This window comes from Balaenoptera musculus, chromosome 7 (assembly GCF_009873245.2).
Source record: "Balaenoptera musculus isolate JJ_BM4_2016_0621 chromosome 7, mBalMus1.pri.v3, whole genome shotgun sequence".
In the NCBI taxonomy this organism is placed as follows: Eukaryota; Metazoa; Chordata; class Mammalia; order Artiodactyla; family Balaenopteridae; genus Balaenoptera; species Balaenoptera musculus.
Window position 1 is genome coordinate 13,437 of NC_045791.1, and position 131,564 is coordinate 145,000.

At 47.1% G+C, this 131,564-nt stretch overlaps 2 protein-coding genes across 10 annotated transcripts; one reads left to right on the plus strand and one right to left on the minus strand.

The window, feature by feature from the left end:
* Positions 1-49,425: 49,425 nt before the first annotated feature.
* TMEM37 (transmembrane protein 37) lies at positions 49,426-54,819 on the plus strand. Of its 7 annotated transcripts, none has more exons than XM_036858957.1 (5): positions 49,443-49,521; positions 50,152-50,549; positions 51,216-51,433; positions 54,009-54,361; positions 54,443-54,819. In XM_036858957.1, the coding sequence occupies exons 3-5, from the start codon at positions 51,347-51,349 to the stop codon at positions 54,597-54,599; spliced, it is 597 nt and encodes a 198-aa protein (XP_036714852.1). In that variant the 5' UTR covers positions 49,443-49,521; positions 50,152-50,549; positions 51,216-51,346; the 3' UTR covers positions 54,600-54,819. The 7 variants fall into 7 exon arrangements, with proteins under 7 accessions (XP_036714851.1, XP_036714852.1, XP_036714853.1 ...); XM_036858958.1 differs by adding an exon at positions 51,867-51,966 and having other exon boundaries at positions 51,216-51,405; positions 54,009-54,819; XM_036858952.1 differs by having other exon boundaries at positions 54,009-54,819.
* A 1,731-nt stretch (positions 54,820-56,550) lies between these two features.
* SCTR (secretin receptor) lies at positions 56,551-121,108 on the minus strand. 3 transcript variants are annotated; one of them, XM_036856958.1, is made up of 13 exons: positions 120,857-120,922; positions 108,447-108,552; positions 92,763-92,870; positions 88,386-88,489; positions 82,407-82,504; positions 81,049-81,181; positions 78,906-79,059; positions 70,770-70,830; positions 69,212-69,281; positions 64,967-65,058; positions 63,068-63,194; positions 58,147-58,188; positions 56,551-57,072 (listed from the first exon to the last, which is right to left on the minus strand). In XM_036856958.1, the coding sequence occupies exons 1-13, from the start codon at positions 120,905-120,907 to the stop codon at positions 56,932-56,934; spliced, it is 1,287 nt and encodes a 428-aa protein (XP_036712853.1). In that variant the 5' UTR covers positions 120,908-120,922; the 3' UTR covers positions 56,551-56,931. The 3 variants fall into 3 exon arrangements, with proteins under 3 accessions (XP_036712853.1, XP_036712854.1, XP_036712852.1); XM_036856957.1 differs by having other exon boundaries at positions 56,669-57,078; positions 120,857-121,108; XM_036856959.1 differs by lacking the exons at positions 108,447-108,552; positions 120,857-120,922 and adding an exon at positions 93,022-93,082 and having other exon boundaries at positions 56,551-57,078.
* Between the last annotated feature and the right edge of the window lie 10,456 nt (positions 121,109-131,564).

Below are 131,564 nucleotides of genomic sequence, written 5' to 3' on the forward strand. Positions count from 1 at the left end.
GCCTCGGCCCCACGTGTTCCAGAAGCCAAGGCTCCAGGGGCTCCTGAGGAGACCCAGCTCTTCTCAGCTGCCCGGGCAGGGCCAGGTCCGCGGCGGGTCGGGGAGGCGGGCTCGCGTTCCCCGCCAGCCAATGGGCATGTGCCGGCCAAGCCGCCCTCACAGTTCAGCAGAGGCCCCGCCCCCTGAGAGCACTTCTGCTGAATCCATTAAACTGCAGAAGTTCAAACTGAAATAGAGCCAAGTATCCCATGACTTCTCCAAAATCGTTAAGGAAGAATTAACTGGAAACCAGATGAAATGAAATGACTGCAGACACAAACTTTAAAACTTACACCAAATTCATTCAAATTTATTAACACATTCAAAATGCAAAACTATCAGAATTATAGAAAAACATAGAAGAAAATCTACATGACCTTGGGTTTGTAGGGAGTGGGTGAGGATAACGAGGAAACAAGATTGGCCAAGAGCTGATAATTGTTAAAACTGAAAGATGAGTTCATGGGGTAATTATACTTTGTTCTTGACTTAAAAAAATCTTTTTAGGACTTCCTTGGTGGTCCAGTGGTTAAGACTCTGCACTCTCAATGCAGGGAGCCCAGGCTCGATCCCTGGTCAGGGGACTTGATCCCACATGCCGCAACTAAAGATCCCACATGCTGCAACAAAGATCCACGTGCTGCAACTAAGACCCAGCACAGCCAAATAAATAAATAAATATTTTTTAAATGTTTTTTAATTGAAGTATAGTTAATTTACAATGGTGTGTTAGTTTCAGGTGTACAGCAAAGTGATTTGGTTATATTATATATATACTTTTTCAGATTCTTTTCCATTATAGATTACAAGATATTGCATAGATCCCTGTGCTATAGAGTAGGTCCTTGTTGTTTATATTTAGTAGTGTGTATCTGTTAATCCCAATCCTAATTTATCCCTCGCCCAGCCCTTTCCCCTTTGGCAACCATAAATTTCTTTTCTGTGTCTATGAATCTATTTCTGTTTTGTAAATAAGTTCATTTGTACCAGTTTTAGATTCCTTATATAACTGATATCATATGATTTATTTCTCTGTCTGATTTACTTCACTTAGTATGATAATCTCTAGATCCATCCATGTTGCTACAAATGGCATTATTTCATTACTTTTTATGTCTTAGTAATAATCCATTGTATATATGTACCACATCTTCTTTATCCATTCATCTGTCAATAGACATTTAAGTTGCTTCCACATCTTGGCTACTGTAAACAGTGCTGTTATGACACTGGGGTGCACGTATCTTTTCAAATTAGAGCTTTCGTCTTTGCCGGATATGCCCAGGAATGGGATTGCTGGATAATACAGTAACTTTATTTTTAGGTTTTTTTTGAGGAGCCTCCATACTGTTCTCCACAGTGGCTGCACCAGTTTATATTCCCACCAACAGTGTAGGAGGGTCCCCTTTTCTCCACACCCTCTCCAGCATTTACTATTTGTAGACATTTTGATGGTGGCCATTTTGACCAGTGTGAGGTGATGTCTCATTGTAGTTTTGATTTGCATTTCTCTAATAATTAGCAATGTTGAGTATCTTTTCATGTGCCTGTATATTTTTTTGTATATGCTTAAATTTATCCATAATAAAATGTTTAAAAAAATAAAGCAACCAATCAAACAATATAGAGAAGGTAAATAATCATTTCTATGTAAGAATGGAGAAATGGAGAGAACAATTAACCAAAAACTACACAAATGGCTAATAATATTTGAAAAGACAGACACACTACTTCAGTCATAATGAAAGAGATGAAAATAACATGTTGCATCTAGCAGGTTGGTAAAGGTTAGTAAGTCTGATAAGGCCCAGTGTTTGTGATGATGTAGGGAAACAGGCACTAACACTGACAGACTGTGGAAACTGATGCAACCTTTTGGAGGCCAGTCTGGCCACATCAACATTTTGAAGACAAAATTCCACTTCTAGGAATTTATCCATCAGATATGCTTGGTTAAATATGCAAAAGGTATGTTAAATGACACTGAAGCAATATTTATGTCAAAAGTGGGGAAAAAAACGTGAATGCCCATCAGTAGAGAACTGTGCATGGGATTTAGCTGTTCCCTCCCCACGTTTTCCTACCACCATCTAGGCTACATCGACTATCCAGTTCATGCATCTATATGTTTTGTGTGATCCTCTAGGAAGGTGACCAAAAAGGGGGAAAAATAATTTGAATGTTAAATTTTGTGCCAGATGGGCTACCTCCAGCCCATCCCTACCCAAATCCATATTTAGAAAAAGTGATAAATAATTCTCTCCAAACCAATGTATGACTCCATCAGTTCCAATCAACATATCAATGGATTTTTCTGGAAAATCACCAGATTGTTGAAAAATTAACAGAAGTACAGGGCCAAAAGGAGCAAAGAAATATTTGAAGAAACAACTTACCCTAACATATAGGGTGATCTGTTGTAACAAAATAGTAATGAAAAGAAGGTGATGATGGAATAATAATAGCAATAAGATTCATGAAACAGAACACATAGCCCTTAAACAGACATTCATATATAATAAACACTGAAATATATGAGTTGGTTCTGATAATGGATGGATAAAACTTTAATATATCCCTACATTATTTACATAAATGAATGCTAGATGGATCAAGTGATAAGAATGAAATATGAAAACATTCAATGCAAATTTTAAAATAAACACTATGACTTCAGAACAGGAGATTTATTTAGAAAGATACAAAATACAAACTACAAAGAGTAGATTCATACTCTGCAACATTAAAGTAGTAAATCCTGTCTTGAAATAGTTTAATCTTTAAAGTAGAAGGATATATTGTAAATAACCATTATCCAGAACAAAATAAGGTCCAGAATAGACTTTTTAAAAATACAACTTTATAAACAATTGAAAATAACTCACAAATAATAGAATTATGACTACAACCAAGCAATTTGCAAAGAAGTAACTAAAGGTGGTGGGCAATATATTCCACTATAAACAGCATCATTAGTAATCAAATAAATGTAAATAAAATCAACAGTAACATATCATATACATATAATTCATAAAAATTTGGACATTAACCAGAGGAGTATAGATGTGGGAAAATGGAGACTCTCCTCCAGGTTAGTGCTGGTAGAATGGATTTAATCATTTTGGAAGACAGAAAAAATGGTCTGATAGAGTAAACTTGAAGATGCACAAAAAGATGCAGCAGCAACTCCATTCCTTGAGTTCTGTTTATGACAACAAAGATATGTGCCTAAAAGTATTCACAGCAGCATCACTAGTGAAAGGGAAATATTCACCAGTGTATCTATGTAAAGAAACAAAAATAAAACCCAATGACCTAGATATACATTTGTCAAGATGGTAATTTTTAGAAACAAATATCTGGCTGAAAATAAAAGATGCACGTGTATTGGCACATGTACAAAGTTAGCATTAAATAGAGGGAAGAACAGAAAGTTGCAGGGGTGTTGTTTAGTGGTCAAGTAGTGTTCTGTCTCATCCCCACATGGAGAAAGAGGTATAGGATTTTTGTCTCTGAGACTTTATGACTTTTTTATGTCAAGAACATAGATTTTTTTTAGAATTTATTTTATTGAAGTATAGTTGATTTACAAGGTTGTGTTAAATTCTGCTGTATAGCAAAGTGATTCAGTTACACATACATATACATTTTCATGTCCTTTTCCATTATGGTTTATTATAGGATATTTAATATAGTTCCCTGTGCTATACGATAGGACCTTGTTGTTTATCTAGTCTATATATAATAGTTTGAACCTGCTAATCCCAATCCATCCCTCCCTCACTCTTTCTCTCCCTTGGCAACCACAAGTCTGCTCTCTATGTCTGTGACTCTGTTCCTATTTCCTAGATAAGTTAATTTGTGTCATATTTTATATTTCACATATAAGTGATGCCATATGGTATTTGTCTTTCTGACTTACTTCACTTAGTATGATAATCTCTAGTTCCATCCATGTAGCTGTAAAAGGAATTATTTCATTCTTTTTTATGGCTGAGTAGTATTCCACCACACACACACACACACACACACACACACACACACACACACACACACACCCTACATCTTCTTTATCTATTCATCTGTCAATGGACATTTATGTTGTTTCCATGTATTGGCTATTGTAAATAGTGCTGCTATGAACACAGGGGTGCATGTTAGTATTATACAAATTATAGTTTTGTCTGGATATATGCCCAGGAGTGGGATTGCTGCAGCATATGGCAACTCTCTTTTTAGTTTTTTGAGGACGTGCCATACTGTTTTCCATAGTGGCTGCACCAATTTACATTCCCACCAACAGTGTAGAAGGGTTCCTTTTTCTCCACACCCTCTCCTGTATTTGTTATCTGTATGCTTTTTAATGATGTTCATTCTGACTGGTGTAAAGTGGTATCTCATTGTCCAACTTTCCCAGCGCCACTTGCTGAAGAGACTGTCTTTTCCCTATTGTATATTCTCATCTCCTTTGTCTAAGATTAACTGGCGGTAGGTGTATGGGTTTATTTCTGGGCTCTCTATTCTATTCCATTGATCCATATGTTTGTTTTTGTGCCAGTACCACACTGTTTTGATTCCTATAGCTTTGTAATATTGTCTGAAGTCTGCAAGGGTTTATGGCTCCTGCTTTGCTCTTTTTCCTCAGGTTGCTTTGACAACTCTGGGTCTTTTATGGTTCCATATACATTTTAGGATTTTTTGTTCTAGTTCTGTAAAAAAGTGTCATGGATAATTTTATAGGGATCACATTAAATCTGTGGGTTGCTTTGGGTATTATGGCCATTTTAACAATATTAATCCAAGAGCATGGAATATCCCTTTCTTTGAATCATCTTCAATTTCCTTTATTAATGTTTTGTAGTTCTCAGCCTATAAGTCATTCACCTACTTGGTGAGGTTTACTCCTAAGTATTTTATTTTATGATATGATTTTAAAAGGGATTGTTTGTTTACATTCCCTTTTTGATATTTCATTGCTAATGTAAACAAATGCAACCGATTTCTGTATGTTAATCTTGTATCCTGCTACCTTGCTGAATTTGTTTATCAGTTCTAGGAGTTTTTGTGTGGAGTCTTTAGAGTTTTCTATTTATAGTATCATATCATCTGCATATAATGACAATTTTACTTCTTCCCTTCCAATCTGGATACATTTTCTTTTTCTTGTCTGATTGCTGTGGCTGGGACTTCCAATACTATGTTGAAGAGAAGTGGTGAGACTGGGCATCCTCGTCTTGTTCTAAATTTTAGTGGGAAGGCTTTAAGCTTTTTACCATTATTATACTGGCTGTGGGTTTGTCATAAATAGCTTTTTTAATTTTGGGATATGTTCCCTCTATGCCCACTTTTGGAAGGGCTTTTATCATGAATGAATTTTGAATATTAGGAAATGCTTTTTCTGCCTCTCTTGAGATGATCATGTGGATCCTGTCTTTTTTTGTTGTTGATGTGGTATATCACAATGATTTGTGTATGTTGAATCATCTTTGTGACCCTGGGATAAATCCAATGTGGTCATGGTATATGATTTTTTATGTGTTATTTAATTTGGTTTGCTAATTTTTTTGATAGTTTTTGCATCTATATTCATCACAGATACTGGCCTTAATTTTTTTTTTTTTTTTTTTGGTAGCATCTTTGTCTGGTTTTGGTATCAGGGTTATGGTGGCTTCACAGAATGACTTTGGGAGTATTCCTTCCTGTTCAATCTTTTGGAAGAGGTTGAAAACAATTGGTATAAGTTCTTCTTTGTATGTTTGGTAGAATTTGCCTGTGAAGCCATCTGGTCCTGGACTTTTTTGCTTGTAGGGAATTTTTTAATTTACTGATCCTATTTCACTTCTAGTGATAGGTCTGTTCAAATTTGTCTATTTCTTCTTGATTCAGTTTTGGTGGGCTGTATGTTTCTAGAAACTTACCCATTTCTTCTAGGTTGTCCAATTTGTTGCCATATAATTGTTCACAGTATTCTCATTTTTTTTTTGATTGTTGTTGTTATTTCTGTGGTATCAGTTGTAGTTTCTCCTCTTTTATTTCTTATTTTGTTCATTTGGCTCCTCCCTCTTTTCTTCTTGGTGAGCCTGGCCAGAGGTTTGTCAATTTTGTTTACCCTTTCAAATAACCGTCCTTTGGTTTATTGATTTTTTCTATTTTTTGAATCTCTTATTTATTTACTCTCTGATTTTTATTATTTCCTATTAACGTTTGCCATTTTAATTATAATATGTTTTGGTGTAGGTCTGTTAGTGTTCGTCTTGTTTGGGACCCTCTGTGCTTTATGTATCTGGATATCTGTTTCCATCTTTAGGTTTGGGAACTTTTCATTCTTTCTTCAAATACATTTTTGATCCCCATTTCTCTTTTTTCTCCTTTGGGGATCCCTATTATGTGTAGATCGACATGCTTTATAATATCTCATAAGTCTCTTATATTGCTTTTATTTATTTATTTTTTCATTTGGCTTTCTGTCTGCTGTTCTGATTGGGTGATTTTTCATTACTCTATCTTCCAGATCACTTATTCATTCTTCCACATTATTAATTCTGTTATTCATTACCTTTAGCTCAGCTTTTGTCTTGACAAATGAGTTTTCTAATTTTTCTCGCTTCCTCTTCACTTTCTAGTTTCTTTTTACAATAATCTGCATTTCTGTCACTAGCTCTTCTTAATTCCCTCAATATTTTCATTATCTCTTTTTTGAACTTGGTGTCTATCAGCCTGAATAGGTCTGTTTTATTGTTTGTTCTTTCAGAGAAATTCACTTTATCTTTTAATTGTGAGCTCTTCCTCTGATTCTTCATTTTACTTATATTTCTCTTAATCTATGAGTTTAGGAGAAACAATTATCTACTTTGGTCTTGGAGGGCTGTTTTTATGTACAAGCATCCCTCTGTAGCCTGTGTGAATTTAATATTTTTGGTACAATGGCTGTTTTTAGTATGAATGCCCACCACATCTTTCCTCAGTGTGTGTGACCAGTACCTCCTTGATGGGGGTATGACTGGTGTTGTGGTGACCACTGCCTGCACTGGATATGGAATGGGGCCTCTTTGCTCTGTGGTTGTCACAGCTCTGTCAGGGGCAGGGTCTGCTCCTTGGTTGTTGGAGTACAAGCCCCCAGATTCATTTCTAAGCTGCAGCGTGAGGCAGGATGGATTGGAGCGCTCCTGCTGGGACAGGAGCCACTGAGTATTCCTCCTCTGGAGCTGTCCACCAGGGAATGTGCTCTGTGGCATCACCTGTCACCCATTGTGTGGGCTCACAACATACACTGTTGTTGGCATTGCCCTCAGCCCCACCTCAACTGTGGGAATGCAGGCCATAGGCCCTCGTGTCCCTCAGGTGCATTGCTCACACAGCCACCCACACAGATCCATAGGTACTGATCCACTGAAGTCAGGTACCAGGACCACAGTTGTTGCACACATGGACCCCCATGGGAGCATGAAAGCAGCCCACACCTCAGCCCGGCCCAGCCTCCATGTGCCTCCATGTACACACAAGGCCCACAGCTGCTAAGGCTAGACCCATTCCAGCCATGGGAGCACCCACTGTCTACTCACATGCCCCACAGGCACTGAGTTTACAAAGACAGTGCGGTGGTATAAATCCATGTATTGCCCAGCCACAGGGATTGGCCTTAGGTTTCAGCCCTGCTTTCCAAGTTGCATGGTCCCTGGAGATCAGCTCTGATTTCAGCCCCACCTCCACATGTGGGCAATCTGCTGGCGCTTGCACTCTCCCAGAGCTCATAGAGGTGGCACCAAGAAAGAGGCTGCTATGGTGGCCATACACCTCCCTTCATGCCCCTCCACAATGGTGCTTTACTTCTATGGCAGGCCCAGGCTTCTTGTGCATACACACCCAGTTGTGGCTGTACCACACTCCAGCCCCTTCAGGCTGTCTTCATGCAGCCAACCACAGTTCTCTCCTCAAGTCTGTTCTCTGAAGCCCAAGTTTCAGCACCCAGCCCCTGCATGTACTCGCAGGCATGTTTCTTGGGCTGGGAACAGCAGTAAGGTAGCACAGATCCTCTGTGCCAGTCTCTCTCTGTTTTGCCTGCTGGAAACTTGCTGCTGTCTTCTCCTTCAAGCCTCTGAAGCTCCCTTTCTGTCCCAGCTTATCTCCCTGCCAGTGAAGGGGCTTCCCAGGGTGAGGGAACCTTTCCTCTTTCACAGTTTCCTCCCAGGGTCACAGGCTCTGTCTGGTTTCCTTTTTTTTTTTTCTTTCATCATATCTGGTTACGTGGAGATCATTCTTGCACTTCTGAGCACCTGAGATCTTCTGCTAGTGTTCAGTAGGTATTCTGTGAGGACTGTTTCACATGTAAATGTATTTTTTATGTATTTGTGGGAGGAGATGAGCTCCATGCCCTTCTATTCCACTGTCTTCATTTGATCACTATATGACTTTTTTACCTGTTATCTTCTACTTCAGGAAATCAAATGATCAATGCCTAAATGAGACTGACCAGAGGCCTAAATTTCAAGGTCATCACACAAACATCAGCCCCATAGAAGCTCTGAATCCCAGAACCTGAAGAAGTAAAAGAGGGGACAAACTACCTTAAAAAGGATATTAGACATGTATACTCCCTGCAAGAGTATATCAAAGGACTTGTTTCCACTGATTTTGACAAGAGATACTACAAAGGCACTTTAAGTTTCCAATATAATAGGAAAAAAAACCAAACTATTACTGTGGCATTCTAATGTATTTTTCCCTGAACATAATTGAGGTTGGATGCCTTTTCATATGTAAAATGAGTACTTTTATTTCTTTTACAGTGACATTTAATTTCATATGTTCCAAATATTTTTATTTGTTCACTTCTGGTTTTTCTCTTCATTGAGAGGCAATTCAGTTATAATTTATGTGTGTGGCATCTCCTCCCACAGCATCCTTACAAGCCAATTACTATCCACACAGCCCATAAAAAAGTCATCAAGAAACTTGTTTTCACAGGTCATCTACCACTCAAGCCACCTGATATGAAGGTCATCTTGCACAGCATTACATCAAGGGTTCTGTACTGAGCTCTTTGCTCTCAACTTGTGGACCAGATAAAAGACTATAAACCAAAAATCAATAATAGATAAACACACACAGAACAAACAAACATACAAAAAAATGGAAAGAAATCCAAACATAATATTAAAGATAGTCCTTACATCACAGGGGAAGAGAATAAAAGAAGAAAGGAACACTGAAGAAATTAAAGAGGAATTCCAAAAATCTCTGGAGACAAATGAAAATGAACACTGAACAATCCAAAATCTATGGGACACAGCCAACAGTGATACAAGTTTAATCTCAGGAAACAAGAAAAATATCAAATAAGCAACCTAACATTACATCAAAAGCAACTAGAAAAAGAAGAAAAAGCAAAACGCAAAGTTAGTAGAAACATAGGAATTATAAAGATCAGAGTAGATTTTTTTTAATAGCAACTAAAAATTCAATAGCAAAGATCAATGAAACTAGGGCTGGTTCTCTGCAAAGATACACAAAATTGATATACCTTTAGCCAGACTCATCGAGAAAAAAAGAGAGGGCCCAAATCAGTAACAACAGAAATGAAAAAAGAGAAGTTAAAAAAATAACACAACAGAAATACAAAGGATCGTAAGAAAATAATATGAATGACTATATGCCAATAAAATGAACAAAGTAGAAGAAATGGACAAATTCCTAGAATTGTACTATCTCCCAAGACTGAACCCGGAAGAAATAGAAAATATGAACAGAGCAATTGCCAGTAATGAAATAGAATCAGCAATAATTTTTTTAAAACTCCACAAAAAACTCAAGGATCAGATGGTTTCAGAGTTGAATGCTACCAAGCATTTAGAAAAGAGTTAACACATAACCTTCTTAAACTATTCCAAAATATTGCAGAGGATGAGGTCAGCATCATCCTGATGCCAAAATCAGACAAAAATATCACACACACACACAAACACACAAATTACTAGGCAATGTCACTGATGAACATACATGTAAAAATCCTCAAAAAATATTAGCAAACTGAGTCTAACAATATATTAAAAGAACCATACACCATGGCCAAGTGGGATTAATCCCAGGGAGTCAAGGATGGTTCAATATCTTCATATCAATCCATGTGATACACCACAGTAACAAACTGAAGAATAAAAACCATATGATCGTCTCAATAGATGCATAAAAAGCTTTTGACAAAATTCAACAACGATTCATTATTAAAAGCTCTCCAGAAACTGGGTATAGAGGGGACATACCTCAACATAATAAAGGCCATTTGGAGAAGGCAACAGTTAACATAATACTCAATGGTGAAAAACTGAAAGCATTTCCTCTAAGATCTGGGACAAGACAGGAATGCCCACTGTTGCCACTTTTATTCAACATAGTATTGGACGTCCTAGGCACACCACATCAGACAAGAAAAAGAAAGAAAGCAAACCAAATTGGAAAGGAAGAAGTACAACTGTCACTGTCCGCAGATGACACAACACTGTACATAGAAAATCCTAAAGATACCCCCCAAAACAACTAGAGCACATCAATGAATTCAGAAAAGTTGCAAAATGCAAAATTAATATACAGATCTGTTACATTTCTAAACACTGACAATGAACTATCAGAAAGACAAATTAAGGAAACAATACCATATGCAATCACATCAAAAAGAATAAAATACCCAGCAATAAACATACGTAAGCAGATAAAAGACATACACAGAAGACTATCAGACATTGATAAAAGAAGTTGAAAGCAACACAAAAAAGATGGAAAAATATACCATGTGCATGGTTTGGAAGAATTAATATTGTTAAAATGACCATACTACCATATATACATATACATATATATATATATATATTCAACATATATCCCTATATATTTTGAATGGCCATCTCACATGCTCTTTCATTTCATGTAGCTATTCCTACAATTCCAGGCCAAGTTTATTTCTAGGAAAATGTATTATTTCAGATACATATTTACACACTCAAAACTCCTCTGTAATCCCAGATTATCTGAGACTACTGCTTGACACTGCCTAGATTCTGAAGCTTCACTACAAGCATTAATAAAACTGTATTTACATAGGTATTTATATGATAATCAAACAAGAATGCATTCACAATTGCATTATGATTTATTGCTTCTTTTGGAGCATAAGATTGTCTTATTTGCCACTCTCTTGTAAATGACTATTTACAAATTATACTTAGAATTTAGAGAGGAATGAATATATGAAAAACTGACCAATGTGCAAATATCATCAATTTATATATATATCACAAGATTAGGAAATTCTCTAATTATTATCAAAGAAAAATAAAGCCTGGGTGCTCTACAGTCATGATCAAGGGAACGCAGGGGACCACACTTAAGAAACAGACAGTGATCAGTGCAGCAGCGTTCACCACCTACCAGCTGGGATTACTTAAAGCAGCCGAACAAATGTGAAATACGGAGATGACGGTTACAAAGACACAAAAGTTCCCACCAAGACAAGGACGCTTTGGGCGGCTCTAGGTTCAGGGGAGGATCTAGGGGAGATGTCAGTGCTATGGATGTGTTGAATCTGCTGCCTGTGCCTATTCAAGATGAAAACCAGAGAGACCTGGATCAGATCATGAGCACCTAACATGAAACACGCCAGGGAATACTAACTGTCCTACAATCAGTAACATGGTGGTTCTGTTATGAAATAAATGATACATACAAGTCCCAAATCCTTTTGCTGTTGAGAAACCTAGCATACTTAATTACTATGATATACTTACAAATCTAGTTAGCTGTGTTCTTCCAATAGTCTAGATATATATTTATCTGTTTTCCTAACTTGTCATTATAGTTTAAGTTGGTGGTAATTTATTTTATTATTTTAGTACTGACAAGTTTCCATTTAGGTATAAAGACTCATTTAATAGGCCAATATCAATTATTCAGAAGATTTAGTGATCTTAATATAGATGCTCTCATTGTAAAACTACAGAAACCTGCCACATGACAAAGTTGGATTTAATACATGCAAGACAGCCTCAATATTAGGACAGCAACAGAAAGAGTCATTTGTTTCTGTGCCTGAACAAAATGGAATACCACCTATCACAGGAATTGTTGAATAGTACCGTAGTGTGCCTTAAAGTAGCTGTTATGAATCACTAATATGAATAAAATGGTGTAGGGTAAAGAAATCACAAATTTTACATCATATTCTCATCAACTTATTAATATCTGACTGAAGTAAAACTATTAGCAATGAAGATAGAGGTGCCTTTTATGTTATTTTAATATACAAGATAGTTATGCAAAAATGGAATCTCCCATGTGTAAAACCTTGTGCATTTTATTAAATTGAAATCATACATTGTTTATTGATAGAATACTTTTAAAACAGAGCAACTATCACAAGGTACATTTGAGCCTGACTTCCACTCTCTGAAATTCACGATTATACATTCACATTCCTTAAGGACTGATTCCTTTTCTTCAAGAGGGAAGGCCACCTCATCAAGATGAACTGACCACTGACGATGGCGGCAGAAGAGAGCTTGTGTCTCCATTGAGCCCTCCATACACCCTGAGCTAGAGGACACATTTCTCTCCAGCAACTACCATTTGGATACTACGTTCTGCGCAGGACTGAATGACTTAACATACGTTTCTCTTAGTCTTTACCATAAGCATGTGGTGTTACAGGCTCAAACCTGCAGTGATCCTGAACATTCAGTCTCTGATTCCAGTCATTAGTACGAACAAGAGATTGGTTTCCACACTTAAAAGTATGTTAAAAGTCATGTTTCAGCATTACTTGGATTCAGCACCAAGAATCAAGGTCATTGTGAATTACACTAAACTACATTAGAAGCCACAATGGGCTGATGCAGGAACTATAATCCCAAATTCTCTTTACTAGTTCAGCTTAAGGTTCAGAATTATTTCATCTTCCTGTGTGGCTTTGGCACTGGACCAGAATCAAACCCTGAAGAATCACTTTTTCTGAAATGAACACTTACCTACATTCCTGACACCCTCCCTTCCATGGAGAGCCATCCTTTCAGATATAAAGAAAACATTGTCACCTGACTCCTTTCTGCTGCCGGGATGGTGGGCTCAGTGGGAGGGTCAAGACAGCCAGTACCTACTCTGGAGGGAGACAGGCATAAACCAAGTGCAGGTTGTGATTCTCGGGCCTCATCTCCCCTCAAAGCTGCACATATCCTTGCACCTGTAGGTGCAATAAGAGAACAGTTTGGGGGAACGGAGGATACTTGTGAAAAACTTTATCCCAGTTGTTAATTACTAAAAACAACTACAATCTACTAGTTATTTCCAAGGAGATCATTGAAGAGTTTTGAGAGACTCCTTTTTGTTCTGTTTTACTTTATCCCAAAAGTAAAAGTCAGACAGAGTCGTATGTGAATGAAGCAGGAAATACTGAGTTGACTGTGGAAATTGGAAATACACAGGAGACTGGAAGATCTTAAAGAGGTTATAAGTAATGCTTGAACCAAAAGTTTGGTGGCGCATCATGGGGAAGTAGAACCAAACTGAAAAAGCTCCCAATGGTCAAATGTAGATGAACTTGAACAACAAAATAAAGAGCATGGAACTGAATGATAATACAAAGTATTCAATAAATACATAGGATTCCATATCAATGTTAAAAATATAATTATAGAAATAAATGGGGAAAAGGAATACATTCCATACATAAGAATGATGAATAATACAGGGAGCGATTCCTCTTTTAAAGTGGGGAAGCTTGTTTTACCCCCTCCAGCCCCTCCTTGCATTTGAGATGCACTTAGTGATTTCCCTACAAAGAATAGAGTATGGAAAAGAAAAACACAGTAACTTCACAGTGGAGAAACCTGGCAAATACTTTAAACAAGTGATTGACAACCTTAATGATAAATCATGTCAATTACCAAATGATATGACATGATGAGAGGTGGAATCTTTCTCCAGAATAACTCATTTATTCTAATCATGAGGAACACATAACACAAACTCAACTTTAGGGGTAGTCTAAGCAGTGTCTTATCTGTATTCCTCAAACTTGTCAAGGTCATGAAAAATAAGGGAAGACTGAGAGAGAGTCATAGAGCACAAGAGACAGGGAACATAGGATGAATATATGTACCTAATGCTCTGGACTGGGTCTTGGAAGAGAAGAATGACATAGGGTCAAAACTCATGAGATGCAAATGAAGTCTGGAATTCAGCTAACAGTATTGCACCAGTGTAGATTTCCTAGTTTTCACAAATGCAGCATGGTAATATACAAGGGTAACTATAGAGAAAATTGGATGAAAACATATTTGCGACCTCTCTGTATTATCTTTGCAGCTTTTCTACAATTCTGAAATTATTTTTAAAATAAAATGTTTACTTAAAATTATATAAAAGTTTATAATTTAACCACAAATATTTATGTTAACTGATTACCTCTTTGAATTTATACCCTTTTTTATTTTCTATGGAAGGCATTTTAACTCTTTTCTTGATTTCAAAAATAAACTATTAAACAAAATAGATTCATATATTTTGCCTTCTATGTTGTTCCAAATTGAATGAAAAGATCCTCTATAAATGTGTTTTCTAAGGTCAGAAATGCAGGAGTTCATCTTGCAACCTCTTTATTTGTCAATAAAGGGGGTAACACAGGAAAATCTTCCTTCTGCAGATTGAGTCCATTTTTCATGTACAGCAAATCTCTAATCGTTTCCTGCCACATGCTGTTTCCCTAAAATTCAGCTGAAACATCTTCCTCCGTTCTTTTAGTGACCCCAGAGCTCATTCTTCCAGCGTTTACTGGAAATTTTTCAGTAAATTAATCTATGTCAGTAAGCATGATATTTCAAAGGTCCACCATTCATGACAGCAAGAGACATAAACCTAGGCTTCTCAAAATAATTTCCATTGAAGCAGAGCTTCCCCGACCACATTTTAAAGCCTAGCTTCCTCCTTCACCTTTGGACATCACACCTGTGCTATCTGATTTATTCATTCTCACCTACCTGAGTGTATATGACTGTTGTCTCCTTTTCTTCACATCCCGGGTCTTTCCTCTGCTCAAAAAAGGTGACCAGGTTCAGCTTAGAGACGGCAAGACCTGTTTATTTAAAAAAGGAACATGACTCGTCCCGGGGATTCTACAATTTCCAATCCAGTCCTGTGCTCAGCAGAGAAGAGAGGATACTACATGTTATAGAAAATTAGTTCACCAAATAGTATTTCCTGACAGCCCCTGTAAAATCAGAAGCATTTCTAATTTGCAGATCCTTAACTCTACTTCCAAAAATAAGGAACTCTATCAAAAACAGGGAATGGATACTCGACTTTAAGATGTGGGCAACAGTATTTTATTTCATTTTATGAATATCTAGAATTATCACTAATTTAGAGTGAAAGATGCAGATCAACTCAAGAAATGAGAAGGATAAGAAGAAATATCTTGAAGATTTTCTTTGCATCAACAAACTCCTATTTCCTTTAAATGATTTCATTTCTCATTTGTGCTGATTATAGCATTTTAAGATACTTGAACATATACTATACAACTGTTGTTTTCTTTTCCTGAAGATACAAAAAATAATAAAGCAGTGAATCACTGCGACACGACAGCGGAATTAAATAGAAATTTACAAAACAGTTACTAACAAAAGCCAGTGTCTCCACTGAACAAAGGTGAGAGCTGTGATTTTCCAAAGCAATCTACAAGTAAAGGGAAATGAAGTAGAAAGGGGGAATTTTCAGATTAAATGCAATTGTTTATGCATATCTCTCAATAAATCCAAGACCCTTATAAATTATAATTGGAAAATTATTAGCTTCTCAGTTGAGGAATCTGGCAGACAGCCCCTGAACCAAGTGAACAAAATTAATGTCAGCCGTACTTGAACAAATTGAAAAACTGGCCAGTGCACACAGGACTCATCATTGCTGTGATACTGTTTTGCAAAATAATAATAATGATAATAATAATAAAAATAATATAATCATAAGAAGAGTATTAATCAAATTTAAAGCCACATATAACTCTCATATCCTGTACTCTAGTGCATTTTAAAGAGTAACTCTTCCCTTGAGGCAATTTAGGGCTCTGTTTCTTTTTCAGAACTTTGACTAATTCTGGGCCATACAGCAATCTGCTTTATTGGTGCATTTTCATAATCCTTGTCTACATAGACTGATGTTGCATCCAGACAGGACTAAATATTACATATTCCCCTTCTTCACTGATATCCCAGGACTCAACCCCATATTCGGTGGGAATCTAGTGTATCAACACATCCCCAAGGTGACCTGACAAAAAGGGAACATCTTCATCATCTGCACATCAGTAATTTATGGTAGGAATTCTTCAGGCTGTAAAGGGAACCTGGAGGAAAAGAATGGAAAGAAGGGTCTAGGATATAAGAGAGGAATATCTTAAAGATCTACCCTTGGCTATCATTAGGAAAACAAAGTAGTAGAAACAAACGTGTTAGGCAGGACCACCAGAGATAGAGAAGTAAATGTTTGCAAGTGCTACATACATGGGATTTCAGCAAGAAAGGGGGACACAGCCACTGACCTGGGTCACAATGTTTACCTGAGAACCTGCCATTTCTCCCTCTTCCTCCGCATTTCTAGGTTCCCTCCTCAGACCCTGTAATACAGATAAATCACACGTGTACAAGTTTGAAGCCACCAGCACAGCACCTTTACATGCTGCCCCCCCCACTCAGAGGCAGCAGGACCTGGAAATGCAGAAAGGCCAAGGTCCCCTATCATTGATCATGCGACAGATTCAGGAAAAAATGAGCTCCTACATGGAGACCAAAAGGTGCCTTTCTCCTGCCCTGTTTTCATGTGCCCTTCTATCCCACAGTCAACCACTTACTCTGCTGCAGCAACGGGGAACGTGGGTTGCAGGGACCTGACCCTCCCACACAGGCTCTATCACCTTTCCTTGAACCAAAGGATGGAGTCACCTCTCACACCACAAATATATTTGAGAGCCCTCTTGCTTAACGCTGGTTTCACCCTGAAATTGCCTGGAGCATGTAGTTTTTTAAAAAATGTATTTGTAATCTAGATAAATTATGTTGTTCACCTGAAACTATGTTGTACACCTGAATCAAATATAATATTGTAGGTCAATTATACTTTTTTTTTTTAATGTACCCCTCAGGCAGAATCCGTGAAGGAGGTCACAGGTGATACGGGTTATTAAAACATGTCTTCTTTATTGTAAGCCTAGAGTGCTAAGCAGTTACGTAAGCCTTACCTCTCAAATTTGAATATGCATACAAAGCTTTCCAGGATCCATGGAAGAAACTGTGATTCTTCAGGTTTGGAGTGGGGCCCATGGATCTGTATCTTCATCAAGTTTCTTCTTTGTGACCACGCTGCTCCCCAGAGCCATTTTTAGTAGCACGACACTTGCACTACGTAATAACCATGAAGATGTAGTTACTGGGCTCGCCTATCTGTCTCTTCTTCTGTTTCCCTATCACTGATTTTAGAAAACGTTTGCATACAATACAAGCTAACTATAGATGGTGGAGGCATACAGGAAGGAAGGGTAACTTGGAAGTTCAGAGACTTGTCATTGCTTTGTGTTTACTTTCACTTTTTTTTCTAATAGGGTAGATAAGGTTTTACGTTGATTGGTAAAAATCAGTTAGTTTTCCTAACTGGTTGTATTTTTTATTCTCCCATCAGCCATACGGGAGGTTAATTGCTATTCATTCTCACTAACATTTGATGCTCCCGATTTGTGATTTATTTACTTATTTAATTTAGGCATCTAAAAATTTGAGGTGCCATCTGACCGTTGTTCCCCTGGTGTCTAACATAAATAGATAAAGAAATGTGATATATATGAGTGAATATTATTCAGCCTTAAAAAAGAACACCCTTCCTTTTGGGACAACATGAATGAACCCGAAGGACATTATGCTAAGTGGAATAAGGCAACGCAGAAAGGAAAATACTGTATTATCTCAATTATATGTGGAATCTATTAAACTCCAGCTCATAAAACAGCAGAATCTTGACTGTCAGGAACTTGCTGTGGAGGAGATGTGATGTGGTTCTGCAGGATGAATAAATTGTAGAGATCCAAGTACAGCCTGATGAGACAGTTAATTATAGGGTACAAGGTACTTGAGATTTGCTAAGATTGGGAGTGTTCTCATCAGAAAAAAATGCAAATAAGTGAGATGACACATATGTTAATTACCTGGAATGTGGTAATCATTTCACAACATACATGCACATTTTTGAAATTGAACAAATACTGGATCTGCAGGAATGGAAAGCAAGGTGCTGGAAGGTATGGATCTTGAAATGTGGAATTAAATGAGAAATTAAGACTCCAAAACATACAGTATTTGCTCTTCACATTATCTGCTTGTGGGTTTCAGCAAAATGCGAGCATCTTCCACTGAGATGTGGGAGGAGCAGCCAACCAAACACCGATCTCCTGTAACCTGTGCAGTGAGGGGAGGACCCAGGGTGGGGACAGACCTGCGCACGGCCTCCTGGGGGGCGGGGCTGGGGAAGGAGCTTGCTCTCTGCACTGCTCTCCCTGTTTCTGGGGTCCTTCCCTCACTGTCTTTCCTAAGCCTGCCCATCAGAAACTTAACTTTAAAAGTTCACAGTAATTTTAACTCATTTCCCTGCCTATTTTATAAAATAAAATAAAACAAAAAAAATTTAACATAAACACAATTTTCTGGGACAATTATACTAGAAACTCTCCTCAGCAAGTTCAGAGAAATACAAACCATTGTCATGATCATCACCTGTCCTTGTCAGTTGATGGCCCTTCAAGGGGTGACATCAGGACTCACACACAACAGAGAAAGGGAATTGGCCCAAATGAAGCCAATGTCCCCTACACACCACTCCTTTTTTTGAACCATCCACACCATCCTGAATTCAAACAATCAACCACTTGCAACGTCCTTTGTGTCAGGCTCTGAGAAAGAGTTCAGGTCACATCAGTCATTCACAAATATCTTTTCACATGTCCGCCTGTGCTACAGAACATGCATTTCCTCAGAGCGGCCACGTGATAGAATTCTGACCAATGATATAAAGAGGATGATGTTCCCTAAATCAATACAAAAAAGTGGTTTCACAGCAAAACCCCTCTGTGCTATCAGATTCCCACAGCTTCCTTCTCGTTGCATGGAACATGGTTTGATGCCTGACGGTGGGGCAACCATACTGGGTTATATGGGCAAAGTGCCTGCACGTAGACAACGCCAGAGAGAAGTGAAAACAGAAAAGGTACCTCATAAGTTTTCTCAGCCACTTTTTTCAGCTATGAGCATCTACCTATGCACTGTGTACATCACACCAAATATACATCTTTTCTATCCATATGCAGTAGTCCGTTCTTGGTATAACTGAAATCAAACCACTAGTTACAGAAAAAGACACAGATTATAGTTCACTTATACCAATGTGAAAAGTGAGCATAAACTGCTACCCAAATCCATTGTATCAATTAGCACCACTGAAAAAATTCCTCTTTCCATTCCAGGCAAGGTTGGTAAAAAGACAGCATGGGTTATCAAAAAATCTCGGGAACTTCTAGCCTAAAAACTAAATAAACTGTTTGAAAAAGAAATACCCACTGCCTCTGACTGATGAACTTTTCCCCCAACTATTTGATGTCTGGTATAGAACCCAGAGCACATGACAAGGCCATGGCTCTGTTGAGAGGAAGTGAGGCTGCTCCTTGCCACCTGTGGGTCATCTTCCCCGGAAGGTCACTCATTTAAAGTAGATATAATTTGGGGGACTCCCCTGGTGGTGCAATGGTCAAGAATCCGCTGGCCAGTGCAGGGGACATGGGTTCGAATCCTGGTCCGGGAAGATCCCACATGCCTCGAAGCAACTAAGCCCATGCGCCACAACTACTGAACCCACATGCCACTACTGAAGCCCGCGCGCCTAGAGCCCGTGCTCCGCAAGAGATGCCACTGCAATGAGAGTCTGCAGTGAGTTCTCAGCCTGTTTTCTAGTGCATGTGCTCACAGGAATGGCTGGTGTCAGTTCAAGGCACCTGCAGGTTGCCTGGCCACACAAAACGATTGCTGAGGAAGCAGTATCAGGCAGTAGTTTAAGTAAGCTCTCAACAAGCCTCTTGTATAAACCTTACTATAACTACCATAATGTGCCAGCAGTTACAAACAGGAGTAAAAGATACAATATACAAATTATGAAAAATATAATCTCAAACTATTTGAGTGCTAAGGCCAGTAGGAAAGGGATTACTATAGGTGTCACCCAACTCTGTTCACAAATAGTTTTTTTGTGATCATCTGTTACCTAAAATAATGCTTAACTAATGTGGAAGAAGTTAATTTGCATTTATTATACAAGTTTATCATATTATTTTTAAACCATTCAGTTTTATTAATTAACATACATTAAGTTCACATACAGCCTAAAAAAACCTTTAACAATCCACCTATGATTCTCTGTCAAAATACAGATTACAGAAATTCAGAAGCATTCTTGTTCTTCTGATAGAATGATCTGAGATTGCGATTTATATGGTTTACAAACATGAGGTTAATTATTTAGTGAACATGGATGTACATTCATTTTATAACCACTTATGGAAGGGTTACCTATACTTTTCTTGGATATCAATAAAGTAATTTGAGAGTTGGATTATATTAATTATTGTTTTCAAACAATCTCAAAGCCAATATAAATAAAGATATTGATAACAATTATACCTGTCCAAACATTCATCCCCTTGACCCTGTGATCAATATCAACAAATAAATTTTATAACTGTTTGTCTTTAGATTATTTTCTACAATATTCTGATTTAAAGTAATGCCAAAAAAGGGTTATTGACTGAATGCTTTCTACTATGTATTCTGGTATTTAATTAGATTTTATTTTTGATTAACTGCTTACATTTTTTCACCATTCAAGTTTCTTTCCATTATGAACTCTCAGGTGTTTTCTAAAGTATATATTTAGGACTAACATCTTTAATCACTTACTACATTTGTAGGGTTTGTCTCCACGGTGGACTCTGCGATGTCAAGCAAGGTGACAATTGTGGTTAAGAGCTTTGTCATATTCTCTACATTTGCACAGTTTTCCCTAGTAGGAAAATGTCTAGAAAGTTTTGAGAGCCAGTTAAAGGCTTTGGCAGATTCCCTGCATTTGCGAGGTTTCTCTCCAGCACGAGATCTCTAACGCTGACTAAGATATGAACGCTGATTAAAGGCTTTACCACATTCTTCACATTTGTAACATTTCCCTTCAGTATGGATTTCCCTACGTCTTCTTAGATTTAATGATTGATGAACACCCTTCCCACGTTTATTACACTTGTTAACGTTCCTCCCTAGGATGAATTCTCTGATGCTGAGTAAGACTTGAAGACTGGTGAAGAACGTTACCGCACTCACTGCGTTTGTAAGTCTTCTCTCCAATACCAACACACTTAATACACAGTAAGATTAGAACTTTGATGAAAAACATTTCTACATTGTTACTTTTAGAATGGTTCTCTGAAAATTGAATTCCCCGATGTTTCATAAGATTTGAGTCTTGGTCAAAGTGATTCCCCATTTCAATGAATGGATAACTTCTTGCTCCATTATAAATACTCCTGTGATTGTTGAAGATAGAGCTCTTGTTTAAGGCCTTACTCATTTTATTACACATGAAAAGTTGTTTCATATTACCTATACTATGATACCTATAGAACAACGTTGGCTGGATAAAGACCCTCCCATTATTATCAACATTACAGGTTTTAGAATAGGGAGAAATTATTTGTTGGTTAAGGTATAAAGAACACTTGCTAATGGATCTCCCAAATTGATACTGGGAATTTTTTTTCTTCATTCTTAAATCTATTGTTTTCAGACATGAGTATTTGCAGTATAGACTAGATGACTTTCCAAGTTTTCCAAATTTTCATTCAGAGATTGTGCATAATTTAAAAAATTATAGGTAGTTCCCTGGTGGTGCAGTGGTTAAGAATCCACCTGCCAATGCAGGGGACATGGGTTCAAGCCCTGGTCTGGGAAGATCCCACATGCTGCAGAGCACCTAAGCCCACGCGCCGCCACTACTGAAGCCCGCACGCTCTAGGGCTGGCGTACCACAACTACTGAGCCTGCATGCTGCAACTACTGAAACCTGTGCACCTAGAGCCCATGCTCTGCAACAAGAGAAGCCACTGCAGTGAGAAGCCTGCACAGCGCAATGAAGAGTAGCCCCCGCTCACCGCAACTAGAGAAAGCCCGCGTGCAGCAATAAAGACCCAACGCAGCCAAAAAATAAATAAAAATTTTAAAAATAAATAAATAATAAAAAAAGATACACATCTTTATGTACAAAAACATATTTTTCTGCCAAAGTTACTGACTTAAATTGGAGTTTTTCCCAATTTGATTTATATCCTTGATTTATTTTGGCAGTAATGTTTTTCCTATGGGAAATTGTCCTAATATGATTATATCCATAATAACATCCTTTTAGTCCTTCACATGCCTGCTTACATTCCCAGTCTTTCATTAAGTTTAAATTTCCAAGGCGACAGCTTTCTTATTTCCTGAACAGCACTTTTCAGAATAAATCTTCTATGCCTGGCTTTTTTTGGCATCAAACCCAGGATGTCATGAAAAGATATAGCTGAAAGATACCACATAAATTATCCCACTTAATAATCTCAGTGAAAATACTCTACATTTTATGTATACTTGACAAATAGTTACCTAAATTAAGTAAAACAGAAATGACCCAAGTAAAATCAGAAGTGAAAGAAGAGATATAATAAATGGTACTATAGAAATAAAAGCAATTATAGGAGGCTACTATGAACAATTATACAACAACAAATTTGACACTTAAAAAAATTACATGAATTTCTAGAAAGATACAGCCTACTTAGAATTTAGCATAAAAGAATTTTTTAAAATCACAATAAACTTACAATTAGACAAAAATACTAATTTTAAAGAATTCCCAACAAAAAAAATCTATGAACCAGATGAATTAACTAGATAATTTCAACGACATTTCAAGAAAATTTAACACAAATTCTCAACAAATATTTCCAAAGTGTGAAGAGGAGATAAATTATCAGGACACCTTCTATGAGACCAGGGTTACCCAATATAAATTAAAGCAAACAACCGGAATATAATGAAGATTATACATGAAAAGACCACAATTATCAGTATATTCAATAGTGGAAGACTGAAAGCTTTTCCTCTATATTCCAGAAAAATGTAAGAATGCACATTCTCACCACTTGGATTCAATTTCCTAGTCAAAATGATCACGCAAGGAAAAAAAGGCATCCAAACCAGAAAGGAAGGAGTAAAATATCTCTGATTACAGATGACAGAATCTTATGTAGAAAAACCTAAAGCATCCACATTAACAAGCAAATAAGTACAGAAATCATAAACAAATTTAGCAAACTTCAAAATACAAAATTAAACAAAAATTAGTTGAGTTCCTATACACTAACAGAAAATAATCCAAAAAAGACATTAAGAGTATATTTTCGGGGCTTCCCTGGTGGCGCGGTGGTTGGGAGTCTGCCTGCCAATGCAGGGGACGCGGGTTCGAGCCCTGGTCTGGGAGGATCTCACGTGCTGCGGAGCGACTGGGCCCGTGAGCCACAACGGCTGAGCCTGAGCATCTGGAGCCTCTGCTCCGCAACGGGAGAGGCCGCGGTGGTGAGAGGCCCGCGCGCCGCGATGAAGAGTGGCCCCCACTCGCCGCAACTGGAGGGGGCCCTCGCGCAGAAACGAAGACCCAACACAGCCAGAAATAAAAATAATAAATAAATAATAAATAAAAAAATTAAAAAAAAAAAAGAGTATATTTTCATTTACACTAGGTTCAAACAGAATAATAAATTAGGAGTTAATGAAGGAAGTGAAAAGCTTGCATGATAAAGATTGTAAAAACTGCTGGAAGTAACTTGAGAAGATATAAATAAACAAACACACATTCCATATTCCCAGATGGGAATACTTATATTAATTGTCAATACTACCCAAGGTGATCTATAGATTCAGAACAGTCGCTTTCAAAATCCCAATGACAATTTTGACAAAAATAGAAAAGTTCCTTCTAAAATGTATGTGGAATATTACAAAACATTGAATATCAAAAATAACCTGATAAAGAAAGTAAAAAGTTGGAAGCATTACACTTCCAGATTTTAAATATACTACAAAGCTATAGTTATCAAAAGAGAATAGTGCAAACATACAGACAGAAAAAGAATAATCGATCAGCAGAGAGAGCACAGATAGAAGGTTCCATATTTATGTCAAATAATCTTCAACTAGGGTGCCTAGAGCACACAATTGGAAATGGGTAGTCTCTTAAACAAATGGCGCTGGAAAAATTGGATGTTTACATGTGAAAGAATTATATGCCACATATAAATGTTAACTCTGAAAGGATTGAACTGGGACTTCCCTGGTGGGCCAGTGGGTAAGACTCCGTGCTCACAATGCAGGGGACTGGGTTCGATCCCTAGTCAGGGAACTAGATCCCACATTCATGCCTCAACTAAGAAGCCCACATGCCTCGACTAAGAGGCCTGCATGCCGCAACCAAGAAGTCTGCATACCACAACTAAAAGATCCCACATGCTGCATAAGACCCAGTACAGCCAAAGTAAATACATAAATAATTTTTTAAAAAATAAAAGGATTGATGATTTAAATACAAAACTATAACTATAAATCTCCTAGGAGAAAACATAGGGGATATTTTTTATGACATTGGATTTGGCAATGATTTTTTGGATATGAAACTGAAAACTCAGGCAAGAAAAGCAATACAGTTGAATGGGATTCCATCACATGTAAAAACTTGCACACATTAGAGGAGACAATCAATGGGGTGGAAAGGCAACCTGCGGAAAGAGAGAAAATTCTGCAAATCATATATCTAATAAGGAGGTAAGATCCAGATTATATAAATAACACCTAAAACACAACAACATCAAAAAACAAGTAACACAATGTATGGGCTGAGGATTTAATAGACATTAATTCAAATAAAATATACAAATAAACAACAGAAATGTGAAAGATGCTCAAAATAAGTAATTACTAGGGAAATAAATGAGACCACAATGAGGTATCACCTCATACTGATTAGGAAGACCACTACATATATATATACATACATATAGTATATAGAAAATGTTGACAATGATATGGAGAAATTGAAATCCTTATACATTGTTCAAGAAAATATAAAAGAATATAACCAGCAAAAAAATAATATGGAACTTTCTCAAAAAATTAAAGATAGAATTATGATATGATCCAGCCCTCCCACATCTGGGTATGTATATAAAGGACTTCAAAGGAGCATCTGTTAGAGATATTTTCACACTCAGTTACTTTGTAGCATTACTCACAAAAATCAGTAATATATGAAACAGCCCAATATTCATGAGTATATTTTAAAATGTAGCATATACATACAATGGATTATTATTCAGCTTTGAAAAAGTAACGGATCTTGTCACATGATGCAAAGTGAATAAATTTAGAAGACAGTATTATTTTGTGATATACAATAGTCACAAAGGAACGGACAGTATATGACTTTCTTTAGGTGAGAACTCTGATACAGAAAAAGTGGAATGTTAGTTGACAGAGGCTTGGAGCAGAGGGAAATGAAGAAGTGTTTGTTGGGGGCTTCCCTGGTGGCTCAGTGGTTGAGAATCTGCCTGCCAATGCAGGGGACATGGGTTCGAGCCCTGGTCTGGGAAGATCCCACATGCCGCGGAGCAACTAGGCCCATGAGCCACAACTACTGAGCCTGCGTGTCTGGAGCCTGTGCTCCGCAACAAGAGAGGCCGCGATAGTGAGAGGCCCGCACACCACGATGAAGAGTGGCCCCGCTTGCCACAACTAGAGAAAGCCCTCGCACAGAAACGAAGACCCAACACAGCCATAAATAAATAAATAAATAAATAAATAAATAAATAAATAAATAAATAAATAAATAAAATGGTTAAGATGATAAATACTATATGTTTTTCCCACAGTTAAAAATTAAATAATACCGGGCTTCCCTGGTGGCGCAGTGGTTAAGAATCTGCCTGTTAATGCAGGGGACAAGGGTTCGAGCTCTGGTCCAGGAAGATCCCACATGCCGCAGAGCAACTAAGCCCACACGCCACAACTACTGAGACTGCGCTCTAGAGCCCGTGAGCCACAACTACTGAACCCGCGTGCCACAACTACTGAAGCCCGTGTGCCTAGAGCCCGTGCTCCGCAACAAGAGAAGCCACCGCAATGAGAAGCCCGTGCACCACAATGAAGAGTAGCCCCCGCTCACCGCAACCAGAGAAAGCCTGCACACAGCAATGAAGACCCAACACAGCCAAAAATAAAAATAAAATTTAAATTAAAAAAAAAATATTTTTAATTAAATAATACCAAAAATAGAAGTGTAAAACTTTTCAAAAATTACTTTTCATTCAAAATTTTCTTTCACAAGGTAATAAATTCATTTAAAAAGTAGATGAGAAATTAAGACTATTTCCAAAACTACTCGCCAAGTCAGAATAAAGCAAACAATGATCAATAACCAAGAAGACAAATAAAGTTGATAAGTCATAAGCACAGTAGGGGTATAATTAAACAAATAATCACATATATTATTGGCAACATATGGGAGATTCAAATTTGAATTCAACACCACATTGTCTTAAGTGTACTGAATTGAAAATTGTCTTTTACAGACATGAAATATAAGTTAAAAACAAAATGAGATTAACTAATTTGGGAAAACACACCTTATAAAAGGAAGCATATTGTTTGTAGAATTTCTAAAGAAAAATAAGAGAAAATTTATTGCCCTGAATTCTGAATACAACATATATGTACTATTAAAAAAGAATCTTTTTAGATGAGATGATGTATGTTAACTAATTGTATTGTGGTAATCATTTCACAATATATGTATGTCAAATCATAGGTCAATTATATCTCAATAAAACTGGAAAAAGTTACATCAGCTTTACAATAATGTCTTTGAAATATACATATATAGAGATAGATATAGATCTATATATCTATATATGTATATATAGATATAGGACCAAAATAAAATGTAAATACAACTTAGCAAAACTTACAGGACACAACAAAAACAGCTGTAATTAAGAAGTTTATCATTATAAACAACTACAATAAGAAAAAAAGATCAGAAATAAACAATCTAACTTTACCCTTAAAGGAACTAGAAAAAAAAGCAAAAAACTAAGCACATAAGTAGCAAAAGGAATGAAATATCAGAGCAGATATTAATGGAGACCATGAAAACAATAGAAAACATCCATGCAAAGTGTGCTTTTTAAAAAAGATAAGCAAAATTGACAAACTTTTATCTATACTAAGAATAAAAGAGAATACTCAAATACACAAAATCAGAAATGAATGATGAGAAACTGCAACTGATACAACAGAAATACAACATCATAAGTGACACATATGAATAAGTATACTCCAACAAATTGGATAAACTAGAAGAAATAAACAAATTCCTAGAAAACTACCAAGACTGAATCAAAACAAAATAGAAAATCTAAACAGATCAGTGATGAGTGAAGAGCTTGTATCATTAATCAAAAACCTACCAACAGAAAAAAGTAAAGATGAGATGGCTTCACTGGGAAATTCTACCAAACACTTAAATAAGAATTAATACAAATCTATCATAAACTCTTCCAAACAAATGAAGAGGAGGAACATTCCCAAACTCATTTTATGGGTCCAACGTAACTTTGATACCAAACCTACATAAGAACACTACCAGAAAAAAAAAAAAAAAAAGGGAAGTATCCCTGATGAATATAAATGCAAAAATTCTCAACAAAATACTAGCAAACTAAATTCAATGGTATACAAAAAGGATCATACACCATGACCAAGTGGGATTTATCCCTGGGGTGCAAGGATGGTTCAATGTAAATTAAATAAAATATGTAAATTAAAATATGTGATGCACCACATCAATAGAATAAAACATATAAATCATATGCTAATCTCAATAGACGCAGAAAAGGCACTTGACAAAATTGAACATCCTTCCAAAATTGGTTTAGAAAAATGTACCTCAACATAATAAAGGTCATAAAGAACAAATTCACAGCAAACATTATTCTCAATGGTGAAATTCTGAAAGATTTTCTGCTAAAAATAGGAAAAAAAACAAGCATGTCAACTCTCATCACTCCTTTTCAATACGGTGCTGGAAGTCCTAGCCATGTCAATTAGACAAGAAAAGGAAATAAAAGAAATCCAAATTGGAAAGGATGAAGTAAAACTGTCTCTGTTTGCATTTAATATCATCTTATATATGAAAAATCCTAAAGATTCCACCAAAAAACCATTATATCTAATAAACAAATTGAGTCAAGTTGCAGGATACAAAATCAACGTACAAAAAACAGCTGTGTTTTATTTTATTTACTTATTTATTTTTGGCTGAGTTGGGTCTTCATTGATGTGTACAGGCTTTCTCTAGTTGCTGCGAGCAGGGCTACTCTTCATTGCGGTGCGCAGGCTTCTCATTGCAGTGTTTTCTCTTGCTGTGGAGCACAGGCTCTAGGCATGTGGGGTTCAGTAGTTGCAGGACGCAGGCTCAGAAGTTGTGGCACATGGGCCCTAGAGTGCGTGGGCTTCAGTAGTTGCGGTGCATGGGCTCAGTAGTTGTGGCTCGTGGGCTCTAGAGTGCAGGCTCAGTAGTTGTGGTGCATGGGGTTAGTTGCTCTGTGGCATGTGGGATCTTCCCAGACCAGGGATTAAACCCATGTCCCCTGCATTGGCAGGCGGATTCTTAACCACTGTGCCACCAGAGAAGTACGAACAGCTGTGTTTTAATATACTAACCACAAACAATTTGAAAAAAGAAGTAAGGAAAACAATCATATTTACAATGGCCTCAAAAATAAATAAAACACTTAGGAATAAATTAAACCAAGTAGGTGAAAGATATATAAAACTACAAGACCTTGATGAAAGAAACTTAAGAAGATACAAATAAATGGAAAGAGTTCTTGTGATCGTGGATAGGAAGAATTAATATTGTTAAAATGTCCATACTATACAAAGCCATCTATAGATTCAATGCAATTCCTATCAAAATTCCAATGACTTTTGCACAGAAATAAAGAAAACCACCCAAAAAGCTGTATGAAACCACAAAACACCCCTAATAGCCAAATCAATCCAGAGAAAAAGGAACAAATCTATAGGCATCACAATTCCTGATTTCAAACTTTATTACAAAGCTATAGTAATCAAAACAGTATGATAATGGCAAAAAATAGAAACATAGACAAATGGAACAGAATCAAGAGCCCAGAAATAAACCAGCTCATACATGGTCAACAAAGATTTGACAAGGGAACCAAGAGATGCAATGGTAAAAGAATAGTTTCTTCAATAAATTGTGCTGGAAAAACTGGGTAACTACAAGCAGAAGAATGAAATAAACCACTTTCTTCTACCACTCACAAAAATTAACCCAAAATGGACTAAAGGCTTAAATGTAAGACCCCCAAACTATTACTTCTTCTGTTACTTGAAGAAAACCTAAGGAATAAACTCCTTGTTTTGGTTTTTTTTTTATTAACATCTTTATTGGAGTATAGTTGCTTTACAATGGTGTGTTAGTTTCTGCTTTATAACAAAGTGAATCAGCTATACGTACATATATATTCCCATATCTCCTCCCTCTTGCATCTCTGATACTGGTTTTGACAAAGACTTTTTGGATATTTGTACCAAGGGTGCAAGTGACAAAAGCCAAAATAAACAAGTGGAACTTGTTTCAAATGAAATAAAAACTAAAATAACAAACAAGCAAAAAACACTAAACTAAAAAACAACACTTCTACATAGCAAAATAAACAATCAGCAAATACAAAGGAAACCTACAGAATGGGAGAACATATGTGGAAACCATCTTTCTGATAAGGGCTTTATCCAAAATATATAAAGAATCTATAAAGCTCGATGGCTAAAAAAATAAAAAATAAAAAACTGGGATAAAGACTTGAATAGACATTTCTCCAAAGAAGACATCCAAACGACAAACAGGTACATGAAAAGATACTCATCTAAATATCAGGGAAATGCAAATCAAAACCACAATGAGATATCACTTCATACCTGCTAGAATGGTTATGTGAAGAAAAAAAAAAGGGCAACTCTTATGTACTTTGGTCGAAGTGTAAACTGGTACAATCGTAGGAATCAAAAAGAATGGAATTGGAGCCTTATCTTACATCACTCACACAATTTAACTCAAAATGGATTAGAGATTTAAATGCAGGACTTGAAACAATAAAAATCCTAAAAGAAAATATAGGAGAAAAGCTCCTTGACATTGGTCTTGGCAATAATTATTTTTTGCATATGACCCCAAAATAACAGGCAAGAAAAGGAGAAATAAACAAGTGGGACTATGTCAACCCAAAAACCTTCTGCACAGTAAAAGAAATAATCCAAAGAATGAAAAGGAAACATATGGAATGGGAGAAATTAACAAACTGTCTTATCATAAATGGTAATTACCGAAGTATATAAAGAAATCACACAACAGCAAACAAACAAAAACAAATAATCTGATTAAAAATGGTTAAAAGATCTGATTAGACACTTTTCCAAAAAAAAAAAATACAAATGTCCAACAGGTACATGAAAAGATGTTCGGCATCATTCAACATCACAGAAATGCAAATCAAAACCGTAATGAGATACCACCTCACACCTGTTACAATGGGTACAGTCAAAGAGACAAGAGATTACAATTGTTTGCAAGGATGTGGACAGAAGGAAATCCTTTTTGGTGAAAATGTAAACTACTACAGCCACTATGAAAAACAGTATGGAGGTTCCTCAAAAAATTAAAAGTAGTCATTTTGTTGTCCCAGTACCATTTGTTGAAGAGACTATCATTTGCCCATTGAGTATGTGTGACTCCCTTCTCAAATATTAGTTGACTTTATATGCAGGGGTTTATTTCTGGGCTCTCTATTCTGTTCCACTGATTATGTGACTATTTTCTTGCCAGTACCATACTGTCTTAATTACTATATCTCTGTAATATAGTTTTTTTTTTAATTTTTATTTATTTATTTATCTATGGCTGTGTTGGGTCCTCATTTCTGTGCGAGGGCCCTCCCCAGCCGCGGCAAGCGGGGGCCACTCCTCGCCACGGCGCGCGGGCCCCTCACCACCGCGGCCTCTCCCGTTGCGGAGCACAGGCTCCAGACGCGCAGGCCCAGCAACTGTGGCTCACGGGCCCAGCCGCTCCGCGGCATGTGGGATCTTCCCAGACCAGGGCTCGAACCCGTGTCCCCCGCATCGGCAGGCAGACTCCCAACCACTGTGCCACCAGGGAAGCCCCTGTAATATAGTTTTAAATCAGGAGGTTTGATGCCTCCCAACTTGTCCTTTCTCAGGATTGCTTTGGTTATTTGGGGTCTTTCATTTGACAAAGTTTAAGGGTTTTTTTTCTATATCTGTGAAAAAGGTCATTAGAATTTTGATAGAGATTTAATTGAATCTATAGATGTGTAGTATGGACATTTGAACGATATTAATTCTTCTGCTCCATGGGCACAGTATATCTTTCTATTTTATTTTTTCTTCTTCAATTTCTTTCATCAAAATCTTCAAGTGTTTATTGTACAATTATTTCCCTTCCTTGGTTAAATTTATTCCTAACAATTTTATTGGTTTTGATGCTATTGTGAATGGAGAAAGAATAGTGTCTTCAACAAATGCTGTTGGGAAAATTGGAAAACCACATGCAGAAAAATGAAATTAGACCCTTATCTTATAGCACTCACAAATATTAATCAAAATGGATTAGAGACAAACATAAGGACTGATACCCTAAAACTCCTAGAAGGAAACATAGAGAAGAAGTACCTTAACATTGGTCTTGGCAATGATTGTTTTGGATATGACCCTAAAAGCATAAGCAACAAAGGTAAAAAATCAGTAAGTGGATCCACATCTACCTAAAAAGCTTTTGCACCGCAAAAGAAACAATCAACAAAATGTTAAGGGAGAATACAGAAAAAGGAGAATATGTTCTCAAAGCTTATATTGGATAAAAGGTTAGTATCCAAAATCTGTTTATACTGAACTCATACAACTCAATAACAAAAACAAACAAGCAAAAACAGGAAACAAAATCCAATTTAAAAATGGGCAGTAGAATTGAATACATACTTTTCCAAAGAAGACTTCTAAACGGTCAACAAGTACATGAAAAGATGCTCAACATCCCTAAGAAGTAGGGAAATACAAATCAAAACCACAATGAGGTATCATCTCACAGCTTTAGAATTGCTATTATCAAGAAGACAAGAGATAAGCATTGGTGAGAGTATGGAAAAAAGGGAACCCTTGTGCACTGTTGGTGGGGATATAAATAGTTTAGTCACTATGGAAAAACTGTAGAGGTTGCTCAAAAAATTAAATATAGGACCATATGCTGCAGCAATACCACATCCTGGTATATAGCAAAAGGAAATAAAAGCAAGGTATCAAAAATATATCTGCACTCGCATGTTTATTGCATCATTATTCACAACAGAGGAATCAATAAAGAAGATGTGGTGTTTACATACAATGGGATATTATTCAGCCTTAAGAAAGAAGGAAAAAAAAAAGAAAGAAAGAAGAAAATCCTGCCATTTGAGGCATCATGGATGAGCCTTGAGGGCATTATGCTTAGTGAGATAAACCAGACAAAGACAAATATTGTATGTTACCTATATATGGACTCTAAAACCAAACCCTTAGCAACAGAGAGGAGAATGGTGGTTACCAGGGGGTGAGGAAGGGGAGGAATTGCGGAGATGTTGTTAAAAGGCACAAACTTGATACCAGAAGATGAATAAGTTACGTAGACCTAACACACAGCACAGTGATCACAGACGACAGTACTGTTTTATGTATCTCAAAATTGCTAAGACACTGGATCATAAATGTTCTCACCAAAAATAAAGTATAATTATGGGATGTGATATAGATGTTAAGTAAAGCTATGGTGGTAATCAGATTGCAGCATATAAATGGTTCGGATCACACTGCAAACTTTAAAAAAATTAAAAGTAGGGCTTCCCTGGTGGTGCAGTGGTTAAGAATCCACCCGCCAATGCAGTGGACACGGGTTCCAGTCCTCGTCTGGGAAGATCCCACATGCCACAGAGCAGCTAAGCCCATGCGCCACAACTACTGAGCCTGCACTCTAGAGCCCGTGAGCCACAACTACTGAGCCCACGTGCCACAACTACTGAAGCCCGCATGCCACAACTACTGAAGCCCGCGTGCTTAGAGCCTGCGCTCTGCAACAAGAGAAGCCACCGCAATGAGAAGCCCACGCACCGCAACAAAGAGCAGCCCCCGCTCGCCGCAACCAGAGAAAGCCTGCGTGTAGCAACGAAGACCCAACGCAGCCATAAATAAATAAATAAATAATTAAAAAAATTAAAACTAGAACTGTATAACCTTTTATGTATGTGTATTCTAAAAGAGCCAAACTCAGAGAAACAGAGAATAGAACGGTTGTTGCCAGGGCCTGGGAAGTGGGGAAAATGAGGAGATGGTGGTCAGAGAGTATAAACTTCCAGTTATAAGATGAATAAGTTTTGGGAAATCCAACGTACATCATGGTGACTATAGTTAACAAAACTATTATATTCTTGAAAGGTGCTAAGAATGTAGATCTCAAATGTTCTCATCACACAAAAAATAAATAGTTAAATAACCTATGGTCATTGTTTCACAATATACAGGTTTATCAAATAACTACGTTGCACATTTTAAGCTGACAAAGTGTTATGTCAATTGTATCTCAATGAAGCCGGAAAAAATATTTCAAGATGGTGACAGCAGAGCATGAAAACAAGCACAGGCTTTTCTGAGCAAAGGACCCAGCGTGACAGCAAAAGTGTCACACCTGTGGGGCTGGCCCTTATTGAACCTGCAAAGACACACCTAAAACCTGCCCCCTTGTCCCCATCTCCACGGCTAACAACCTGCCTGAGCTCCCACCTGGGTCACTATGGCAATCTCCTAACCGGCCCCCGATTCTCCTTTTGCCCCTTCAGACCATTTGTGGGACAGCAGCCAGAGTAAGTCAGATGATGTCCTTCCTCTGCTTAAAACCCTCCCCTGGCATTTCACCCAGAGTAGAAGCCAAAGTCCTTTCAACGGCTGACAAGTCTCTTCACAACCCCCAGGACTCTCTCCCTCGCTCACTTAACTTCAAACACACAGCATTCCTGACGGTCCTCAAAAAAGCCAGGCACGTCCCTTCCTTGTGGCATGTCCCCTTGCTCTTCACTCTGCTTGGAATCTCTTTGCCACCGGTGACACTCTGCATGTCCTCCCTCACAGCTTTTGAGTCTTACTCATTGACAAATATCTACGGAGCACAGACTATGTGCCAGACACTATTCAAGGCACAGACGGCTGCATCCAGCGTCCCTCTGATCATTACTAAGGTGGAGCATCGTTTCATAAACTCACAGTCAATTTTACAGCTATTTTCCTGGAAAAAATAAATAGATAATATGGGAGCGTGGGAATCTTTCAGGCATAAACCCTAAAAGTTAATATAAATGTTATAACTGTCAGGGATGTGGAGCACAGCTTCCCACTCCTTAAACATGGGCTGTGCGTAGTGACATCCTTCCAAAAGGTACAGACAGAATGGACTGGGGGAAAGAGGAACGTTATAGTGGAGGAACCTGACAAGCCCTCCTTCAGCCAGGGGACCAGGGTCACATCAACAGTAAAAAGCCACAGGGACTTCCCTGGTGGTGCAGTGGTTAAGAATTCGTCTGCCAATGCAGGGGACATGGGTTCAAGCCCTGGTCCGGGAAGATCCCACGTGCCACGGAGCAACTGAGCCCGTGCACCACAACTACCGAGTCTGCGCTCTAGAGCCCACGAGCCACAACTACTGAGCCTGCGAGCCACAACTACTGAGCCCGCATGCCACAACTACTGAAGCCCGTGCGCCTAGAGCCTGTGCTCTGCAACGAGAAGCCACCATAATGAGAAGCCCGCACACCGCAACGAAGAATAGCCCCTGCTCTCCACAACTAGAGAAAGCCCACACACAGCAACAAAGACCCAACGCAGCCAAAATAATAAATAAAAATTTAAAAGTTTTTTAAGGAAAGGAATAAGCCACCCTCAGAGCTTTTGCCCTGTATATGGACTGTTGTGAATTACTTTTACCCTCTGTGGTTTTCCCCTCCGAAAACACAAAGCCCCAGGCTAATCACGAGGGAGACACCATGTAAAATTCATGCTACAAAATTCCTGGCAAGCACCCTTGAAAATGGTCTATGTCATCAAAAACAAGGGATGTCTCAGAGACTCTAACACTGGAGACATGACCACTAAACACAGTGAGCTATCCTAGATGAGATCCTAGAGAAGAAGAAGGTAAAACTAAGAACTTTGAAAAAAGAGTGGACTGTAGTTAATAGTCGCATATCAACATTGGTTCATTAATTATGACCATGTACCCTAATTATTGGAGATGGTATTAAAATAGGAAACTTGGGCAGGGCTACTTGTGGAATCCTGCACTCTCTTTGAAAAAATTTTCATTCTTTCTTTCTTTCTTTTTTTGACTGCACAGGGTCTTATTTACAGCACGCAGAATCTTCATTGCAGCACTCGGGATCTTTTTTTAGTTGTGGCATGCAAACTTCTTAGTTGTGGCATTTGGGCTTCTTAGTTGCAGCATGTGGACTTCTTAGTTGCAGCATGTGGACTCTTAGTTGCGGCATGCGGGATCTAGTTCCCTGACCAGAGATTGAACTCGTGTCCCCTGCACTGGGAGCGCAAAGTCTTACCTACTGGACCACCAGGGACGTCCCACAAAATTTTTATAAATCTGAACGTATTTTAAATTAAAATATATTAATCAATACATCAAATGTTTACATTTTTCTAACACTATCTATTGTCCTACTAGTAATTACTATAATTTTCCACTGTCACCTAGTTTTATAGTTTTTTTTATTTATTTATCTATTTATTTTATTTTATTTTATTTTATTTTTTTGGGGCTGTGTTGGGTCTTCGTTTCTGTGCGAGGGCTTTCTCTAGTTGTGGCAAGTGGGGGCCACTCTTCATCGCGGTGCACGGGCCTCTCATTATCGAGGCCTCTCTTGTTGCGGAGCACAGGCTCCAGACGCGCAGGCTCAGTAGTTGTGGCTCACGGGCCTAGTTGCTCCGCGGCATGTGGGATCTTCCCAGACCAGGGCTTGAACCCGTGTCCCCTGCATTAGCAGGCAGATTCTCAACCACTGCGCCACCAGAGAAGCCCTAGTTTTATTTTTTTAATTGGATTCATGACACAGTAAAGTAAATAACCCAGGATAACACATAATTTCCTATAGCACCCATATGGCACATTTTATATTAAATTATTAATGCACATGTGGATAATAATTTATTATACACTGTGCTATTTAGAAGTATTCTTGGTTGTTGTTGTTTTACTGGAGTGGCTGTGTCCTGGGTTCACTCTCTAAAAAGCCTGTCACCATAGATGTAGGTCAGGATTCAGACTGACATGAGTGTATTTCACTTCATGGCTGAACATATTCAACAGATCAGTTTATAAAATAAAAATAAAATGATTAATGATTCATTGTGACTGGCTTGTTTTAATTTTGTTTCCATGTTTACATTTCAGGACTAATAGCACAAAATCAACTATTTGTCAACTCAAATACCAGTTTAGAATAATGAGAAAAGTAGTGACCACAAAGATTCAATTTATCATCGTGATTTTTTCTAATCCAAAGTGTTTAAAAAATATTCAAACTCATCAGTTCCTAGGTGACAGGAGAAAGTGACAAAATCAGAGGACCAACAATGGCAAATTATCTTGCAAGTGATTTCAGATGCTGCTACATTTTATACCAGAAATAAGCTGACTCTTAGAAGATCAGATGGAATTACTGGAAGCTCAAACCCTGGAATATTTCCTTTTCTTTTTTTTTAAGACTTATAATTTATTTATTTTTTGGCTGCGTTGGGTCTCAGTTGCAGCACACGGGATCTTCGCTGAGGCATGCGGGCTCTTCGTTGCAGTACATGGGCTTCTCTCTAGTTGTGGTGTGGGGTTTTCTCTCTCTACTTGTGGCACACAGTCTCCAGGGCGCACGGACTCTGTAGTTTGCGGCACGCAGGCTCTCTAGTTGAGGGGCGCGAGCTTAGTAGTTGTGGCACAAGGGCTTAGTTGCCCCGCAGCACGTGGGATCTTAGCTCCCTGACCAGGGCTCGAACCTGTGTCCCCTGCATTGTAAGGCAGATTCTTTACCACTGGACCACCATGGTAAAGAATTACATGTTGGACTTCCTTGATGGCGCAGTGGTTAAGAATCTGCCTGCCAATGCAGGGGACACGGGTTCGAGCCCTGGTCAGGGAAGATCCCACATGACGCGGAACAGCTAAGCCCATGCGCCACAACTTCTGGGTCCGCGTGCCACAACTACTGAAGCCTGCGCACCTACAGCCCGCGCTCTGCAACAAGAGAAGCCACCGCAATGAGAAGTCCACGCACCACAACAAAGAGTAGCCCCTGCTCGACGCAACTAGAGAAAGCCCGCGCGCAGCAATGACGACCCAACGCAGCCAAAACTAAGTAAACAAATAAATTTATTTAAAAAAAAAAGAATTACATGTTATTATAATGTCCATCCATATAGTTAGCAATGTAAGTCAAGATAAAGAGTGATCTGTTCCTATATGTGCACCACAATTCAAAAGAAACACATAGTGCTTCTAAGAAATCAGGTTAGATATTAAATAGAGTTGTAAATATAAAAAGCAAACACTTTTCCTTGCTTTGATTGTACAAAAGAAGTGGCCCGGGCTTCCTTGGTGGCGCAGTGGTTGAGACTCTGCCTGCCAGTGCAGGGGACACAGGTTCAAGCCCTGGTCTGGGAAGATCCCACATGCTGCGGAGCAACTAGGCCCGTGAGCCACAACTACTGAGCCTGCGTGTCTGGAGCCTGTGCTCCACAACAAGAGAGGCTGCGATAGTGAGAGGCCCGTGCACCGTGATTAAGAGTGGCCCCCGCTTGCCGCAACTAGAAAGAAAAGCCCTCGCACAGAAACAAAGACCCAACACAGCAATAAATAAATAAATAAATAAATAATTTTTTAAAAAAAGAAGTGGCCTATGTTAAACAAACACGTCACCTGATAAGGTATGTTCATCTTAAGAACACTTCCATCTTTCTCAAAAAACTGAAAATAGAGTTGCCATATGATCCTGCAATCCCACTTCTGAGCATAAATCCAGACAAAACTATAATTCAAAAAGATATATGTACCCCTATTCACAGCAGCACTATTCACAATAGCCAAGATGTGGAAACCACCTAAGTGTCCATTGACAGATGAATGGATAAAGAAGATGTGGTACATATATACAATGGAATATTACTCAGCCATTAAAAAGAATGAAAGAATGCAATTTGTAGCAACATGGATGGATCTAGAGATTATCATACTAAGTGAAGTAAGTCAGAAACAGAAAAACAAATACAATATCACTTATATGTGGAATCTAAAATACAACACAAATGAATTTATCTACGACACAGAAACAGACTCACAGACACAGAGAACAGACTTGTGGTTGCCAAAGGGAGAGGAGGGTGGAGGAGGGATGGACTGGGAGTTTGGGGTTAGCAGATGCAAACTATTCTATAGAGAATGGATAAACAACAAGGTCCTACTGCAGAGCACAGGGAACTATATTCGATATCCTGTAATAAACCATCATGGAAAAGAATATAAAAAGAACGTCTATATATGTATAACTGAGTCACTTTGCTGTACAGCAGAAACTAACACAACATTGTAAATCAACTATACTTCAATTAAAAAAAAAAAAGAACACTTCCATCACCACAGAAGAAAGATGTATTGATTGTATTGAAATAAAAGAAAAAACTGATATGCTGTAACTTAGGAAATTATTAGTAAATTGGAAAAAGATAATGTTGGCTTAGAAATGCTCATCATCACAAATATTTTACATGAGTGACTCTGGCAGTTGTACAAAGTGGTAGAAGCCATTATTCCTCAACTGTATATGATTATGGCAAATGTGTTCAGCTCATAATCTTAAGAGACAAAATTTCTGCTCCTATAAATTAAATCATGATAACCTTTAAAATATTGTACAATTTCTTTTTTTTTTTGGAAGCCCCCGCAGCTTGTGGAATCTTAGTTCCCCAACCATGGACTGAATCCGGGCCAGCAGTGAAAGCGTGGAGTCCTAACCACTGGATTGCTAGGGAACTCCCAAAATATTGTACAATTTACAAACATGTTTTGCAAATTCAGTGAGTAGATTAGATATTTTCACATCTGTTCTAAAAAGCACTTAAACACTGATAAGAATGCCCAATGGGCATCAAGATCAAATGCAATCAGCTACCATCCCAGGCAAATTAATGACATTGAGCAAATGTTAATATATGTGTCCACTTATTTAAAGCATATATTAGTGTATGATACAAAACAAAGTCAAATACTATATGATTATATTAATATTTAAAATAAAATCCTATTAGGAAATGCAACGTGGTGAAGTCAGAAGCATCTTGGTATAAATATATTACAAATATTTATGCAGGATTCATGATGGGATGATACTGTGAACCAAGTGGAAATTGATAAAAGAAAAATCCTGACTCTATATAAAATGCATGCTTGTTAGAAGGCCTTTCCCCTTGTTTACAATGAGAGAAAACACCTTTGAAATATGTTAGAAAAATGAAAAGCTTTAACAAGAGATAGGCATACACTTTCTGACATAAAAATTAAACAAAAAGGAAAAGTAAAGAAATGGGGAATGAAGAATCTACAAATAAAAGTATCGATTCTTTTTTTTTTTTTTTTTTTAATCTTTTGGCCACGCTACACAGCATGCGGGATCCTAGTTCCCCGACCAGGGATGGAACCTGCACCCCGTGCAGTGGCAGCACAGAAGAGTCTTAACCACTGGACCGCCAGAGAAGTCCCAAAAATATCAATTCTTATGGGAAAGGAGCTTATGATAAAAAATAAGATTATAGATATCCTAATTTACCATTGAAATATACAAAATTAATCTAAAGCCTTGAGATTTTGAATTTACTAGGAGAAAGTTTATTTGCAATGAAAGTATCTACAAAAAGCACCCATTGTCTTGGCTCTTAAATATGCTAAAGTTTTAAGTTTTAATATATTTCGTCTTAAATTGTCTTAAGTAGTATGCAATGGCTAGTATTTTAAAAATCACAGCTGTATGTGGATCTTCTAAAAGTGAGTCACAATATTTTCATTATATCTTTATAAAAAATTTGGTAGTGGGCTGGCTATTATTATTTAACACTTCTAGTCACATTGGAAATCTGCCAAAGACGTTTCAATGACCTAATATTTACGAATATCTAAGATGGTCACTGTGTTAAGAGAAACCGTCAAGCATGGCAATATCTTAATCTGGAAACAAGGTAAGTTAAGAAGTATATTTTAAATATATTTTAGATAATTTGTGTTCCTTTAAAGCCAGGGAAGTAAAATTATAGAAAATTCTGAATTGGGGGCTCCTCTGGTAGCACAGTGGTTAAGAATCCGCCTGCCAATGCAGGGCACACGGGTTCGAGCCCTGGTCCGGGAAGATCCCACAACTGCTGAGCCCGCGTGCCACAGCGGCGGGCGGCCCTCTGAGACTGGGTCCAGGCGCTGTGATGCTCTGGTTCTCTCGCTCGGGGTTCTCTGGGCATCGGCCTGGTCGCCCCCTGCCGTGGTTGGGCGGCCTTACGCCAGGAGGAGGGCTGAGGCCACGCACAGCCCAGGCTGACAGCCCCGCCTGGGGGAACCCAGAGGAGAGGGACATGCGCAGTGTACACATATGAAGCCCGGGACTGCCCTGTCTGGGTTATGTTCCCACCCCTGGGGCCCATCGCTGTTGCTGCCCTGGGCCATGCACCTGTTGCCATGGCCAGGGCGTGGGATTCTGAAATCGTGGCTCCAGTGGGATGGAGTGGCAGGGACGGTGGGAGAGGGTCAGTTTCCCCGACCCGGGAGAACTGGGCAGAGTTGAGGAGAGGCAGCGGGGTGCCAGCCTTTGGTGCAGGACTTAAACGTGGGTTCTTTGACTGTAATGCCAAGCAGAGGCCAGCAGAGGGAGGCATAGTGATTTGCTGGGATCTTGTGGGGTCCTGCCCATAGACACGACTTGGGAAGCCACATGTATCCCGTTTGGGACAGTTCTGTTGGTGGCAACCTGGGGTGAGTGGCCAGGAAGGGAAGAGCGACAGAAGGTGGGCTCCCTTGTCTGCAGCACCGCCCAGCCCGGCCAGCCTGCCCTGGGCAATGCGGCGGGCAGGCTGAGAGCCCCAGATTCGCCATTCTCCTGCTGGGTCCAGTCCCCGCTTACATTTTCCCCAGAGAGAGGCATTTCCTGGTTCCATGCTCACCGTCTCAGCAGCTGGGCATTCTGCAAAGTCTCTAGAAAATACCCGCAGTAGATTTGTGAGACTTTTTTTTTTTTTTGGCCGCACCACCCAGCATGTGGGATCTTAGTTCCCTGACCAGGGATCGAACCCACGTCCCCTGCAGTGGAAGCGCGGAGTCTTAACCACTGGACTGCTAGGGAAGTCCCTTGTGAAACTCTTTAAAACGCCTTTACAAAGTGCCCAGGATACGATCAGTGAGTCAAGGTTGTGGGTGTCCTGCCAAGGTTCAGGGGCTGACCCTGCAGAGAGGCCTGGATTTAAACCCCAACCTACCATTACTGTGTGTGTGCCTGGGCCAATTGCTTGACTTCTCTGTGCTTCCGTTTCTCCCTCGAAACCGAAGATCGTGATAGTACCTGCCTCAAAAGACTGATGTGAGAAAAAAAAGACTGATGTGAGGAATAAGTGAGATAGTACATTCTAGCATACTCGGCACATGATCTAGTACATAACAAGCACTTGACAACTAGTATTATATTATTATGCCCCCAACACAAACCCATACATTAAATCATCTGACTGCACATAAATCAGTCTTCCAGACACTTGCAGCTGCCCCTTGAGGCACAGACACTCCATCAGTAATGGGTAGAATTCAGTGCTTTGTGGGCTCCCCATCTTCTTAAGCAAGAGTGAGCAAACTTTTCCTATTGACCTGAGGTCAGGAGAACATCAATCAGTGTAATTAGTTAATTCAATAATGGCTTAACTTGGGAATGCCCTGACGGTCCAGTGGTTAGGACTCTGTGCTTTCACTGCTAAGGGCCTGGGTTCTTCCATCTCTGATCTGGGAAATAAGATCTCACAAGCCGCGTGGTGCCGCCAAAAAAAAAAAAAAAAAAAAAAGTAGATAATGACTTGACTCTGTTTGGCTGTTGAGGAGTTTTGGAGGGCTTCATCCTTTTTTTAGCTGAAATTGATTGACAATATTATGTTTAGCTTCAGGTCTACTGAGGGCTTATTTCTTGGTTCTCACTTGTGTTTGAGACGCGAAACTGTCAAGTAAATGCCCTTTGGACAAGCAAGGACAGCGTCTGCCTCTGGGACGCGTGTGTGAGCAGCTGCGGCTGTGCAGGTCCACATGTACACACACGCAGAGACGTCTTTGACTCACAACAGTTACCTACACAAGGAGCTGCCCTCACCCTCCACTTCGGAACCTGCACTGCTTGCTCTATGAGCAGTCACAAGCCAACCAACAAACCTCCAAGGTCAAAATATCTTCTGTGAACCCAGAAGAGAAGAGGGTAGGGTGAGGAACTAAGGAAAGCAGAAAGCCTTTAGGATAGAAGTTTTCAACCTCAGCTGCAACTAAGCCAGTGCACCACAACTACTGAACCTGCGCTCTAGAGCCTGTGAGCCACAACTACTGAGCCCGCAAGCCACAGCTACTGAAGCCCAAGCACCTAGAACCCATGCTCCGCAACAAGAGAAGCCACCGCAATGAGAAGCCCGTGCACCGCAACGAAGAGCAACCCCCGCTTGCCACAACTAAGAGAAAGTCCGCGTGCAGCAAGGAAGACCCAACGCAGTCAAAAGTTAAAAATAAATAAATAAATTTTTTTTAATTAAAAAAAAATAAAGCAATAAGAAGCAATGAACCAGACCATTCAAACTTTCCTTACTGGGACCCACCTAAGAAATACTTTTTACTTTGCAACCTGTATCTATCTCTTTTTGAAAAAAAATTCATGAAACAACATTTACCCTAATTATGTTTGAGGCACTCTGATATTGCCTATTACATTGTATTCGTTTATTATAAGTGGTGATTATGCCCCTGCCAAATTGATCTCACCAGCCGCTACTGGGACCCAACTTATCATGTGTAAAACACTGAATTAGATTTACACATATACCAACAGGGGTGGCCTCAAATCATGCTGTTGGGTGAGAATAGTAGGAAACAGAACAAGATTTATAGCATAATGCCACTTAGGAAAGCAAAAATCACACACACACACACACACACACACACACACACAAGGATACACAATGGTTAAGGATATACATCAAACACATTAGAGGCGGTACCATTGGGGGAATGAAAACCGGAAAATAAACTCCAGGAGGATCTGGATGCAAGGATGCCCGCGTGCTGTGATCTGAGAATGGTTGGCTAGGCTCGGAACTGGGGTCCAACAAAACAAAAGACGGGGGGGTCATTTACTGGAAAAGTTTGAGAATCACATAAATATCCAGAAAATACATAGGAGCTGGAGAATGTCACATGTAGAATTCTTGAAATGTATTTAAAAAATCAATTCATAAGGTCAGAGACAAAATATCATCCAGGGCAAAGTTGGAAGAGAGGAGGAAGGGTCCCCTCACCATCGACAAGGTGATACCAGATGAAAAGGAGGTGGTCGGCTTGGAGGCTGGCGAGGAGCAGGGTCCGAGAGGCCTGGCTGGTCAGTGCACCCCCGGCGCACTCCAGGGGCGGGGGCTCATGGCGGGAGCCACAATGACTCCAGGGAGGGGCTCTCTGTCGAATGTACGGCCCCTGCCTCATTGCTCTCTCGCCCAGAGCCCCTGCCGCCCAGGAGGCTGCCTGCCCCCAGCCCTTGGTTACAGCTTTTCTGGACCAGGATGGACCCCTAGCCCCAGAGTCACCAGTGCTCAGACCGTCTGCTTGCCTTTACACCCAGCAGCCTCGTTTTCCTGGACTAAGGAGATTCTCCTTCGGGAACCTGAACCCAGAAGGGGGAGACCATTGCCATCGGGGTGAGGGCTGCAGCAGGAGGGTCTGGAATCTGGGCAGGAGAGATTGGTCTGGGGATCGGGGGGAGCAGAGTTACAGGGAACAAAAACTGGGGCCAGCCAGGAAGGCGGTGGTGGTAGTGTGGAAACAGACCCTGAAAGCATGGCTGGGTTATTTACCAGCACAACACAGAGCTGGGCTTATAAAGGGAAATCCTACGAGGGCCAGGCAGGCAACACAGAAGAGTGAACAGAACGGGGGGGCGGTAAGACTGGGGGCCCCCCAGAGCACAGCCCATGCAAAGGGCAGTCACCCAAAGTGGCCACTGCTCCCATGCAGAAAAGGGACCCTCGGGGTCCAAACTGTCTCATTTTCAAGAGAAGCCAATAAATCCAGAATTTAGTGTAAAACCTCCCAATTTATTTTATTTTAATTTTTTGGCCGCCCCGTGAGGCATGCGGGATCTTAATTCCCCAACCACGGATTGAACCTGTGGCCCCTGCAGTGGAAGCGCAGAGTCTTAACCACTGGACCGCCAGGGAAGTTCCAAACCTCCCAGTTTTTGAATTGACGACACTTTCTTGCTTTTAACATGTCTACAGACTGAGGTGGTTAAGTGGCCAGACTCCCAGACCCTGCTGGTTCAAGGCCCGGAGGCTCCCCACAGCCCACCCCTCCACTCCCCGTGGGGGACCATCCTTCCCTCCCTTATCACTCCTCTGGACCCTGTGACAGCATGCCTTCCTTGTAAACGTCAAAGCTAATACACGGGGTGGTGGGGTATTTCCTGGGCTTCCCCAGAGCCTAGGCAAAGCCCTGCCTAAAGCTTTTAACTTCTCTTGTCATCATTCCGTGCTCACCACCAATTCCTGGTGTCTAATTTTGCTTCCTGGACCCTTTGATCCGGCAGGTGGGGTACCCTGATCAGGGAAGAGCACCGGCCCATTTTGGGAAGGGACGGGCTGGCAGTCTGCTCTATACAACTGCCCTGGGTGTGCCTGGTTAGGGGGACCATCCCCTAGAGACGCGGAGTCTCAGAGTGCGCTGACAAGTCCAGGGTCCACGCCTGCAAAGAAGGTGCTAGAAGTCTCCCCAACTCTGCCTGGAAATCTGCAGGTCCTGGTGCCCTGGAGGGGCCCCCATCTCAAGGACGGACTTGCCTGTAGAAAGGGAGACCCTACAGAAAGGCCACCCTCTGAGCCCACCTACATCCCTCCCCATCCTCTTCAGACAACGTGGGGGGAAGTTCTGATATATGGGGGCGTTCAGGAAAGATGCCTGCATCCTGCTGCACTCGTTCCTCCCTTCAGCCGGTCAGTCCCCTTCCCCACCGCCCTTGCCCCCGTGGGGAACTGGTGCCCTGGGGCCCTCCGAGGCTGACACCCTCACCCGCAGCATAAACATCACACCTGCTACCCGCCTGGCCCAGAGGGAAGCGCTGTAAAGCCAAGCCCCAGGGCAGGCGGGGAAGCCCCTGGGCCACTATGATGCCTAAACAGGAGGTTGGAATGCAGGGCTAGAGCTTGAGGCAGAGGAGGCAAAGGGCAGGGGGAGGTCTGGCGTGGAGGGGATGGAACCGGCCTGGAATCAGGAAACCTTGAGGAGGGGGCTGGGAGAAGAGAAAGACCCAGTGGGTGAAGGCAGGGCGGTGGGGAGAAGGTGGGGAGAGGACGGGAAGGGGACAGGGAGAGGCAAGTGGGCTGGTCCACAACACGGAGGGACCAGAAGTCCAGGCTTCGGGCAGGCAGAGTTAGTCATCAGCTTTGAAACTGCCCAGTGAACTCGGCAGCTCCTAGCAGACTCCCCGTTATTGCCTCTGGGTCTCCCCATGTGTCTGCCCCAGCTCACCTCAGAGACCCCACACCCCAACGGCTCAAAGGAGAAAAACCCGGGGCAGGGGTCTCCCTAATGGTAGAGTGGAGCCTGCCTCAGCTAAGCTTCTCTGGGGTCAGGGGTCAGTGCCCACCCTGCACCAAGCAGTTGACACACTCACTGCCCCCGTGACCCTCGCAACACCCAAAGGATGCGTCTCCCCTTTTGACAGAAAACCAAGGCTCACGGAGGGGAAGTGATTCGCCCAGAATGCATCTGAGGCTGCTCCATCAATCAGCAAGCCGTAGGGACCAGTCCCTGCTCTTAGAACTGGGCATGCGGGGGTGAAAGAGAGACAGGCCTAGCACTCAGTTGTGTACTGTACTTTAGAGAGGGAAACGGACAAATAGAGAAGTTCAGCTAATGGTCAAGAAAATACGAAGCCCCACAACATTGTAAATCAACTACATTTCAACAAATTTAAAAAAGAAAAAGAAAAAAAGAATGAATGAGACAATATATACAAAAAAAAAAAAAAAGAAAGAAAGAAAACACGAAGGTAACAGGGTCAAGCATGTGTGGGGTGCTACTCTGGCTGGCTAACTCAAGGGAGGCCCTTGAAGAGGTGACAGCCTGCCCAGCAGACCCCCAGGAAAGGCCTGTCACACAGAGGGAACCGTGAACACAGCAGCCCTGAGACTGGACAGAGCTTCCCGCCCAGGGCACAAGCGGGCACGTGCAGCTGGAGCTGAGGGCAGAGGGGTGGGCCTGCAGAGAGAGGGGATGGGAAACTGCAGGACAGAGGCTGAGAGTGGAGGCAGGGAGGCCCAGCAGGAGGCTCTTATGCAGGCCTCCACGTTAGAGGTGACGGGGCCTAGAACTGGGGAGAGGATGGCGCGGACCAGGGGTGCAAGGGAATAGAGAGAAGGAGGATGTGGGCCTGAACTGGGGAGAGGATGGCACGGACCAGGGGTGCAAGGGAATAGAGAGAAGGAGGATGTGGGCCTGAACTGGGGAGAGGATGGCACGGACCAGGGGTGCAAGGGAATAGAGAGAAGGAGGATGTGGGCCTGAAATGGGGAGGCTGGGGGGGAGCAGAAATGAAGGGGAGGCAGATTTTGACCCTAAAACCCAAGCATCTTACCCCTGACGGGGACTTTGTCTTTTTCTCCTTTGTCGTCCCTCATTAGCCAGGACAGCGGGTACACAGTAGGTATACAATTAACTCATTCATATATTCAATGAATATTTATTGAGCACCTACTATCGTGCCTGGCAAAGTCCCTGGCCTCTTGGATTTCACACTGTGGAGAGAGAGGGGGCACGCGTGTGGTGATGGAGGGAGGGAGAAGAGAACGGAGGCCCTTTGTTTCAGGTGCGGTGGTCACTGCAGGCTTCTCTCCCACCTCCTTGGGGGAGTGAGGCGGTGAGTCTTGGCAGTGAATATCTTGAAGAAGTGCACCTCAGGCAGAGGAAGCAGCAAGTACAAAAGCGCGGAGGTGGGAGCGTGCTCACTGAGTTTGTTGATTCATTCATCGGTACCTGTGCCCTTGCCTTGGAACTTTCTAAGATCAGTGCCTGGGTCTTTCTCATCAGACAGCAGTCAGTGGTCAGAGGGCTGAGTGGGGGCCACGTCCTCCCTTTCTTTACGCAATTCCTCTTTCCCCAACACTGGCCAGGCCTAGAAGCAGGACAGGTGGAGGAGAAAAGGCGGAGACAGTCAAGCAAGAGGGTGGGTTCTGTGCTGTCCCACCACTCACCCCCAGGCTGTTCCTGGTTTTAGCCCCTGAAGGTCCCACCCTGGCATTCCCCTCCCCCCCACCTCTGCCCCTGCCAGAGTCCCCCTGGCACTGGGAACCCCCTGCCCCTCACAACAGTCACTCCTGCTGAGTGAAGCGTCTGTCTCTCACTCTGCCACACCCACTCTGCTCAGCCCCGGCACCACGGAGGGACCTAGGGGAGCCCGGGAACCCACGGCGCAAATGAAGGGCCGGCCCAGGTGAACCCTAACCGCGCCGCCTGCAGTGCAAGTGCGGAGTCTTAACCACTGGACCGCCAAGGGAAGTCCCCCGGCTTTCTTATGCTCATAAAATAACTGGAAGCGGACCATCACTTCCTCATTATCATTCCTAAGTCATTTCTGCTTCTCCAGCAATCTTGCTGACATGTCGCTCTAAATTCCACCGATTCAAGACTTTCTATTCTTACCAAGAAAGCGTAACAGGCAGCAGACCCCCAAACAGGCCTGACCACACACGGAACAAGGTGGGCGCTAGGTTAACGGACCTGACACGGTTTCTGCGGCAGCGACAGAATCAGATGAACCTCTGACAGGGAGATGCCCGGAATGGGGCGGGGGGTGGGGGGGGGCGGGAGCGTTAGGTGCCAGCTGAGAACGTCCCCGGGCAAAGTCACCGGGGAGCTGCCTGCCTGAAGGAGCCAAGTAACTTCCCTCACCCTGCTTCGCGACGGAGAAAGGAGACCTTGCTTCACCTAAGCGGCAACCCCCTCCCTGTTTATCAACAGCTGAGAAGGGCTGGGAGGGTCTCAGCTGGGATTTACCCTTCTTGGGGTGGGGACGTTGTGCGCTGCCCCCTTGAGAACTCAAGCCCCATCAAAAGTCCAGGAAGAACAATGACTTTTGCTTTGTCCTATTTGCCTTCTGGATGGTCCCTGGGGAGGCGAGGAGGCGAGCAGGGCTGTACGGCCCCCTTTGGGGGAGAGGAAAGGGACGCAGGAAAGACTGCCCGGGGGAGACACTCCGTTCACACTTACCGAGGCCTCGCAAGACCCCGCCCTTTCACAGGTATCATCTCATTTACCGCCCGTGGCTCAGAGACGGAAACAAGAGCCCAGGATCACAACGGCCCAAGGTGGTGGAGCTGCAGATCCCGGGCGCGCGCCTGCCGCCTGGACGCCGCCGCCTCCCCCGGACGCTCGGGCGGACCCGGCTCCTCGGCCCCGGGCCCTCGAGGAATCGGCGCCGCGGGCACAGCCGTGCCCTGAGATCGGGGAGCGACTCCGGGCCTGCAAGTCGGCGGGGTCAGCCCTCCCCCAGGGCCCGAGCCTCCCCTTCGGGCCGGGTCCTGGCCCCCCGCCTCCCCGGGGGCTCCTCCGGCGGCCCCGCTGACTCAGCACAAACCGAGCCGCGGCGCGCGGGGAGGGGCCCGGCCCGACCAGCCGCCCGGGGGCAGCAGTTCCGCCCGCCCCTCCCCCGGCCCGCCCCGCCCCGCCCCCGGGAAGAGGTCCAGAGTGGGGAACCGCGGCCCCGGCAGAGCGGCGCTCGGGAGCCCCGAGGGAACCAGGCGGGAGCGCGCAGCCGAGCCCGGGCACGGGATGACAGCCCTCGGCGTGCAGGTGGGCGAGAGCCCGGGGGCGGGGAGAGGCCCGGCCGGGGTCCGGGGGGGAAGCCGCCCAGGGCGCGGGCCCCTCGAGGTCCTGCGGGCACCGAGGCTCCCAAACGGCTGGGGAGGAGTGTTGTGCTTCTCTTTGGGGTCCGCAGTGTCCATCCGTTAGGTGCACCCTCCTGTTAAAAGGGGGCGCGTCTGGGGCGGAGGATGGACGGAATCCACTCGAAAATGAGGCTCGCCTTGTCACACGAGGAAGCATCTCTGGGGAAGCCAGGACTTTCCTGGGCGGGGGCAGCAAGACCGTCTCCCCTCCCGAAACTGATTTTGGGGGGCGGGCAAGGGGGTGGACTCGCTGGGGCACGCGGAAACCTCAGGACAGGCTGTAGAGAGGGGAGGGGCCCGCCTCGCAGAGATGGGGTTTCTCCTTAGAAGGATGCCAGGGGTCCATCCCCACGCCTACCCCCCGGGCGTGCGGCTCTCCGCTGCCCTGCGTCGAGCTTCCCTAGCGGACGCGTCCCGCCTCCTCACCTCCCGACTGGACGGTCCGGACGGTCAGAGCGGCCCGCAGACTCTGCCCGCAAGTGCTCGGCGCCCCGCAGCGCAGACTCCGGCTGATCCCAATGCGCCCACTTTGTAGATGCGGTGACCGAGGCTCAGGTGAAGTAACCCGCCCGTGGCGGCCAGCTCAGCGACAGAATCGAGTCGAACCAGACTTCTGGGCCCGAACAGGAGAGACTCCACCCACAGGCCGCGCCCCCAGCCCCTTGTGGCCGGGACACCGCAACCCTAGAGCCGGATGCAGCGAGTTCCTCTCGTGCTGGGCATAATCTGGGGTCCCGGCCGGGCCGCCTCCGGGACCGGCAGTGAGGAGGGTGGGAGCGGGTGCGGTCCCGCCTTCGGGAGCCGACGGCCCTGCGGGGGAGAGACGTGCACACCGGGATTTCGGAGCGGTTTGGGGGAAGCGAGTGCTAGATTAAGAGGCGAACAAACTGCGGCAGGATTAACGGGGGTGGGGAGGGGCAGGAGAGTAGCCAGGTAAACAGACTTGACCTTTTAGTGAAAGAAGGGGGGCGGGGAAGATGAGGTAAAACCCTGGGGCGCTACTGCCGGCGGCGCGGGGCGGGGCGCAGTGCTGGCTTGAAAATCGCCGCTGATGCTAGGAGCACGTAACCGCCGGCCTGGGACTGTTCTAAGCAGTGGGGGTGCTTAGGTCTCGTTTCGGCCAGGAGGCAGGTACTGTTATCTTCAGGGGGTAAGTAGCTCGCCGGAGGTCAAAGCGCTAAAAGGCAAGCAAGCCGGCTCCTGCGCCTCCCTGACCGGTGCCCTGCGGTCACGCAGGCGGAGCGGGCTTACTCTGTAGGAGGCTGTAGAAGAGATTTCCAGCTGAGGAGGAGGAGGGCCTGACCTGGGCCTGAGCTGAGCGGGCAGTGGGAAGGGGTTGGGGGGGGGAGGAGGGAAGCGCAGGGGCGCGGGGCGGGGGGGGTTGATGTGGAGAAAGCGTAGTGAGCAGCCCAGAGTGTCCACTACTTAGGGGTTGACGGGATCAGATGGGGTCCTGGGTTACAGAGGAGGACAAGACCTTGGCACTGGACTCAGTGGCCCAGGAGTGCCACGTGACACTGTTCTACAGGTCACTACTTAATCATTCGGGGCTCTGGATGAGAAAGGGAAATGCTTCCATTTTTCTTTTTTTTTTTTCAGTGGAGACAGTCCAGGCCCTAAGAGATTAAAGTGATTTGCCCAAGGTCACAGAGCTAGAGGCTGGTGGGTCAGCGGCAGGGCTAGACTGCCCTCATACCTTCTGGTCCACGGACCTTCCACTGACCACGCTGATGCCCAGCTGCCCTCCGGGAGAGGATTTCAGGCCCTGGATCACTGCAAGTTCACAGAGGTGCTGGCAGCCGGGGTGTGGGGCAGTGGTGAGGAATAAGGACTCCCAAGATACCTTATTGTTACTAATATTAATCAGGAACTGCTTCTGTGCTGGGCACCTTTATATACATGATCTCACTTAATCCTTGGGAGTTTTACTGGTGTCAGGGTTTGAATGATGCCCTCCTTTGGGGTGGGAGGGGGAAAACGACCTGATGTCAGCTGTCTTTTTCTGATCCCAGTGTGATGTCTGAGGGCCTGGAGATTAAAGTCCACTCTGTGTGCAGGACAGGTGGGGCTGAGGGTAGGATGGCATGTGCTTTTTCTCCAGACAGCGTGATGTCTGAGGTCAAAAGGCCTCTGGGTGCTGCGTTCTTGTGACTTGTTGCCTGCGTCTGGGGTTTTCCCATCCTAGAAACTTATCAACCTGTAGGGAGTTCTATAACCTCCGGGTGCCTTCATGGCTACTCTTTCCTGCAGGGATCACTAACTCCTGCTACAAAATGCAACTGCGGAACCGTAGATGAGAAAATAAGGGCCAAGGAGGTTAAGAAACCGCGCAAAGACAAACACCTTTATGGTTTGTAGTCCCAGAGGTTTCCAAGTTCCCTTGGTTTGTTTCTCAGTAGAGCCGTTTTTTCCTAATGAAATCCAGTACGGACTCTTAGATTCCCAGCGGCTCCAGCAGGTAAGAGGGACCTGCTGTGGGTGAAGTGAGGGGCCGGGAGCTGACCCCCTGCCCCCTGCTTTAGCACCTGGAGGCCTCCAGGAGACGAGGGGATGCGGTTTGAGAACCAGAGCCCAGACTCCCCGCCCGAGTGCTCTCTACAGCGCCCCAGGCTGCCTTTGTCTCTGGTCTGAGTCGGGTCCTGAGCCCTTGGGCGTCCCTCTGTCCTTCTCCTCACCACATACTGAGCCCCTCACACGAAGGCCCCAGTGGGTATTCATCGGTTGCGTGCATCCCCCCCACTACACATGATACAGCTGTCGGGCAGCTGTGCCAGGCTTTACTGTGATCTCGGTGAATGCTCTTGGGCTGGTCCCCTGACCTCTGTGTGAGTTTCCCTTTTTACATACCCCGCCCCCCCCCCCCATGGAGCATCTCCACCAGACTCAGGTTTAAGAGTGAGACAGGACCCTAACTAGGCAGAAGTGCTGAAAGCAAGCCGGGTCCATAAGGATCCTGGGGCCTCCCGGGAGCGTGGCTCTGCTGTCTGCCCCTCACCGAGAGGGGCGGCCCAGACCGCCTCTGGAAGCCTCCACTTGCACGTGGCATAGGGCTCACCCCCAGAGTCCCCTTTCGGTTTGCCTTCTAGCAGTGATCGTCACGCATGAGCTGTGTGCTTTGCTTACCTCCCAAACTGGGGCATGACCTGGGCTGCTTCCACACACACTCTAAAGGGCGTAATTTATGACTGGGCAGGAGATGGTTTAAAGGGAGCTTCAGATGGAAGTGACAGCGGCTGCAAACTCGACCTCGTGGCTGTTGAGCACGGCACCGCGTGCTGGGGACACGGTCCTGCCCTCCCACTACGAATCAGACAGGAATGGAAAACCTGTCAGAACGGTTCCTGATGGAGAGTGACCGGAGGGGTCCGTTCTGGGTTGGGTGGGCAGGACGGACCCCTCCCAGGAGGCGATGTTTCAGCTGAGACATGAAGAATGGAGAAGGGGGGGCAGCCGGAGAAGAGCCTTTCAGGTGGAGGGACCAGTAGGTGTGAGGAGGAAAGTTCTAGGCTTGTCCTAGGCATGCGAGGTGGGCAGGAGGATGCCCTGGGAGGGCTTGTGGGCCGTCTAAGGAGTTTTACCCTTTGAAGCATTCCTTTTGCTTCCGGGTTGGGGGTTGGGGACGGTGGCTTGGGGGTGTCCTGGGGCTGTGAGAAGGGACACCTCACTGGACGCTTGGCCCAGCTTGCCAGGAGAGAGGATAGGGTGTACTTTTGCAGGGCCGAAACCATAGGCTGAAGGGGAGCCTCAGGGACTCCCCCACCCAGAAACTTCTAGAACAGACAGTGGTGCCATGTCCTGGGCGGAGTACAGGCTGAGCCAGACTGAAGGGCAAACTGCAAATATCACTGCGCACTGAAGAAAAGTGCTGAAAAAGCTGGGTGCAGATTAGAATGAAACTGGGGAAGACCAGGGGCCAGAAGAGGGAGCTATGTAACCTTCACTGATGTGCTAATAAAGTCTAGTGCAGTATTCTTGTTTTGCATACAAAGAAGCCAAGGCTGGCTGCTAGCTCAAGGTCACATCAGCCAAGCCAGACAGGTTTGCTGACTTCAGAATGGACTAAGATTTGCCTGTCAATACAATTTGGGTTTCTTACTCATTATAAAGATCATTAAAGAAAGGTCAGGAAACTCTTTGCCTGATGAATAACTGGATCCACAGGCAATGCTTACAGGTCTTGAATGGAGGACGGACGGGGAACAGGTAGGATGGGAGGAGGGTCCCCCCCGCCCCACCAGGAGGTGGGTCTGTGCTGTGACTAAGGTGGGCTTCCCGGGCATCCTGGGAGACCGTGGCTGTCGGAAGCTACAAGGTGTGTTCTGGGTCTTCCCTGAGGAGGCTGGTGGGCTGTGGCGGGGGCCCTCCCTCATGCTGCCCCGTGCTGTCTTCCAGGCCCAGAAGTTGCTGGCCCAAAGGAGGCCCCGCCGGTCCTTCTCTGACCCCTCCATCCGGGCGCTCATTATCTTGTGCGCCTCCCTGGCCGTGGTCCTCTCCTCCATCTCCATCTGTGATGGCTACTGGCTCCTGGCCGACGACCGCCTCTTCGGGCTGTGGCACTTCTGCACCACCTCCAACCAGGCTGAGCTGCACTGCCTCCGAGACCTGAGGCAGGCCCACGTGCCCGGGCTAGCCTCGGGCATGGCTGTGGCCCGCAGCGTGGCCACCTTGGCCGTGGTGGTCGCCATCTTTGGCCTGGAGCTCCTCATGGTGTCCCAGGTGTCCGAGGACCCCCGCTCGTGGCACAGGTGGGCCGTGGGCTCCGCCCTCTTCCTCCTCGCGTTCATCCTCTCCTTCGGGGGCCTCCTGAGCTTCCTGACCCTCCTCAGGAACCAGGTCACGCTCATGGGCCTCACGCTGACGTTCTGGAGCGAGTTCACGGCCTCCTTCCTCTTCTTCCTGAGCGCCGTCAGCGGCCTCCACGTCAACAGCATCAGCCGTACTGACAGCGTCACGCACCCCTGGGGCCTGCCCGCAGAATTTTAGGCCCCCCTGCGAGGACACTGAGTTCTACCAGCAAGTGGGGTCACGATGGGACTTCTCCAACATGGGACATTCAAACTGCCGCCTCTTGGCCTTGGGGTGGTCGGGCCAGTGGCCTTCGCAGCCCAGAGGCCAGGTGGGTGCCTCCGAGCCAGCAGCTGCACCAGCTTAGCCACGTTATTAGGATGTTGATTTTACAAGAAGAAACATATTTTAAAACCTTTTCTTGAGTCCTTCCTGGGATGGGAATAGACGTGGAAGCAGCTCAGGTAACTGGTGCTCAGGCTGGCTGCACAGCCAAGTACATTTCACACCTGTTTTACTGACTCTGCCGGGATGTGGGCTGTAGGGTCCCTGGGGCCTCCTGGGTTGCTAAGAGTGAATCATTCGTCAGCGAAGGGTGTCCAGTCAGTGCCTAGGACTTTCTTCACCAGCTCAAAGGGCCTTGTGCAAATTCCCTGCTTTAGCTTTGGTCATGTCAGGGAGGCAGCGTTCAGGGCTGCTGGGGTGTAGAAGCTTTTCAAACCGTTCGACTTTATTTGAGCCCTGCCCTTTGTCGGGGGTACCCCGTAATCCCTGGATAACCCCAGCTTCCAGCAGCTGGCTGTGCCTCGGGACTCTCCCTGTGAATCCCGCCTGAAGCCCTTCCAGGAGGGCCCGCCTGGCTTCTAATACTGTCCTCTCTGAGGTAAGCGTGTGCATCCATCTTTGGTAAGGGCCAGACAGCCTCAGGGTACCATTTTTATCCTAGAACACACTTCAAAGAGCACGTACCTGGAGCTGCTGGACTCCAGGGGGTACTGGGGACTGGCCCGACCTCGGGTAATGACTAACAACCACCCTGGATGCAGAGGCTTGCAGGGGGAGGGGACCAGGAACCAGTGGAGATTTCCACCCTTGCTGGCCACTTTACATTTCTGTGCATCAAACTGGCCCCTGTCCAGTCCCTTTTCTGCCCAGTAGGTGGGTTTGTGGCCCTCAGCCCATTTCACTCTACACTAGCCCCATGCCCCTCCCCCACCTGATGAATTCAGGCCTTTCCTGGTTCATTCCGGCTGCCACTGATTGCATGGGGTTTTGGTCTCTGCCCTGCCAGGTCCTCTTTCTGGGCTGGACTTGGGTGCCTCTACCTCTCCTGTGATTTTACTTTTTTTTTTTTTAACTTTTCGATTCCAAGGTGTACAGAGTCCATGAAGGTCCCTGGAGAAAGCCCTGGGAAATGGGTACCTGGCCTTCTCACCCCAGTAGCAGACTATAAGATGCAAAGGGGGTGACCCTGTCTGCAGGGGTGAGATGCAGAAGTTGGGGGCCAGGGCCACTTGTCCAGGGTCACCCAAAGCCAGGACTAGAGCTGGGCCCACCTACCAGCAAGATGCCCTCTTCTCTAGCCGCGGGGAGGGTCGCCTCTGCTTCTGTCAAGAATGCTCTCCCCTGAGCACGCAGGCTTCGTTTTGTAAAAGGGTTCAAATATGTAGTCCTTTAACCCTCACGTGGCTGGCAGGGAAGGAGTGCTAATAATTGAGGGAACTGAGATTCACAGTACAGGGGGAGACTTAAAATCCCCAGTGGGGCGGGGAGACAGGCCCCTGTCCGCCCTTGCCCAGGAGCAGGGGAGACAGACAGCCTTGGAGGCTGGGGATTTGAAACCAGAAGCCCTGGACCGAGCTGCCACTTCCCTGCTGAGTATCTTGGTCAAGTCACAGGACCTTGGTGAACCAGTTTCTCTTCTGTCAATGGGACTCTGCCCCATTTCCTGCTGTACTGCAGATAGCTTAGCCGAAAGCAGGAAGAACGGGTGCCTCATCCCATGCTAGGGTGACTGAAAGGGCCGGGGCTCTCCTGGGCTCCCTGTGACTTGGCTGTCAGAAGGCTCTGGGGGGAAGAGCGACCGGGTGGGTGAGTTGCGGTGAGGGGTGGGGAGGGTCCACCTAGGGCCGAGTGCCTCAATCTCCGCTAAGCTTGTCCCTGAAAACTGGAGCAGGGGGACCCGGGCAGCCCCGTCCTCCAGCAAGTGGTGGGGACAGCATCCTTCACCTTGTGGCTCCAGGGCAAGAGGACTGGCAAATACCAAGTCTCATCCCAGTTACCGTTTATTCCCCTGCCCCCTCCTGGGACCCCTGAAGTCTTCCCAGAAAACTCAACAGACCCAAATCCCAGGCCCTCTTCCTGCCCCAGGTCCCTTCGGTTCTGAGGAATTATCACCACGCCCCCGCCCCGAGGCCCGGAGGAGGGGTGTTATAGTCACAGGAGCGATCACACAGCATCTGGCAGGAAGATGGGCGGCCGTCAGCCCTCAGGACCCGTCTTGGCCTGTCTGGGTGGCCCTGCTCCAGCCTCAGATGACACTGGTCCTGCAGGTACCCCGGCTCTGCTCCGAGGGGCTGGCCTTGGTGCCGCTGCTGAAGGAGCCGAGGGCCACCGGGTGCAGTGGGAACTCACGCAGGTGCCACTGCCGCCACTTCTTCTGAACCTCCAGCTGCACCTGCCCCCAGAGACCAGCTATCAGCCGGGAGGAAAGGATGACCCTGGCCCAGGGTCCTGCTCCCCTGGGCCTCGGTCGGGCTCTGCCACTTCTGCCCAGTGGGCATGCCTTCCCCTCCTGCAGGCCGCTCAGATTTACCATCTCGACGTCCAGTAGGTATTGAGGGCCCCCTTTCCCTTGGGTCCTTTCACCTGCAATCTCCGCACATCTGTCCCGAAGAAGGGGGTTGTTCCACAGTCTCCAGATTGGTCACCTGGGGCAACTGGACACATCCCCATGAAGCCACCCAAGCTCGGAACTTATACGGGGGCCAAAGGGCTGCTCTTTGGGAATTTCCTTCACAATCCCCAGCTGTAGCAGCAAAGCCTTTGACGCCAGACTTGATGCTTGATTTTTGGAAAACATCAGAGGCTACTCCCATTCAAGTGGGGCAAACTAGATGATCAACAGTCACAGGAAGGCTTTACTTGTGTGCAACACCATATCCAACTAACGTCAACTGCACGGCCTCTGTGCCAGGAACCTCACGTCCCGACGGTGCTCTGGGCAAGGTCAGAGACCTCCAGCTAGGGGTGCAGCCCCCCGCCCTGCCAGGAGTCACACTCTCTGGAGGTCTCAGAGGACGGAACAGCAAACGTTTCACCTGAGTCACTCATTTTACAGATGAGAGGCCTGGCGCCCAGAGCAGGGCCGTGACCGACATCACCCATCAAGCAAGCAGTCAGCAGCCGCGGTTAGGGCTGGGGTGCCTGCACTTTCCTCCATTTCCTGAACTTACCCAAGGATAAGAATCACCTGGGGTGCTAGTTAAGACATTCTCAGCCTCCAGCCCAGACTGACAGGACCTATTTTTGCTGGTTTAGAAACAGGGCAGGACCCAGCAGTTGTTTTAACAAGGCCTGCAGGTGATCCTGGGGCTCCCATGAGGTGAGCCCAGACTCCTGGAAGACAGACCCAAGCCAGGAGGGCCCGGCCTCCCCCACCAACGCCACACCCCACTCCCCACCACCCCTTCCAGGTACGGCTGTGAGGGAGCTCCCCTGCACCCCGGCAGCCCAGGACACTCACCTCCCCATTGAGGAAGCAGTAGAGAACGGCCACCACCAGGCCCTGCGGAAGAAGCCGGGCAACGGGATGAGTGCGGGCCCAGCACCCAGCCTCCTACCCGCCTGGGGCCCTTTCATCACCAGCCCCAGCTCACTGCTCCCCACAGCTGTTCCAGAGCCTCCCCGCGCCTCTCCCCCTCCAGGGGAAGCGGAGGCTTCCTCTTCCGGCCCTCAGTGCCCCAGCTGTGCTGGCATCACCCACACAGACTGACACGCTTGGGGGCAAGGACCTCCCCCGTGTCCAGGGAGGGGCCCTGCACCAGGGTGGTGCCAGTTACGTTAAGTGGAGGCCACAGGGACCAGGCAGGTCACCGGAATTAGCGAGGCGGGCCATCTGGGAGAAGCAGCAACAACGGCACCTGAGCCATGCCCATCTGGCCCGGAGCTGAGCGGGTGGGGCAGCCCATGGGAGCCCCTGGGCCTGGGTGGGCTCATCTGCAAGATGAGCCGGAAATCTGGAGAGGTTTAAACAGGGCCAGCTACTCACGTTGAAAGACAAATGTGTGGCGTGTGGTCAGAACAGCTGGCGTGCAGGTCGCAAGCAGGTATCGGCCAGCCAACAGTGGAGCGTGAGCCCCCCTCACGTCCAGGTCAGAGGCCTCAGGGCTACGTATGCTTTAGGTTCCCTGGGATGGTGGGGGTCTGTGCCTATCAGGGCCCTCCCCCGCTAGCATCCGGAGCTCCTCTCTTCCCAGTGGTACCCCCGGAGTCCTGGCGTGGAGCCTGCCAGGCGGGGCTGCGGGCAGAGATGCGGGATCTGAGCCGAAGAGGCCTGCGTGGAACCGTGAGCTACGAGCAGGGTCTCGCAGTCGGGATGCCCTGCTCACCTCAGGGCCCTCCGAGGGCCGGCCTGTCCTTCCTAACGAGCCCCTGCCCTCAGGCTTCCCACAGAGGCCCGGGTGCCACAGCCCTGACCTCGGGTGGCCCAGCCCCTCCCCCCAGTGCCAGCCAGGCCTGCCCCTGGCTACTTATGACATGGACAGGACCCCAAAGAGGGGTGAACCTGCCTGTTTATGGTGGGCTTCATCCACACGACTGCTCAGGAGTCCTGGTGTTTTTTTGTTTTGTTTTGTTTTTTAATTTTAGTTTTTTTTAATTTTTGGCTGCATTGGGTCTTCGTTGCTGCGTGCGGGCTTTTCTCTAGTTGTGGCGAGCGGGGGCTACTCATCGTTGCGGTGCACGGGCTTCTCATTGCTGTCGCTTCTCTTGTTGCGGAGCACGGGCTCTAGGCACATGGGCTTCAGTAGTTGTGGCACTGGGGCTCAGTAGTTGCGGCGCACGGGCTTAGTTGCTCCGCGGCATGTGGGATCTTCCCAGACCAGCGCTCAAACCCGTGTCTCCTGCATTGGCAGGCGGATTCAGAACCACTGCGCCACCACAGAAGCCCAGTCCTGGCGCTTTAACAAGAGTTACAAACTAGAAGGATCTGCTCTAAGAGTCTCAGGTGTGGTTGATGCCACATGGAACGGGGACCACGGGGGTGGGGCGGGGGCAGGAACACGGACTCAAGGCAGCGGTTTTCAAGTTTTGCCACACATAAGAATCACCTGGGAGCTCTGGCTCAGGGTGCAATCTGTGCCCCAACTCCGAATGTCTGGGGTGAGACCATCAGCAGCTCTGAAAGATGGTTCGAAGGGGCACCATTGATTAGGAGCCGCTGTCAGAGGGTGTGAAAGTCAGGCTTTGAAATAAACGAGAGCTGGGTTTGGGGCGCAGCTTAGCCTGTGTAATTTTGGGCTTCTGGGTTCCAGGTGCTTCATTCAATCCTTGCAGAGCCCTAGGAGGTGGGTGGGGAGGACCCCCGCTTCACAGGTGAGGGACTGAGTCCCGGGTCGGCAGGCCAGGAGCTGGTGGTCAGGCTGCTGCCACCTCACTGGACCAGGGCTGCCACGGCCTCAAAGGTCCGGAGACAGTCTCACTGTTGAGGTGGGGGCAGCCCCGGGTGAGGGCCGGTTAGACGTGCCCCAGGTACGCAGAGGGCGGCCTGCCTCAGCCAGCAAGCTTCAGAAATCCCACGGTTTGTATACAGTCGTTAAGACGCAGTCCCGGACCTCCCTGGTGGCGCGGTGGTTGAGAATCGGCCTGCCAGTGCAGGGGACACGGGTTCGAGCCCTGGTCCGCGAAGATCCCACATGCCGCGGAGCAACTAAGCCCGTGCGCCACAACTACTGAGCCTGCGCTCTAGAGCCCGTGCGCCACAACTACTGAGCCCGCGAGCCACAACTACTGAGCCCGTGCGCCACAACTACTGAGCCCGCGCTCTAGAGCCCGCAAGCCACAACTACTGAGGCCGTGAGCCACAACTACGGAAGCCTGCACGCCTAAAGCCCGTGCTCTGCAACAAGAGAAGCCACAGCAATAAGCCCGCGCACCACAACGAAGAGTAGCCCCCGCTCACCGCAACTAGAGAAAGACCGTGAGCAGCAACGAAGACCCAACACAGCCAAAAATAAATAAAAATTAAAAAAAAAAAAGAATATGCAGTCTTTGAAGAATTTTAATGACCTGGAGAAACGTTCATGATGGAATGATAAAGAATTAAACAGAACAAGGAGGATATAAAAGCCACACGTCCTGATCTCAATTTTGTGTGTGTACGTGTGCGTGTCTTCTTGGATAGAAAAGAGACAGAAGTAAACACACTGACATTTTAACAGAGGTCATTATATCGGGTTATGAGATTATCGATGGATTTTCCTTTTTCTTTTAACTTCTCCTTATTTTCCAAATTTTCCTCAATAAGCAAGTATTTCTACAATTAGGAGGAGCTAATAAACTTTCGTTTTTAGAAATATATGACAGTGATCATAGCATTATGGTTCTGTGTGTGTTCTTTAAGCTCTCGTCTTTTAGAAATACATGCTAAAATATGTACATTTGAAATACAACGATGGCTTGGGGTTGCTTAAAATGATGTGGGTGGCGGTAGAGGTGAAACAGGACAGGCCATGAAAGGGTAAGGGCCACACGGAGGTTCATTATATCGTCCACTTCACTTTTGTATTATGGAAAAATTTTTCCATAATACAAAATTTTAAAAATATGCATACAGTATAAATGTATAATATATAATAAAATGACATCTATGTTTGTATTTGAACAGTGGTTCTTTTTTTAAAAAAAAGTCTTAAAGATCCTTTTTCTCTGTAAACATTTCAATGGGAACATTTAGGCAAGTGCTTTTGGTTTCCTCCTAACAAGCATTTCCCGAGGGGAGCCGAACAGCCTTCACGAGCAGTCTGCAGCCCCAGCCGCAAGCCCAGCTCCAGAGACAGGAAGTCCCCACCCACGCAGGATGACACCTGGGTCTCCAGGTCCTCAGCGGGGTCACTACCCACTTCTGTTGGCCGGGTCATGACCTTCCACCCGTCTGGACCTGGACCCCCCACCTGCTAAACGGGCCACGGTGAGCCCAGCGTCCCGCACGTTACGTGGAAGCTTCCTGGCCCAGAGCAAAAGATCACGGATTACACAAGAGACTAGGTGCTCTGCGGGTCTGGGGTGCTGGCCGGGGTCTCTGGGCAGAGAAGGGGCTCAGAGGGAGCAAAGGGGACAGCCCTGGGGTGGGGGTCTGAAGGCGTGGGTTAGGGCCAGACCCCACTCAGGAATGTGTTCCCAGTGACGCGTCCTCCCTGGAAGTGAGCTGTGACAGGAGGACCACCCTGGGCACACCCGTCCTGAACAGAACTCCAGGAATGAGGGCGGCGTTGAGCCCCGCCCCAAGGCCGAGGCCTGCCCAGGTGAGGAAGACTGCGGGATGGTCAGTGTTGTTGAAGACAGGCTGGCTTCTTCCGGAAAACCCACTGGGAGAGAGTTCTCTCAGGCCGTTCCCTAGGGACTAGCCTGCTTTCATCTAAATCTTGAAAGAGTGTGTTTCTGTCTTTGCTTTGGCTACTGGGAAGCTCCAAACCAAATTTATGACACACCTCTCCCACCTTCAGAAAACTTGATCAAATTTGTTTCTGTGTATGAACTCAGTTTTGGCTTTATTTTCTTTATTCGCTGATCCCTCATCTACTTATTTTTTGTCCTTTGTATGTTTTCCCTGAAAGCTACATCATATTATTTTTGGAAGGAGATAGTTATGAGTAAATAAACAAATAACACTGTGAAGTTTGGGATTCATGTTAAAAGCCCCTTCTGTCCAAACAGGTTTACTATATTTTTTAACTTCGCAACATCTTGTTGAATTAGAAGGTAGGTGGTTTCTCCCCCCGCCTTTTTTTTCTTTTTTTAAAGTTGGCTTTTATTTTTAGTAAATTGTGTATGTAATTGGTTTCAAAGAGTCAAATGTCTCTTGTCACAAAAAAAAGAAACGAAAAAACAGTAAGCTGCTGACACCCCTGCCCCATTTCCTGTTCTCAGAGGCAGCGACTTGGAACTCTCTTGACTGATTCTGAGTTATATGCGGATGTTGCTACTTCTGAATTTTTCAGCTTGGGGCGGTTTTTATGGACTTCCCAGTGTGGAGAGGAGGCTATCCCTCTTTCGCACAGCCTTCCACCCCCGCCCACTCCCCCACTACACTCATCTTCCTGTCCTACTCCTTGAGGGCTGAGCCCGAGCCCTCGGTGCTTACGTTATTTTGACTCTAATTACCGAGACTTGTGCGATCGTGTGTGCTGGGCTACGTTCCCTTCGTCTTCCCTGGAGTCAGTCTCTCTCTCCTTACTTGCATCTCCCACCCCCGCGTGACTGGTGGGGAGCTTGGGTCCCACTGTGGGTCACGCAGCACGGTGAGGTCCTGCCCCTGCGTCTCATGGGTCTCTGCCAAATGAGGCATCCCTCTGCCTCCGGGAAGACCTGGCTTTTGGCCTCTCCACTTTTCTCTCAGGAGAGAGAACACTTCTTCCCACCGTGAAGCCACAGCCCCTGGAGCTTACCTGGAAGGAGCCAAGGGCCAATTCAAAGAACAGCTGCATCTCCATGGCATCCTCCGGGGAGAAGGCAAAGACTATGTAGTGGACTCCGAAGAGGGGGACCAGCAGGAGGGTGGACTTGGCCAGGCGCCTGAGGACACAGAGGCGCTGCGGTCTCGGGCCCCTCCACACCCAGGGGCACCCCCATCTCGCCTGACTGCAGGAGGCTTTGCAGCAGTGTCCCCGCCGCTTGTTTTGTTTTTACTTCCGTTTCGGAAAATCTCCAGCTCCCACGTACCCATCACCCGGATTCAATACTTATCAGTCCACGGCCAGTCCCCAAATTTCTGTTCATGCGCCCTATCAGTAAAACGCTTTGAACCCATACCCACATGAATAACTTTATTGATTTATAACGTATCTGCATGTACTACTATCACGCTGTGTCTTATGTATTATTAGCAAAACCAGCATTCTCATTTGTTTGATAATAAATATCTGTCAGGAGAAGCTCTTTTGTTTTCTTCCCAGGTTAGGGTGGCCAAATTTAGCAAACAAAAATACAGGATACCCAGTTCAATTTGAATTTCAGATAAACAATGGATAGTGTTTTTTTTGGTATAAGTACTAAAAAACTATTTGTTGTTTATCCAAAGTTCAAATTAAACTGGGCATCCTGTAGTTTATCTGGCAACTCTGTCCTGGATCCCCAGCTGCCCCCTACTTTGGAGCCACTACTCTAGTGACATCCTGGGGAATCTGTCACCCGGTAATCCAGGCCTCTGCCAGATTCTCAAAACTCAGACCATGACAGAGAAAGTCTCTGTTGGACACTGATTTGTCTTCAACATTTGTCATGGGCTGAACTGTGTTCCCCCAGAATTTTAAGTTGAAGGTCTAACTAAGCCCCAGTACCTCAGAATGTGACTGTACTTGCAGACAGGGACCAGTTTAAATGAGACCATCAGGGTGGGACTGTAGTCCAACCAACTGGTGTCCTTGTAAGAGGAGACACCAGGGATGCAGGTACACAGAGAAAGGCCACGTGAGGACCCAGTGAGAAGGCGGCCGTTTACAAGCCAAGGAGACAGACCTCAGGAGAAACCAAACCTGCCAGCACCTTGATCTTGGACTTCCAGCCTCCAGAACTGTGAGTAAATAAACTTCTCTTATTTAAGCCAGCCAATCTGTGGTATCTTATTGTGGCAGGCTGTGCAGACTAACACAGCATCTTTCTTGAACATCTTAAAGGTTTTAAAGTATTTTTGGATCACATTATCTTGAAAATCTGGTGAAAGCTAAGGTCTGGTGAAAGCTAAGGTCTAGTGAAAGCTGGAAAATACAGTCGACCCTCGGCATCCACGGGGATTGGTTCCAGACCCTCCGCAGACACCAAAATCCTTGGATGCTCAAGGCGTTTATATAAAATGGGGTAGTATTTGCATATAACCTACGCACATTTCCCCATATATTTAAATCATCTTTAGATTACGTATAATACCTCATACAACGAAAACGTTTTGATTGGGAATTTTTTTTCCCAAATATTTTCAATCTGCAATCCAAGGTTGGCTGAATCCTCAGATGCAAAACCCACAGACAAGGAGGGCCACTGTCCCTGTAAAGATTTGAATTTAGGTCCTCGAAGCCCACTCTCTGACTCCCTAGCCTTGTCCCAAGGGTAAGATCTCTGCCTCCAGGGATCCTGCTTAGATTTCTTTTCTCCCCACCCCCAGGGCTGGGTCTCAGGGTCACATGGACCCATTCTCCCTTCCCCTGGTCCACTGTAAACTCCCAGGTCCCGGCTTTTCCTTTTCCTCCACCTCCAATAGTGCCCAGCACCAGCTGGGTAAACAATAGGTGCTCAGTAAATGCCTGCTGACTGACTGAGGGAGCGTGCCTAGGTCTTGGCCCTCCACTTACTTATAGTGGTTCCCTTCACTTCCTCTTGTTTCTTGAGTTCTAAGTTTCCTCATCAGGATCCTTAGGATGTTTATAAAAAGGATGAAATTAATCTGTAAAACACAAGGCAGAGGTGGGGCTAAGGGTGATCTGCTCTCCCAGCACGGCCCCCGGCCCTGGCCCCTGGCCCTGGCCCCCGGGCAGGGAAGGCGCTGCAGGCCACACCAGGACAGTTCAGCTCGCCACTCCCTCCGCCACCCCCAGACCTTCCGGGGGCTGGGCAGTGTGCTGCTGAAACACACCGTCTGGGCAGGGACGGCTGCCACAGCACCGCCCCCTGCCCCTGGGATTCAGGAGCTCTGAGGTCTGCTCAGCTGCAGCATGGATTACTCACACTTGGAATGCGCTGGAATCTTGTTAAAAGGCAGACCTGGAGTGGGCCTGAGATTCTGCATTTCTAGCAAGCTCCAGGGAATGAATGCCAAAGCGGGTCCTTGGACTACGCTTTGAGTAGCAAAGGCTTTATAGCAGAGGTTCTCAAAGTTTAAGGTGCAGATTGCTGGGCTCCACCCCCAAGGTTATGGTTTAGTAAATGCAAATTAGATTTGCTTTTTTTTTTTGGCCACACCACATGGCTTGCAGGATCTTAGTTCCGCAACCAAGCCCTCAGCAGTGAAAGCACGGAGTCCTAACCACTGGACCGCCAGGGAATTCCCAAGATTTGCATTTTTAACAAGCTCCCAGGTGAAGCTGCTGGTTTGGGGACCACACTTTGAGAACCACTGCTTCGGAGACTTACAGAATCTCTGCAGGTCAATCGCCAGCTCCAGGAAGCCTTCTTGTACCTCCTTTTCCTGATTCACTGTAGTTACGGATGACGCTACTCGTAAGAGCACTTGAAATACTTGAAAGGGGCCAAACGCAAGCATCTGTGTGTGTCCACTGATCACCAATGCTTGGAAGGGGCCAAACGCAAGCATGTGTGTGCGTCCACTGATCACCAATGCTTGAAAGGGGCCAAACGCAAGCATCTGTGTGCGTCCACTGATCACCCAATGCTTGGAAGGGGCCAAACGCAAGCATGTGTGTGCGTCCACTGATCACCAATGCTTGAAAGGGGCCAAACGCAAGCATGTGTGTGCGTCCACTGATCACCAATGCTTGGAAGGGGCCAAACGCAAGCATCTGTGTGTGTCCACTGATCACCAGTGCTTGGAAGGGGCCAAACGCAAGCATCTGTGTGTGTCCACTGATCACCAATGCTTGGAAGGGGCCAAACGCAAGCATGTGTGTGCGTCCACTGATCACCAATGCTTGAAAGGGGCCAAACGCAAGCATCTGTGTGTGTCCACTGATCACCAATGCTTGGAAGGGGCCAAACGCAAGCATGTGTGTGCGTCCACTGATCACCAATGCTTGGAAGGGGCCAAACGCAAGCATGTGTGTGCGTCCACTGATCACCAATGCTTGGAAGGGGCCAAACGCAAGCATCTGTGTGTGTCCACTGATCACCAGTGCTTGGAAGGGGCCAAACGCAAGCATCTGTGTGTGTCCACTGATCACCAATGCTTGGAAGGGGCCAAACGCAAGCATGTGTGTGCGTCCACTGATCACCAATGCTTGAAAGGGGCCAAACGCAAGCATCTGTGTGTGTCCACTGATCACCAATGCTTGGAAGGGGCCAAACGCAAGCATGTGTGTGCGTCCACTGATCACCAATGCTTGGAAGGGGCCAAACGCAAGCATCTGTGTGTGTCCACTGATCACCAACGCTTGGAAGGGGCCAAACGCAAGCACGTGTGTGCGTCCACTGATCACCAGTTCAATCCTCACTTTCTAAAGGACAGGAACGCAGTCTATTTCTTTCGGTGTCCCCTTCCCCAACTCCAGTGCCCAGTGCCAGCAACACTATGAAGCTGCCCGTGCGTCGGCCCCTCTCCTCCCCTCCCCCACCAGCTCTAGATCATTTTGCAGAAGCAGGATCAGTGGAGCTGACTGGCTGGGCCCCCTCATTGTTCAGACAAGTAGCCTGGGGCCTGGGGACGCTGGCCAGAAGACACAGGATTAGCAGCCTGTCTGGGACCCCAGCCCAGCGCCCCTGCTTCAGGACACTTCTCAGCTCGCTGTTTGTGCATCTTGCTCTTAGCCGTGCGTGGTGTAAACTAACAAAGGCTCTTTTATCTTATTTCATTTTTTGCCTTTGAATTGTATTTAATTTAATAGGGAGAACTTGAAAGCAAGAGGGAAAATCTTAACTATCCCAAGGATGAGTCTTAAATAGTGGAATTCTAGGCCCCGTGACAGGCTGGTAGGGAGAAACTTTGCATCAGGAGTGCCCACCCAACATCCGTCAGTCACTAGAGAGACTACAGTCTAGTGAAAGCAGCCCGGGCCCTGGGGCTCTCGCGGGCTGGGCTGTCCAAGCCCCACAATTACAGCAGGGTAACTGGCTCGGTGTTATGCAGCTACAGCACATCAGCTGGTCAAATAATTTCAAATGACGTGGGAAAGATGACATCTATTGCTAAGTGAAAAAAACAAACTAGGACACAAAACTATATTAAGCATTTTTGAAAAAGTACATGTGCTCAAAGAAAAAAATAGGAAGGAAAAGCACATGATCACAATGTGCATCTAGGCACTAAAAATATGGGTGATTTTATTCCCTTTTTAAAAATACATTTTGTATTTTCCAATTTTTTACATGAATTCCATTATTATTATTTTAGAAATGACAATATATTTTGATTTTTCAGAAAAACAAGTACATTCTTATTAAAACATAGTTAGTGATAGAGTCAATATTTTTCCACCACATTATCAACCTAATAAAAAAGGTTCTGACATTATCTAAATGTGACAAGCTGACAAAAAACAACTTGATAAATAATAGCAGATTTCATTATACTGTTTTCAGCGTATTGACTGTAGTAGGAAATGAAAGCTTAGTATCTTTCATTATCCCTTAAGCTTCAATTTAGTCAGATTATAAAACACTATGCTAAGGTTAGCAAGTAAAAATGATAATCAAATTATTTGTTACCATAAAATGACTTTGGGCAGCAGTGTCTTAGGGGAGTAAAAATAAAGTCTTGTTTAAAGTACTAGGCACTCCCTGTGCTAGCAGTACACCCTGCATTACTACCGTGTCAGACACCCTCTTCCCTGAGTGGTTCCAGATTAATGAACGGCCCTCACACCTGCTAAGAAAAGCAGAAATAGGAAGTCGTTGCACTCTCCTGAGCTACTCAGTGGCCTAACGCGGCTGCTACTCGGATTTCTCTACAATTTCCAGCTCTCCTATTGCAAGTCGAGATGGTAGGTAGCATCAAATAAAATTCTATTATTTTTGAAAAAAGAAAGGTGGTGGTCACGGATGGCCCCAGGAGGCGAGCCCTTCAGCCATCAGCAGAGGAGGGGCTGCTGCCCTGTGCTGCCCTCCTGTGAGCCCAGGAGGGGCACGTCCTGTCACCTGGCTCTGCAGCCTTGGCGCTCCTCTGAGCCTGTGCACGTTACTTCCGGAGAGGGGCTGCCCCAGTGTGCCCCCCGCCCCACCTGTCTTTCTTGTTCTTATCCAGGCCCACAGGCTCAGCTAAGGGCCTCTGGATTGCAGAGCACAATCACCTGGGAACTTAAAACCAAGACGAGCCCCCAGGCCCCTCCCCAGGACAAGGAGACCCTGCACCTCTGCTATCACTGTTTTTAGAAAGCTCCCAGGTTGAGAGTCCAGCCAGGGTCGAGACCCCTGAGCTCCCCTGTCCACGAGTCCCTCCTGAGTCTCTCCGCTGGGGCCACCCCTCCGGGCCTGTCCCCATCACAGCAGCACAGGGGCCCAAGACCAGTCTGGCACTTGGCTTTCCCCAGGTGCAACCCCCCTCCTGTGATCCCAGCTCAGCGAGCCTGCCCACTTTAACCAGAGAACACCGAGAAAACGATCAAGCGCCAGTGCTCTGCACCAGGGCAGGGGGAATCTCAGGCCAGCCTGAGCCAGATCGGGGAAGGAGCTCTGCTCGCCACACCGCAGCTGCCACCGTGGACCAGGCGCAGGCAAGCTCTCGCCACCTGCCTCACTGCCCTCCCATCCACCGGTCTCTAGGGGCGGAGCTCCCAGGCCCTCCTACCACTGCCCGGCCCCCGGAAGGTCTGCTTTACCCCTCCGCACACCCAGAGGCAGCAATGCTGGCCTTGCCCTGGCCCTCTGCCCTGCCAGCCGGTCCTGTTTTGGTCTCTCCCGCTGGAGCCCAGCTCAGGGGGACGGCCACTTACCAGGACGGAGACGATCACAGGCCCTCGAATGACCCACCAGATGGACGCGTTGGCATTGATGTCCCAGCACCTAGGGAGGGAGAGCCAGGCATCACAAGGAGTGGGGAGCTGGCTGACCAGAAGAGACTAGTTCTCTGACGTCCCCTTTGCGGGAAGGACCCACACTGTGGTCCTGACCCCGGAGGCTGTGTGCTCAGCACCCTGGGAACTGACTGTCCTCTGAGGCCCAGGAGCACTGCCGGGGCCAAGGGAGCATCTGGGAGCAGAAGCATGCGGACCTGAGATGGAAGATTCTGGGCCCCAAAGCCAGCACGCTGTCAGATGCATCGGGGAGCATGGTGGCCGGGCAGCTGACCTCAGGGAGTGAAGTGTCCGGGTGACTGACGTGTGACCTCGGCCCCGGGGACATCAGGCACAGGGGCACTTGGCAACTGGAGAGCCTGTGCTTGGTCTAAGGCGGCCACAACTCTGTCCAGCTCATTTTTGCCACAAGGGCACATAGGAAATGTTTCCATTTGTTCTAAAGAAGCTGAAAATCCAGACTTTTTTTTAAGGGAATTTATCCAATCAAAAGGATTATTTGGGGGGCTTCCCTGGTGGCACAATGGTTAAGAATCCGCCTGCCAATGCAGGGGACACGGGTTCGAGCCCTGGTCCAGGAAGACCCCACATGCTGTGGAGCAATGAAGCCCGTGTGCCACAACTACTGAGCCTGCGCTCTAGAGCCCACGAGCCACAACTACTGAGCCCACGTGCCACAACTACTGAGCCTGCGCGCCTAGAGCCCATGCTCTGCAACAAGAGAAGCCACCGCAATGAGAAGCCCACGCACCACAACAAAGAGTAGCCCGTGCTCGCCGCAACTAGAGAAAGCCCGCGTGCAGCAACGAAGACCCAACATAGCCAAAAATAAATAATAAAATAGATACAACATTAAAGAGATAAAAAATGTTTTAAAAAAAAGAAGGACTATTTTGGACTGAATGGGACAGCAAGACGCACGCATGCCTCGTCTGCCCTCGTCCGCTCTCCGGCCTGGCTGTGTCATTACACTGATGACACACGGCCTCCCTCCCCCTCGGCCCGGCTGCCGCACCTCCTCCCGGGCGTCTTCCATGCTTTCCTTCCACGAGCCCGCTCCCAGGAACCCCCGGGCTTACCCTGTCCCTGAGCCCAAGTCTTTGGAGAACGAGACTAGAGCTCTTGGTGCCCGTCAGGGCTATAAGGCTGCTCTCCTGCTCTCCTGGGCCTGCGGGACTCACACACCTGTGTCGGAGGAGGGAGCTGCCAGGAGAGGAAGAGCTGGGGTGGCCCTTGAGCAGCTGCCAGCGTTTCACAGCTCTCGTCGGGCACCTGACCCAACCACAGAGCGGCTGGGCCGGCCCACCCCAGGAGGGCTGGGCATTCGGCAGCCTGCGCTGCAGAGAGCTCGCCTGTGGCCCCAGGCCTGAGACACAGGCCTCTCCTAGGTAACAGCTCCAAAGAAGGATCCATCCTGCTGGAAGCGCTGGACAAGATAAAATATACCCTCGTTACCTCCCTCCGTCCACCAGCTTACCCGACATCTTCCAGAAAGTGTCTGGTGACAGCCCACGAAGCAACAAAAATGGCTGGGGAACCTGAGGGTTAAAAATAAGGGGGGGGGGCAGAAAGGAGAGGACTCAATTTTCAGCACCCTTATGAGAGACAGGACAATCAGTGATTCCAGGCCAGGGAGCAAGCAGGTGCCAAGGTCTGGTTGCCATGGAAACCCCCTTGCCATCCCGTGTAAATCTGCAGCCTCCCGCTTCAAGGGTGCCAAGGAATCCCTGGGAACGGAGGCAGGATCAGACAGATCCTGAAGGCCGCTGGGGGGCAGGGGGCTCCTGGGAGCTTGGGCCAGATTCCGGAGGACCTCTGCGGGGGAGAAGGGAGGGGACCAGGGCCCCTGGGCAGGCCCATGGAGCTTGTGGAGGCCACTGGTGGCACCCTTTTCTCAAACTGGGATATTTGGGGGGGGATGCAAGGCCACAGGAGAACATTTAGTTTTATTTGAATATTGGTTTGTAAAAAGCTTGGCCATTCAACTGGTAATGTAAGCTATCAATGTTATGTAAACAAAAATACATTTTGGACTAGAGAATTGTAAGTACACAGGAAATTTAAAGATAAAATACAAGAACACTTCCTGACTTCTGGCTGAACATGACAAACTGAACTTATACATTTATCTGTTTCTCACTGAAACCCCCCCAACATGAGAGTAAAGAAATAAAAAAGCTACAAGCCCATAAGCACAAAGAATGGGCAAGGAGGGTACAGTGCACGAGAGATGTCAGCACACTTAGGAACCTGGGAGCTGGCAGAGGAGCAGTAACGGATGTCCCAGAGCAGACGAAGCTGAAACACAGCGCGGCATGGGGGCTGCTGCTGGGAAGGCGCCCGGGCCCGGTGGTGAGGGCACCCGGGACGCCAGCAGGCAGGAGAGAGGGCGGGGCTGGAAGACAGGAAGCACGGAACCACCCCAGGTGACCAGCACCACCCTCCTACAGCCAAAGAGTTCATCCCCGACAGAAGGGCATTCTCTGGAAAAACAGAGCCAGGGGGAATGGGGCTCTGGCCCAGCAGAGCGTGGGAGGGGTGCTCAGCTGGGCACGGCGACCAAGAGATGGTCTACACCTGTGCTGCCACGTGTGGCCACTGAGCCCTTGATACGTGGCTGCTCTCAGATGAGCCGTGCTGCAAGTGCAAGAGAGCAGATTTGGAAGATGTGCAAGAGTAAAAGACTGTAAAATGTGTTATTAATGATTTTTAAAATTATACATCGAAATGTTAATATTTTGGTTATATTGGGTTAAACAAAATATACTACTGAAATTAATTTTACTAATTAATGAAACTAATTAGTTTCTTTTTACTGTGTTTACTGTGGCTACTAGAAAATTTTAAGTTATATAAAATACAGCTCAGATTCTATTTTTAATGGGCATGCCTGTCATCCGCTGACTGGTAAGAGCCCACCCCCAGGCTGCTCAGTTCTCAGACTTCTAACAGCTGGGATTGCACCCTTGCTCGAGCCCTCCAAACCCCACCCCAGGCAGGAGATGACAGGATTCTTCCCTGGAGGAACCAAACAGCCCCAGACAAAGGGCCTCTAGTACCGATGCTGAGGACCCACGAACACAGCGGCCACTTCCAGCCCCGTCTCCCTTGAGAGACATGTCCCCCCGCTCCCCTCCACACCCACACAGAGGGCCTTCAGTCAACACCGAAGTGACTCACTCTTAAATATGAATAGTCAAGGTCATCAACATCTGAGGAAAGCTGATTACATAAAAGACAAGGACCAAAACAACCAGAGAAAAGGAACTCAGAGGAAACAGACCATACAGGCTGTACGAGGAACTTGAGCAAAACAATTCCAAGGAATATCATCAGCGAGATTAGAGGGACGATTACTTCTCCAAGACACAAACAGGATGCCGAAAACAGGGAGCATTCAGAGAATAAGGAAGAGGGCTTGGAAATTCAATATATGATGATCAAGATTTTTAAAATTCCATAGATGGGATGGAAGATAAAGACCAGGAACTGCCCAGAAAGCAGAACACAAAGTGTGGAATGAAAAGTAAGAGGAAAGAAACGAGAAAATTAGAAGCCAATTCCAGGATGTGCACCATCTGATTAAAAGTTTCAGAAAAAGAGGATTAAAAACCAGAGGGAAGGAAATGATCAAAGGGGCAGTGTAAGAACACTGTCCAAGAAATGAAGGATGTGAGTTTCCAGATGAAAGGACCACCACATACCAACAAAAGGATGAAAACAGACTTGCATGAGGGCAATCCCTATGATATGTCAAAACACAGGAGACAGTGAGAAGATTCTACAGATTCTACAGCTTATACAGAGGTGAGTAAAAAGGCTCAGGAAACAGAATGACATGGCATGTCGCATAACACCAGATGCCAAAACAGAAGGCCTTCAAAATTCTGGGGAAAAATAACTGTCAACCTAATTTCTATGCCCAGCAAAACTACAAATAGGGCATGAAAGTTGAACAAAGATATGTTTAGATATGCAATGCAAAAAAATGTAGCTTCCAGATGTCCCTGGTGGTGCAGTGGTTGAGAATCTGCCTGCCAGTGCAGGAGACATGGGTTTGAGCCCTGGTCTGGGAAGATCCCACATGCCGCGGAGCAACTAAGCCCGTGCGCCACAACTACTGAGCCCATGCGCCACAACTACTGAAGCCCACAAGCCTAGAGCCTGTGCTCCACAACAAGAGAAGCCACCGCAAATTAGAAGCCCACGCACCGCAACGAAGAGTAGCCCCCACTCGCCGCAACTAGAGAAAAGCCCGCGTGGAGCAACGAAGACCCAACGCAGCCAAAAAATGTAGCTTCCATGCACTCTTTGTTAAGACAGACACTGGAGGATGTGCTCCAACACGACTGGACAGTAAACAAAAGAGAGGCAGACAAGAAGTCAAGGAATAGGATTCGTGGAGGAAAATGAAGGAAATCTCAGCCTGAAGGTTAAGAGAGTTGAGCAAGTCTAGAGAATGACCAGCCCAAATAGAGCAGGAGGGCAGAAGGCTCTTCTAGAAAGAACATGGGTGGGTGTATCACGTTAAATAGCATCCCCCCCCAAAGGTTCATATCCCTAGAACCTTAGGATGTGACCTTTTCTGGAAATAGGGTCTTTGCAGGTGTTATTAGTTAAGATGAAGTCATACTTATAAGGACCTTAATCCAATATAACTGGCATCGTTTTAAGAAGGCCGTGAGATACACACACAGAGAGGAGACATAGAGGGAATAAGACCATGTAAAGATGGAGGAAGAAATTGGAGTGAGGCTCCTACAAGGCAAAGAAGGCCAAAGACTGCCACCAACCACCAGAAACAAGGGGAGAGGCATACAGCATATTGTCCCTCAGAGCCCTCAGAAGGAATCAGCCCCGCCAAGACCGGACTTTGAACTTCTGGCCTCCAGAACTGGGAGACAATAAATTTCTGTTGTTTTAAGACAAGTGGCAACTTGTTACAGCAGCCCTAGGACACTAATACAGCAGGAATAAACCAAACAAATAGGAACTAATAGACTTCACGTTGTTGCATTTGATGATGGGGAACCAGCACTGGAGGGTTTTCCAGTTCTGTTGAGAATTTGGGAGAATTAATGACAGCAACACAAAATGAGTCAATAAAAAATGACTCCATAAGTTTGGAATTAACACACGCACACTACTATATATAAAATAGATAACCAAAAAGGACCTACTGTATAGCACAGGGAACTCTACTCAATATTATGTAATAACCTATATGGGAAAAGAATCTGAAAAAGAGTGGATATATGTATATGTATAACTGATCCACTCTGCTGTACACCTGAAACTAACATAACATTGTAAATCAACTATACTCCAAAATAAAATAAAAATTAAATTAAAAAATGACTCTATAAAATATAAAAACTTAAATACTGGAAGTAAAATCAATGTACACCAGTTGGCTCGGTAGTAAACAATATCTACATAGACATGATGATATATACATTGAATATTGTGATTTAGCCCCAAACTGTGAAAGACTCTAATGGGAGGATGGAGGTGGCAGATGAAGAATTTTATACCCTTCCCTTTAATCACAAGGAGTCAACAAATAATGCCTCAGGACTTCCCTGGCGGTACAGTGGTTAAGAATCCACCTTCCAATGCAGGGGACGCGGGTTGGATCCCTAGTCTGGGAACTAAGATCCCACATGCAGAGGGACAACTAAGCCTGTGCGCTCTAGAGCCCGCACGCCGCAACAAAAAGATTCCGCGTGCTGCAGCGAAGTTCCTGCGTGCCACAACTAAGGCACGACGCAGCCGAATAAACAAATAAATATTTTTTAAAAAGCGGGCCAAGGATGTGAATAGACAGTAAAAAAAAAACAGTGCCTCAGATGGACAAATCAAGACACAGTAGAATACTGTTTAGAAACATGAGAGCAGATATCAAGGGGAGCAGCTAAAGAGCTGGAGGGTGTTACATCTGGTGGCAGAAGTGGGAGCCTCTTCAGGACCTGCTTGCTTTTGTTTGTTTTTTCATTTTAGACTTGTAGTTCTATTTAATTCTTTAAACCAAGTACACGTATGGCTTTGATAAAAAAAAATTCTCTGCCTCAATTGCGGGTACTTTGGGCAAACATGGATTCTGAGGGCCACCTGTTTATGATTATTTGTCTTACATCTTTAACAGTGAGTCGGTGGAAAAGTTTGAAAAGCGGATAATGGCTTAAGTCGTGGTTCTCACTGTGGTCCCTGCAACAGCAGTATCGGCATCACCTGGGACCTGGTTAGAAATGCAGAGTCTCAGGCTCCACCGCTGGCCCACTGGACAGAGACTGTGGGGCGGGGCCCAGGCAACCAGGTTGACGTGCCCTCTGCGTGGTTCCAACGCAGCTCCAGCTGGAGCACCACCAGTCTGAGATCCCTCAGTGAATGGGAGTTTGACGCAGCTCCTATAAAAGCCAGAGGTATCACCCTTTCCTGGGCACAGACTGACACCCCAGCCACCTTGAAAAAGTAAAAGCTTTGGATAAGTAATAAAAACTTCAAAAGCTTGTGCCTTCTGACTCAGGGGTCCCAATTCCAGGATTCTCTATTACACATGGAATAAGCTTTGCCCACAGAAGTATTCCTCACTGTGTTATTTATCACAGTGAAAAATGAGAAACAACCTAAACATCCAAAAAATAGGTACTTGGTTACATACATCCACACAGTGGTTAAAAATGTTTACTGAAGATTTGAAAGAATACAGAGCATGCTTCTGTGTTCATGGAAAGAGGCAAGATCCAAAATTCTACATACAGGACGACTGCAACCATGTGGGAAAAACTGGGAGTATAAAAGAAGTCTGGGGCTTCCCTGGTGGCACAGTGGCTGAGAGTCTGCCTGCCAATGCAGGGGACACGGGTTCGAGACCTGGTCTGGGAAGATCCCACATGCCGCGGAGCAACTGGGCCCGTGAGCCACAATTGCTGAGCCTGCGCGTCTGGAGCCTGTGCCCCACAACAAGAGAGGCCGCGATAGTGAGAGGCCCGCGCACCGCGATGAAGAGTGGTCCCCACTTGCCGCAACTAGAGAAAGCCCTCGCACAGAAACGAAGACCCAACACAGCCAAAAATAAATAAATAAATAAATAAAATTAAAAAAAAAAAAAAAAAAAAAAAAAAAAAAAAAAGAAGTCTGGAAGGAAACCCCAGAAAATGTTCAACAGATGGGACTACGGTAATTTCTTTTCCTACTTTAAAAAAAAATTTTTTTTTTTTGCAAAGTTTTATGGTGGCCACATACTCATTTCAGCAACCTATCTCTGGGGAGGGGGGTGAGTACAAACTGAGGCAGGGGCCGCTGCTTTTGCAAGACAAGAGCCTCTCGCAGACAGCTTTAGACCTTCCTGAGTCCCTTCATGTCCCCTGGGGGTTGTGCAGGTAGAGAGGCACAGAGAGAAGGAACCCCTGCTGTTTAATGTGCTGCTCTATCCCCAGGCCCTGGCATATAGTAGATGCTCAATAAATATTTGAGGAAGAGGGACTTCCCTGGTAGCCCAGTGGCTAAGGCTCTGCACTCCCAATGCAGGGGGCCTGGGTTCCATCCCTGGTCAGGGAACTAAATCCCACATGCTGCAACTAAAAGATCCCACTTGCTGCAACTAAAGATCCTGTGTGCCGCAACTAAGACCCAGTGCAGCCAGATAAATAAACAAATATTAAAAAAATATATTTGAGTAAGAAAAGAAGGCTCTCATTATCTCATTTAAACCTCCTAAAAACCCGTGATGGAGATATTATCACAATGCACTTTTGTCTCCTTGCTAGACTACAAACCCCTGGAGCGATGGAACCATTTTTGTTTTTGCTTTTGTAATCTCCGTAAGCCCTTCTGAGCACAAAGAAGTGCTCAAAGAAAGTTCAGCAAATTATGATCCTGACATTATAGATGACAAAACTGTCCATGTTCATACAGGGAAATCCTGGCAGATCTGGGAGTCAAGGCCCAGTGAGTTGGCTAGACACTGGGGGCATCTGGGGCAGAGTCAGCAGCATAAGGCAAGCCCCTTGTCCCAGGCTCCCTGGAACTACTGGCCTATGTGGAAATCCAGATCTGCAGAGCCCTACATCTCCTGCTGACTGAGGGTCATGTGCTAATCAGGCTGCCAGAGTTCAGAAGCAGGAGGGCTCAGTGAACTCCGCTGGTTCAGGCAACTTCCCTGATGGTCTGATGAGGAGACAGAGCCCTTGCACATAAGGATTTAGACAAGCAGAAAAGACAGTGGAGGGCATTCCTGGCAGGAGCACTTCTTAATTAAAGGCACCAAGAGGAAAGTAAATGAAGCTAATGGCTATTACACATGACTACCCCTGTAAGCCTGTGAGTCACTCACAGAAACCTGACTCTGTCTAGAACCCAGTGGGTAACTTACATATGTTTATCAAATGAACAATTGATGGATGGATGGAGGGAGGGAGGCAGGAAGGGATAGAGGGATGGATGGAGGGATGGATGGAGGGATGGATGGACAGAGGGATGGATGGAGGGATGGACAGGTGGATGGACTGACGGATGGATGGACGGATGGATGGAAGGATGGATAGATGGATGTTTGTTTATGGCAGAATAAGAGTTAAGGGGCTTTGCAAATAGACAGGCCTTGGTTTGAATTCTGGTTCTACCCTTGTCTGCAGTGTGAGCTGAGCATGTTATGTCATGTCTCTGAGCCAAGGTTCCTCTAAGAGGCCTCTGGAGGTTGTTGTGATGATTAAATAATGCATGCAAAGTGTTGAGCTCAAAGCCTGGCATACGGTAGGTGCTCAAGAAATCAGAATTATTATCATCTTCATGGACCAGAAAGGAAAGGGGGAAGAGAAGCAGTGGGGCCTGCAGTTAGCTGTCTTACTACCATTTCCCCTCCTTCCTGGAAACTGAATCCGGAATTTCCTTTGGGAAGCTATGTGGTTTGAGTAGCTTAAGCCAATCAGTGTATTCCATTCTCTCAGGCCCCTGTGATTGGTTCAAGGATGTGTATAACACTTCAGCTGGTCCAATCAGAGTGAATCTCAGAGTATTTGCTGGGAGTGCTTGGACACGGCCTCTCTCTTTCATCAGATTTAACAGTGAAGCCAGGAAGAAGCCCAGAGCTGCTGGCAGTTACACTGGGAGCACCTAATGATAACACTGACGTTACAGGCGGCAAAGCAGAAAAACAAAAAGAAACGCTGAGCTGCTGGCTTCAGCCTCACCTGAAGCTGGTAATCCCTGGACTCGTCAGTTATACGAACCAATTAATTCCTTTGATGTTTAAAGCCTATCGAAGGCAGGTTTTCTGATACCTACAGTCAAAAGCACCCTAACTGATACAAAAGGAAGCAGGAATGAGGATGTATGGATGCGACGTCTGGGGAAGACGAGGCAACAGTGTTGGGGGTATCAAACTGTAAAAGGCTTTGGATGCCAGAAATTGGGGCTAGGTTTTAGCTGTTTTTTCCCATGTGACAGACAAACTGAGGCCAGAGAGTTAACCATCAAGCAACTTGTCTAAGATCACACAAGTTCACGAACTTAACTAAGTATAGAGCTGAAACTGGAACCCACACCCTTCTCCTTCTGCCTCAGTGCCCGTTCCCACATAGCATGCAGCCACCGTACCCCTGGAGAAACATACCCCATCCGAGGGCAATAAATCCCTGGAGCCATTTCCTTTCTGAGAAGAAGGAGATGACGAGGAGTGTGTGAAGGTACAGACCTTCCACCAGCAGCCAGGAGTAGTTGGCCATGATGCAGTACTGGAAGAAGACCATGACCAGCTTACAGCCCACCTGCAAAGAGAGGCAGCTGAGTCCCAGGCTGGAGACCCTGGGCTTCCCTCCAGGAGAGGTGGGGTGCGGTAGGGGTCAGCAGCCAGGCCAAGGAGCGAGCCTCTGGGGCTCACGGCCATCCCCTCTGGCCTTCCACTATGTGAAGACCAGGCTCATAGAGTTCTCTAGAGTGGAAATCCACAGGCCAGCAGGCTTGGTCAAGATGGCCAAAGGGCTGTTGCAGCAGCAGGAACGGCATTCAAATTCTGGAACCGGCTGCCAAGTGTCAAACGGTCAGACATCGCCCAATTCCCAGTAGCAAATGAGGGCATTTTTCAGATAAGGAAACTGAGGCCTAGAGAGGGAAAGGGATTTCTGAGCAAAAGGTTAATAAAATCCTTTCCAGGTTCAGTTTTCCTGGAAATAGATGAAGAAGGGACAAGCTAACACTGATGAGAGTACACGACCCTGCCTGGTGCACTGCGTCTGGACTGCAGGTCTCTGAATACCCGAGGCGGGTGCCAGGGCTGGCCCTGCCTGATGCTGTGACTCTTGTGGCAGGCCTGTGCCTTGCCGGGATCCCTGGAAGCTACGCCTGTGGGATTGTCGGGCCGAGGCTTCTACGCCAGCACGGCTCCCATTCCCGCACTGTGAGGGCCTCCTCTCCTTTCACCGCGCTGTTCCCTGAAGAGAGGACAGCTCCTGGGATGGCCTGAGGGCTGCTGCCCAGAGCGCAGGTCACGTCCATGTCCACGGGGGGGAGCGCCCAGGGCCGCCTGTGGCCTCCCAGACACTCCGACTCCAGGCATGGCCTGTGGCTGGCTCGTTAGTCTGCGGGTTAGTAGACCCTGGAAAGGTTCCCTGCTGGGCACTGCTGGACTTCTCCACTGGTCAGTGATGGGGTGGGGCCTGAATCTGTCTTCTGACTCCCAGGAAATCTCCCTGAGACACAGGGGCCCTGCTTGAGGGACCTCTCAGTCTTGAGTCAGAAAACACACACATACACACACGCACACGGAAAACTATAAGCAAGGCAAACCTGACAGATCTGTGAGCAATTACAGATGTGAGTGGTGGGAAGTGGCGGGCAGGCTGACTAAACCAACCTCGATTTCCAATCCCCTTCTCCCTTGCTGGCTTCTGCTGTGGAGACTATGAGAGTAAAATACTCAATCTCCCAGCTTCCTTTGCAGTTAGATGTTGTCACATGACACAGTTCTAGCCCGTGAGACATAGACATAGTCTTGGGAAGAGGCAAAGCCTCCCAAAGAGAAAAAAAGTTTAACCTTGACTTTCCTGCTTTTTGCCTGGAACATGGATGTGAGGCCTGAGGTTGCAGCAGCCATGTTGCTAACATGCAGTGTAAAGCATGGGATCAAGAATGGCAGAGCAGAAAGGGAAAAGGACTGTGTCCATCATGGCATGGAGCCATTGTGCCACCTCTGGGTCACCCATCTGTGGACCGCTTCTGTGGGGAACAACCCCCATTTGTTTTAAGGCACTGATGTACAGTTTTCTGTTACGTACAGCGAAAGGGATACTCAACTGGTACACAGTGATACTGCAATGAACGAAGACTCATCTGAGCTTTCAGAAGGAGGACGAGGGTTAGATTTAACAAAACGATTGTTCTACTGCACTTCTGGGTGTGCAGACACACAAGCATATGCTCACCTTTTTCTTTCTACAACCCCAACCCTCTAGCTTTAATCATCTGTCTACATTTGGGACTTGGCAGGAGCAGGGAAAGGAGGGGATTGCTATGCGTCTAATTCCCAGAATGGCTAATCCACTCCGGGACACTGGGAGTTGAACAGCAGCCCCATGGGCTTCTCGACAAACTGCTTTCATATGGGTCCCAGACTGTGCATGTGGGGACATGAGACTCCCTGAACCTCCCCAGCGCTGGCCCCTTTACTCTAGGCATTAAGTGCAGCCTCAGCAGGGACGGCGGGGGCAGCGGGGGAGCAGGCAGGCCTGGCCACACTGTGGGCCACGCAGGCGTGTTACCCTGTGGGCATCGCAATGGGCGACGTCGTCGTCGGAGAAGAGCACGGCATCCTTGATGAAGTTGGACAGGGCACGCAGGATGAAGGACACAAAGAGATGCATGTGGATGTAGTTGCGGGTGCAGTGGAGCTTCCTGGAGGGAGAGGATGCAGGGCCGGAGGGGTCAGAGCCGGAGGGGCCCAGGGCTCAGCCGCCCACCCTCCCCCCACCCCACGCACCACGGAAACCCAGGCCCTGGACGTGACAACTCTCTAAATCTCCCTGTTTGCAGAACCTGAATGAACCCAGGCCCCCAGGTGCCCAGCCTACTCTGTCTCATGCTGCAATTAAAAAAAAAAAAAAAAAAAAACCTGGGGTTATAAGGGCGAGATCCTATTCTGCCCCGACCACCACCTCCAGCTCCCAGAATTGTCAGAAGGGGGTGGGGAAGGGGGCAAGTGGCACAGAAAGAACACAGGCTGTGGGGAGAAATCAGACCCGGGCTCTGCCACTTTTCAGCTACTCGACCTAGAGCAAGCCCTTCACCACCAGAGCCTAGGTTTCCCCCTTGCTGTAGGGACAGAAGTCTGTTAACTGCTCCCCTCCTTCCGCTTCGGGAACGAGGCTTTCTTATGGGGAGTGCATCCCAGCTCTGGTTGGGGAAGATGCTACCCCTACCCGCATGACAGACCTGACCAATCAGAGCTCCATACCTGGCTGCAGTGATTGGCTCAGGGATGGGCATGTGACCCAAGCCAGCCAATGAGAATTCCCCCAGGACTTTCATTGCAACTAACGGAGAAGGGGGTCTCTTGGCCCTGGTGTCGCTGAGCTGGTAGAATGTACGTCTGCAGCTGCTGGTGGTTGTCTGTGCCAGCCCCGCGTAAAGCCTGCCTGAGGCCAATGCAAGGTGAAGAAATGGCAGGAGACAGACCCAGTTCTGCTGATACCTTTGAGCACCTAGATCCAGGCACACCTAAAGCCAGATGCCCCTGCACTTGTCAGTATGTGCATCAGGTCACCTTTGTTTTTCTTAAGGTGTTTTAAGGCGGATTTCTGTTTCTTGCAACCAAGAGTCTGGCTAATATACCTGTAAAATGGGGATGATACCTATCTCACAGCATTGTGTGAAAATTAGAAATGATACATGTAAAGCAACTGGTGCAGTAAGTTCTAGTGATGTTCAGTAAATGTCAAATGAATAAAGGAATGAACGAGGTCACAGAAACTTCAAAGTTTTGCCACAGGTAAGCTTTAGATCAACAGGGGACAAAGTGGCCCACCCAGACCTTCCTCTCTCTGGTCAGAGCAATTAAAAGAGACCCGAAGTCTGTGCCGGGGAAGGCTGGGAGGATGGAGAGCTGGCAGCGGGCTCTTACCGAAAGGCACAGAGGACGCTGAGGGCAACCAGCAGCATCACCAGGGAGGAGCTGTAGCCCACGGTGTACATGACCTTCAGCTTCAGGAGGTACTCGTACTGCAGAGAGAGAGGACTGTGTCAGCCCCGCCCGCCCACCTGGCTGCACCTGCCCTTTTCTGCCACAGAGTGTACCTGCTCCAGGCTGCCGAAACCCCTTCAACTCTGACCGCTATCCTGTTCACACCCCAAGGACACACATTCATAGACTCACAACATTTTGGCTTGGGAAAAGACCTTGGGGATCATCTGATACCAGTTCAAACTTCTATCCCATACACAGGGCCCCTGACCATCACCCTGAATTCAAGCCTTTGCTTGAATACCTCCAGGGATGAGGAGCTCACTGCTTTTTGAAGAAGTCACTGGGTATACAACAGTGCAAAGTATTAGATAATTTTTTCTCAAGTGAATCTAAAATCTATTACCTTTAAATTGTACCTATTGGTCCCTTTTCTTCTTCTGGAGTCACTGAAAATAAATTGAATTTGTCTTGCACCTAGAGCCCACTATTATTTTAAAAATAAAATTTTCACTGTAGAATAGCTTTAGACTTATAGAAGAGTGACAAAGATTCTACAGAGAGGCCTGTCCTTTCTGAATACAATTCTTCTGCCCATCTGCCCCCCACTTATCGTCTGGGCATTAAATATTCCCTGTGTCTTCAATCTCTTTCCATAACCCTTCACCATGTTTCTCAACTAATATGCTCCAGTTTGTGAATGTCCTTCTTAAACAAGACACCCAGAACCAGATAGCTGAAAAGCTCCAGATGCATTCTCTGACCAGGAAGAAACAGAGTGGGACCATCACTTCCCCTGATCTATACACTGCACCTTATTAATGCAGCCGAGCAGTCATTTACTTGTTCAGCAGCCAGCTCACACTATTGGCTCATCTTTGATTCAAGAAGATCTCAATGGAATGGAATAATGTGACATATAGAAATAAATGTGAAGACCTGTATTTTTAAGGTTCAAAAAAAAAACAAATTGTACAACAGTCTTAAAAAGAATCAAGGAAATAAAAAGTAAAGCAATAATGCCATACCATTTTTTTTTTTTACCAACCAAATTAACAAATATTTAAAAGTACTAATATTCTATGTAGGTGAGGGTATAGTAGGAGTGAAAATTGGTTCAGTCTCTCTGGAAAGTAGCATGTATCAAGAACCTCTGAAACATGCATTCCTTCTGACCGCCCCTCTACCTCTAGGAATTAATTCTAAGAATTATCAGAAATATAAAAGCATATTTATATATAAAGATGTTCATCACAGAACCATTTTTGATGAAAAACACACAAATGTCCAACAACAGAAGAATAGTTAACTAAATTCTTTTAAATCCAAAGGTTAGACTGCATTAAAAAATGGTGCTTACCAAGAGTTTTAAAAGATGTCAGGACATAATGTAATGTTAACTGAAAAGGCAGAATACAAATTTTACATGTACAGTGTGATTTCTGCTTTATGTAAAAAAAGTGTTAAGTTGAATTGTATGAAACTGCCCTTTTCTGTACATCGAAAAAGACCGCATATTGGCCATCTCATGTCAATCTCATACACACACAGAAACAAGACTGTAAGGAGGTGTGTTAGACATTATTAGTGGTTAACTTTGGAGTATAAACTTGTGGATAGAGTCGTTATTTTCATTTGTATTTTTTTCTGTACTTTTCATTTTTCTTCAGTGGGTAAGTACTATCTTATAACCAGAAGAAAAGGGTAATAAAAAACAAAGAACCACAGGCACAAGAATACTATTGGGGAAACCTAACAGCTGTTCATATGAAAATGACCTTGAGGTTTGAGTGGCCCAAGCTCCATGGCATTAAAGAAGTGTATGCAGAGAGAACATACACAGGCTTCAGAGCCAAGAGACAAGGGTTCCCAACCCAGGACTGCTACTACTCACCAGCTGTGTGACCCTGGGCAAATTACTTAACTTCTCTGAGCCTCAGATTCCTCATCTGCAAAACGGGGATAATATGTACCGTGCAGGCTTTTTGGAAGAACAAATAGGGTATCAGGTAGAGTACCTAGACAACGCCTGGCACTTGGAAGACACGCAGCACATGTTGATTCTTCCCCATCTCCACCCTCTGCCCCCCCAACCACCGTTCAGTCTGAGGCAGCAGTCTGACAGTGCCGGTGTGAGGTATGGGTATGGGGTAGCTGCCAGGACAATTAGGTCTCTTCTCAGTTACATTAATGCAGTGCTGTGCAGCAGGCCACGCTGGAACGTCTGGAGTGTTTGGTCCAGGTCTGGGTATGTTACTTTAAGAGGAGCATTAGTAGAGTGGAGCACCTCGGGGGGGAAGGTGACTGTCATCTGAACTGGCTACACTGCACCCTACAGGAAACAGATAAGCTTAGGGAAGCCGAGTACTAAACGCCTGAGACCTAATTGTGAGCCCCAGGGGTAGGGGAGTAACCACAAAGCCCACTGGACTCAGACGGACTGAAAGTTTCCTGGCAGCAGAGGGAACCTTTGACGGCTGGCTGCCATGTGACCCTGCGCTTCGGCACTGAGGCGACTGCGACTCCAGAAGCCAGAAGCCGCCTCTCAGCAACAAGCGGGGAGCCACAGCGGCAGAGGTTGCATTGGATGAATGGTTCCTAGACTTGGGGACGTCAAAGAGCAGCGAAATGTCAAAAAGTCGGAGGACCAACGTGTCAGCCTAGGATCTCGTCACGTGTGGGACGTGCCCCACAGCTGAGGGCGTCGGCCTCACCCCGGGGACGCCTGGGTCTGCAGCCCCGGGTCAGGAGCACATCGGGTTAGCCTGTGGCAGCGTGAGGAGGCACGGGGTGACAAGCGTGCAGGGTCCGGACTGAGCATCCCGTGCTGTCCTGTGGCTGGGTTATTGTCTGCCGGGTCACCCTCAGGACGCCCTGGCCAGCTCTGCCTTTGTCTGTAGGATCTGACCCCAAAAGAGCCCTGTTCCCAGGAAGCCAGATGTGACCTCTGCCCCAGGCCTCAACCTCTGCAGCTGTGCACCCCCTGCCCCCCAGAGGGCTGCTGCCTGTCCTGGATCAAGCTGCCCATCTCTCTGCTGTGTGTCTCGACTGGGCCCCCTCCTTCTCTATCCTCTGCATCAGGAGACAGCAGACGTTTCCCGTAAAGGGACAGACAGGAAACATTTTAGGCTTTGGGTACTATTCGGCCTCTTTTGCAACTATTCAACTCTGCCCTTACAGTGCAAATGGGTGTGGCTCTGTGTCAATAAATCTTTACTTGCAAAAGCAAATGGTGGGCTGGATTTGGCCCAAGGGCCCTAGTTTGCTAACCTCTGCTCTCGGTAAGCAAACTCCATTTTTTTTACCCAAGTGGCAGCTTTGCCTGGTCTTTCTGCTCATCTGTCATCTGTCCACTGTTGGCAGTTGCTGTGGGCCAAGTCAGGAAGTTGCAAAAAGACAACCAACAAATACATACTTTCACCATCATTTGATTAAAAGAGAAAAAGACATTTCAACACTAAGAAAGGATGATTCAATTCTCAGAACAAAAGAAAAAGTTTGTGGGAATTCCCTGGCAGTCCAGTGGTTAGGACTCCACGCTTTCACTGCCAAGGGCCTGGGTTCAATCCCTGGTCAGGGATCTAAGATCCCACAAGCCTTGGATTTCCCTGGTGGCGCAGTGGTTAAGAACCCGCCTGCCAATGCAGGGGACATGGGTTCGAGCCCTGGTCCGGGAAGATCCCACATGCCGTGGAGCAGCTAAGCCCACATGCCACAACTACTGAAGCCAGAGCGCCTAGGGCCCGTGCTCTGCAACGAGAAGCCACCGCAATGAGAAGACCGCTCACTGCAATGAAGAGTAGCCCCCGCTCGCTGCAACTAGAGAAAGCCCACGTGCAGCAACAAAGACCCAACACAGCCAAAAATAAAATAAAAATTAAAAAAAAAAGACAAAGTCTGCGCTTGTCTGTGGACTGGCATTTAAGGACCCGTGAATCACAGTGAATCTCATGGTCTGGAAACCCTTCCACCAGTCTTAGGGATTCAATTTTATTTTTTTATGTGAGCTGAAGCCACGGTAGGTCTTCTTTTTACTATTTTAGACAACTGATTTTCTGAGTTAAGTCCAGAACTTTGCATTTATCTTTGTTTTAATTTATTTAATTAATTTATTTTTGGCCGTGTTGGGTCTTCGTTGCTGCACGCTGGTTTTCTCTGGTTGTGGTGAGCGGGGGCTCCTCTTGGTTGCGGTGCGTGGGCTTCTCACTGCAGTGGCTTCTCTTGTTGCAGAGCACGGGCTCTAGGTGCACGGGCTTCAGTAGTTGTGGCACGCGGGCTCCACAGTTGTGGCTCGCGGCCTCTAGAGCGCAGGCTCAGTAGTTGTGGCGAAGGGCTTCGCTGCTCCGCGGCATGTGGGATCTTCCCAGAGCAGGGCTCGAACCCGTGTCCCCTGCATTGGCAGGTGGATTCTTAACCACTGCGCCACCAGGGAAGCCCGCATTTATCTTTGTTAAATCTCTGCTCCTTCCTCTGGCATTTTACAGTTCCAACCCGGCCGTGAATAACACGGTTAAGGCCCTGGGCTCCGTGCTTGCCCAGCTGGTTAGTCTAAGCCAACAGTCCTTATATGTGGTTTTCACAGACATAACTCACAAAACCAAAAGCTCTTTAGGGCCCTCAGTAACTCCCAAGGGTGTAAAAGGATCCCGAGGCCAGAAAGTTTGAGAACTGCTGGTCCAAGCCAAGCATGTGTCCCAACCCTCTGCCAGGGATGGTCTGGAGGTGGACAGGCTCAAGTCACGTTGGGCCAGTGAGACGTGGGGACAGGCTTGCTGGCGGCTTGCGTAAGAAACTTTCTTGCTGTTAGCAAGAAAAGTAAGGCCGCCCCTCCTGCTGGACAGGCAGTCTGCGCTACAGTCACCAACGGCAGTCACCTGACAACAGGAAGCGAGCCAGCCTTGGGATAACCCACCAGGCTAGCAGGAGGAGAGACAGAAAGAAGCTGGTCCTGGGTGGCTTTGGGGTACTGCTCACGAAAGGGTCCTGAGGCCCGTTCTCCGCATCCCTAGCTACGTGAGCCACGTTAGCTTACGAAGCCAGTTGGAAATTTCTGTCACTTTCGAACCTCCGTCCTGCCACCCACTATACAAATGATCCCTCTTAATCTTATGGACTTTACAAACGTGATACACATAAGCCTCCTGTCTTCATATAGGTCAGTGACAGAAATGGTAATCTACAGAGGTCAGAGCCCATCCACTGGCCCTCCAAGACCACAGGTATCCTTACTAAATTACTCCCATCGGATCTGAAGACCTCATGTGTCTTCCCTAACTGGATGATAAGACCTGGGAGAGAAGAAACTCCATCCTCCACGTCAGGCCCCACTCCATCTCCTTCGGGAAGGGCTCTGAACCAGACGGCCCCTTCAGGGAGCCCACCGCACCAGCGTCCTGTCTCAAACCAGGCCTGCCCACCGCCGGGCTCTCCTGCCTCTGGAGCCCGAGGCTCCTCTGAGAAGGGACATTTGTGAGCAGGCACTGCGGCCAGGCACCCTTGCCTGCACTTCCACAGGTTCACGAGCCTGTGAGGTCAGGACTATTACTAACCCCATTTCCCTGATGAAGAAACTGAGGCACAGAGAAGTTACATCCTGCCCAACCCCCAAGGTCACAGGCAGGTTCAGACTCACCACCGGACCCCAAGCATTTAGCCCCAGTCTCTGCTCTTCGCGTTTCACGCCTGCCCGACCCCAGCGTCCCGATGGCACGTGGCGGTTCTCACTGTGCCATGCTCCTCAGGACCACCACCTCTGGGCCGGTGGACCAGGGAGGGGAAGCGGGCCCATCCAGCCCAGGGGAGCGAGGAGGGTGTGGGGCTGAGAGGGGCAGCCCGGGGTCCCCAACCTCGCCCTGAGCCAGCCTCACTCTCTCCTCCCCCAGCCACCTCTGCCCCGCAGGGAGGTGTTGGCAGGCTTACCCTCTTCTCGTTGGAGGAGTCGTTCACGTGGACCCCACAGGCCAGGTCGGGCCTGGGGAAGGTCTCTGACCAGCCGCCCTGCGTGCAGTTCCGAAATATGGAACCTGTGGGGGCCAAGCAGCCTGCGGTGAGCAGTGGGGACCGGACCCAAGGCCGGCTCTCCAGGGGCCCTCGCCGCGTCTCAGGGGCAGCTGGAGCTTCCTTCCGTCACCCTGTCCCTTTCTCTGAACCACACAGGCAGCTGCAATTGGCCCAGCTGGCCCTGGAAACCTTAGTAAGAGTCAGTCAGGAAAAGTAGTGGGAAAGGTGCGCAGGTAGATGGCCTAGAGCGGATGCGCGAGCGTGGGACAGACCCGCGGCTCCCGGATACGTCGACCTGCAAAGCTGGCCGGCCCTGCCCCGATACCCCTCTGGCCCCCGCCCCATGCCCACTGTGCCAGGCACCGAGCTCCACAGTGAGGGAGACGACTGACACATGCCCCAGGCCCAGGCCCAGCAGAACTTCCAGCGTCACTACTCGATTCCCTGGGTGCCCCCGGAGAACCTTCAAGCTGGGAGGCACTGCAGTGTCTCCTATGAGGAGAGAGGCTGGATGCAGTGCTTAAGAAGAGCAGGTTACACACCTTGAATCAAACAATGTTGATCTCACACTAACGGCTGTGTACTTACTCAGTTATAAAATTTCGTGCTCTATTGTAACAATACACGGTCACTGTTACGTGCTACATGGTCACTGCTACGTGCTGGGCACTGTTCTAAGCGTGTGATGGGTATTAACTCACTTAATCCTAACAAGACTAGGAGGCCAGCACTGTTACTTTTACAGTAAAATGTACTGTAACATGTAAATACTGCGCCCATTTTACAGGTGGGGAAACTGAGGCACACCGTGGTTAAATAACTTGTTCAAGGTCACACCACAGTAAATGGGGGACCTGGGATTTGAACCCCGGGGCTCAGGCCTATACTCTTAGCCGCAGGCTTTGTTCTAATGCCCTTTCTTACTCCTGGTCTTCCTGCTCCCAGGCCCTGCAGCCATCTAATGGGTGGGTCCCCCAGAGAATCTGCCTGGCTGGTGAGGACCCAGCCCCGCCCACAGTGAACCCTCCTCAGGCTCCGGGTCCTACTCCTGCCCTAAGAGGTTCTATTTTACATCCAACTTCGCACCCTGCTCCCCAGCATCTGCAAACCAGCAGAGCCAGCCCTCCAGGCAGCCACCCCTGAGGAGGGAATGATTAGCCCTGTAACCACGACACCAGGCCACACCTCTGCGTTTCTCCGCGTTACAAATCGCAAGGTAGCCGCAGCCCTCCCTCCCTGTCCCGGGGCTCACCGCCCCACCCCTCCAGCACACGGCTGCAGCCTGCGCCCCACACGGAGGTGACAACGGCCCCCCTGCCCCCCTGGCAGACGACAGTTCCCGAAGGCTCCCCAGGGCCCGCCCAGAGCGCTTGCTCATCAAACATTTGCAGGCTGGCTGGCTGGCTAGAAAAGCAGATGGGGGGCGGTGAAAAGCCTGCTCCACGCATTTCTACAAGAGGAGAGGGAAGAGCCCGCCCACGAGGAGCTCTTAGAACAGGAGCCCGAAGACTGGGGTAGAGGAGCTGCCAGCCAAGAAGGAAGTCTGGGAAAGCTGGGGGAGCTGCCCTGCTTGCACCGAATGGCCCAGCTGCATCCTCCTCTCCGGGCTGCCGAGGAGGGCCGAGTTCCGGTCCCCGGGTCTGGCTGCCGTGGAGGCTGCGGGGGTGCAGGGAGCTGACCCTGTACACAGGAGCCCTGCTGCTCCTTTCGCTCTAACCAGTATCCTGTCCAGGGCCCCCAGCCACCCCAGCTGGGCCTGGTGTGTTCCTCTCTGACAGGCCCCAGGGTCTGGGCCACTGGCTCTCAGGGTTCCACTGAGCTGGAGAAACATGGCGGGCATCTCTAGGACCAGCCACTAGGCTAACGTACTGATTCTGATCTCATCGTCACAGCGCCCCACTGAGGGAGGTGCTGCTGACCTATCTCACAGACGAGAAAACCAAGGCCCAGAACTGGGCAACAGCGCGCAGCCAGGATGTGGCCCATCACTGTACGGCCCTCCTGAGGTCCCAGGGGCAGCTCTAGCAGGAGACCGTGGCCTTTGGGCTCCAGGCGTGCCAGGTCTAGGATGGCTCATGAGACCTGGAGCACTGGTTTAGAACCAGCCAGATCTGAGTTCGAAACCCAGCGCTGGCTCTTTGTTGCTGTGTACCCTTAGGTGCATCACTGCTCTGTGCCAAGTGGGAATAATCACCCACACTGCAGGACGCGGCAGGAAACACGACAGCACACGCACGTCACTCAGGCTGGTGCCAGACAGAGTGGGAGCCACAGGGCTACTTCCCTGCTGCTTTTGGCCTCTCTAAAATGGACCAGGACGGTGGGGCTTGGAGTCTTGGAATTTAGGTGATGGATGGAAGGTTTCTGTCATTAATCAAGCAAGCTAGGCTGTCAGAGAGGAGAGAATGGTGGTCAAAGGTACACTGGTTGGATGAGAAGGCTGAATTAAAAGCACACACACTGCCTGGAATCCAGAAGCGGTTATCAGACAGCGTGTCCCTGGAGGCTGGGCTGCCTGTCTGGGGGCCTCTCTTCACAGACCCCACAGGATTCCCAAGATGATGCTGCGTGTGACCCAGGCCAGGTGCCCAGAGCAGTAAACAAGGCAGTGCCCTCTGCTGACAGGGCTCTTAGTAGAACTGCAGAGGAGACAAGGGGTGGGCTCCCTCTGGAGCCCCTTCCTCCCACCCACTTCTCCTGGGTTTAATTCCTAATAGGTAGGGGATTCTGCCCCAAGTTCAGGTCAGTGAACACCTCAAGGGCCCCTGAAACTACAGTCAGCATTTCTGTTCACACGTGTGTGCAGTCTGGGGAAGAGCCAGGCCAAAGCTTTTATCTGATTCTCAAAAACCCCCAGGACCCTAGTCAGGTTAGGAATCTCTGCTGCTATAAGGCTCCCATCCCCACCAAGACAGAAGGGAAAAAAAGCCAAGGCCTGACCCCACTCGGGAAGTGTGCTTTTTAATAAGAAACTCTGGAACACCAGTGCCCGTTTAAGCATCAAAGGAATGCATCCTAGATGGAACATTCTAGGCCCTGGCACAGACAGACAAATATCTGGAGGCAGAATCCAGCCTGCAGTTTCCCCAGTCACACAGACACTCATGCCGTCTGGGCCCATGTAGCAGGTGCCCTGAGAAAGAATTAATTTATTCTGTTTCTTTCTTCTTTCAAAAGGAAGGGTCTGGAGCACCAGCTTGTCCTCACTGGGTGCTCCTTCCTTGCCCTGGCTGGGGAGCCCTGGAACCCTCGGGACACCACCGAGGAGCCTTCCTCCAGACCCCGGACCCGAGGTGGCTCCATGGGGAGGGAAGGGGTGGTGGGAGGATGGTTCTCGGTACCTGAGGCTGGACTGTCCCGACCTACGCTCCTGGGCTGGCCGATGCCCAGGACCTGCTGCTGGGTGTGAGCATAGTGGGACCCAGGCTGAGATGATCCACCCACCCTCAGCCCCGTCCCCCAACCAGCCCCGGACGCCGGGCATCGCACCCAAGGGGCAGCGCCTCCGTGCCGACGGGCAGGTGGCGGGTCCTGCAGCCCCACAGCGACACCGTGTGGCAGAGAGGAGAAACTGCAGTCCCCGCCTCCCCACCTCCCAGCTGTGAACCTGAGGGCAACGGCTAAACCCCTCGTAGACGCTGTTATTTTTACTCCTTAACTGGGTCAAGCGCAGGGAAAAGGTCTGTGGTTTGCAGGGGTTTTGTGATGACTGAGCAAGCTCACATCTCTAAAGATGCCTGGCACGTGACAGGGCTTTAGCCAGCGTTAGTCCCTGCGTGTCCCCTGTCTGAGACGACCTCCTCACTTCCTTGCCTGAAATGAAGGGAACCCGTATAAACTGCAGCTTTGCCAGAAGCTTCCAGGGAGGGCAGAGTTCACCAGCAGGGCCTGGCCGAGAGGGCACAGAGGAAGTAAGTGTCCTGGAAGGCCAGCCTGGGCCCGGTGTGACCCAGACACGAGGGCTGGAGCAAGGGCCCCGGGTGCTAAGGGGGCAGAAACGTGGAAGGGAGGAGGGGAGCCCCTTGATGAGGGCACCGGGCAGAGAGAAGCAAGCCTGGCCTCCTTCACCACTTCCCCAGTCTGCGGCCCCCAGCCCCCTTGCTTGGCGCCCTGACAACTGAGGCCACACCGCACCTCCCCAGTCAAGGCTTCCAATCCCCAACGACGACCACCCCCACCCTTCCACTCACTCCTTGTCCCCAGAGAAGTCTCCTCGGCCTCACGCCTCCAGGCCCAGGCCCACCCCGGGGGGCCGCCCCACAGCCTCCCAGCTGGGCCCCTGGGCTGGGCGGTTACCGTTTCTGCCCACGAGCATCCAGAGGAACCGCGGGCAGGCCACTTCCACCGTCTGTCCCGGCGCAGAGGAGGGCCAGCAGCTCGTGTTGTCCCACAGCCCCTGGCAGCCTGCCGAGGAGAGAAGCGGCGTCAGACGGGTCGCAGCGTGGACGCAGGGCCTCCCCAGCACCGTGGCACCAGCACCGGCACCCCCGTCTGGGTGTCCCCCCTAGGTGCACTCCCGTGACCAGGAACCACGGCGTCTAACGGGCCCTGTCACCTTTGGGGCGGTGGCCTCGGCATCTACACGGTGAGGGCTCGGTGCTGAAGACACACAGGGACACGCTGTCTCACAGAAGCCTCGCAAGGGCAGGGCTGGGCTCCTCCAGAGCAGAAGACGGGGCATCTCCTGGCCTCTGCCCGCACCTGCTGACTCCATGGCAGTGAGCCTGCCTCCTGGCTGCACAGTACAACCACCGGAGAGCTTTAAAAACATACCTAACCGGGCCCTACCTCCAGGGACCCTGATTTCATCGGTCCTGCGTGGCGCTCAGGCATGATGCGGCGTTAAAGCTTTCTGGGTCATTCTACCGCGATGGCAGGGCTGAGAACTTTGTCCCATGACTCTCAGACTTCAGCTTGTATCAGAATTATCCAGAGTGCTTGTTGAAACACAGATGGCTGGGACCCCACCCCCAAAGTCTTGGTGGAGCCTGAGAATTTGCATTTTTAACAAGTTCCCAGGGGAGGCTGGTGTTACTGGTCGGGGACCACACTTTGAGAACCGCTGCCTTGGCTATGGAAGCAGCACTGCATTTGTGGTAGGAACGTCATTGAGGATGCTGCTTTCACCTCACTGGGTTCCCTTGATGAGGCCCCCTACCCCCCCACCCCCGAAGGAGAACATGGTCTCAAGGCAACGCGAAGCTGAACTTACGGTGAACAACTAGTGTACATCTGTCCTTAGAAACACTGAATCTGAGGCTGTTTCCTTGTTGCTTTGTTTGGCTGCTAGGAAGCTCGGAGCCAGACCTGTGGCCCACTTCTGGCAACTGAAAGGCTTGGAAATGAAAAGATCACCAGGTGTCTTCAAAGCAAAACTAGGCGTTGTCTAATCACAGCCTTCTGGGTTAGCTGATTCTGTGGGTCTCTGGCCTTTTACGTCTTTGAGCTATTTTGCAACTCTATAAATTGTAGACAACTGATGTCCTGTCCAAAGGCATGTGAATCCACATTTCTATCTCTTCCTTTGCATTTGCATGACTATCAGTTATCTACAATTTATACATAATTGTTTTCAGCCAGTTTTGCATCTATTTGTAAATTCATTTTACCATTCTGCCTTATACTTACAGTACTTTGAGTTCTCCTGTGAACCAGTGGTAATATCTCACTGGTTCTCTCATTACTTAGGTACAATGTTTGGCAGGTATTCATTTCGTATTTGCCCGTGAGTTATGATTATACTCTGTTAAAAATGATCATTTAACATAACCACCCACCAATTCTCCCAAAGTTGATCCCGGGGGAAGAAAGCCAGGGAAATTGCTCCTGTGACAGGCTTCTGGGGGCCCATGCCACCTGGGAGGGCATCACCCGGGGAGGTCTGGAGCAGACCGGAAATTGAGCCGAGGTGACTGACACCCATGAGGTCAGCAGTCACCCCACATCTGGTTTGGGGAACACAGAGCAGACCACACTAAGCCGGAGCCCCAACCTTCAGAGAGAACCCAGACCCTTGAGGCCCACAGACCTGGGCTCCGATCTGCCTCACCGCACACTCGCTGCCCGAGCCCGGCTCCTCAGCTCTTTTGGGGGAAGCAGATGCCTTCCTCCCGAGGTTGTCCGGGGGAGGAGGAGATCAGCCTCACACGGAAAGCCGGCCCTCCGTGGGTGCAGGGGAACTACAGCTCCCTCCTGCCGTCCTCCCCAAGCCCTTTCTGGTTTCATCCTGGCAGGGGGAGGGCAGGCCAGGCTGGGTCCTCTGAATTGCCGGGCAGTTTTCAGCTCCAGGGACTGGCGGATGCGCGTGGTTTGAAGGGGCCCTTGGGTTCCCAGATGGCTGATGCCCAGCTTTTGTGAAGCGCAGGGGTCTCTTTCCAGGCGTGGGTAACAACCAGGCTCAAAGCATCAATATCCTCCTCGACACCCTCGTCCACGCCATGTAAAGCCCCCTGGTGATCTGTCCCACTTCAGAGGCTCTGACCCTGCAGTGGACATCAGAATCACCTGGGAGGTTCTAATTCAACCATCCTGAGCCCCAGGAATCCGCACGTGAAGACCTCCCTACAGGCGCTGCTGTATGTGTCATTAGGCTCCGCTTTGAGAATCTTCGCACTGCACCTCCCCACAGCGAAGGCCCCTGCTTCCGGGCTCAGACCAGCCTTGGGCTCCCAGGAGCACATCCAAGATGGTGGTGAGAGGCCAGGGAGGTCACAGTGGGGGGGCAGCTCCTCCTGGTGCCTGGGTGCAGATGGCTCCCCCCACCCCGGGCAGACAGTCGGGAGAGCAGGAACCTGTCTGATTCCTGACTGCTGGACGCCTGTGCCCGCAAGGGCCGGGCAAGGCACAGGCGTCCACAAGCGTCTAAGGAATGGATGAACGCCCCAGCCTCCGGCCCCTTCCCTTCCCCATCACCCATCCCTTGTAAATGGGCTTTCGCCGTGATGCCCACTTGACTTCTGAACCCCACGCTAAGGTCCTGGCCTTCCGGTTCTCTGCCACCAGCTCTGCCTTGGTCCCAGCAGGAGTCACTCCGTGCTTCACTGAATGCACAGCAGTGCCGCCAGGCGCCCGGCTCTGTCCTCGGTTTACAAACGAAGCAGCAGAGCAGGGAGAGGCAGGTTCCTGGAGTCACACAGCCAGGAATGGAGGGGCTGGGAGGCTCCGCCCACCTGCCTGTCTCCAGGGCATCCGCCCCAGCTTCCTGGAGGAGCGTGTCTCGGGGGCTCTGGAGGTGGAGAGCCCCGGGAGGGACAGGGAGGCTGTGGCCCCGGGCACGGGGAGGGGAGGGCGATGGAGGAGAGCCGCCATGGGCACACAGGGCGGGGCCTGGATGGGGCTCCCACAAGGACAGTGAAGGCATCCAGGTGTCCAAGGACCAGGTGTCTGCATCCTTCGAGCAACGTGGGACTTGAGACCCCCTTGGATATTCCCGAGGCTTCACCCCAGCTCTCACAGTGCGCCCTGAACGAGGGCGGGCTGGACCTTCTCTCTTCCTGAAACTCCCCTGGGCACCCAGGCAGGGTTCTGCCACTTCTGGGCGCCGGTCCTCCAGATTCCCACCATGGACGTGGCTCACCAGGCCCCCGGACACCCTTGGGACAGTGACACGGTCCTGAGGGCCCTGCGCAGACGAGCACGGTTTGCCTCTACTCTGAGTTCTCCCGCACCTGGAGGCTGGAGGGTGAGGGGACCCCACGGCCTCGTTGCTTCTGAAGAAGCCCCACCGGCTCAGGCACACCTCCTGGGAGCAGACGGGGCATTTCCCCACTGTGGAAACACACGGGAGCCTCTTCCCTCACTTTGGGAGAAGTGGCTTCAGGGCTGAGGCTGGCCAGGTCAGCCAGGGCACTGGCCCATGGCCCCAGTCCACGAGGCCGGACGACCCATGTCCGGCTGGCCAGACAGATGGGAAGGGGGCCAGGGTGTCTGGCGGGCTTCCTGAGCTGGGGCATGTCAGGCCGGGCCCACAGGGACACTGGCCTGTGCTGGCAGAAGGCCGGGCGGGAGCGGCTGGTGGGGGCTGGGAGGGAAGCGGGGCCCCCCTACAGCTGGTTCACACCCATGCCCTTCCTATCGGCCAAGTAGGGAGAAGAGGCTGGGAAGGGGCCGTCCAGCCCTGTGCTGGACACACAGCAGGCGCCGTGCGCCGCGGGGGTCGAGCAGGGTTGCTGTCCCACGGCAGAGACAAGGAACCCAGGCCCCAAGAGGCGAAGTGGCATGCAGGGTGACAGCAGGACTGGCAGAGCTGAGATCCCACCGCCGGGCTGACCACTGGCGGTAGGAGGCCTGGATGCTGACCCCACACGGCCTCTCTCACGTCCCGAGCCCTGTGCCATGGCCACACTCTCCCAGCCCTGGCCTCGCCGTCTGGGCACAGACCCAGGGGGCCAGCGTGTGAGGAGCACATGGTGGCGGTGTGCCCCTTAGGCTGGTACATGGTGGAACACTTTTAATTGTAACAGTTGTACATTTTTAAAAAGAGAATTTAATACACATTAAAAGGTTATAGAAGAAGCACATCACAGCTGTGACTTTGAGGGTTACTACTGTTTAGGATGAGGCTAAGTTAAAAAAAAAGTCAGTTGAAAAAATAGGGAACCCTCATGCACTGTTGGTGGGAATGTAAGTTGGCGCAGCCACTGTGGAAAACGGCATGGAGCTTCCTCAAAAAATGAAACTAGAGCCGCCATATGACCCAGCAATCCCAGCCCTGGACACACACCCAAAGGAAATGAAGTCACTATCTCAGGAGCGATCTGCACCCCACACGCACTGCAGCGTTATCTGCCACAGCCAAAGTATGGAGACAGCCTAAGTGTCCATCAAAGGGTGAATGGGTAAGGAAAAGTACAGTGAAATATTATTCAGTGAAATATTATTCAGCCTACTGGGATTCCCTGGCGGCCCAGTGGCTAGGACTCTGCACCGCAGGGGGCATAGGTTCGATCCCTGGTCAGGGAACTAAGATCCTGCGTGCCACGCCGCGCAGCCAAAAACAAACAAAAAAAAGGACATCCTGCCATGTGTGACAACACGGACGAACTTAGAGGACGTTATGCTCAGTGAAGTAAGCCAGACACAGAAACACAAATACTGTTATCATCTCCCTGGTATGTGGAATCCAAAAAAGTCAAACTCACAGAAGCAGAGAATAGAATGGTGGTTACCAGGGGCTGGGGTTGCAGGGAAAGGCGGAGAGGTTGGTCGAAGATTCCAGAGCTGCAGTCAGGTATGATGAATAAGCCTAAGAGCTAACGTACAGTGTGCTGAAAAAAAGTCAGCCAATTGATTTAAAGGAAAAAATATTAAGGAAACCACAGTACATAAGGTACATGGTGCAAGCGGGCTGGAGGGACTACGGCCGGGGGAGCAGGGGGTCTGTGCGGCCCCCTGGCTGCTTGCAGGGGCCCCTTTTCTGCTGCTCCAGGGTGTGAGTGGAGGGCCTCAGACCCCACTCCCCACAGGCTCCTGCTCTGAGTGCGGGGAAGGCTGCACAAGTGGAGCAGGAAAGGGAGGGGGGGCGTCCTGGTCTGGCCTCCCCTGGGGCTCTGGCTCGGAAGGGACGAAGCACAGAACTCGGGTCACTGTGGGGGGCTGGGAGTTTTAGACCCAGAGCAGCAAAGCTCAGCGCCTGAGCCAGGGTTGAGGGGAACCCATGAGGTAAAGGATAGGGGAGCTTTGTAAACAGAGCCACTAGCGAGGGCTCAGCGCCTCTGGGAGGGCAGGGCTGGAATGAACGTCAACTGGCTGCTGCAGGGCAAGCAGGCCCCAAGGCATCCCCCCAACCCTCCAACATCTCTGAAGTCACCTGCTGACACTGACTGCCTGGCTGGAGGGGAAGGGATGGAAGGGTGTGCAAGTTTAAGTAGGGAAACAAGAAAAGACACCATGGGACCACAGACGTCATCTGGAGGGGCCAGGGGGGTGCCTGCCTGGTGCCCACGGCACAGCATGGCATCCTCGGTTGAAGTGAAGTGTGGTGGAGACGGACTGAGCTTTGGACACGCCACTTACCTCTACGAGCCTCACTTTCCTCATCTATAAAATGGGCATAGTAACGTCCCCCAGGATTTTGGTGGGAATTAATGATTTGTGTTTGCAGTGGATCTTTTTTTCCTCCTGGTTATTTTTTTCCTTTTTTCCGTCCTTCCTCCTCAGATTACTAGTTCACAGTCTCCGAGGAGGGCAGGAAATCTTACGATCTCCCTGACTTGGGTTTCCAAAGGTCCCTGGGGCAAGGGGATAAAGAGGAATTCTGGTGTAATCAAAACACTTGGGAGAAAACAGAAAAAGAGCAAGACTTCCCCCAGACTAGGGAGACAAGGGGTGACGTGATGAGCAGGAACACAGAAGGTTCCAGAAAGAGGCATGAGTGCCCTGCTGCCCACTCGCCCCAGATGGCAGGAAAGCCCAGAGGAGAAAGGGCTACAGGAACACGTCCAGATGGGCAGGACCGACAGCCTGTCTCCTGGCTGCATCATGCCCCCTCTGCCTTCTGAGCCCACCCCCAGGGGCAACCTGGGGCGGTCTCCTTGGCTTTGCAGTATTTACGGTATTTAGGCGTTGCCCTGCTTGTGATGGCTGGACCACACACAGAGGTGGTCAGCGTGGGTTAGAGGAACTGAAGGCCCAGGGTGGCGACGGCGTTTAAAAGCATGGCACAGGAGGGACAGCAACGAGTCTGGGGGCGTTCCTCTTTAAACCAAGAAGCACAAACCGTTCCACAGAACTATCTTGGGGAGTAGTGGGGTGCCCACCCCCTAGAGTATTTAAGCAGAGAGGGTCATGCAATTAGGAGGCTGCCTGGGACTAGACGAAGGACTCTGTGAATGTGAGGCTGAGCACCGCTTCCCTGGGGCAGGCTGGCTCTTTTCCCCCCGGGAGTCTCGCTCAAGGTGGTTTCTGAGCACCGGACGCTGAGCCTCCCCTCCCCCGAAAGTACAAACTGCACCCGGCCCAAAGAGCCCTCCTAGTCCTCCCTGGCTGAAACACGCTTCCTTTCACGCCGCCTCTCACACTAAATAGACAGTAATTGGTATCAACAGTCTCTTTCTTCCTTTTTTTTTTTTTCAAATGCCAATCTTTTCTTGGGAGGGTGAGAATATCAGTCCCTCTCAGCTCAGTCTGGATTGTAAAATAGACAATCCTCAGGATTTGCAGTCAAAAGATATGGGCTGAGAGTCCTGTTTCAGCTCTGGGTGATCCTGTGCCTCTAAGAGCCTCAATTTCCTCATCTGTGAAGTGGGGATGACAATGGTACTTACTGCACAGGTTGTTTTAAGAACTGAAAAAATATGTCGAAAATGCTACATGAACATAAGTTACTTGTTTCTGAAAAACGAGCCCAGATCAGTAGTGCCAAGGAAAGGGTGAAGAGAGCTAGGCTCTGGGCAGGGGAGGGAGGTCCCAGGTTGCCTGGCTGCCAGTGGCCCTCAGGAGCCAGGAGAAGCCAGAAAAGGACTGGAATGTTTGTTAGAGAAACTGCATTAAAAGCCAGCACGTAAGACACACTGATAGCAGTGCCACCACGTGGATGAACCTTGGAAACATTAGTGGAAGGAGGTGACACAAAGGTCACGGACTGTGGCTCCATTCGTTGTGAAATGTCCAGAGTCAGCGAAAGCATAGAGACAGGGAGTGGATGCATGGTCGCCAGGGGCGGAGGGGGGGCAAGATGAGGAGTGACTACTCAACGGGTACAGATTTTATTTTGGGGCGATGAGAATGCTTTGGAGCTACGTAGAGGTGGTGGCGGTTGCACTGTGAATGCACCAAACGCCACTGAGTTGTTTGCTTTAGGATGGTTAATATTGTGAATTTCACCTCACTAAAAAAGCACTGCCCCCCCGCCACCCGCTAGAAGCCAGCCCATGTTCTTTGGGAGTGGGTAACCAGCTGGCAGAGACAAGAGGAAAAGGGGATGCTGTGTCCCCATTTTGAAGGCGAGGACACGAAGGTCCAGAGAGGATCAGGGTCTTGCCCAAGGTCACACGGCCCTAAGTGACAGAGCAGCACACCTGCCCAGGTCTGTCCAAACTGCTAAGCCCACATCTTTCCTGCCACTGCACTGTCTCTCGGGAACATTCTTCCTTAAGGAGAGGCAAAGCCCTTCACCCAGCCAGCTCTGAGGGGGTATCAGCTTCTGAAAACAGAGCAATAAATAGCCGGGTAGAGCACGCCACGCAGCTATTAGGGTGACCCTGAAATGTTCCCACAGAACGTTCCGAAGGCCGTGGCCACCTAACCCGGAACAGCTGAAGAGGTGATTTTTTATGCGTGGTGAGTGCGCCGGGCTTGGCGCCAGCTCGGTGAGCGGCATCTCCTGGGACTCTTCTGGCGCTCAGACATTAACCTCCGCAGGGAAGGCCGGCCAGCTTAACCATTAACCTACACCCCCCACAGAGCGTCCGCCGGCCCCTCCCCGCCTCAGGCGCCAGACAGAGCCTTGCTGGGGACGGAGGGCCTGTGGGCCCTGGCGCCCAGGACTTCAGGAGTCGTGCCCCTGAGAGGAGGTCATGGGGCCCACCCCCGCAACCTGGTCCTGATGGGCATCCGCGGGGCGGAGCCTGACCGAGGGCTCTACGCCTTTGCTGTTTCTTCTGTTTTCATTCTTTGAGGGAATCTCCCTCCGCGGCCACCACGTCGATTCTAAGCTCCACGATGGGTCTTCTGGCTCAGCTTTCTCAACCTGTCAGCGGAACAGGCCTGAAGATTTTCCCAGGAGTCCGGGTCCTCAGAAGACTTCAGAAGACTCAGAAGTCTTCTGGCTCAGGGGCTTTTAAACCAGGTTTTCAAAACAACAGACCCCTTTTCCTAAATGAAAATTGCAGAAGGCCAAAATGCACAACAGATCCAAGCGGCCTGAGCCTTTGTGCTGGGACGGCGCCGGCCTGGCCCCGTTCACCCACCTGCGCGGCCCGGCCAGACACAGTTGCAATTACTGCGTGTGCCGCACAGCCCCATCGTACACGAGGAGAGCGAGGTCTCCCCCGGGAGCTCACGGCAGAACCCGGCAGGAGTCCCACTGCGCCTTCTCAGCCCTGGGTGCACAAGTAGGACCACATGGGAGCCCCTGGGGACAGAAGATGGCTAGACCTGCTCCAGGTCGGTCAAACTGGGCACATCCGCAGCCTCCCAGGAACTGCAATGTGAGGTCGGCATCCACAGGGTGACGGGCCCCCAGGTCAGGCTCGGAGCCCCCTCGGGGGTCCGAGGCCGCTCCTGGGCCCTCTCCTCCTCCCCTTCCCTCACCCTCTCCTCCTGCAACCTCAGCCTCAGTTGCCAGCCAAACAGAAGCGTTCCCCAGCCCGGCCCTCCTCTGAAGCCTCCACTCCGTGTGTCTAGAACTGAACTCACGACCTTCATCTCTTTTTCCCCAGAATACTCCCCCCTCCTCCCTGTAGGTGCTGCAGCCACCTTACGACCAGGAGGCGAATGCCACACACTGAGCAGAAAGACAGGAGGAATCTGGAATCTGAGGGCGCCTGGGAACTCTGCGCCAGCTCTGCAGCTTTTGTGATGTCTAAGAAACCAACCCCTATTTGATGAAGCTCGCTTATCAAGTCTCTGCCACATGTGCAAAAACACATTCCCAAGCCATAAGAGAGGAGTCCAAGCTCCTCCTTTCTCACCATTCTCACCTCACAACAAGAAGTGCTAACTATTTTTTGAATGAATGCTTTCAATTTCACACCAACCCCATAAAATAGATGTCGAAACTGAGGCCCAGAGACATTAGGACTTGTTCAAGATCACACAGCCTAATTTAAAAGCCTGGACCTCCCCTGCACCCTTCTTCCTCTCTCTTTCTTTTGGAAAATACAGAGATGGGGCTGCCTTCCCCTTGCAGCCACACACATGCCGCTGCCATCGCCACCAGAGGGCAGACCGTTGTCTTCAGGGAGCGAGAAGCGCGACAGGAAGGGAGGGGAGGGGAGGGTCTGGAGGACACAGCTGAGAGGACAGCGGCACAGCGGGAGCAGCGGTTTGGGTGGCGGACAGGTTCCTGGGAGGGTTGAGCACGGTGGGAGGGGGGCTGGGAAGCAGTCACCGGCCTGGGCATGGGGCATGAGAAAGTGGACGACCAACAGCCCAAGGATTTCAAGAACAAAGGCCATGACTTGGAGATAAGAGTACTGCAAAAGGATCTCTCTGGTCTGTACACCAACAAGCCGGATAACCTAGATGAAAAGGATCAATTCCCAGAAACACACGACCTACCAAGACGGAAGCGTGAGCAAGTAAAAACTCGGAGCAGACCTCTAACTAGTCGGGAGATGGAATCTGTCATAAAAAATCTCCCAACAACAAAAGCCCAGATGGCCTCACTGATAGAGTCTACCAAACATTTAAAGAGGAATTAACACTAAGCCTCCTCAAAGGCTTCCAAAAAACTGTAAAGGAGGAAACACTTGCAAAATCATTCTATGAGGCCAGCATTACCCTGATACCAAAGCCACACAAGGACTCTACAAGAAAAGAAAACTACAGACCAATATCCCTGATGAACATTGATGTAAAAATTCTCAACAAAATACTAGCACATTGAATTGAACAGCACATTAAAAGAATTATACACTATGACCAAGTGGGATCTATTCCTGCGATGCAGGGATCGTTCGAAATGTGAAAACTGCTCAATGTGATACACCACATTAACAAAATGAAGAACAAAAACCACAGTATCATCTCAGCTGATGCAGAAAAAGTATTTGACAAGATTCAACACCCTTTCATGATAAAAAACACTTAAACTAGAAATAAAAGGAAACTATCTCAATATAATAAAGGCCATATATATAAAGGCCACAGTGAACATCATACTCAATGATGAAGCCTGAAAGCTTTTTCTGTAAGATCAGGAACAAGACAAGGACACCCACTTTTGCCACTTGTATTCAGCATAGTACTGGAAGCCCTAGCGTATAGCAAGTAGGCAAGAAAAATAAATAAAAGGTGTCCAAATTGGAGGAAAGAAGTAAAATTATCTCTGTTTGCAAACGATGTGATCTTATATGTAGAAAACCCTAATGATGCCTCAAATGGGCTCACCAAAGTGACAGGGTAGATATAAAATCAACACACAAAAATTAGTTGCATTCCTATACACTAGTGAGGAACAACCTACAAAGGAAATTATGAAACAAATCCATTCACAATAGCATTAAAAAGAATAAAATACTTATGAATAAACCTAACTAACAAGGTGAAAGACGTGCACACTGAAAACTACCAAACACTGCTGAAAGAAATTAAAGACACAAATAAATGGAAAAACATCCTGTATTCATGGATTGGATGACTTAATATTTTTAAGATGTCAATAGTACCCAAAGTGATCTACAGATTCAATGCAATCTGTATCAAAATCCCAATGACAGGGAGTTCCCTGGTGGCCTAGTGGTTAGGATTATGGGCTTTCACTGCCATGGCCTAGGTTCAATCCCTGGTCAGGGAACTGAGATCCCGCAAGTGCATGGCACAGCCAAAAAATAATAATAATCCCAATGACAGAAATATTTTATTTAATATTTATTTATTTAATATTATTTTCAGAAATAGAAAAATTCATCCTAAAATTCTTAATGGAATCTCAAAGGACCTGGGAATAGTTAAAAACATCTTGAAAAACAACAAATTTGGAGATCTCATACTTCCTGATTTCAAAACCCATTTGAAATCTACAGTAATCAAAACAGTGTGGTACTGGCATAAAGACAGACATATAGACCAATGGAATAGGAAAGAGAGCCCCCGAATAAACTTTCACATATATGGTCAAGTGATTTTTTACCAAGGTGCCAAGACCATCAATGGGAAAAGGACAGTCTTTCAACAAATGGTGCTGGGAAAACTGAATGTCCATGTGCAAAAGAATGAAGATGGAACTTTACCTTATACCACACATAAGAATTAACTCAAAACTGGACCAAGGACCTAAATGTAAGAGCTAAAACTATAAAATTCTTAGAGGAAGTTTCATGAGATTGGATTTGGCAATGCTTTCTTGGATATGACACCAAAAGAAGTGACAACAAAAGTAAAATTAGATATATTAGGTTATACATCAAACTTAAAAACTTGTACATCAAACGACACAATCAACAGAATGAAAAGGCAACCTAGAGAATGACAGAAATTATTTGCAAGTCATATATCTGATAAAGGGTTAATATCCAGAATATATAAAGAACTACAATTCAATAACAAAAAACCAAACAACCCTATTTAAAAATGGTCAAAGGACTTGAAAGGACGTTCCTTTAAAGAAGACATAAAACGGCCAAGAAACACAGGAAAATATGCTCAACATCACTAATCATCATGTAAATGCAGATCAAAACCTCAATGAGATACCATAAGCCAATCACAAAAAGACAAATACTGTATGATTCCAGTTATTTGTGGTACCTAGAACCATTCAATCCATAGAAACAGAAAGTAGAATGATGGTTCCCAGGGTATAATGGAAGAGAGGAAAAGAGTTGTTGTTTAATGGGTATAGAGCTCCAGTTTTGCAAGATAAAAGGTTTCGGAGATTGGGTGCACAGCAATGTGAACTTAACATAACTGTACTGTACACTGAGAAATGGTTAAGTTGATGAAATTTACATGTTTTTTTAAACTACATTTCTTCAAAGAAGACATACAGATGGCCAACAGGCACATGAAAAGATGCTCAACATCACTGATCATCAGGGAAACACAAATCAAAACCACCACAAGATATCACCTCACACCTGTCAGAATGACTATTATCAAAAAGACAAGAAATAACAAGTGTTGATGAGGGTGTGGAGAAAAGGGAACCCTCGTGCACTGTTGGTGGGAATATAAATTGCTTCAGCCACTGGGGAGAAACTATGGAAAGTCCTCAAAAACTTAAAAAATAGAACTACCATATGACCCAACAATTCCACTCCTGGCTATTTATCCAAAGAAAACAAAAACACTAATTAGAAAAGATACATGCACCCCTATGTTCATTGTATTATTTACAATAGTCAAGATACAGAAGCAACCCAAGTGCCCATCAACAGATGAATGAACAGATAAAGAAGACGTGGTACATATATACACAACTGAGTCATAAAAAAGAATGAAATCTTGCCAGTTGTGACAATATGCATGGACCTAGAGGGTATTATGATAAGTGAAATAAGTCAGACAAAGACAAATACTATACGATTTCACTATGATTTCTATGATTTTATAGATGTGGAATCTATAAAACAAATGAACAAACATAACTAAAAAGAAACACATTACAGAGAACAAACAGGTGGTTGCCAGAGGGAGGCAGGGTGGGGAAGGAAAGAAATAGGTGAGGGATATTAAGAGATACAAAGTTCCAGTTGCAAAATAAATGAGTCACCGGTATGAAATGTACAGAGTGGGGAATACAGTTAATAACTATGTAATATCTTTGTATGGTGACACATCATAACTAGACTTGTCTTGGTGATCATTTTGAAATGTATAGAAATATTAAATTACTATGTTCTGTATCAGAAACTAACATAGCGTTGTAGGTCCATTATACTTCGAAAACGAACAAACAAATTCATAGACAAAGAGATCAGATTTGTGGGTACCAGAGGCCGGGCTGGGGGGAATTGCAGGAAGGTAGTCAAAAGGTACAAACTTCCAGTTATAAGATAAATAAGAACTAGGGATGTGATGTGCAGCATGATAAATACAGTTACCACTGCTGTGTGTTATATGTGAAAGTTGTTAAGAGAGCAATCTCAAGAGTTCTCGTCACACCATTTTTTCTATTTCTTTAACTCTGCATCTATAAGAGATGATGGTGTTCACTAAACTTCTTGTGACAGTCACTTCATGATGTATGTAAGTCAAATCATTATGCTGTGCACCTTAAACTTATACACTGCTGTATGTCAACTATATCTCAATAAAACTGGAAGAAAAAGAAATAAAAACGGTTAAGACAGTGAAATTTATGTTACATGTATTTTACTACAATTAAAAAAACAAAGCAAAACACTGACAACCTCAAATGTTGTCAAGGATGTGGAGCTACAGGAACCTTCATTCACTGCTGGTGGGAAATTAAAATGGTGCAGCCACTTGGAAGACAGTTTGGCAGCTTCTTACAAAACTGAACATGCTCTCACCATACGATCTAGCAACCATTCTCTTTGGTATTTATCCAAATGAATTGAAAACTTATGTCTGCACAGAACAACTTGATTTAGAATTGCCAAAACTTAGAAGCAACCAAGATGTCTTTCAGTAGGAGAATGGATAAACTGTGGCACATCCAGACGGTGGAATATTCTTCAGCTCAAAGAAGAAATGAGCTACCAAGCCATGAAAAGACATGAGAAAAACCTTAAATGTATATTACCAAGTGAAAGAAACCAACCTGAAAAGATTACACACTGCATGATTCCAACTATATGACTTTCTGGAAAAGGCAAAACTATGGCGAGAGTAAAAGGATCAGTGGTTGCCAGGGGTTAGAGGAGAGAGAAGGAAGCATCGGTGGAGCACAGAGGGTTCTCAGGCCAGAGAGACTACTCTGTATGGTGGTATAATTGTGGATACGTGCAATCATACATTTTTCAAAGCCCACTGAATAGGAACACTAAGGGTGACCCCTAATGTAAACTGTGGACTCTGGGTGACGATGGTGTGTAGGTTCATCAGCTGTAACAAAGGTAGCACCTGGTGCAGGATGCTAATGGTGAGGGAGGCTGTGTGTTTGGGTGGGAGGGAGTAGCAGAGAGTATGTGGGAACGCTCTGTACTTTCCGCTCCACTCTGCAGGGAACTGCTCTAAAAAATAAAGTCTATTAAAAAGAAATTCACATCACATAAAATTAACCATTAGCCATTTTAAAGTGTACAATCAGTGGCATTTAGTACATTCACAGTGTTGTGTGACCGGCACCTCTATCCAGTTGTAGACATTTCACCACCACCAAAAGGCAGTTCCTACACAGTTACTCCCCAGCCCTGTCCCCTGAGCCCCTGACAACCACGAATCTAACTTCTGTCTCTATGAATCTGTCTAATCTGGACATCTCATACAAGTAGAATCATATAACACATGGCCTCTTACAACAGACTTCTTTCACTTCACGTTTTTTAAAATTTATCCACGTGGTAGTATGTATCAGTACTTCATTCCTTTTTAAGACTGAATACTGTTCTGTTGTACGTACAGATCACATCTTCTTTACCCATTCATCAGCTGACAGACACTTGGTTTGTTTCCACCTGTTGGCTACTGTAACCCGTGCTGCTAAGACCTTGCCTGTACAAGTCTTTGTCTATCTGGAAAGGATTCTTCTCTTAATGCCACATCCCTCCCTGCCCTTAGATGAGTGAAAGCAAAGCAGATAAGTGAAGGAAGGGAATAGAAATAAAATTAACATGTAAATATCAAATTAATAATATTTACAATCCTGACTAATAATAACAAATATTTAAATTAATATTTAAGAAACACCTGTATTAACATACTTTATCTCATATATCTTTATAATTCTGATGTAGACTTTATCACCTGCGTTTTATAGATCAGTCAAGCGAGACTCGGAAGGTTAAATAATTTGTCCGTGTTCACACAGCCAGTGAGGGTCAGCCAGCAATGGACTCCAAGTTTTCCAGACCCCACGCTGCCTCTCCCATCACACTAGCAGTAGAGGTGAGAGAATGGGTGAGGAGTACACCGCCTTGATAAGTAACTCTCACCAAACGCTTACCTTGGTGGAGTCATCATGCAGAAGCTAATGGTTCAACAACCCTGGCTGTAACCACAAACTCAGAGAACCAAAGACAGGCGATGACGTGGTTTCTCTGGGTGTGTATAGACTGGTCACCAGGGTCACTCCAGGCCCTTCCCCTCAGCTTACTCTCTGAAAGGACGCAGCTGCTCCAGCCCCTACCTGCCCCCAACCCAGTGGACCTGGACGCAACGCACATCCCAGAGTGGGCCCAGGTGTGCACGTACCTGGGGCCGGGTGCCTGGTCCTCTCCTCGGCGAGTCCCTGCAGACACTGGTCCCGCTCTTCCCGCAGCACCTGCAGCACAGCGCACAGCCGAGGGAGGGCTCCCACCTGCAAGCCCAAAGCCAAGAATGCTCGTCACTGCCACGAAGCTGAGTCTAGTACGCAGGGCAGGGCCAGACAATGGAGACTCAAAACGAGGAAGACAAACCAGTGAATATAACAAAAAAAGAGCATTCTCACAGATACAGACAACAAACTAGTGGTTACCAGCAGGGAGAGGGAAGGGGGGCAAGCTAGGGGCAGGGCAGTAAGAGGTACAAACTGCTAGGTATAAAATAAGCTACAAGGATACGTTGTACAACACAGGGAACAGAGCCCATATTTTACAATAACTATAAATGGAGCATAACCTTTAAAAATTGTGAATCCCTAATTGTACACCTATACAGCCTATACAGTATCGTACAGCAACTATACTTCAATAAAAAAGACTTGTAAAAAAAGCAATGTAAACTAGAGACTTTGGTTAACGTATCAATATTAGCTCAACGATTGTAACAAATGCACCACTTTTATGCAAGACATTAGTAATAGGAGACACTGGAGAGGAAGGGTTGAGGGGGTATATGGTCATTCTTTGTACTTTCTGCAGAAATTTTCTGTAAACCTAAATCCTCTCAACAAAATAAATTATATTAATTAAAAAAAAATAAGTGGGAGGAATCAGTTCAGCTAGTTTAAAGACTCGCTGTATAGCTACAGTAATCAAAACAGCATGGTATTAGTAGAAGAATAGGCAACGGTGTTAAAGCGACTGGACAGCTACAGATAACAAAATGAACCTTGAACTAAGACTCATACCTTGTACAAAAATTACCTCAAAATGATCATGGACTTGAGCGCAAAACATTAAACTAAAACTTTTAGAAAAAACATAGAAAATCTTCAAGATGTAGGGCCAGGCAAAGATTTCTTATACTTGATACCAAAAGCACGATCCATAAAAAGAAAAACTGATAAATCAGACTTCACCAAAATTTAAAACTTTTGCTCCAAGAAAAACCATGTTAAGAGGATGAAAAGGCAAGCTACAGATGAGGAGACGATATTTGCAATCTGCAAATTAGAACTAATATCTAGAACAGACAGAGAACATTCAAAACTCAATAGTAAACAAATTAAAAAATCTATTTAGGGACTTCCCTGGTGGCGCAGTGGTTAAGAATCCGCCTGCCAGTACAGGGGAAGCAGGTTCGATCCCTGGTCCAGGAAGATCCCACATACCGCGGAGCAACTAAGCCTATGCGCCACAACTACTGAAGCCTGTGTGCCCTAGAGCCCACAAGCCACAACTACTGAGCCTGTGCTCTGGAGCCTGTGAGCCACAACTACTGAGCCCGTGTGCTGCAGCTACTGAAGCCCGCACACCTAGAGCCTGTGCTCCACAACAAGAGAAGCCACCGCAATGAGAAACCTATGCACCGCAAAGAAGAGTAACCCCTGCTCGCCACAACTAGAGAAAGTCCGCACGCAGCAACGAAGACCCAACACGGCCAAAAAAATAAAATCTATTTAGAACATAGGCAAAATGCATGAAAAGACATTTCAGAAAAGACACACAGATGGCAAATAAGCACATGAAAAGATGTTCAACATTATTAGCTATTAGGTAAATGCAAATTGAAATCGTAATGGGGTATCACTACATGCTTATCAGAATATCTAACATAAAAAATGACGACAATGCTAGCAAGGTTGTGGTGAAACTAGGTCACGGACACATTGCTGGTGGCACTGTAAAATGAGGCAACCACTCTGGAAAACAGGTTGACAGTGTCTTAAGAAAAGCTAAACACGCAACTATCATATGACCCAGCCATTGCACTCTTGGGCATTTACCCTGGAGAAGTGAAAACTTATATTCACAATAAAACCTGTACACTACTATTTGTAGCAGCTTTATTCCTAACAGCCCAAAACTATAACAGTCTAGATGCCTTTCAATGGGTAAATGGTTAAACAAACTATGGTACATCCATACTATGAAATTCTACTCAGCAATTAAAAGGAACAAAGTAGTAATACATGGACCAACTTAAATGAATATCCAGAGAAATATGCTGAATGAAAAAAACCAATCCCAAACGGTTACATACTGTATGATTCCATTTATATAACATTCTTTTTTAAATTTAATTATTTTATATTGGGGTATAGTTGATTTACAACCTTTGTGTTAGTTTCAGGTGTAGAGGAAAGTGATTCAGTTATACGTGCATCCATTCTTTTTCATATTCTTTCCCCATACAGGTTATTACAGAGTACTGAGTAGAGTTCCCTGTGCTGTACAGTAGGTCCTTGTTGGTTATCTATTTTATATAGAGTAGTGTGTATATGTTAATCCCAAACACTTAATTTATCCCTCCACCCCCTTCCCCCTTTGGTAACCATAAGTTTGTACTCTATGTCTGTGAGTCTGTTTTGTAAATACGTTCATTTGTATCATTTTTTTTAGATTCCACATCATTTATATAACATTCTTGAAACAGCAAAATTATATCTATGGAAATGGAGACCCTATTAGTGGTTGTCAGGAGTGAAGGGAGGGTGAGGGTGGGAGGGAGGGAGGTATGACTCTAACAGGGCACCATGAAGGGTCCTCAGGGTTGCAGACTTGTTTTGCATCTTGACTGGATAAACATCAGCATCATAGCGGGTCAGTCAAACCCCAGCTCACTTGCAAACACTAAGAAAGAAGTAAACATGCATTGCTATGTGCCACTGAGTTTTTGTGACTTACACAGCACAGCTGACTGGGTAGGAGTGACGTTTCCCGAAAGTGGGTGGCCATGTGCATTGCTGGAAATGAAGAAAGGGGCGCTGAAGCAAAGAGGGTCTTGAGAGCGATGGAACAAGATGAGGAATGAGGGAACACCTACAATGAGAACCCCTCCAAGAAAAACTTAACTTCCTCTGTGTTTTTCCCTGGGACTATGGAAAAATAAACATCAGAAGACAGTTTAACTTTTTCATTCTACATTTTTCTTAAGTTGTAGTAAAATATACATAATATTTACCATTTTAACCATGGTTTAGTGTACAGAGTTGTACAATGATCACCCCTATCCATCTCCAGGACTTTTCAACTGGCCCAACAGAAACTCTGTACCAATTACACAGTAACTATCCGTTACCCTTCCTGCAGCCCCTGGTAACCTCTATTCTACTTTCTGATTCTAGGCATGTGTCTGTTCTAGGTCCTTCATATAAATGGAGTCATGCAATATCTGCTCTTTTGTGTCTGGCTCATTTCACGTCCACATTGTAGCATCTGTCAGAATTTCATTCCTTTTTAAGGATGAATACTATTCCATTGTATGGACAGGCCGCACTTTGTTCATCCATTCATCGCTGGGTTGTTTCCATCTCTTGGCTACTGTGAATAATGCAGCCAGGAACAGAGGTGTACAAATATCTTTTCGAGTCCCTGCTTTGATTCTTCTGCGTGCATACCCAGAAGCAAAATGTGTGGATCATATGGTAATTCTGTGTTTACTTTTTTAAGAAACCACCACACTGTTTTCCACAGCAGCTGCCCCATTTTACCTTCCCGCCATCAATGCATAGAGTTCTAATTTCTCTACGTCCTCATCAACCTTTGTTATTCTGTGTTAAAAATATCCATCTTAGTGGGTACAAAATGGATCATCCCACATTTCTTTTACCCTTATCCTTCCATTAAAATTGAATAAACTGGGGCTTCCCTGGCGGTCTAGTGGTTAAGACTCCACGCTGCCAATACAGGGGGCCAAAAAAAATTTTTAAAGACAAAAAAGAAAAAAAAAAGATGAAGAAGAGAAACAACTATCCTCTATAGTTCACCCCCTTTAAAAAAAAGTATTAAATATAATTTTACTTAAAATTCACAGAAGAAGAAACAAGTGAAGGTGAAAGTATTGCTAAAATTTATATAACATTTTCCTCAAAACAAGAGCTATTAGTACTGAAAAGTTCCCTTTAAACAGTTTTTAAAAATCAAGTTTGTCTCTTAGGGGAAAACATAGGCAGAACACTCTATGACATAAATCACAGTAAGATCCTTTTTGACCTACTCCTAGAGAAATGGAAATAAAAACAAAAATAAACAAATGGGACCTAATGAAACTCAAAAGCTTTTGCACAGCAAAGGAAACCATAAACAAGACGAAAAGACAACCCTCAGAATGGGAGAAAATATTTGCAAATGAAGCAACTGACAAAGGATTAATCTCCAAAATTTACAAGCAGCTCATGCAGCTCAATATCAAAAAAACAGGGGCTTCCCTGGTGGCGCAGTGGTTGAGAATCTGCCTGCCAATGCAGGGGACACGGGTTCGAGCCCTGGTCTGAGAGGATCCCACATGCCGCGGAGCAACTAGGCCCGTGAGCCACAGCTACTGAGCCTGCGCGTCTGGAGCCTGTGCTCTGCAACGAGAGGCCACGACAGTGAGAGGCCCGCGCACCGCCATGAATAGTGGCCCCCGCTTGCCACAACTAGAGAAAGCCCTCGCACAGAAACGAAGACCCAACACAGCCAAAAATAAATAAATAAATAAACTAACCCCAGTCATTCTCAACTAATTCTTCAAAAAAAAAAAAACAAACAACCCAATCCAAAAATGGGCAGAAGACCTAAACAGACATTTCTCCAAAGAAGATATACAGATTGCCAGCAAACACATGAAAGGATGCTCAACATCACTAATCATTAGAGAAATGCAAATCACAACTACAATGAGATATCATCTCACACCAGTCATAATGGCCATCATCAAAAAATCTACAAACAATAAATGCTGGAGAGGGTGTGGAGAAAAGGGAACCCTCTTGCACTGTTGGTGGGAATGTAAATTGATACAGCCACTATGGAGAACACTATGGAGGTTCCCTAAAAAACTAAAAATAGAGCTGCCATATGACCCAGCAATCCCACTACTGGGCATATACCCTGAGAAAACCATAATTCAAAAAGAGTCATGTACCACAATGTTCATTGCAGCTCTATTTACAATAGCCAGGACATGGAAGCAACCTAAGGGTCCATCAACAGATGAATGGATAAAGAAGATGTGGCACATACATACAATGGAATATTACTCAGCCATAAAAAGAAACGAAATTGAGTTATTTGTAGTGAGGTGGATGGACCCAGAGTCTGTCATACAGAGTGAAGTAAGTCAGAAAGAGAAAAACAAATACAGTATGCTAACACATATATACAGAATCTAAAAAAAAAAAAAGGTCATGAAGAACCTAGGGGCAGGACAGGAATAAAGACGCAGACATAGAGAATGGACTTGAGGACACGGGGAGGGGGAAGGGTAAGCTGGCACAAAGTGAGAGAGTGGCATGGACATATATACACTACCAAATGTGAAATAGATAGCTAGTGGGAAGCAGCCACATGGCACAGGGAGATCAGCTCGGTGCTTTGTGACCACCTAGAGGGGTGGGATCGGGAGGGTGGGAGGGAGATACAAGAGGGAGGAGACATGGGGATATATGTATATGTACAGCTGATTCACTTTGTTATACAGCAGAAACTAACACACCATTGTAATGCAATTATACTCCAATAAAGACGTTAAAAACAAAAAACCAGTCCTATTCGTTTTCCCCCCCCCCCCGAGCCCTCCCTCCCACAGATCTCCTTCCTCTTCCCAACACCGGCCTGTGGTTTTGGGGGCCTCTCCCCGCTCCCCCGGCCAGAGTTCCACTTCCTGGACTCCCTTTTTCTTTACTCTTCTTCCTTGTTTTACAGAAGCATGTTCTCTAGTAACTTCCTAAGAAAGCACACGGAGGAAGTAAATTTTTGAACCTCTGAAGGAGTGAAAAAGCTCTTATTCACTTAATTATGAAATTAATTAATAATTTGGGGATAGAAAAGTCCAACCTGCAGAGAGAGAAAATAACGAGACAGACCCCAACATAAGAGAGGAAAGATGTCAAGAGAGGGTTCTGTGAGCTATTTTGGACTCTTAAATCCGAAAAGGTAAAATCTGGGAGGAGATACAATGAAAACCTGTTGAATTCTGAAGGAGGTGAAGAAACACATCACTTTGCTCATCACACTTTACAATATAATTACTCACCTGCCAACATTGAGACTGGAAAGGAATAGCTTCAAGGGGGAAACAAGAGAAATACTAGTTTATAGCATGAGAAAGAAAAAGAAGGAACTCAATCTTACAACCAGTTCGAAGCACAAAACGTCATCAAACACTTACTGGGCCCCCAGGAAGCCCCGCAATCAAAGGCGAACGGACGCGGGTCCTGCTCCCGCAGCTCACCGGCTCCAAGGAGTCAGAGTGGCCCGAGGCGGGAGCGCTAGGGGAAGGCAGCCGCCAGGTCACGATGGACCACCAGCAGCGGCAGGGGCCCCCGGGAGGCGGCTGCACCCGAGAAGTCATCCCACAGAGCGGAGAGGATGCGGACGGACGTGACAGGGCCGGCGTGGCTCCCATGATGCGTCTGCTCTGGGTGCCTCGACAGCTCCAAGAACAGGGAAAATAAGGAAACGAGATGTAGGCCTGGGAGCTGAGGTGAGAGAAGTTTGGTTGAGCAAGACCGGGTTTGTGACGCGGTAAGACGGCCAAAGAAGCTCACACGGTAAGAGGGAGCAGACCCAGATAGACCAAGGGCCAGAGACAGCCTCGGGGAACAACCCGCACAGGCTGCGAATAATAGCGTAAGAAAGGACCACGCCAGAGGAGGGACCTTGCGCGAGGACGAGCCAGCCACGCGAGAAGGAACCAGCCACGCGAGAGGAGCCAGCCACGCGAGAGGAGCCAGCCACGCGAGAGGAGGAGCCGCGCGAGAGGAGGGGCCTAGCCACTGGAGGGACCATGCGACAGGAGGAAACTCTGGAGAGGCGTGGTGGGAACAGCGAAAGGTAGGAGCCAAGGCGGGGAAAGGGACAGGGTGTCCTGGCACGGAATGCTTCCAAGAGGCTGGGGTCCCACGGGTGTCCTGCCCAGTTTGACCAGGACAGTCTGGGTGTGTGCCTGCTGCCTTGATCTCGTTATTCATTAACGTCCAGCCCCTCTCATCAGTCACATGGTTCCCGGGTAGACCAAAGACCGCACCCTGTCTAATGAATGTGGCAACACAGGCACTGGTGACTGAAGCCCGTGGGTGGCGGGTGGGAGCCAGGGTGCGGCTGGCTGAGAAATGGGCGGAGGTGGAGGCAGGGGTCGTGGACGCTTCTTCTAAGACGACGCTGGCCGTAAGAAGTCAGAGATGGAACTGTGGCCAGAAGGCCCAGAGTGCAGGGGGAGGACCCTGTGCCACCAGGCTTGGGAAGGTTGAGCAGCTGATGGAAAAAGCCAGTCAAGAGGAGGACAGTGAGGACTGGGCTGCCTCTGTGTCGGCTCAGGACACAAGTCACTGAACGTGGTGGGGGCGGGGGTGGGAGCACGGGTGCAGGGATGGCCGTGGGCCGGAGCAGAGCCTCTGTTCTGCCTGGATGTGTTGTGGACAGGATATCTGTGTCCCCCAACGAATACATTGGTGCCCTAACCCCGGGTGTGGCTCTGTTTGGAGACGGGCCCATAAGGAGGTAATTAAGGTCAAATGAGGTCTAAGGGGGTGGGGCCCAGATCTGATAGGTTAGTGTCCTTATGAGAAGAGACACCAGAGGGCTCACTCTCTCTCTGTGCCTGCTCAGAGGAAAAGCCATGTGAGGATAAGGCAATCGTCTGCAAGCCATCTGGAGAGGGAGGGCTCCCCAGAACACAACCATGCTGGCCCTAGATCTGGGACTTCCAGCCTCCAGAACTATGAGAAGATAAACGTCCACTGTTTAAGGCCCGCAGTCTGTGGTGCTCTGTTATATGGCAGCCCTTGTGAAGGAAGGGCAGGAGGAAGGGCACAGGAGGGTACCATTCAGACATATCTGTGAGGGCAAGATGTTGCTCAGAGGAAGTTCTTTCCCTGACTCTCAGGAAATGGGAGATAGACCCGGTCTGCTGAAAATGAAAGAGGAGGTGGTGAGGTCAGAAATCTGAGAAGACACCAGGGGGAGCCTCTGGGAGCCAAGGTAAAGGGAACTGATGCGGGGCACGCAGGGATTCTGGAGAAGTCTGGAAAACTCAGGAATCCTGGCAGCACGACGGGCAGGACATGATGCACCGGGGAGGTCCCTTCCCCAGAGGCCCCTTGGACTCTGTTAGACACGGCCTGTTGAAACTGGGTGGGTCCCAGGAGATCCCTGTTTTCTCGTGTCCTCTCGAATGCTGGGCAGCCCTCTGTTTGTCATGTAAGCAAGCAGATAGGATCTGAGTGTTGTGGGGCTTGCCTTGGGCTGCAGGTTGTTCCAGAGCCCGAGCCAAGGTCAGTGGTGAGAAACCTCAGCTTGCTAAGGGCAGGGGTGCAGGCACCAAACCAGGGGCCACTGCAGGGGCTGCTCTGTGGGCAGAGCTCCAATCCTGGTTATTAAGTCTGCACTTTCAACAAGGGGTGCCAGGAAGAAAGCTCTGCCCATCCCTGGCATGCGGGGAATACTGGGGACGGGACAGAGGGAGGGGAACTCTATAGCATCTCCTTAAGGGGGTGCCAAAGCCTGGAGGACTCCCCTAAACAGTGTGGGAAGCGCACCTCCTGCTGGACTTCGTGACCCCAAGCTCATCTCTGGCCCCTCAATAAAATGCTGTGTGTAATCCAGTATTTTGTTTATGTTTTACGAAGTGATTAGATTAAACTGAAGTTAGTGTCATTTTGCGGTTTGGGAGAGAATTTCACGACAGCGCCTTGGGCACCAGAAACCAGAGCGGCCTCTCTTTGGGAGCAGACGCACATACTGGCTACGAACAGCTGGGTTTGGGTCCTCACGCCACCGTGTCCAGCTGGGTGACCTTGACCAATGGCTTCACCTCTCTCTGAGCCTCTGTTTCATGTGCACAGCGAGGATACTGATTGTTGGTGTGAGAAGTAAATCAGACAGTGCCAGAAGGACTGAACAGAGTACCTGGTGTGAAGTAAATGCTCAGTAAGAGAAGCCTTCACCATCTTCACCATCATCGTCATCAGTCACGTTAATTTAGGGACAGTAAACACTCAAAAAGAAACCCACAAATACTTCCTCAGAATATTGTCCAAAATTCCCAGTGACTTTCCTCTAAGAGGCTGCAGGAGCCAGATCCTCCTGTGACCTTTGCAGGCCTTCCTAAAACTCTGCTCACCCAGCTGCCGCAGAGCTCGTCAGCCTCTGGGTCCAGATGCAGCCCAGAGAGGGGTGGGGACCACCATGTGTGCCAGACCCCATCCTTGGAGTTTCTGTGTTTCTGAGCCGTCAACTGAGAAGGAATGAAGCGGGGGGGGGGGGGGGGCGGTAGTGGGAAGGGAGCGTGGAGAAGCCCAAGGAACCCGTGCCCTGCAGAAGTCTTCTTGTCTGGAAATGGCTCTCCATCGGGTACACCTGCTTCTGTCCTCCGGCTCAGATTCCCTGTCACCAACCCCACTACCCTGAATCCAACATCCAGTGACACCTATTGTGAATCCTGTTCACGCATTTCTGCTGAAACATAACATTTAAGACAGTGGTTCTCAACCAGGGCAGTTTTGCCCTGCCTGCTCCCCGAGGACATCTGGCAATGTCTGGAGACACTTTGTGTTGGAACGACTTGGAGAGGTGGTACTGGCTTCTGGTGGCTAGAGTCCGGGGACGCTGCTGGACAGCGCACAGGGCACAAGACAGCACCGCCTTCGTCCCACCCCCTGTCTCCACCCCCTGGTTCCCTCCCGTGCCAGGGGAGGGCCTAGCTCTCTTCCCAGCACCCCTTGTGAAAAGCCCAGGTTTAATATCCAGAATTACCGCGTCAAAGTTAAGAAACCCTGCTTGAAGGAAAAAGCAGCCCTGCACCCCGCTTAACTCAGGTTCTCGGATGGGCAGCTTGCCAGATGCCCTGGATTAAAAAGCCCTCCCCTGAGTGACTCCTCCTCCTTTCCTGACACATTTAAGTACAGTTTTGTAAGCAACGATTGCTTTCAAGATGTCATGCTTCACTACCTGTTGCTATATGAAACTGTCCCAGCTGAGGACAGCCACTATGGATAGCACCATCATTTCATTCACTCGCTCATGCATTCATTCAGCCCACACACACTCTAACTCCCCCTTACGCTGGGACAGGCTCTAGGGACACAGGATGAGCGAGACCAAGTCTCAAGGCTCAAGCTCGAAATGAACATATTGGGGAGGACAGATGTGCTGGTAAATAATGACAATAGTGTTCCAGGTAGAAGTCCTCATGAGAGACACGGGTGGGGACAGGCGAGCTGTGGCCAGGGTTTCCTACCCAGGTCTCAGAAAACTGCCCCATCAGCCATCAGCACTTGTTAGTCCACTGGCAAGGGACCCTCCCAACATCACCCTGTATGGAAAGGCGGGGGAGGGGACAGTAATAAGCATTTGGCCTTAGTGACTGCCCCCCGCAGTTAGAAAGATGCCTATGATTTCCCTCAAGAGGGAGCACGAAATGAATAAAGAATTGTTTGAATGCCCTTCAATTTCAAAATCGAATGTCTGACGCCTCAAACAAACAGGAAAAAAAAAGCAGGGTTTCATAGGCTGGGAAATACTCCAACCGAGGTAGGTCAGTTCCACTCCTATTTGTTGAAGGAGTTCTCTACCAAGAAGTGTGAACCTCAGGTCTGGATAAGCCCATAAAATCACCAGAGAACCAAGACTTACACACAGGAATCCACCTCGAAGAACACAAAGCGGTACAGGAGTGGATGAAAATGCACGTGAAGACAAGGGGCGTCCCGGACAGAGCTCTGGGCTCCAGTCTCAGCGCTGCCACAAACCAGCTGATGTGGAGCAGGTCCCTGCTCTCTGGGGGTCTCAGTTTGCTCCCCTGTAAAAGGAGGTAACTGGACCAGGGCATAATAAGCATCCTTCCAAGGCACACAGAAGACTTGAACCAAGGGGAGGCTCTCCTTTCCCCTCTGTTTATTCCTGAGATAACACCGGGGTCCCCTTGAGATTAAAATGTAGTTTGAACCTCAGTCCTGAAGCCCAGCTACCTGTCGATTTCTTCTGATAACCGCAGAGTTACTGCAGATACTTAAAAAGGAGGCTGGGAGGATCACCAAGAGGGAGCGGCTGCCTCCCAGTCCTGGGCACCGAATAACAACACACCTGGAGGCTGCACCGGGCTTCGAACTGTCCCCACCGTCTCAGGTGGCGTTTCCCCAAAGTGGGAGCTCAGACTAACGAGCGGGTGCTGTTGCCCTAGCACCTTCCAACTCCAGCCCTAGGACAAGAGGCTCCAAGTTACAAGCGAGCTGGGAACAGAGCCCCAAAGCCCACCCTGGATGCCACAGAGCCGCCCCTCCTGCGTGCCAACACTCCCGTCAGCTCGGGAAGCAGGTCATTCTTGCAGTCAAACAGGACAGGACTATAGGAAGGCGAGGTCACTGGACGCCAGGAAGGACTTGCCCAGGACAGAGACTGCAAACTCAGAATTAGGTTCCCAAGTGCTTTCCCTGGGAAGTTTCTTGCGACAGAGGCCCCGGGGGCCAGTTTGGAGGGCTGGTGGGAAAGAGTGGTTCTGGAATCTGTGCGCCCACTTCCCAACCCCCCACCCTCGCTTCCAGCCAGCCAGTCTGGGTGCAGCCACTCTCCCATTCACAAATCCCACAGGGAGAGGCCCGGATTCCCTGGAGTTTCTGAGAAAGAAAGAAAAACACGCCACCCACTCTGCTGCCTTCTCTTTTCTCGGCCAGCTCCTCCCTGGGCCTGGTTTGGGGAGACCAGCTGCTCCCAGGAGTCCCCAGACACACAGACACTGGGGAGCCAAACCCACAGGAGAGGCGCGGGGGAGAGCTGCAGACCCGGTCCCATCACGGAACCAGCAGCGGCTGCGGCCAAAGCTTTCGGAGGTCTTCCCATCCGCAGCCCGGTGTGTGTGCAAATGTCAAGGCTTTGGAGCAGACGGATTGGGTTCCAGTTGTCTTTTCTCGGGGCAAGATTTTTGGTCTTTCCAAGTCTCGCTTTCCTTGTCCGCAAAGTGAGGGTGAAAACATCAACCTCGAAAGGCGATGATGAGTTTTCACGGCAATAAACGCAGGCAAAGCGCCCGGCACACAAAACGCACGGCCAGGGGCGGCTCCAGAGCCCCGCCTAGGAGGGCCCCGGAGGCGCAGCCGGGGGGAAGGGGTGGGCTGGAGGGCAACGGGGTTATCTCGGCGCTGCCTGCGCCCGCGCTCACGCCGATGGTGTTTTGGAGGAGCGGGCCCTCCGGAGAGGAGCGGAGAGAGATCGTAGCTGTGGGGGACGCATGCGGAGGAAGGGCTCCCACTCCCCAGCGGAAGATCTGGGGGCCCCCATCCCCCCACCCCGCGCGGGACCCGCGGAGGCGCGCGTACTCACGGCGTGCGCGGCGCAGGCGAGCAGCAGCAGCGGCGGCAGGAGGGCGCGCATGGTGCCGCGTGCGCTCCCTGGGCGCCCCGACGGCCGCCGGCCCGCGCGCACCGCCCGTTCCGGGCTCAGCGCTCCCCGCCTCCTCTCGGACCCTGGCCGGCCGCCGCGCCCCGGGGAGCCATGGCCCCACCCGGGACTTCGCCTCTTCGGACCAGGTGGCCGCGAGCCACGCCGCCCGGCCGGTTGATAAGGACGCGGCGCGGCGTGCGCTCCTCCGCCCACCGCGGCTGGCTGAGGGCCCGCGCGGAGGTCGGCGGCGGAAGAGGCAGAAGGAGGGCGCGGCCGCAGTGGCTCCCACGGGCTCGGCCTGCCCCGCCGCCACACCCCCACGGACGGAAAGGGCCCTCCCCAAAGCCCGGGTCAGCCCCGCCGCCGCCGCGCAGCGTGCGCCGCCTTTTAGAGCCTCTGTTCTCCGGAACAACACGTCTAATAAAACCCACCTACCTTCCGGTGAAAGAAGGTGGGGCGAGTGCCCTGTGACACAGCGGGCGCTTGGGAAATCGCTATGGCATCTATTCTGGGGGGGCAGCTACTCTATTTCCGATTTTCACTTTATTTTTCTTTCTGATTAGTTACACACGCTCATTCCAGAAAGTTGCACACCCATCACACTGAGAAGCCTTTGATGATCAGGTGAGACGGAGGAAGGCCATCCGGTGTACCCAGGCGTTTGGGGCTGTGCTGGGGGCTTTGTGCTTCCTGGTGTCCCTGGGAGGCTATTTCAGCATCAGGCAGGTGTGCCCGGCAGCCGCTCATCCTGAGTCTGAGGCCTCAGATGTCCTGGAGGCTGGCTTTTAGCCTCTCGGTACAAGGCATCTTCAAATGGCTTCTGTAGACCCAAGTTTTTCTTTTTCTGCCCTGGTGCCCATTCCCTTTCCTCGTGTCTCTCCTATCTAGATCTTTCTCTCAGGCACTTAAAGTCCGTCAGCTCATTGAATTCCCCCCTCCCCCCACCCGCTCCCGAACACGTGGAGGTGAGGCGAGCTCTGCGTGATTGACGCATTTGCGATAAGGATTGGCCTGAGGTTCTGCGCCCGTGCGCACACGCACGCGCACGCACAGCGCTCCCACTAGCGGAGAGCCCATAACTGGATTGCCCTGGGCCAGGCTGTCATTGGAGGTCAAGGTTCTGACTGCCTTGATCCAGTGTGGTCAGTGGCCGGTGGTGGTTTTTATCTCACTCCAGCCCACAAGGATAAGCCACATTCTCCACCAGTATCAGTGACAAACCCACTTGCCCGCAAGTATAAGCCATATTCTCCAAGACCAACGTTATTACTAATAAAAGTGATATTGGGCCCCATCTGTCTTAATCGTATTTCTCAACTGGTTCAAGATTCAGGCTGGAAAAAAAGTTATCAACTGGGTTTCCCTAAACCCTGACGTCATAAACATGCATTAGAAAGTGCATGAGTTAAAGACGTGCCATTCTTACTGTATAGACTTTCGTGTTACTTGAATAGTTTCTGTAACCACTGTGTGTATTGCTTTTTCGATGGAAAGACAAAAAAAGGAAACAATACAAAATGCAATCTGTGCTCTATACCGGAACCTCGTGATCGCCAGTGAAAAAGCAAAAGGACATTTGTTCTGGGCAATTCAATCAATTTCTGGCTTGTGGCAAGCCATTATTCCTTAAATAGGATGCTCTGTCTCTCAGGGTATTGAGAAAAAGATCTGAAATGCTCTGTGGGAAGCCGTGGATGCAGTCAGTGGCTTTGTAAAACCTGCCTGAGAAAACAGTTTCAGAATAGGAGTGGAAGGGAGAAGGTAGGTAACTAACCACGTATTTAATACCCGCCATGTGCTAGGGAGTCTTTTAATAATTTGGGGTGTTACCGTAGCCAGTCCTCCAAGACTCAATGAGAGGCATTCACTCTCTTTGATGAATAGGATGGGAACTGGAGGCTTGGGGAAGATAAACACTTGCCCCAGTAACACAGCCCAGGACTGAGCCCAAAGCCCCGGCCCTGCATCCTTTGCGGGGCACTAGGATTCCTCTCAGTCGTGAAGATGACTTCCTTACCCTCAGGGTTTCCAAAGCTCTTTTGCCTGCAGCGTCTCGTTTGATCCTCGAAACAACTCCGGGGGTCGGTAGGACCAACGATCAGGGGCTGCAGGAGAGGGAGACCCCATGGCTCACGTGGTTTCATTGAAGAGTTTAATGAAAGGACACCGTGCAGAGGTGTGGGCAGGACTAAGGGAACCAAGAGGGGACGTGAGGTGCCAGGGGTCAGCAGCAGTGGGCCTGACGGGTGACAGAGACTCTCTCCTTGACCACACTGTGGTCGGGCTCCTCTGAGCCTCTTCTCGACTAGGCTCTGACCTTGGCCCCATCTGTCTTTGGCGTGCACGCCCAGCCTCAACAAGACTCCGGCCGTCGGTTACTGGGAATCCTCCCTGCTTGATGTCTGGTCAAGCTCCTCGTCCCCCACCTTTGATGTCTCATTCTGCCCTGCCTTCAGCAAGAAGGCTGTTCACTCAATTTAGCAGGAAGTCTCCCTGCCTTGACGTCTCCTCTTAGTAGTCTTCCATACACTGCCGCCCTCACCCCGCTCCCTGGCTACGAATCCCCGTTTGTTCTTGTTGTATTTGAAGTGGAGCCCCAGCTCTCTACCCTATTGCAATACCTCTGTTGTAACAGTCTTTTTTTAAATTAATTTTTATTGGAGTACAGTTGATTTACAATGTTGTGTTAGTTTCTGCTGTACATACAGCAAAGTGAATCAGTTATACGTATACATATATCCACTCTTTTTTTAGATTTGTTACCCATATAGGTCATTACAGAATATTGAGTAGAGTTCCTTTTGCTATACAGTAGGTTCTTATTAGTTATCTATTTTATATATAGTAGTGTGTATAAGTCAATCCCAACTTCCCAATATATCCCTCCCTCCCCTTATCCCCTGGTGATCTGGATGTTTGTTTTCTACAGCCGTGACTCTACTTCTGTTTTGCAAATAACTTCATTTGTACCCTTTTTTTAGATTCCACATATAAGCAATATCATATGGTATTTGTCTTTCTCCGTCGGACTTAACTTCACTTAGTATGACAATCTCTAGGTCCATCCATGCTGCTGCAAATGGCATTATTTCATTCCTTTTTATGGCTGAGTAATATGCCATTGTGTATATATACCACATCTTCTTTATCCATTCCTCTGTCTATGGACATTTAGGTTGCTTCCCTGTCCTGGCTATTATAACACTCTTGAATAAAGGCTTCCTTACCGTTTTAACAAGAGGCAGAATAATCTTCCTTTAACAAGGAGCAAAGAGAGAAAGCAGTGTCCCCCGAAGCTGGCAAGAGCTGCCCTTGGGAATGCAGCCCCTGTCACAACTGAGGCCTGGCAAGGGGTCAGGTTGGGATAAATACCCTGACCTCTCTTCTGCCCATGGAATCTCCTGGCGATGTCTTCCATCGGCTGGACCCAACCCAAAGCCAGAAACAAGGCAGACAGAGGGGGAAGAAACTGTCCACAGAGTTTAACCTCCTGCATGGAGAAGGTAGGGATGAGGCAAAAGGAGAATAACCCCACTTGGATATATCATTGTACCCATTTAACAGATGAAGAAGCCAAAGTGGATGGGGCCAGAGGTCCAGATCACACAGGACTGTCTGTACTGAAACGCTGGTCTTTTGATTCCCAGCCCTGAATTGTCTCCATCACGCTTATACCCCTTACACCTGAATCTAGTGATGGACAATCAGAACAATGATTTACTATCCTTTCGAAGTCCTGGGGACTAACTGGGCTCGGCAGGCAGTTCTGGTTCGGGGTGTCTCACGTGGTCGCAGTCAGAGTCACCGTAAGACGTGCTTGCTTGGATGGCTGGGGCTGGAGTGGCTGGGGTTCCTCGGTGTCCCCCTCTACCTCTGCGTGGATCTCTGCGTGCTCCCTCCACATGGTCCCAGCGTCAGGCAGCTTCAGGGTGCCTGGGCTTCTTTTTTTTTTTTTAACTTATCTTTTATTTATTATTTATTTATGTATTTTTGACCACACTGTGTGGCATGTGGGATCTTAGTTCCCCGACAAGGGATCGATCCTGCAGCCCTTGCATTGGAAGCCCAGAGTCCTAACCACTGGACCACCGGGGAAGTCCCCTGCCTGGGCTTCTCACATCGTGGCTCTTGATCCCCAAGGTGCTTGTCCCAAGAGAGAGCAGGTGGACAGTGTACCGTCATTTATGACGCAGCCGCGGAGGTCATGCAGTGCTGCTTCCGCTGCTTTCTGTCGTCTAGACAATCACAGAAGCCGCCCCGGTTCAGCGCGAGGCAGGATAGATGCCGCCTCATGATGGGAGAGTAGGCAGATCCTGGAGGAGCACGTGAGACCCTAAGTACTGCTAGGTGGGATGTGGAAAGAAACTGTATGTCCACCCTCTAAATTCATTATAACCCCTATGAGCGACAGAGAGGGGCGTCTCTTTGATTTTGATGATTTTCTAGGTCTTCAGTTCTATCCCTTTCTCCAAGTTACACTACAGAGGTGGAGTGGGGCATATAAACCTAAGTCATGACCACCTCAAACCCTAGAAGTCATGTTCTCACAACAATAACTTAAAAGTTACCCTGAAACTCTAATTCGAAAAGATATATGCACCCTAATGTTCATAGCAGCACTATTTACAGCAGCCAAGACGTGGAAGCAACCTAAGTGTCCATCGACAGAGGAATGGATAAAGAAGATGTGGCATATATAAACAATGGAATACTACTCAGCCATAAAAAAGAATGAAATAATGCCATTTGCAGCAACATGGATGGACCTAGACATTATCATACTAAGTGAAGTAAGTCAGAAAGAGAAAGACAAATACCGTATGATATCATTTATATGTGGAATCTAAAATATGATACAAGTGAACTTATTTACAAAACAGAAACAGACCTACAGACATAGAAAACAACATAAGTTTACCAAAGGGGAAAGGGGGTGGAGGAAGGATAAATTAGGAGTTTGGGATTAGCAGATACAAACTACTATATATAAAATAGATAAACAACAAGGACCTACTGTATAGCATGGGAACTATACTCAATATTGTGTAATAACCTCTGATGGAAAAGAATCTAAAAAGAATATCTATCTATCTATATATTATATATCTGAATCAGTTTGCTGTACACCTGCAACTAACACAACATTGTAAATCAACTATACTTCAATGAAAAAAAATTTTTAAAGTTACCCTGAGGATGGGAGATCCCATATTTGGTTCCAGGGTAACTTGTTCCCTAACTGTTTCATACAGATATTCTTATCACCCCTGTAAGGCAGAATGTAAGGCTAAATACTGAAGGGCACCAGAACATCACCCCAAATGTGCCACTTTGGCATAAGGATTCTTTTGAGCTAAAGGGAATTGAGAACCAGCAGACACAGGAAACGCTCTTCACCTCCCCAGAACTGCCCAAAAGTAAAATACAAAGGTGCCCTTTTGTAAAGGAAATTTCCATTTATAAGAAGTCTCTAGCAGGAAGAGAGCTACTCCTGAAGACGAGTCTTATCACCTGAGAGAGTCCTACCTGCACAGCGAGACAAACCTCATTCACCATCCAGCCACCCCTCCTTCCTAGCTCACCTCCCCACCCAGAAGCCCCGAAACCACTTTTCCTTTGTTTAGCCTAAGACGGTATATAAACCTCAATCATCTGGGGACTTCCCTTGTGCCCAGTGGTGAAGACTCCGCGCTCCCAAAGCAGGGGACCGGAGTTCGATCCCTGGTCAAGGAACTAGATCCCACATGCTGCAACTAAGACCCGGCGCAGCCAAATAAATAAATAAATATTTTTAAAAATAATAAATAAACCTCAGTCATCTGGCTGCCTCCTGGACTCTGGTTTCCTTGTGAAAGTCCGTGCATAAGTGAGTAATTAAAACTGTTTTTTTCTCTTGTTAATCTGTCTTTTATCAGATTGATTCTCACAGGCTTCAGCCATTGAACCTGGGAGGGGAGAGGGAATAAGATTTCTCCTCCCCTACAATGCAAATCCCCACCCCCTACCAAAATGAAATATAAACATTTCCCTGGCATCAAAAGGGAAAGAGAGCTTTTCTTCTCTCCCTTTTCTTTCAACATTTCCTCTAGAAAACTTATAAATCCCATTTGTCTCTTCGAGATGTATGTAAATGTTTATAAAAGCTCAATAGCCTCTTGCCAGTTTTGCAACCCAGGAATGTCTTTCATGAAGGTCTTGGAACCATCTCTTTGCAATGTGAATGTCAAGGAGGATGGTGCCCTGTCTTCCTAATACTGTGGGAGTTTAGCCCAAGCACTTGGCTCCAAGTTGTAATTTCCTGCTTGTCAAAAAGATAGGAGAAGTTTTATTTTTCCTTTGGTAAAGACAATTAGCATGTGTGCTATGGATTGTATCTGTCTGGCTTTATAAAAGGGTAAGACTTTGTCTTTGCCATGGGATTGCCAGTGATGTCCATCAGAGTCTGGTTATTAATGGTCACTCAATAATAAAACTGATTCATTCTTTTCTTCGTTTTGTAGAGAGGGGTCACGTGGTTGGCTGGAGATTTATTTTTAACTACTTCAACAAGAAATTAGGAGATATATATATAAATATTTTTTTTTTTGGCCTGTTGTCAATAGCGATAAACACTTGTTAGAGAACTTAACTAAGCACATCCACTCAGTGCTTATTTACTGAGCAGATACTCTGTTCCAGGTGCTGTGCCACACCAACAGAGGCCTGGGGAAATTGCCTGCACGAAGCCCATGGTGCTGATTGTACCCCCCTCCCAGGAGGCCGGGAAGGATGACTGAGGCTGGTGGTCAAGACTTCAGAAGTTTGCACAACCACACATTTAACAAACCTATTGGTTGGCTGAAGTAAGCAACTGCAGAATGTATGGTGGGTATCATAAACTGGGATAAATTCTATGGGAGTGTATACATACTAAAGGACCAGACTAAGCCTTGAGGGTTAATGTATTAGGCTGTCATGTCACTCATCATTTTTGTAGATAAATTACATTTGGATAGTGATGATTTTACAAGGTTCAACCTCCTAGGCGTGTGTTGGTTGTGTCTGGCCAACCGCCATTCCCTCTTCTTCTGCTACAAGGAGCTCCCTTGGCCATCCCCACTCGCAGACCACGTGGCTTGGGTGGGGCTTGCACCACCGGCACCCCAGGCGTGAGCATGTGACCCAGACCTGGGCAAGGAGAGTCGCCCCCACCAACTGACCACAGTGACTGCTTCAGCGATGGACACACGGCTGAAGCAGGGCCAATAGGAGTGGCACCAACAGAACCTACGTGATGGCATATTACGCAGAAGCTGGTAGCAAGATGGCAGCCTTTCAACGTTATGGAGAGACCCAAGGGACAAAGAAGCCATCCTCTGGCACCTGCCCGCAGCTCTGGCGGACACCTCGATAGATAGGTAGGTAGGTAGATAGATACGTAGATAAATAGATAGATAACTTTTATTACTTTATTTTATTTTTAAATGAAGTATAGTTGATTTACAGTGTTGTGTTAATTTCTGCTGTACAGCAAAGTGAATCAGTTATACATAGATATGTATTCTTTTTCATATTCTTTTCCATTGTGGATTATCACAGGGCATTGAAGAGAGTTCCCTCAGACTGATAGTTTTTAAACTTTTATTTTTTTAACTTTTGAATTCATTTCTGTCACTTGTAACAAAAAGAGCCCTGCATACACTATGGAAGCTTCCCAGGGCAGTGATGCTTGAGCTGCAGGGGCTGGTTTGGGGGCGGGGGGACGAAGAGAGTGCTAGGGGAGGGGTGTGGGGGGGTGAGGAGCTGGCCTGGGGGTCCAGCTCTAAGCCCCCTGAGCGACTGCACCAGTGAAACCTCACTGAACTTGCTCTGCCCCTTCAGCTACTCAATAAACCAAACAAAAAGGTCTGTTCTCCCCTGCGTGTGAGCTCCTCTGGGACTCAAGCTAATGTATTATTGATGAGCCATAAATGATGGGGCGGGCATGCTTTCCTATTCAGTGCTGAAGTGCAAAGGTGCACGCTGACGTTTGCATGAGGTTTTAGGGCTTGGGCTCACTGGTTACTGTGGCATGGGGGCTGGCTTTTTCAGGAAAGCAGATTTTACTTGACCTCTCTAACTTCCCTCCTCCATTTGTCAGCATCCTTTTAAACATTTGTATGAAATATTAGCATTAAAACGGATCAGATAAAAGAGAGCAAATAAAACCACATATGAAAGACAGTGTTGCTAGTGCTGTCCAGGCCTTATCTTCACTGGACGGAGCAAAGGAAGGTCAGGTGCACGCTGGCCTCCCGGAGGCTCCCTGCGTTTCTGCCTACTAAGGCGGTTTGACTTGGCACACAGAAAAGAAGGTTGGCAGCAGACAAACTTGGATTCAGTTCCTAACTTCATCATCAATTACTGTGACCCTGGGCAAGTTACTTTAGCCCTTTAAGCCTCGATTTCCTCATCTGTAAAGTAGGGAAAATAATACCAATCTTTCAGCATTGCATGAGGTTGAAAATAATCCAGTGCAATTAAATTATCTAGCGATACTAATTAAGATGCATGTGGTGGGACTTCCCTGGTGGCACAGTGGTTAAGAATCCGCCTGCTAATGCAGGGGACACGGGTTCGAGCCCTGGTCCGGGAAGATCCCACATGCCGTGGAGCAACTAAGCCCGTGCGCCACAACTACTGAGCCCATGTGCCACAACTACTGAAGCCTGCTTGCCTAGAGCCCGTGCTCTGCAACAAGAGAAGCCACCGCAATGAGAAGCCCGCACACCGCAACGAAGAGTAGCCCCCGCTCAGCGCAACTAGAGAATGCCTGCACTCAGCAACAAAGACCCAACTCAGCCAAAAATAAATAAATAAATAAATTTTAAAAATTAAAAAAAAATAAAAAGATGTGATACACACACAGACACACACACACACAATGGAATACTCCTCAGCCATAAAAAAGAATGACATAATGCCATTTGCAGCAACTCAGATGGACCTAGATATGATCATACTAAGTGACATAAGTCAGACAAAGACAAATATCATATGATTTCACTTATATGTGGAATCTAAAAAAATGATACAAATGAACTTATTTACAAAACAGAAATAGACCCACAGACATAGAAAACAAAATTATGGTTACCAAAGGAGCTAATGGGGGGTTGGGAGATAAATTAAGTGTTTGGGATTAACATATACACACTACTCTATATAAAATAGATAACCAACAAGGACCTACTATATAGCACAGGGAACTCTACTCAATATCTTGAAATAACCTATAAGGGAAAGGAATCTGAAAAAGGATGTATACATATATACGAATTACTTTGCTATACACTTGAAACTAACACATTGCAAATTAACTATACTTCAATTTAAAAAAATTTTAAAAAGGAAATACAGCTTAAACCTGGTTCTCTCCTGGGATACTTGCCCTGTGAACCCAGCAACCACGTTGTGAAGTCCAGGCCACTTGTTGGTATTTTGGGCAAGATCCTGGTTTACGCTTGCAGCTGGCAGCTTTAGTGTCAACTGCCTTCCGACAACTTCACCTCCCCGATTTCGGGTCTTCCAACTGAAGCCCCAGACATTATGGAGCAGAAACAAGCCATCTCTGCTGTGCCCTGTCTGAACTCCTGTCCCACAGAAATCGTGACAGATAGTAAGTGCTTGCAGTTTTTTTTTAAAAATATTTTTTGACTATTTACTTATTTATTGGCCACACCACGTGGCATGTAGGATCTTAATTCCTGGACCAGGGATCGAACCCATGCCCCCTGCAGTGGAAGTGCAGAGTCTTAACTACTAGACCATGACGGAATTCCCTGTAGTTGTTTTAAGTCACTAAGTTTTGGGGTAATTTGTTATGGAGCAATACATGATGAAAACAACATAAAATTTTTTTAAAATTCTGCCAGGCAAAAACCATTAACAGCAAAGTCAAATGACAAGTGCTGGAAAAATTTTTGCAACACTTATCAAGGAATGAAAGACAAATTCCCTGATATATAAAGAGCTTCAACAAGTCAACAAGAAAAAGATCAAGAACCCAATGGAAAAATGAGTAAGGGACATGGATTACAGAAAAGGAATCACAAATGTCTCCTAAACATGTGAAAACATGCTCACATTCACTGATCATTAGAGAGATACAACATCAAACCAAACTGAAATACCATTTTTCACCTATCAGATTGGCAAAAGTATGAATGTTTTGTAATATATTCTGTTAGTGAGGCTGTAAGAAAACAAATGACCTCATACTTTGCGAGTAGGAGCAAAAATTAATGCAAAGCCCATGATGGGTGACCCAACAATAGTTATCAATAGGACAGAGGCACAGACCCTTTGGCCTAGCACTTCTACTTCAGGGACGTTTCCTACAGATATACTCACATGTACGTGAATGAATATATGCAAAAGTTTGTAGAAATGATATATGCATTGTATAAATCATTACAACACTTCTTTTTTTTTTGGCTGCATTGGGTCTTCGTTGCTGCGCACAGGCTTTCTCTAGTTGCGGTGAGCGGGGGCTACTCTTTGTTGCGGTGCGCGGGCTTCTCATTGCGGTGGCTTCTCTTGTTGCAGAGCACAAGCTGTAGGTGAGCAGGCTTCAGTAGTTGTGGCACGTGGGCTCAGTAGTTGTGGCTCACGGGCTCTAGAGCACAGG

Coding starts and splice junctions, on each gene's coding strand:
- TMEM37 (XM_036858952.1), top strand. CDS start 51,347: ATGCCCAGCTGCCCTCCGGGAGAGGATTTCAGGCCCTGGATCACTGCA. Junction 51,434..54,008: donor AGCCGGGGTGTGGGGCAGTG/GTGAGGAATAAG, acceptor GCTGTCTTCCAG/GCCCAGAAGTTGCTGGCCCA.
- SCTR (XM_036856957.1), bottom strand. CDS start 120,907: ATGCGCGCCCTCCTGCCGCCGCTGCTGCTGCTCGCCTGCGCCGCGCAC. Junction 88,490..92,762: donor GATGCTCGTGGGCAGAAACG/GTAACCGCCCAG, acceptor TGGCCCCCACAG/GTTCCATATTTCGGAACTGC. Junction 82,505..88,385: donor ACTCCTCCAACGAGAAGAGG/GTAAGCCTGCCA, acceptor CTCTCTCTGCAG/TACGAGTACCTCCTGAAGCT.